The sequence below is a fragment of the Zalophus californianus genome, chromosome 3, assembly GCF_009762305.2.
Source record: "Zalophus californianus isolate mZalCal1 chromosome 3, mZalCal1.pri.v2, whole genome shotgun sequence".
Lineage (NCBI taxonomy): Eukaryota > Metazoa > Chordata > Mammalia > Carnivora > Otariidae > Zalophus > Zalophus californianus.
Genome location: NC_045597.1, coordinates 172915027 through 173059205, shown reverse-complemented (window position 1 = coordinate 173059205; position 144179 = coordinate 172915027). Strand labels below are relative to the sequence as shown.

General features: G+C 38.1%; 1 protein-coding gene across 2 annotated transcripts; it reads left to right on the top strand.

Moving 5' to 3' along the window:
• Window positions 1-32858: 32858 nt before the first annotated feature.
• On the top strand, window positions 32859-121280 carry BARD1 (BRCA1 associated RING domain 1). Of its 2 annotated transcripts, XM_027591483.1 has the most exons (11): window positions 32859-33104; window positions 44136-44192; window positions 48884-49032; window positions 60702-61654; window positions 76571-76651; window positions 78314-78486; window positions 94852-94960; window positions 101092-101224; window positions 101761-101853; window positions 117779-117876; window positions 118961-121280. In XM_027591483.1, exons 1-11 carry the CDS (start codon window positions 32962-32964, stop codon window positions 119291-119293), a joined length of 2322 nt encoding a protein of 773 aa, XP_027447284.1. In that variant the 5' UTR covers window positions 32859-32961; the 3' UTR covers window positions 119294-121280. The 2 variants fall into 2 exon arrangements, with proteins under 2 accessions (XP_027447284.1, XP_027447285.1); XM_027591484.1 differs by lacking the exon at window positions 76571-76651.
• Window positions 121281-144179: the final 22899 nt, after the last annotated feature.

The following is a 144179-nucleotide window of genomic DNA, read 5'->3' as shown; positions in this document are numbered from 1 at the left end:
ACTGGGCCTTTTATAGTAAGGACATAATAGGCAGGTCTCAGGGACATCCAAGGAGGAGCAACAAATGATAGCTAGGACTTTCTTTTAAAGCATTTGATGAGGAATCTTGTACCCTTTTTGCTTTGCTTTGGACAGATTCACTGATCTTAATCATGCCTCTGCCAAGTTTATCTTGCTAAAGTATGACTTTTAGAGTCCAAAACAAAAAAGAGAAGTCATTCACTATGGTATCTTTCTCTTTGAAGAGACTTGAGTAGGGGCAAGCTGCTGCAGTTCATGGAGTACAGAGGCGGAAAATATCAATGCTCTTCTGCGTTACCCAGTGGTATGCCATGAAGGACAGCCACCTAGGAAAATCCAGGTCAGGATCATGCAGCAAGAAGAACTAAAGTTCACAGCAGACTATTTCTCTTTTCCAAGTTCTACAACTTTTATCACAGCCATGGTGACAATTCTCTTGTAAGAGCCTTTTGGAATCTCCTAAGCCATGATGGTTGGAAAAGCCAAGTTTAAGTTTCTGAAACTACCCCTGCATTCAGCAGACACAGTCAGGGACCTTGGGAAGGAGCCCCTGTCACCCCCGGGGCACTGCCTGCTGGCTCCTAGGGCTTTTCTTGCAGCATGGAGTACAGACAAGGGAGCAAACGTGACTGAGACTGGTTCAAACTAGTCTCAGACAATAATGGCCCAGAAGTTGAACTTTTCACTACCTTTTACCCTCATTATAATGCTAAAAAAATCACACCCAGAGGTGGAGACTTAATATGCAAATGTAACATAGGCTATACGAAGGTCTCAACTACACCTCCACACCCAATTCCCTGTATTTCCCCCACCCCCAGCCCCTGAGCCGGCACTCCTTTCCCACCTCGGGTCCTTAAAAACTTGCCCTGGCTGTTGTTCTGGGAACTAGTCTGTCACTTTTGTCCTGTGTCTCCCTTCAGCAGCAGGTGTTGCCCAAATGAAGCCTTGCCTACACCTTTAAATTTGGGGTCCACCCTTGTTTCGCCCATTGCTGGGCCCAATGATCTGAGTCCAGTAACACAAGCCCAGAGAGCAAGTTGAAGGCAATCTATACCTCAGATGGAATGGCAGAAATTCGTGCCATCCTCAGAGTCTTAAAAGAGGGGCCCCATTATATTCTCATTGAATTCACTGGTATGGCCCCTACAAAAATCAGGTTGATCCCAGCAAATTATAGAGGACCACCATAAAACAGACTAAGGTCGTAGCTTTATTCACAGCTGCTGTGTCGTATGTGGTATTGCTATGAGAACAAATAACACAGCTGCTATTGACCTGGAAGATGATTTTTTAAATCATTATCAGAAAAGAGGACCAAAAACACTTCGCATTCACCTGGATGAAAAGCAGCGCACATTCCAAGTCTTGCCCTAGGTCTTTGTTAATCTTCCTTCTCTCCATTACAATAGATTCTAAAGGGACACTCCAGGAACATCATGCTGGTCCACTGGCGAATGACATCATATTAATCAAACTAGTGAGCATGAAGTGGCAAATGCTCTGGATGCTCTGGTAAGTCATATGTGAATTGGAAATTAGATAAACCTTAGAAAAGTCATAGTACATCAGTGATATTTTTATGGTCCAGGGTTTTGAGGAATGCCAGGACATTCCTTCACTGCTAAAGGACAAGAAAGCATTGTTCTATAACAAAGAAAAAGGCACAACACTTAGCCTTCTTTGGATTTAGGAGATATCCTAACAGTTGGGTTAACTAACTCAGATTCCTTGATCCCTGGTGGCAAAATTCAGACACTTTTCACTCAGTCTCTCAGAGGACCCCAATCAGGATTGAGCCCCAGTCGTCCACAAGAGTAAATCTTTTTTTGGCTTTAACCATTCTCTCTGCACCATGCCCTACAACGCTAACTAGCATCACCTCCTAAATAATTATACCAAACAGTAGGATCTGCTATTGAAGGGACAGAAACCAAGACAAGGGTAGAAATGATGGAAGTAATTACAAAGTTATTGTCATCCAGACAGAAGATAATGATGGTTCAATTAGAGGGATAGCAATGCAAGTAATTGGATGTGATCAGGAGTGGTTGAATTCTGAATGTAGTTTGAAGTTCGATGTGTGAAGCTGGATGTATGCTATGAGGTAAAGAAGGAGCCCAGGATGTCTCCAGAGATTTTGCCTGGATTAACTCAAATGATTAAGTTTCTTTCAAGGGAGATGGAAAAGACTTCAGGAGGAGCAGACTTTCTAGGGAAGACACAGAACTCAATTTCGGTCAGCTTAACATTGAGATACCTAGTAAATATTCAAGAGATGCTTTCAAATAGGCGGTTGGATACATGAGTCTGGAATTCAGGGGGAAGGCCCACAGAAGAGATATGATGAGAGTCATTAGTAGAAGGATGTTATTTCAAGCAGTGAGATCACCAAAAGAGGGAAGGAGTAGAGGAACAAGACATGAGTACTGGATCCCCCAGTGCTTTAGAAAAAAGAGGAGGAACAGGCAAAGGAGATTGAAAAGAAGCTATCGGTGGCATAGAAAGAAAACTCAGGGAATGAGATAGATGTCCAGGAGGCCAATGAGACAAAAAAAATTTGTATATTAAGGAGGAGGGAGTGACCAGCTGTATTAAATGCTGCTGCTAAGTCAGGTCAAATAAGGACTGAGTGTTTATGAGTGTGTTTAGCAGTGGGAAGATCAGTTTGAGCCTGATGACAAAGTTTTGATGCCTAAAACCCTTCATGAATTAAACGCGTTTCAGTGGATATCTGAACATTCCTGGGGCCGAATACAATCCAGCCTTCCTCAAGAAAATGGGGAGGATATGTATGGAAAGAAGGAAGTACTTTTAAAATGAATTCTGGCCCTGGGTGGCTCAGTCGGTTAAGCGTCTGCCTTCGGCCGGAGATCCCAGGATCGAGTTCCGCGTCGGGCTCCTTGCTCAGTGGGGAGCCTGCTTCTCCCTCCGCCTGCTGCTCCCCCTGATTGTGCTTGCTCTCTACCTCTCTCTCTCTCTCTCTCTCTCTCTCTGACAAATAAATAAATAAAATCTTAAAAAAAAAATAAATAAAATGAATTTTGGCTACTTTGCAATTTTGCCTCGGGTCAGCCATGTCATTGGCAATAAAACATTGGGAAAAATATGAATGGCAAATAAGCAAAATCCCCTGGGTGCCCTGAGGGGTGGGGGTGGGGAAAATACAATAACACTAGAATCTCCTGGCAGTCATGCTAGATTAAGTTACTGAATGCTTTTGTGATAGATTTTGCTGTAAAATATATTGGATCATAGATTCTACTGAACAATAGTACCTACAATTTCCAATTGCAGAGTGTTTTCGGCCTATTATAATCAATGGGGGGCCCCTAGATACCTTGGAAATGATGGCTTGATTCAGGATAGCACAACCCTCTGATAATAATGCTGCAAGTCATTTGACAGTAAGCCTCAATTGTTCAATGAGAATCCAGGAGGGATAATGCTAAAAGGCTTACACACAAAAAGCCACTGACTCCCAGAAATTAGGGGGCAAAATAAGTCTACATAATCATTTCATCCATTCTCTACGTTGCAAAACATTGTTCTGTGTCTAGTTGTACCCTGGTACAAATGATGGATTTTTCTTTCTCTTGCGATAGTCTTTGAATTTGGTCCAGGAATTACCTCTAGCTTACTTTACCAGCATGCAATGTCATCTCTCCTGATGGAAAATGCTGCCTACTGATGTTTGCATTTCTTCACCCACTATCCTCTTGGCAGTAATTGCACTTGAGATAAAAACAGTCTCTACCTATAGGGTTGTGGAGGATCATGTGATTTTATCTAGCATACTTAAATCACATAGAACAGTACTTGGGAAAGAGCCTGTGCTATAAGTGTGAGAGCTACCTCTTATAATTACCTTTATATAGCAATGCTTCCATCTCTGCATTGCATACTGTTACATGGATTTCTGAGGCATGTGACCAGGACCAATTATAAAATATAGAACTTATCAAATCATTGTGAGAATGAGTACTTCTAATTTTAAAATGTATGAACGTGCAGGAAATGATGATCCTGAAATTTTCAGAAACCCTACAAATTCTGAAGACAAAGATGAGTATGAGCCACTCTTGTTCCAAAGGCCTGAATCAGACCTTGGAATCTTAAGATCTCTGAGCCTAGAAGCAATTGACATATGCTAAATGACTATTTACAGCAATTGCGTACTTCTAAAAAAAGTAAGATGCATATCCTTCTGCCAACCCTACCACTCAGACTCAGCAGGTTGTCTTTGGTTCACATGGGTCACTGCTTATTGTCCAAGGCTGAATTTTCTTTGTAAAGAGGCTTTGTTGGTAACATGAGCACTGAGATTCTTGCAGAGGCTGAGAGCTTTGGTGATTCTTCTTCGAGCTCCTAATACTGCCCTGGGATGGAGTGAGGAGGTGGAATGCAAGTCTTCTACTTCCAGAACCCCAGACCACCAACCCTTCTAAGAGCATCTTTCAGTTTTTGTCACATCCAGTTCCTGGTTGCAGAGTCTCAGAACCCATCCTCTCTCTTGGACTCTTTTACAAAACAAAATGTTCTTAACTCTGCAAGACAAGCCCCAGCTCCCCATTCAACCAAAAATCCAACTGTGACTGAGAAAGGTTTGGAAAGGAGGAAAAAATACGTCTTATGCTTCTGGTCCATCTACAGCTATACAAACAAAACTCAAATTTTTATCTCAGTGAATTATTCCAGCACATCATAAAATGGGCCATAGCATCTCTTGCCTCTGGCCTTCACACATGTTGCTTTCTCTGCCTGGAATATGCATGTTTTCCCGGACTCCTTACCTGGCTAACTCCTACTCACTCTTTGTGTCTTACTTAAAACAACACTTAGCAAATTTAAACTATGCCTTGATTATTTTTAAACGTCAACACATTGAAAATTTCAAGAACATAAATCTACTTTCATACATGATGTTCACTAGCATAGTTTAAAGTGAGGATGGGGTGGCCTCAGATGACCTGTGAATAAGGCCAGGTTTCTCTTCAAGGGCTCCATCTTCCTTCCAGCAACCTCCTCCACTGAAGGACAACCACCTCATCAAGGAGCTTTCGTTTCCTTCTTCCCTTCCCAAGGATCTGGAAAGCACTCCTTTACATCTAAGTGGAAATGTAAGTTGATGTGTTAAATCTCCTAGGGCATTTGCAGATTAAACCTAGGTACTCTTGTGCTATGAGAGGCTTTGATCCCAAGGAAAGTGATGTTAAGCAGCAGAGAGGATTTTCCTTATTTCAGTACAGAACTAGTGACTTTGGGCCTGCCCTAACTTCTATGAGTAAAATAACACTAAATGTATTTTAGTTGTCCCTAGGGTTATTTTGAAAACCAAATGAGATAATGTATTTCAAAGTATCCATAAACTATAAAGTATTACACAAATGTTAGTGCTATTATTAGTAAGTTTTACAAATTAAGTATTCATTGGCATTCAAGGCAAATCTGAAGATTCCTTATTCATAAGTCCCAGATCTCTCAAATTTGCTAAATTCTGTTCTGCATTCAGTAGAACTTGGAGTTCTAGGTAGATTTAGGGACAGGCTCTGAATATTTTCATAAAGCAAGGGAGCATTTTTTTTTTAAGAATAAAATGATGCATGTGTTTCATAATGATCTTTTAAAAAATATTCTTTTATTTTCTCTTTTGCCTCATTGGGAACATTTTGAGTCTTTCTGACTTTTGTCCCAGAAGAACATTTTATTTTCCTATGTGACTTGAAATATTTTTTTCCTGACGGACCCAAGAGCTGAACTTTGATATTTATTAAAATAACTCATTTTTTTCATTTTCAGTAAAAATGGATTAGATCCTCCCTTACCTCCTCCTCATTTTTTAAAATTTATTTACTATGTCTTATAAGTGAACTACATCGGTCTATAGATGTTTATCATTTATTTATTTATTTATTTATTTGAGAGAGAGAGAGAGAGAGCGTGCACGAACACATATGGGGGAGGGGCAGAGGGAGACAGAGAAAAAGAATCCCAAGCGGACTCTCTGCTGAGCACAGAGACAGAGGCAGGGCTGGATCCCATGACCCTGAGATTATGACCTGAGCTGCAATCAAGAGTCAGATGCCTAACCACCTAACTGACTGAGATACCCAGGCACTCCAAGGCTTATCCTTTAAAAAACTACTTTTTTCTGCCAAACCAAATGTGTGCAGTTGGAACATTAGCGTATATTTCATATTTATTGCATATCACTAAGGCACTATATTTTTCCTTTTATCAAATATTATGAATTTGCATGATTAAAAATGATTTTTGTCCACCCATATTGAAATATTTTTTTTTAAAGATTGGTCTTTGTTTAAAGTGGTCTTTGTGAATCTGTTTTTCTCTGAAGCCAGAAACTGTTTCAGAAAGCAGGCAGAGAATTATGTTAGTTTGAGAAAAGAAACAAAAGAATCTGTTTATTTTCTGTTGAAGTGATATATACTAGGTAAGTGTTTGGCTGTTCATGTGCCTAGGTCAGAGGCAAGGCCCTCTCAACCAAAATCAAATGAGCCACTGAGCTTTGCTCATACCAATGCACTCAAGCACAATAACCAACCAAACAAATTCATCCATCCATCCATCCGTCCATCCATCCATCCTCAAACTATCTACATCATTGTTCTGAGTGTCAGAAAACTGAACTGCAGTGTCCCACATGAGCACTTTTACACTCTTTGAGAGTGTTGGCCCTTTTTTCCTCTATTTTCATTCATTTATTCATTCGCTCATTCATCCAACAAATATTTTTGGCTCCCTATGTGTCAGGTACCCATTTAGATGAACAAGTGCCTGATCCAGGCATTCAGATGAATGAGAGAGACAAGATCCCCTGATTTCATGGAGATTATGATCAAGTGGGTAGAAGCAGGTAATAAACAAGTAAATAAAACGAGGTCATGAAGCAGGTAAATGAGTGAGACTGATTGTCATAGGAAGGGAGGGCAACTCGTTTAGAGTGTCTGGCCAGGAAGCCCTTTCTGAGGACATGAACTTTGTTTGAAGCTCTGAAGAATAAGAGGGAACCAATCATACAAAGAATGAGAGGGAGAATGTTCCTGGTCCAGGGAACAGAAATGCAAAGTCCCTAAAGAAGGAACAGACTTGGCCTTCTCAGTATTTCTGCAAGAAGCCACTGTGGCTGCACTTCAGTGAGCAGAGTGCAGAATGGTAGGACATGAACTTAGAGATGGAAAAACGGGCTGCATCATGAATCTCATGATGACTAAAGTAGGGGTGGTTGAGTTTTATTCCAAGTGGAAGAAGAAGCCATAGGGGAATCTTAAGCAGTGGAGTGACAGGGTCTATTTTACATTTAAAGCACTGCCCTGGCTGCTGTGCAGCAACTGAATTATGAAATTGCAAGAACAGAAGTAGAAAAACTAATGGTGAGATTATGGCCCTGATCCAAGTGAGGGATGGTGAGGACCAGGGTAAGAGCAGGGAAGACAGAGATAAGCTAATGGATTTGTGGTACATTTGAAGGTGTACATTAGTGGTACAGTTAGCAAAGTGTTGATTAGATTAGATACCAAGGAGGGGATGAGGGAAAGAGAGAAATCAAGAATATCTCCTAAATTTTTGAAATGATGCATTGCGTTGATGGCAAGGCCATTTACTGATATTGGAAGGCAAGGGAGGGATACATTTTTGATGCACAATCAAGAGTTCTGTGAAGAGCATGAAATCCAGGTAGGAGAAAGTAAGGTACTAGAATGATGTATTTACCAGGTTACATCAATCAGTGTTACCAAACTGCAATTAAGGAGGAAAGAAACACATTCTTCTAGAGTTATCTTTTTTGTTCATGGAAGAAGACTGAAAATTAGGCACAAACAGTTTAATGCACTGTAATTTGGGGAGGGCAGTGATCGTGTTGAGGTGCAGAACACATGGATTTACAGCACTTTTTATAGAACATTATAAAATATTGATATATTTAATTTCATTGTATAAGTCAGGAAATACTAGCAGACATATATATATATATTATATATTATATATATATATAATAGAGCTTGAAAGTGCTTGGTATACTACTATACTATTACTACAGTATAATAATATACTATGCTGTAATAATGTACTATTATATGCTCAAGAAATATGTGTTGAGTGAATGTAAATATAACAATATAAAAGAATCACAAGTACATGTACTTATGAGAAAAGCCACTAACTAAGCATCATAAACTATTTAAAATGTGTTTGTTGACACTTGTTTGTTAGACAAATGGTGGCAAAAAGCAAAGTGAACACATAACAGCAGGGTTCCAACAGGCATATAGTTTCAGAACCCCCGGCATAGTAGACTCCATTTTTAATTGCAGCCCAACTAGATCCAGTTATCAGCTTCTGCACACAGTATTTAATTTGGGACTTTCAAACACAAACTTCTACAGTAGCTAGGCAGCATAAAATGGTCTAGAACTATCAGTACTGAAGGCCAGAGGATAAAATTGAGAATATTTGCTTGGTTCCCAGGGGCAGTCCTTTCTCAGCTTTGATAGTTACTACTGTGCTGGAATGAGAGTCTCATCTTGCTAGATTTTTCAGTTTTTCAACACTTCTAAATGTTGGCAATTCCATTTTCTTTAGAAAATGCTGTGAGAGCCAAACAAAACATATCAATAGGCCAAATTTGGCTCTTGGGATCTTAATTTTGACCTTGGACTTAATCTTTGTGGGCTTCGGATCATATAATTATGTGACAGTGACATGTAAACTTAATATCATTTTCTCAGTGGTTCTTAACATTTTCAGTTACAAACTCCTTTAAGAATCTGATGAAATGGGGCACCTGGATGGTTCAGTCGGTAAAGCATCTGCCTTCGGCTCGGGTCTTGGGATCTTGGGATTGAGCCCTGCATCGGGCTCCCTGTTCAGTGGGGAGCCTGCTTCTCCCTCTCCCTCTGCCCCCTGGCTCATGCTCCCACTCTCTCTATCTCAAATAAATAAATAAAACCCAGAAAGGGACCCACAACTATATGGTCAACAGTCTTTGACAAAGCAGGAAAGAATATCCAATGGAAAAAAGACAGTCTCTTCAAAAAATGCTGCTGGGAAAATTGAACAGCCACATGCAGAAGAATGAAACTGGACCACTTTCTTATACTGTACACAAAAATAAACTCAAAATGCATGAAAGACCGAAATGTGAAACAGGAATCCATCAAAATCCTTGAGGAGAACATAGGCAGCAACCTCTATGACCTTGGCCACAACAACTTCTTGCTAGACACATCTCCAAAGGCAGGGAAACAAAAGCAAAAATGAACTATTGGGACTTCATCAAGATAAAAAGCTTTTGCACAGCAAAGGAAACAGTCAACAAAACTAAAAGGCAACCTATGGAATGAGAGAATATATTTCCAAATGTCATATCAGATAAAGGACTAGTATCCAAAATCTATAAAGAACTTGCCAAACTCAGCACCCAAAATACAAAAAAACCAGGTCAAGAAATGGGCAGAAGATATGAACAGACATTTCTGCAAAGAAGACATCCAAATGGCCAACAGACACATGAAAAAGTGCTCAACATCACTAGCCATCAGGGAAATACAAATCAAAACCACAATGAGATCCCACCTCACACCAGTCAGAATGGCTAAAATGAACAAGTTAGGAAACGACAGATGTTGGCGAGGATGTGGAAAAAGGGGAACCCTCTTACACTGTTGGTGGGAATGCAAACTGGTGCAGCCACTCTGGAAAACAGTATGGAGGTTCCTCAAAAAGTTAAAAGTAGAACTACCCTATGACCCAGCGATTGCACTACTATTTCTCCAAAAGATACAAACATAGTGATTCAAAGGGGCATCTGCACCCTAATGTTTATGGTAGCAGTGTCCACAATAGCCAAACTATGGAAAGAGCCCAGATGTCCATCGACAGATGAATGGATAAAGAAGATGTGGTGTGTACACACACACACACACACACACACACACACACACACACACACACACACACACACACTGGAATATTACTCAGCCATCAAAAAGAATGAGATTTTGCCATTTGCAACAACGTGGATAGAACTAGAGGGTATTATGCTAAGTGAAATAAGTCAGTCAGAGAAAGACAAATACCATATGATTTCACTCATAAGTGGAAGTTAAGAAACAAAACAGATGAACACGGGAGGGAAGGAAAAATAAAATAAGATGAAAACAGAGAAGGAGGCAAAGCATAAGAGACTCATAACTATAGGAAACAAACTGAGGTTGCTGGAGGGGAAGTCAGTGAGGGGGATGGGGTAATTGGGTGATGGGCATTATGGAGGGCACTTGAAGTAATGAGCACTGGGTATTGTATGCTACTGACAAGTCACTAAATTTTACCTCTGAAACTAATAATACAACATATGTTAATTAAATTGAATTTAAACAAAATATTAAAAAAAAAGAATCCCTGCCTTAAATAAATGCAAAAATTAAAATGTTATAATGGTGTCTCTTCAGCTGTCAGCTCAGACCCAGATCTAACTGTGTAATTTTATAATGTCTACTTTTCAGTTTGGAGTTTCTCCTTGGTCTTGACCTTCTAAAATTTCTCCTATTTCCTTTTCTCCTCTCATTTTCCCCTTGTTAATTATTCTTCTCCCTCTCCTCATGATTGTATTTATGCTACCATGGTTGCTCAGAGATCTCTACAGTTGCCCCTACCCAAATCTGGGGTTCACCATAGGGGTGTCTTGAATCTGCCTTGGACCAACTCCCTTAGACATCCCTGCGGATATCTTTCAGCAGAACTTTCAAAAGCACTTACTGACTACACATCTCATTCTGACACTTATCACACTCTTGCTTTTTAATGTTATTAAATATTTTGCATGACTGTGCCATAGGGCTGCATAAAGTCTGATGTTTTGTGCCTCTTTTATACACCCCACAGCATTGAACAGAGTAGTGAACATAGATAAAGCCTTAGTAGACACAGATTAAGTTCAATTGTACTGCTTATGATTTCAAAGCTCCCTATTTTTCCATTTCTTTTTTTTAAACAGGGCAAATCTCTCAAAGCACATGTCATTTTATAAAATAAGCTTTCACCTGGTGATGCAATGAAACCTAGATCCACAAGGGAACATGAGGATTTGGGCAGATGAAGGATACTCCTGTCTGGAAGCTGTAAGAACTAATATGGTAATTGATTTGACTGGATTATAAGGCTGATTAAGTGGTCATAGATCTTTAGGACATAGAAGAAGATTAACCAGAGAATATGTTCTTTGCTATAGAGTAATAAGCTGTGAGTTTATGGTTTTCGATAATTTCTCAATCCATTTTATATTTTTATTAAATCTGTGTTATTGGAGTACATTACCAGACTTTAGATGTAGCCTGTTATTCCTTGCAAAACATAGCCTTTAAGTAAATGCTAAGATGGCTTCTAAAGGTTAATGTTGCCAGTGTCAGATTTTTCTAGGTGACAGTTTAAAAGACTTGACATTTGCTGGGTAGCCCCTGAGGAAGTGCTCCTCCTCCCAGAACATAGCACATATAGAAACTAGCCTCATTGGACAAACATTAATTGGATGTCCGCTATATACTAGGTATGCTGGTATAAGGGAAAAGGAGTTCCTGCCTTTGAGACAGTAGGGATATGGTGATTAATAAAACAAACACCTGCCCCTGCCTTCTCCCCACTGTTGAATGGGAAAACAGCCCAGCAAGGATAGGTACCCTGAAAGTATGAAGGAACAGCATCATGCATACTAGTGGACCCTGGGGACCCAGTAAGCCTTCCTGGAGGAAATGACAAAGCAGTTTTCAGAGATACTGAGTAAGACTTAAGGGGCTTACCTTTGGAACCTCAATCACCAACAATTCACTGTCTATTGTTTCTTACTCATTGAATTTATATTGCGTAAACTGTCATCTAAGGATTAATATTGTCTTTTTTTTTTTAAAGATTTACTTATTTATTTAGAGAGAAAAGAAAGCATGAGCAGGGGGAGGGGCCGAGAGAGAGGGAGAGAGAGAGAGAGAGAGAATCTCAAGCAGACTCTGTACTGAGCATGGAGCCCAGTTTGGGACTTGATCCCACGACCCAGAGATCATGACCTAAACTGGAATCAAGAGTCAGTTGCCTAACCGACTGAGCCACCCAGGTGCCCCAAGGATTAATATCATCTTAACTGAAACTTTGTGTATTCAAACTACAAGAGTTCCTTTTTTTTTCTTAAGATTTATTTATTTATTTTAGAGAGAAAGAGGGAGAGAGAGTGTGTGAGTCAGGGGACAGGAAGAGAGAGGGAGAGAGACTCTCCAGCAGACTCCCCGCTGATGGGGAGCCCAACTTGGGGCTCTATCTCACAACCTGGAGATCTTGACTGAGCTGAAACCAATAGTCCATCGCTTAGCTGACTGAGCCATCCAGGTGCCTCCAAACTACAAGAGTTCTAACCAGAGTGGGTATTGGTTATTTTGAAAACTATGCTTCACTCACCCTCCCGGTGAATTTATTGTAAAGACTGCATTTGTCAAATTACATCCCAGAGCCGAGGTATCTGGGAATACCTTAAACAATACGGTGTACATAAGTAGGGGCATTGTAAGATTTCTTAGGCTTCAAGAAACATATTCTATTACTGGAAGTTTATTGGGAAAGTATTGTTAACTTAATGAAACAGGGAGGCATTAGACTGAGGTAGCTCTAATGCCTGGATCGCCTATGCAAGCAAATCAAAATCTAAGCCTATAAATGTCTTGAAGTTATGAAATCAAAACACTAAGGACAACCGGTCATAAGCAGGCAATCTCCTGGTTCCTGTATGTAGAGGGCTCCTCACCACTTCTGGTCTGGCACCGCCTGACTGCAAGGAATTGCTTTTTGCTCAAATAAACTCTAGAAATGTTTAATATGCCTGTTTACCTTTTAACGGTGTGGTGGAATAGAAAGCCATTGCCTACTAAGCCTCACAAAGATTTTGAATAATGTTTCTCAATCTACTAGCTTTTAAAATAGTAGGTTAAAAAATGTTTCAGACTCTGATGTTGACTTAAACACAAAGATAAGACTAAGCCTACCCTCCTCAGGTTCACAGTTCCTATAAACTTAAATAAATATATACATAGAAAATAAAATTTCAAATTAAGCATAAATCATAGTATAAAACTAATGCAATTTAAATTAAAACATTAACTTAATATAATGTGTGCTACTACTTTGGTAAAACTAAATAATAAAAAGATTTCAAAGATATCAAGTCAGATTTTATATTTTCGTATACATTTTTTGACCTCAATAATACTATTGCAGAGTGTGCCAATTCACACAAGTATTAATAATTTCAAGAATTTATCTGCTAGGTGAAGATAATCAGATGTCATATTTAATCAAAATCTGTCCAGAAACAATGCTTGATTGTCAATTTATTGAATTTTATATTAAATAGGTACATAAATCTAGTTATTGATGAGGAGAAGAAAAGAAATCTTCAATATGTATCTCCTCTTCTATTTATTACCTTCAGAGATAGAATATGCACATACACCTTGATATTAGTTTCCTACTGCCCAATTTATCACACAGTCAGGGGCATAAAACAACTCATACTTATTCTCTTACAGTTAGTTCTTGGAGTCAAGAGTCCAAAATCAGCTTTATTGGATCGAAACAAAGGTGTTGGCAGGACCACACTCCCTCAGGAGGCTCTAGGGGAGAATCTATTTCCTTGCTTTTTCCGGCTTCTAGAGAAGCATTCCTTGGCTCATGGTCCCTTCCTCCATCTTCAAGGTCAGCAATGTTTACATTTTTTTTTTTAAAGTAGGCTCCACTTCCAATATGGAGCTCAACATGAGGCTTGAACACACAACCCTGAGATGAAGACCTGAGCTGAGATCAAGAGTTGGATGTTCAACCAACTGAGCCACCCAGGAACCCCAGCAAGCAATGTTACATTATCAAATCTCTCTGCTTCATCATCATGTACCACCTTCTCCTCTTCTGTCTCTGTCTCATGACACTTGTGATTGCATTTAGCATGACACTTGTGATTGCATTTAGGTAATCCAGATAATCTCCCAATCTTAAAGTCTTTACCTTAATGACATTGGCAAAGTCTCATTTGCTATGTAGAACAACTTTCAGAGGTTCTGGGGATGAGGACCTGCCTATCTTTGGGGGCCAGTGTAGCCTACCACAGTCTCCTTGCAACCCAAGTATGGTGGTACTGACTGCTGTGCAAAGGCTTTTCTTGACCAGTATGTTATCACTCAATATTCCCAACACTGTTCTCGAGTTCCATTACTGAGAAAATGGTATTTACTTTAATTGGCCTTTACTCAGTACATGAAATATGGATGCAGTATAGACACAAGCATGAAATTGCATGATGGCATTCAGCTATTAGGTGGCCGTTCCAGTGACCCATGCATGTATCAGTTTATTGTCTCAGACTATCACATTTTTCAGCACACAGTATCTCTCTGGTCTATTTGTCCCATCATCATGGTGATTTAGCTCCTTCCAGCCTGAGTTTTGACTTCCCTCACAGAAAGGATCTAATTGGTCAACCCTGAAGCATTCTTAGAGGTCATCTCCTTTGGGAAGAGCTTTCATGGCAGACTGCCCAGCCCTTGTCAATTAGTTATGGGATAAGCATCAGCGGGTCCAGTGACGCATCAGGCACTTACTACAGAAGTCCTCTCAAAAAGAGGATCTTGGCATGGTAGGCAGTTCCTCAAAGGTGGGCAGTCTAGTTGCAAGTTTAACTGCAGCATTTCTTTAGTAAAAGGAGAACAGATTCCATCATTCTATGAACTACAGAATAATGACAATCACTAGCTATAATTGAGGAGATAGGATACATTCAAGGGAGACTATTCAAATTCATTAAGTCTTTTTCACTATCAGTTACAGCTGTATACAAAGCTAAAAGGATTGCTAAACGCTTAGGATAAAGAGGAAGGTGGGTTGAATTTGAGGAAATTGCCCATGAGTTCTTATATTTGTATTGATCCCTTGCATGACAAAAGGTTCTTCTCTTTGGAAGAAAGGAACAAAAAAAAAAAAACACTTTTGGGGGTAAAAGTAAATGCAGAAGCAAGTCAAAGTGAGAGAATCACAAATGCAAGGCCAAGCAGCAATTTGTCTGCCTTAAGTAGACAGATTAAGTTGGAGCAAAGCAGATGAGGGAATTCAATCGAAAGTTAAATTTATGAGTATTATGACTTCTCTAGTGAGCAGGAGCCCAGTCTCAAACTCTGGCATCCAGGCTCACAATTCAGGGTTTTTCTACCATATTTTGATTTCTGTCATTTATATTGTCACGAGTTTGAAAGCTTCAGAAAGGTAAAATGACAGGTAATGTTTGCAGTATTCATAGAGATTGTTTGGAGGAAAGATGCAGCAGTTACCATGATCCAATCCTTTTATGATCTTTTTTTTTCCCCATGTACTTCTATAGAAGTATATAATTTTTTTAAAGATTTTATTTATTTATTTGACAGAGAGAGACACAGCGAGAGAGGGAATACAAGCAGGGGGAGTGGGAGAGGGAGAAGTAGGCTTCCCGCCAAGCAGGGAGCCCGATGCCAGGACCCTGGGATCATGACCTGAACCGAAGGCAGACGCTTAACGACTGAGCCACCCAGGCGCCCCATAGAAGTATATAATTTTTAAAACCTCCTTGGGAAATTTCAAATCATTTGGTAATTTTTACATACTACTAAGTTTCTAGAACTTGCTAAATTTTGGTTTACATGAACTAAAATTACTACGTAATTGGATTTATTGAAAAATTTAATTCAAAACAAGACTAACAATAGTTGAGAATCACCTTAAGACAACATTGTTGTTTATATTATTTCACTCACCTATCCTTATACAATCACACTTCTTTGTTACTCATTAATTAGACAGTGAGAGGAGTAGTGTGTGTGAGAGTTTTTTGTCCCAGCTGTAGACCATGTTCGAAAACAGTCCTATGACCAATGTCCTAGGGAAATTGGTTGGCCACTTCTCATAATTGCTAGAGCATGTTTGTGGCCAACCATAAGGGGAAAGTGAAGTCAAAACGTCTATCTTCAGAAGTGGCCCTTACTTCAAAGCAATGAGAAGGTTCACAGAATTCTAAATAAGGAAATGATTAAAATGGATGTTTCAGGAAAGGCACAATATGGACCAAATTACTAGAATAGAAAAGCATTAAAGATGGCACAAAGGTGGTGTATCTCTAACTTTTCATTTACTGATTGCCTCTTGGCCAACATTGACTTGGCTTCCAATGCAACCAAATGCAAAGCGATTTGGGCAGTGAAGATCATTATTCCAAAAGCTAATCTTTTTTTGCAAAGCCAAACGAATGGGTTTTACAATGCATTATAATGGTTTTATCCCTATACCAGTAGTAAAAATAGAATGTGGAGATTTAAAAATATAAATGGGATTTTACCAAATTATCAATCCTTAATTATTTTTTGAAAAGCATTGAATACTTAAATTTGATTTACATTCTTTATCATCTTAATTCATTGTGTAAACCTGATTTGAAAATTCAAGTTAATCTGAAGAAACTTTCATTTCAAAACGAATCAATACATCCCTTTAATAGGAAATTTCCAGAAATACAAATTGATAGAGATAGCTTTATTCCCTAGCAACATGTCTCATACCAACATTATATTTTTCCGACTGTGCATATGCATTATATCATAAGATTATAATTGTATTTCAAATTGTCATAACGTATAGTTATTTTTTCCTACATATTCAAACAACTTAACAAAATTAAGTCAAACCTAACAAACTAATATTTTTTACCAATTTAAAATACCATAGAGAAAAGCAGTTAAAATAGAAACTCTTTTCTTTGTTTGTTAACAGCTCACCAGTCATACTTAGACAATGGTAAGCAATTTTTTTCTTTTCTCTTTTTAAGTTAAAGTTTTTTTAAAATAATCTCTACACCCAATATGGGACTTGAACTCATGCTCCCGAGATCAAGAGTTGTGTGCTCTACTGACTGAGCCAGGCAGGCGCCCTGATTTTTTTTTTTTTAAGTTAAATTTTAAGATGAACCAACTGACTTGCTAAAGACTAGTCATAGATTCCCAAAATATATTGTTATGGCTTAAGGCTAGCATAACAAGATTTCTGAAGGTGAAATAAAATCATGTTTCTCAATGGTTATGTTTCCTTTACATAAAAATTTAGTCATTTATGGACATTTGTAAAGACAGTCCATTCTTGATTATTCACAGATCAGGGAGGTCTTTCTTCTGAGTTTCCATAATCAAATTCCTGGATTTATATCAGATTGTATAGGAGAGCAAAATACAAAATTCTTACAAATACGTAATACAAAACTGGCCATTTATAAAATTTAGTCCCCACTCAAAGAACACAGAATTCTCTATGCATAACATTAGCCTTTATACTCCCCATGGCTTAGAGCATCAGTATCTGGACAGTCTGATGTAAAATATAATGCAAGGCAAAGTGAAAATGGAAAAATTCCACAAGATTCAAACTTTCATAAAGTCACTGAGAGTGACAAGGGAGAGCTGCTAGAATGACAGGCAAATGCGAATGTAATCATTCAACCACTGGAGAAGGCAAAAGCAGCAGGCGTGATGACACAGTAGAAGCTTCAAAAGAGAATTCTTTGAACACTAAAGGGTTAAGGGAGACCTGTGAGGAAATGTGGATTGAATTACTCTCTTATTACTATCTTACTATCGAAAACATTTGTGTGCAATGTTACGCCTCAAAGCAATGAAATTTTGGCTCATTCTCTGTTCATTCCAAAAATCAATACACAATTACAAGTTGTAACCTAAATGTTGTTAAATATGATTATTTTCACAATTTCTATTTCATTTTTTCAAGCTAAAGATCCATCAGATCTCTTTCACTTCTTTTTCCTTCTCTGCCTCCTCTTTCTTCTCTTTTTGTCTTTCTCCTCCTTCAGTATTTATGATGAAATTTTGGCCCCGGGGCTAAGAGGGTCCACCTTCAGTGGATTTTTCCTCCTACCAAATAGCATCAGATCAGGAGAACCTTTTGGGCAGAAACAGAGAAAGGAATGATCTGACCCTTTCAAATCTCAATAATCTGAAAAGGACAGGATTAGGGGTCATGATACTTGTTCTGGAATGCCATCATCTTTCGGGGGCAGATATTCTAATTCTGTGAACTTCCCAGTTCTCAGGCCTTAATCTCTCCGCGCTGGAGGGGAGTGTTTCCAAAAGCAGAATGTCATCAGATATAATCTGTAGTCTCTTCCCCCTCGTATCCTCCTTATTCACTTAGATTCCCAAACTTTTCTTCAAGATAAGGTTTTTCAAGCTTAAATTATATTCCCCTTATGGCTTATTATTAGTCTTTTTTCTTTTAATCATCTTGTTCTGCCTCCTAAGTGTAGGCTTCCCTTAAGGTGTTTGTCCCTCTTCCTCAATGCTTTCCCTTGAATGTCTTGGAAATTAGGGGATTGTGTTTTTAAATTGCTTCGTTTTACCACCTGGTAAGCAGGTATGTTTTAGGGATCTTTCCAAATACATTTCTGACTAAAAATAAATAAATAAATAATTTTTTCTCGACAGGAAGGTCAGGCTTTAACACTGTACAGCCTCCCAGAAGGTGTTCTTGTATTACTATTCTGCCACATGTGGCAACACATCTCTCACATTCTTCCCTTTCAGTCTGGATTTAAAACTGAATCTCTTCCTATTGAATACATTCTTTTTGTTAATTGCAAGTATCAGAGAATACCATTACCATAATAACATTTCAGTTTCTTCCCTGCTTCAGTAATTGAAAAAGGAAATATGACTGGACTGCCTTGCTCATTATGATTCAGCCAAGATCATCCATACTGGTGAGGAATAAGAAATATTGTACCTACCCTCCTGGTGCCTTCTAATGGACCATAGGTAATTAATACTGGATCTTTTGGTCACCCCTAGTTCTAGTATGGATGTATAATAGAAATATTAGGCATACATTGTAGGTTGAATTCCAGTCTTAAGAGGCCATCCATACTTGCAAATTGTATTCTTCAGATACCTTACAATTGATCTTCATAGATTATTTAAAGAAAATCTCTTTAGTGATAAGTTGCAATATAAAATGTGAAATGATGATTCTTTACAAGAACATGCTTTATACAGGATTTTATTATATTCCACTCAAAAAATAGATACTAGGTAAAATGTGATTCATCGATTGTGATTATAAACTTTATAAATTGTTTCATGATATTCTTCATTTCATTTACACAGAATATGAGTAATATATTGTAGCAAGGAGCTGTTATCCCCTCTAAAGTCCTGTTGGAAAGCAATACAAAAAGGTTTATTATTTTAAAAACAAATTCACGATTTTAAAGTTGCTTTTCCTGTACTTCTATTTCAGGGAGTTAAAATACTGATTTTCACAAACATGAACATTTTTAACTTTCACTATATTAAAAAAAAAACATACCAAACCTTGCAAAATAATGATTACTGTATTTTGATTCAAAATTTCTTCTCCGCATTTTGATAAATACACCATTTGTACTAAGTAGTCCATGAAGAAGGAGATAATATGTTAAGGTACTTTAAAATATAGAGGCTGCAGTACCATCTGCTTGGAATATGATTGTACTTCTCTTCCAGAAAGCTTGGTGCCATTTTTCACCTTAAGTTTTTCCTTTAAGAAGCACATTGTTTGGAATTCATATTACTCCCTTAGCAAGTTTAGGTTCTTTGTTGCCTTGACAGGATATGGAGGTCTTGATTCATGTTTGCTTAGAACTAAACTATCACAGTATATCATATCACTACTGAAACTATTTTGCTGGCTTTCTGTCACATTACAAATTGATTTTAAAATACATTTGCCTTATAAAGGCAAAGACTGCTTTGCTTGTGCTTTAACACCGCATAAACCAAATTTAGTGATCTGTTTATTCTTCACGCGTGCATGGACCAAGTTGTTTGCACTTCGCTATGTCCAATTGTCTGCAGTAATTTACTGCAGAAAAAAAGTCTTTCCCCTATTTCTGGAATCTGTAACTTTTTTACCTTATGAATTTAAGAATGAGACAGTTTAATCTTATAACTTACTACAATAATATATTTGTATGTATGTGCTATTATATTCATATACATTTGTTCTTAGTTGTAATGTATAGAGGTTTGTTCTATGCTTACTTGGTTGTAAATCTAAGTACAGCACAACAGAGAAATGCATACACATGCTGATTTATTGACAAAGACTGCAAACATATTTCAGTTTATGGAAGGGAAGATGATGTATTTTTCTATTTTTTTTTGTCTTAGGAGGTCTATATTGCTATCCTTTGTTTTCAAAAGTTAACAGCAACTTTATTTAGAAAACTAATGGATCAAATACCGTTTAAAATTGGTACTGCCACGACTTCAAAACTGGTATGCTTATCAACAAATAACACTTGAAATATAAGAAACACTCATTTCAAGTAATACTTAATGATTTTTGAATGATTATAAAACACTTAGTGAAGCTGAGCTTGTCCAGATTGCTTGATCTATGAGCATGTTAGTGCTATCATTTTATTTAAAGAGATAGAAAATTTAAATGAGAACAAGAGGGGATATAGGGCTATCATTGTGTTTGATTTAATGTTAAATTTATTCTGAGTGAACAGATTAGTTAATCCAGTATTTTAAAGATTATCTTTAGGTATTTTTTTTTTTTACTGTGTTATACTGATATTGCATAATAAAAAATAACCTATCGTCTGAGAATACCTCTATTCAAATTGCAGGGGTTTTTTTGTTTTGTTTTTTTGGTCTATGCTTCAGATTCAGAATGAATTAGATTTTTGGGATTCTCACCCAATGTTTCAACCATTTATTCTGGCACCCTATAATTCAAGAAAGGAAATTTAACTCCTACTTGGAAATGAAATATAGAGGACAATTTCAAAGCAAGCTGCATTGTCTGTTGATTATAATGGGAGTTGGACAAAACCTCGATGGGTTTTTTTAAAGAAGGTATTTTCTTCTACAGAGGCAATTGTGCACTGACAATTGAAGTTAATGGTTTTGTTTTAATTTTAACAAATGTGGGGTTGGCTGAGTACCTCTTAATTTGAGTTTGGATGAAGAGAAGTATAATAATAAGCTCTCACATGGATGGTTTACAAACTGCTTTAACATAAGCTATTCTCACTTGATTCAGCAACACAAAGAGAAGGCAATTATTATTTTCCTGATTTTAGAGTTGATAAAAGGGAAGCACAGATTGTAAACTCTATGAGGACAAGGATAGTTGGTCTCATTCACCCCTGTATTTCTAGCACCTACAATAGGGTGTATGACATGATAAGCTCTCAAGAACCACTTGATGCATGAGACTAGTTGGAAGGATGCATTAAATGGCTTCGCTAAGGTTAAAAAAAAATTTAGTAAATGGAAGGGCTGGGCATGAACATATCTCTTATAGTTCCAAAAACACTGCCCAGTTTTTTGTTTTTGTTTGGCTCTTCATTAGTAGTTATTGCATCCCTCCCGTTTTCTCCTTCCTGCTCCCCACCTCCCAAAAAGATGCTTGTGAATTCATTCAAAAATCTGTATCCATTAAAAATGTATTTCTTCTCAGGGCACCGGGGTGACTGAGTCAGTTAAGCATCTGACTCTTGATTCCAGCTCAGGTCATGATCTTGGGGTCCTGGGATAGAGCCCCGCATTGGGCTCTGTGCTCAGTGGGGAGTCTGCTTGAGATTCTCTCTCTCTCCCTCTGTCCCTCCCTAGCACTCTCTCTCTAAAATAATAAATAAATCTTTAAAGTATATATCTATCTATATCTATATGATTTTTCTTCCTTTAGTTTTAAATACCCTTAGCCAATAAAAATAGCTGGAAAACAAAGGGTATTTTTTTCTTTTTCTGTTCCTTCTCAGTTTTGATAATTACTGCTATCACAGCATCCACGTTCACCTAAAGCAATAAGCCTGAAAGATGTGAAAATCTTTGACATCAGGTCACTGAGTGTGAAAATAGAACCCTATTGAGAAGATAATATGATCAGGAAAAATTTCAGGTAATATATTTTACCCACAAAAACTGTCATTTCTTACTCTGGAAGGAAAAGCCTGCATTTCATGGGCTGTTTGGACAGTTTTGAGAGTGAGACAGTAGAAACCTGAAACACCTTCTAACCCCGCAGCTTTTTGCCCATCCTGCTCTGGTAGCAAAATATTTCCCCGTGGGGGGCAGGAAGTATCTCACATGTAAAGAAACAAAACAAAACAAAACAAACAAAAAACCCAGAAGTCTTTCTTACCTAGCCCTACTGAAGTAAAACAAAAGATTAGATTTCAAACCAGACTCTCACAAATCAGAGCTCTTACCATCTTTGCTAATAATTTCATACTTTCCCAATCATTTCAAGATCTGAATTTGCTAACCCCCACTCCCATACACACCTTTTCTTTTTTTTGGCCACATAATGATGTGCTCTGCCTCTGATCTGTAAACAATAATGTGTGCAGGTACTTCACTTGCACAAAAGAGACTTATGTGCGCAGACATGAAGTATCTTCACCTTTACACTCAATTACATTGCTTATAAGGCATTTTCGAGGGAACCAGTCCCCATAAATCCATAGATTTCAGGTTTGTTTCCATAGCAATCCTATATCCAGCTAAAAGCATTCCAGAGTTAAACACCTGTTCTTAAAAGTTTTCAGACATCCAACAACTCCTGGGACTTTTCACTGGCTGTCTTTCCTAAGGTTTTATTTATTTATTTGAGGGGGGGAGGGGCAGAGGGAGAGGGAGAAGCAGTTTCCTCACTGAGCAGGGAGTCGGTTGACTCTGAGCACCTCCCAGGACCCCAAGATCACGACCTGAGCCTATGGCAGATGCATAACCAATTGAGCCACCCAGGCATCCCTGGCTGCCTTTTCTTGTTGTAAGTTTAATCTCATGATGATGTTGTTTCCACTCCCTGCCCGTTCTCCTTTTCTTCTCCCTTCCTCCTTCCCAGGCCTCCAACCTAATTTCTCTTTCCTTGTCTCTTAAACATTGTCCATTGTTACTTTAGCTTTTGCTACTACCCCTCTCAGCCAAGCATCTCATCAAGAATTTTCCCAAATCATGCCACAGACAAAATCTGGTCTGAAAATGCATTTTTTTTTTTTTTTTTTTACGTTCTGATTTTATACACTCATAAGTTTTATTTTTCTTCAGACAGTTCTATTATAATGTTCCAGTCACATACCAGTAGTCGTGGCTGGTGGATGGTGGGGGAGGGGAATCTAAGCAGCAACCCTGTCCCAGCCCCCCACCCCGCAGAGAAGAATTCAGTCATAGAGAAATTGTGAGGAACACCTGATTTAGAGATCTCTTGGAAAACAGCTTATCTTAAGCACAGAGAAAGTAGAGCAAGTTTCGTCCAGAAATAATGCCCCCCCACATCAAAGGGCCAAGCTGATTCTGACTACAGCATAAGTCATTCATTTTGTCCCCATTCATTCATTCCTGTGAGAACCAACTGTGATGCTGGAGCTGTTCTGGGTGCTGGGGATAGAGCGACGAATAGATGAAAATCCCTTGGAACATACATTCCATAAGGAAATACAGATAATAAATTAGATAAATCAGTTAAATGTATAATGTGTTAGCTAGTGATACCTGCTAAAAACATAAAGGAGGTAAAGTAGGGTAGCAAATGTTCTTCCAAATAAGCCCCTGTGATGTAAGTGTAAAAACCACAGCAAAACAAAAAGAGCCAATTTCATACAATAATTCTGAGAGATACTGAAGGCACAAGGCAACACTCGATTAGTTCAGCATAAGTACAAAAAAAAAAATAGGGGAATAGGGATTCTGTTGGAGTAGAATAGTGTTGACATGGAGTACCTTCCAAAGGCAGCGTTTGGGGGTTTGGAAGGGTTGTGGGGCCCAAAAGCGTGACGATCTGAAGACTTCGGAGCATGCCAGGCTTCTGAGCTGAGGCAGCAGAAAGCACTGTGGTGCTCAGCCTCGGAGCCTGGATGCTATATCATAGGCAATGGCACTGGGTTTGTGAGTAAAATGTGAATTACAGCCTGCAGACTTCCACAGGGGAGCAGGTAGGAGAGACCCCAGATCTGACATAATGGGTCGATGCACTGATCTGCTGTTGTTTGTTGAGAAGCTGGCTTTCTGAGTGTAGTTCTGACACACGTGTTGGTTGATATTCATGTTAAATTCATGAGTTAGACGGAAGTGAAACTTGTTTGTCAATGATGTGAGTGAACTGTTTGCTGAATACGTTTTGAGTATTGCAAGAATCCAACTTTGTGCGCCTATTCACAGTACAAGAGCTATGGACATGACAAAATTGGCATTATTAGCATCTTCTTCATCTAAGTATAGAATAAACAACTAGCAGAGAGCGATATATCAAATCCTAATTTGCAACATTGGCCAATATCCATGGTGTAAATACTTGTAAAAACTCTCGCTGTGGTTGACTTCAAGCCACCAAGGAATATGGAGTTGGAAAGAAATGTACAAGAGTGCACCACCATATATACTACAGCATTTCCACCATAGAGTAAAAAAAAAAAACAAATGATGTAAATCACATCAAGAGAATAGATAATAAGAAAGGTAGTAAAATATTTAGGAAGTGATGAGTTTTTAATATTTACTACCTTTGCTTTAAGAAATAATATATTTGATTCTAAGTTTATACAATATGTTTTTTTAAAGATTATTTATTTATTTGAGAGAGAGAATGAGAGAGAGAGAGAGAGAGAGCACATGAGAGGGGGGAGGTTCAGGGGGAGAAGCAGACTCCCCACTGAGCAGGGAGCCCAATGCAGGACTCGATCCTGGGACTCCAGGATCATGACCTGAGCCGAAGGCAGTCGCTCAACCAACTGAGCCACCCAGGTGCCCTATACAATATGGTTTCTAATGGTGGCTATGTTTAACGAACAGCTAGTAAAATTTCTGCAAATTTAAACATTGGCTATTGTGAGCTAGTACAAGCCAGCTATCACACACCGCTGGTAGGTGCGAAAACTATATAAATATAAGTTATTATTAGTAATGTGACTTAATTTTTATTCTCAAATTGCCCCAAAAAGCAGGTTTAAAAACAAATGCTTTAGTCCTTTAATTTTACTGTTGCTTTGATTGGATGGGGCTTTTCTTTGAATATCTAAGTAGCAGATTTCCAAATCTCTCAGGGTACATAAATGAGCAGATAATAATCTCAGCCATTAGTTGTTGATTCCTGGTAGCTTTCCTCTCAAGAAGGTGACTTTTCACTGATGATTCCCTAAATTCTAGGAGCTCTATATTGCATTCAGCTATGTACTATCTATAATCACTACTATCTAACATGTATTAGAGTGAGCCAGATGGAATCGCTGTTATCCAACCATTTTTGACCTAGAAAACAGTAATTTCATATGCTTTAAACAAATATCTTTGCTCTCGTCAAACTGGTGCCAATGTTCCTCTGTCATTTGTGTCTCTGTGTTCATGCAATTTTTCACATCTGAAATAATCTTTCTCCTCCCTCCTCCCGCTGCTTCAAACCTCTCATCTTCCAAGACTTAACTCCTACTTTCACCTCTCCCACAAACATAGCCCTGATTCTTCATTAAGCAATTTAAGCATTGTCTCCCCTGACCTTTTGTGATACTTATACGTACACCACATAATTGAACACAATTGTTATCTGTCTCATATTATTTGTATTGTTTCTTGCATTAGCCTTGTCTGTAACTAGACAGTTCTCTGAAGGGAGAAACTAGAAGTTAACAACATGAAGGTCCTTTTCCTCCTCTGTCAAACGGAGAGATAATGATGTCAACACCATTGGGTGATGCTAGGGTTATATGGTAAATCTGGATTATATAGACTCTTCTCTGGAAATTTAAAATGAATGTAATCTACTTTTCTTAATGATTTCAGTAATTCAGGGAAAGGTAAGATTATCATTGTGTATGTCTGGCTTAAGAATGAAAAGTATTGTATAGTGATTTTTTAGGTAATGTTTTTTGGTTTGACTCAACTTCCCAATCTTCCAAACGAATACCTAAAAATGGCACAGATAAATGGATAGATAGATAGATAGATAGATGTTGGGGGGGCACAGATACGTTTAAAAGTTGAAACACACTGGATTCCTGTCTAGTTGAGTATACGTTAGGATATTGTGGCTCTTATTACCTAAGAATAAAATTAGCATTTTATTCCTGCACCTAGAGTTTTTTTGTACACTAATAAGTGCTAGCATTTATAATGAACTTACTATGTTCTAAGGACTTTGCTAAATGTATTAGCTTATTATATTCATATAGCAGCAACGAGGTATTTTCTATTAGTCCCATTTCACAGATGAAAAAAATGTAATCTATTTTTTGAGATAGTGAGAAAGGTAACTAAATGAAGGCGTTTGCAAAAATATGAGAGATTAATGAATTCTCACAGAGAGTGATTTTACAACAGTAACTAAATTTTAATTCAGCTTTCTAAAACTCTAGAACGTATTGCTGAAGGGGTATGAAGGGTTATTACCAATACTAGTAAAGTGAATCCCCTCTGAGCAAGGCATAATTTCTGAAGCAGTGTATATAGATGGGAAAAAAAAAAGGTTTGTAATGACCACTGCTTTCAGGGATAATGGTATACAGTATTCACTCATTTCTTCTTCTTTTTATTGAACACATACTGTATACAAGGCATACTTAAATATACTAGTTACCTCTTGTCCATTGAAATTTAAGTTATTGTATGAATTTTGATTAAGCTGATTACAAAATTTTGAAACACAATGGAATCCAAACGAGGGCCAACGCTCATTTCCTAAATGAACATTTTATGTGCAAACAAACAGCTGTTGAAATTCAACAGAATTTAAAACAAGCTGTTCGTAAATTTTACTGACAGCTGTTTTTGGTGATTTTTGTCAACAGAATTTTCCTGCTTTCCATCACACCATTTTTGTTTTTTTTATTATAGTGTCCCCTCAAAGAATAACTTGCTTGCTTTAATCACGTTTACAGAGATTTATGACCTGATGCTTATTCAGTGGTAGAGCTTCTCAACACAAAATGTCAGTGAGCCTGTTATAAATTGCTTCCGGCATTCCTACTCTATCTTTTATTTGGCTGGGGGTATTTCCACCTGAAAGTGATAAATCCCTGGTATAACCGCTTTATGTGCTTCAGTAATTACACTGTACAGAGAAAGGGGGTTTCTACTGAGGTGTCTCCTTAAAAATAGCAAGCGATAAAAGGCAGTGGAATGGGCTGAACTCTCAATGAGTCCATTGAACAGAAAACAATGACCAGTGAAATATGTGTGTCAGACTGTATTTGATAAGTGATCAGGCAATACAGAAGATACCCAAACCTTTAAAACCACTGCTGTAGGGACATATTAATGTAACTATGTCCTTAGACTAGTTACTTTTGATCCTGTGACAGAAATCTGGCAGATGCCCACAAGAATGGAGCTAACATTCTTTCAAACACCATCTCAAAAGATCTAGATGCTTCTAGAGACTTGGGTAATTTTTCAGTGAATTCCGAGGTCTACGTGACATTGAGACTGTGTCCTTATATGTAAGTCAGAGACAGCAGCATGTCAAAACAGTTCAGTATACTGCAGCCAATAACTTGATCCCTAGATATATGCACAACTGTACCAATCAAGAAGAGATCCACATTGGCCTTAAGTGGTAGGTACTGATTAGTTTGGGCCATATTTTTTTTTTTTTTAAAGATTTTATTTATTTATTTCAGAGAGAGAGAGAGAGAATGAGAGATAGAAAGCACGAGAGGGAAGAGGGTCAGAGGGAGAAGCAGACTTCCTGCTGAGCAGGGAGCCCGATGTGGGACTCGATCCCAGGACTCCAGGATCATGACCTGAGCTGAAGGCAGTCGCTTAACCAACTGAGCCACCCAGGCGCCCCGGGCCATATTTTTTTTGTTTGCTTCATATAAGCTATAGTACACAGAACAAACTTATTGTTTTTCATTGCTGAGGACATTTTGCTCTTAAAGGATGAACAAAATATTGTCAGTAAAAGATCTCCAAGTTAATTGAACAAAAACCATAAAGATTTTTTTATTATCTGGTCCTAATATCATGCCATGGATGGTGTTAGGAATCCAGTGGATACTTCGAGATGATACTAAAAAAGATTATGGTCATTAAACAAAATGCAAGCTGCCTTTCAGAGTTATTGTGTCATATTTGCAAAGGAATTGCTATGGCAAGTATCTCTGCTCCAATAGTCATGAAATGAGTGGCTCCTTCTTACCCAAAATATGTACTCTTTCTTAACAGAATTTTAAAGCAAGGGTAACTGGCATAGTGCAACTCAAAAATGCTAGAACTAGTCCTAAAATTGGGAATAGGTATTGAGCACTTGTTGTGAATTAAGCTTATTGTGAATATATGTATTAAAGCACATTACATGTCCATTGTGAAGGAATATCCATTGGTTGTGCTGTGCTCCTGGTTTAGAACATTTTTCACGATTTGTAATTCCTTTCTCACAACAACCCCACAAGTGTGAGGTTAGTATACATTCATTCTAAATTTACAAAAGATGAAACTAAGTTCCAAAGTAGGTTAAAACAATGGGGCCCTGGAGCCCATTTTAGGAAATGGCAGGACTTGGTCTGTAACCCAGTTCTGCTTCACTCCAGAGCTCTATGCACTTAATCATTATGCCACACTGGATTCCAGAAAAAATAGCACAGAGCTTAGGATTTTAACTTAGGTTAAGAGCATTTTCACCTAGGAAGCTAACTCGGTCAAATGTAGAGAGCACAGACCACTCCTTGGTGCTGTGGCAGTTTGTTCCATGCCATCAATTATCACATTCAATTGTTCTTTATTAATTGTTCTCAAACTGCAGTTCTTGGAGGGAATCTAGGTTTCATAGAGGTCCTTGCAAACCAAATTCATATCTGACAAAGAGAATGCACTCAGAAGAGTCAAAGCGGTTGATTCCACTGCCTGGCACCATAATTAAAAGCCAGAGAAGAATTAGAGTACATGCTGAATTCGGGAGATAGCTTTACATGCCGCGGCAGGAGAGTCTTGGTATTATGTTTGTCCCATTTTGCTTGTTAAATATGTTTATCCAAGTGAATATGAGGAAGATTTACTACTTTGTGAAATCCTTCACAACACAATGGAAGAAAAAAATTAGCATTTAGACTGTTTTCAACAAACTGTTATATTGAGCCTGCAGATCAGGAAAGAGACCAGACCGAGATGCCTTTGGAGTATAGTAGCACTACAGATGATAATCAGTGCGGTGAGGAAGGGCAGGAAGATAGAAGGATAGGTAAACAGGCTCAAGCAAGCCAATTTATCTGCCTCAGAATGCCTGTAGGACCCGAGTTTTATAGTGGGTAGGCTGAATAATTTTGTAAGATCCTAAGGTACTGGGGAATACTGCTGAGCTGGAAGAGAGCAGACTGGGAGCAAAGTGGAGCAACACACTTCAACTCTGATGTCCTCGGGAGGTCCTTGCGGGGACACAGAAGGGGAATTAAGACATTTAGTCCCTTTTAAAGTGAAGACAAGCTATTGCGAATGCCCTATAGGGCTTTACCAAGACCCTATAGATGGACTGGATTTTCCCAGGAAATTTCTCTCTGGAAGCAGAGTTTCAAGATTTGATGCATTCTTGGTGTACCTCATCCTGGATTGGTTGCCCATCTTTTATGCACACACATAAATGCACGTGGGAGAAAGAATTGGCTCTTGAAATTCAGGATCCAGGGCTAAAAGTAAGGGTTGATTCAAAAACACAAATCTCATACCACCTCATGCCTGTCAGAATGGCTAAAATAAAAAACACAAGAAAAAACAAGTGTTGGCAATGATGTGGAGAAAAAGAAACTCTTGCACACTTTTGGTGGGAAATGCAAACTGGTGCAGCTAATGTGGGAAACACAGGCAAAAGAAATGTAGCTTAAAATCTTCTTACAGCTTGCAGCCCACTGGTAGATCCCTGAAACATGCCGAGCGTGACCTTCCTCAACGAACTTGTGGCTGCCTTAGTACCTTCGTGTTTATTTATTTATTTTTTTAAGATTTTATTTATTTATTGGACAGAGAGAGACAGTGAGAGAGGGAACACAAGCAGGGGGAGTGGGAGAGGGAGAAGCAGGCTTCCCGCGGAGCAGGGAGCCCGATGCGGGGCTCGATCCCAGGACCCTGGGATCATGACCTGAGCCGAAGGCAGACGCTTAACGACTGAGCCAACCAGGCGCCCCAGTACCTTCGTTGTTTAAAGGGCACCTTGTCTTGGCAGCAGGTGGCCCCTCCAGGTCCTGAAAGCCTTGCTGCCAGATTCCCTGGGGTCTTAACCTATCCCTAACCCCCTCTAATTCAAAAGTAAAAAATCAATCACTCCTCACAATCCCAGTAGAGCTCTTCTGCCCAGAGGTCCTGTCCCTTGAGTAGGGAAGTGGTGAAGGTCTAGGCAAGAGAGACAGGAGGCCCCTGACCCGGCTCTGAAACTATTCCTGGCAGGTGGAGATGCTGAGACAGAGCAGAACAAGAGATAAGGGAACAAACCAAGAGGGCACAAGAATCTCAAGGCCGTAAGCTTTCCAGTCAGTTCTCAATAAAAGAGCGCCCCTAAAAGCCCTCAGTGGCCACCCATTAGGGACCCTTTTCACTCTCGAGAGCTTTTTTCTTTCCTTTCGGCTCTCACCTTCACCTAATAAACTTTCACTTCACTTCACCCTTTTGTGTCCGCGAGATTCATTCTTCAACTCCATGAGACAAGAACGCTGTGATCCTGCAACACAGCCATTGTGGAAAACAGTAGGAAGTTCCTCAAAATGTTAAAAATAGAATTCTCATGTGATCCAGCAATTCCACTACTGGATATTTAACCCAAGGAATACAAAATCACTAATTAGAAAGATACATACACCCTATGTTTATTGCTGCATTATTTGCAATAGCCAAAAGTCGGAAGCAACCGAAGTGTCCATTCATAGATGAATGTATAAATGTATACACACATACACATAGACACACAATGGAATATTACTCAGCCATAAAAATGAGATCTTCCATTTGCAGCAACATGGATAGATCCAGAGGGTATTATGCTAAGTGAAATAAGTATGTCAGAGAAAGACAAATACCATACGATTTCACTCATATGTCGAATTTAAGAAAACAAATGAACACAGAGAAAAAAAGACAAACCAAGAAACAAGACTCTTACATATAGAGAATTGGTGGTTACTAGAGGGCACATGGGTGGGGCCATGGGTGAAAGAAATGAAGGAGATTAAGAGTACACTTTTTTTTAAAGATTTTATGCATTCATTTGACAGAGAGAGACTAAGAGAGGCAGGCAGAGGAAGACGGAGAAGCTGACTCCCCGCTAAGCAGAGAGCCCGTCATGTGGCTCAATTCCAGGACCCTGAGATCATGACCTGAGCCGAAGGTAGCCACTTAACCAACTGGGCCACCCAGGTGCCCCAAGAGTACGGTAATTGTGACGAGCACTGAGTAATGCATAGAATTGCTGAATTACTATATTATACATCTGGAACTAATATAACACTGTGCTAACTATACTGGAATTTAACAAGTAAAAGTAAAGCATCCTCCACTTGCACTATAACAGGGCTGGAAGGAAAGAAGTAGAAGGGGAAGCTGCAGATGGGAGAATAACCTGGCTTATTCTCTTGATGAGTTTATTATGGCCACCATCAAACAGCTGTTGGGAATTTCATGAGATTTGGCAAGAGGTAATGGGGCAATGGCAGAAGGAAGGAAAAGGAAACTAATGGAAGATCTCATTGCCCCTGTATCACAATCCATTTAGCAGCACTGTACAAATAGGCCAGTGACAACTGTTTGGTCCTTACAGCATTTTACCAAAATGTGAAATTTGCACTTACTCTCATCAGTTACATTACGTCCTAATTGAACAAGTGTGAGAACTCCCCAATTTACTCCGTTACACACACCACAGCAACGCTTTAACATTTCAAGTCTTCTAGAGTTTGATTTCTCTGAGGCTCTGCAAAGAGTAAGCATTAGCTTAACAGGGTTAATAATAATTTTCTTGACTACCTATGAGATTAAGAAAAAAAATTTTGTTTACTATGCTATTATAGGTCAGTTAAAACACCCTATAAGATCTTAGTTTTACCCATTCTGCTTCTACTAACCAAGTGTTTATTTGGAAATGTTTTAGATGGCTACAGTGTAGCCTAAGGATTGGAGGGGCCTTGGGTGGACACAGGGATTATCAGCCAGAAAGCTATGGGAACAGTCTAGGTGAGAATGAGACAAAGGGCCTGTGGTGGAGTGAAGACAGAAGTGGGTAGATTTGAGAGTAAATCAAGGAGGGAAACGCAAAGATTTGGCAGTAGATTGGATGGGGAGGGTGAAGAGTGCTCAGTAGGTGTTATCCATTTAATATGGTGATCAATGAAGGATTCTTATGTGGAGGGTAGACACATCTTTAACAAAACAAAAAGGCTGGAAAAGGTGGAGGGGAGGAGAAAGTTAACTTTAGGAGTAAAGAAGGTGGCGTATTCAGTGTCATGATCAAAGCTTTCCCAAGTTTTACGGTAGTCGAAACAGCAGTCCTTAGAGATTATTCTCAACTAAAAGTTCCCTCCATCCGTTAAGCCTTGCCGAAGGTCCCTAGAGCCGTCGGTTCAGGAAAGTCAAGGACTGGCTTTTTTTTCTCGTTTTCACCCCTCCGGGCGTTCTGCACCCGCCCCCTTTCCCGCCAACCGCAGGCCCCACCCCTCCCGTCCCGCGCGCCCGGACTTTTGGCGCCTTTCCGCGGCCCCGCCCCTCGGGCCCCGCCCCCCAGCGTCCTGCCCGCCCAGACTCGGGGACCGCTGCGGCCGGGGTCGGGTCGCGGGCCTGCGGCGTCTCGGTCGTTGCCCGAGCCCGCCGCGGCTCCAGCCCTGGGAGGAGCACCTCCCCGGAAGGCGGGGCGATGCCGGGGAACCGGCAGCCGAGGGTACGCTCCGGGAACGAGCCTCGTCCCGCGCCCACCATGGAGCCGGAGGGGCGCGGGGCCTGGGCCCACAGCCGCGCCGCGCTCGACCGGCTGGAGAAGCTGCTGCGCTGCTCGCGTTGGTAAAGACGGACCCTCGGGCGGGTTGCCGCGAGGGCGGGGGTCAGGGTCACCCCAATCTGGGGGGGGGCGGGGATCTTTTCAAACCCCGGGTTCCCTCTTCCCATTGCCGTCCCGCAGTCGGGGCGGCGAGCAGAGTTAGTACCTGCCCAGGGATCTGGTGTTAAGTTAGCCCCTCCCTGGTCCCGGTTCACAGCCTTTCCGCGCGGCTTTCTTGCCTTTTCTTCAAACCCAACGGAGATGGTAGTTTTCGAACTTAGCGGGCCGAAGACGCGTCTGGAGGTGTGGTTAAAAATGCAGATCCCAGGCCCCGCCTCCGGAGTTTGACTTCGTAGGGCTGGGGTGGGGCTAAGACATCTGCACTTTTTACAGGGCCCGGGACCCCTGCTGACCAAAGTAATTACAGCACCTCTGCCGAGGGCTGCTAAGTTTGAAGCAGTGTCGCTCATTGCTGAGCTGGCCCTTGGACCGTTTCTCCGTAGCAGCTTTTTTCTGGGGAGAGTTTTGGGTACCCTTGTTGGAGGTAGATTGAAGATAGCAGTGTGATGGACGCCGCCATTCTATTTCTCAGTTTCTCATTTCCTTGGTTTAGTCAAAAGCCTGTACGGCTGGAGGTTCCAGCTCTTAACGGATGCTGTTTATTATCATTTTTTGTTTCTTATTTTCCTTCATGCTGTTGCGCCATGGGAGTCTTCTCACTTCCAGGTTTTCATTATATCTGAAGACATCATTTTCATGACTGCTACTCTTTTCCTGTAGCTTTTCGTACTGTACAAACCAAGGAGGTTTATAAAACGCAAGAAGGAATTGTCACCTTTTTCATTTCTTCCAGAAGCATTGATTGAGCACCTGCTGTGCGTGCAGCTCAGTGTTTCTGCATCAGTATCACTCAGGCAGGTTTTCTCTCTGCTTGTAGCTGTCCTGTGTTTCTTTTTTGGACTTTGTTTTGATTTGTTTTTTTTCCCTCTGATTTCCAACCTGCAGAACAAGTACAAGTAACACCGCAGCTTTTTCTTTAAAAATGAAATGGGCTTAGCTGTGGGGCACCTGGGTGGCTCAGTAGGATAAGCGTGGGGCTCTTGATTTCCGCTCACATCCATGATATCAAGGTCCTGAGATCTAGTCCTGGGTGGGGAGTCTGCCTGAAACTCTTTCCTTCTTCCTCTGCCCCTCCCCCTCCTCTCCCTCTCTTTGTCTTTTCTCTCTCAAATCTTAAAAAAAAAGAAATGGACTTAACTGTCACAGACTTTTGCACTTATATTGTTTTATAAAACTTTAAAAAATCATTGCACCCATTAGAAAAGTGGCACTTTTGTTAGCACATGGAGACATTCTGAGTTGTGTGGTTTTTCATAACACAGGGGTCATCCATCTGAGAATAAGAAATTTACAACTGGCTCTGCCAGTTGCTGTAATAGAAGCAATTATAATCATACCTTCATAGGTCAGCAAAAGTTAGACATTCAGATGGGACATTTCTGTATGGAAGGCATTAGGGCAGGCAGTAGCCTAGTGCTTTGCTCAGACTAGAGAGGCAGACTGCCTGAGTTCAGGTTCTAGCTTTGATACTGTGGCCCAGGTCATTCAAATTCTCTGCCTTGGCTTCCCCATCTGAGTGATAATAGTGCTCAGCTCATCCACCTATGAGGATTCCTTAATAATATATTATTGAGCACCAGCAAAGTGCTCTTTTGGCATTGGGGCTTCGTTAGTGAACAAAACAAAGCAGACAAAAACCTCAATCCTTATGACGCTAACATTCTGTGGGAGGGAAGAAACTAAATGAAATTATATGTGTACAGGGTTGAGTATGTTGGTTGTCATAGGATAAGTGATAAATAATAGCTGTCTTATAAAAATACAAAGAAGTATAGCCTGCTTGCTGAATGGTTCGGGGAAGACAAAGTAGGTGATTTATAAGAATAATCTATAGGTTGTCCTAAAATCTGATACAGCCAATTTCACTTTTTATCCCCAACCAAATATTTTTCCAGTTTCTAACTGAAGTGAGCAGACAATAAGAGCCAGAGGACTGAAAGTGGACATTAGTAACTAGGTCCAGACTTTTAATATAATGCATTTTGTTGGCTGGAGAATAATAGTGAACTCCGGTGATTTTCCTTAAAAAATTAGTATATGAACCATTCATGGAATAACTAAACTCATCACCTGTTTCTTTGCATTTTTTAACCTAGGCCTATGCAAACTTTTCCTGTAAAGAATCATATAATAACTATTTTGGGCTTTGCTGGCCACGGTCTCAGTTCTTACTCTTTTTGTTTTTTTATAGCCCTTAAAAACAGGGGCGCCTGGGTGACTCAGTCAGTTAAGGGTCTGCCTTCGGCTCAGGTCACCATCCCGGGATGCTGGGATTCAGCCCCGCGTAGGGCTCCCTGCTCAGCGGGGAGTCTGCGTCTCCCTCTCCCTTTGCCCCTCTCCCCTGCTCATGCTCTCTTGTGCAGGTGCCTGCTCTCTCTCGCTCGCTCTCTCTCTCTCTCAAATAAATAAAATCTTCAAACAAAACAAAAACCCAAAAAGCATTCTTAGCTCAAGGCTGTACAAAGATAGTTTTGATTTGGTGCATAGGCTATAGTTGGCCAAACTGTTTTAATGAGTAGAATGTCTTAACTTTAGAGATCCTTCTCAGTGTAAAATTTTATATCCCATGAGATTTAATATTTAGAAATAATTTGGCGGTCTTCTCGGTGTCTCTGTATGTTTTGGCACTGTTTGTAGTGAATAAAGCATGGCTAGTTGCTCCTTACCCATGGGGAGAAAAAAAGAAAAAAACCAAACCCATTCTTTCCACCTCTGCCTTTTCCTACCGCCTGATATCATTGCTTGAAAGGAGCAACTCTGGATGGTCTGCTTCTTGCTTTTGCTACCCACCATTAATAGCAGTGCCATATTATTTGAAATTGTGTGTCAGTATGCCCTTTTACAGAGTTTCAAAGTTCTACCCAGTGGGCTAGTGATTACCCCGATTACCCTCACATTCAGCTTGCAGCTGTCATCTATATTGCGTTCCCAGGTGTCACCTGTCTCGCGTAGCATATTGGATCTATTTTGCAGGAAGCATTACTTGAGGGTGAGTGAGGGTGGATTGGCTGCATTACAGGGCATCCTTTCTTGACCTTTAACATAAGTGTGGCTCCAAGGTGAAGCGGATGAAATTTTTCAAGAGGCCAGATGTGACATTTGTGTTAGGTCCAAGCCTCACAACCAGATAGAAGCTATTTAAAGATTTGGAAAAATGAGACAGGACGACTATGTCATTTGAGAAGCTGGCAGAAAGCATAGTTAGTAATAACATGTTCCCAAAGGCAGTAGGAAAAAAATAATAGGAGCTGTAGTGTAAAAGCCCACGTGTCATATGACACTATTTTGTGAATTAAAATAATTAGGTACCGCTTGCCATTGGGAGCAGCAGGGGCTTTGACCTCTACTACAATGTAATTTGGAGTTCTATCACGTTTTAAATCGACTTACAGTAAAAAATAATCTTGTGATTTTTAGGGTAGTGGATTTTATTTTTGTAAATTATCTTTTGTCATTTTATTTTATTTTATTTTTAAAGATTTTATTTATTTATTCATGAGAGAGAGAGACACAGACAGAGAGAGAGAGGCAGAGGGAGAAGCAGGCTCCCAGGGAGCAGGGAGCCCGATGCGGGACTCCATCCCAAGATCCTGGGATCATGACCTGAGCTGAAGGCAGACGCTTAACCATCTGAGCCACCCAGGCGCCCTCTTTTGTCATTTTAAAGGCGATCGGGATTATTTTCGCTTATTGATAGCTTAGTTGTTAAGAGCATTGATTTTGAACGCTGGCTTCCAATCGTGGCTCAGTGATTTTGGGTAAATTATTTTATCTTTGTATGCTTTTTTCATTTGCAAAATGAATTAGTAGTAGTTTCTATCTTATAAGGTTATTATGGGAATTAAATGAGTTAATATTTATAAGATACTTAGAGCAGTGCCTATTATGTTCTAAGTGCTGTATGAATATTTGTAAGACACAGGATAGATTTCCTGACCCCAGCGTTAAGCTTTTGCCTTCATTAGTTTTGAATGTTCAGAAGCATTTTAATAGGCCAGTGATCCTTAAATGGGATGATTACTCCTTTGGCTTGCTCTGGTGCTGATTCTTCATTAGGACCACAAATGATCACTGAGGCACTACATTAATGATGCTTTGGTGAGACATTTTCTACCCTTAAGAAGCAAATGCTTAACTGTAAGGGATAAAGTGCACACAGAGTTCAGGGAAAATTAGGATGAGGGCCACGGACATGCAGAGAAGAGTATGTGGATGGTGCCGATACAGGAAAGCTTCATGGCTTTTGAATTGGGCCTTGGAAAGATTTTCATAGATGGAGACAGGTAGAATGTGCTAATCACAATATACTAAAAGGTACTGTAGAATAAAGGGGAAGTGAGTCAGGTGGGCAAAGAGTTAGGAAAGGGTCAGATCAGAGAGTGATTAGTGGCCTAACAACAGCCTATTCAGTCGGTTTGCATAGTTCCTAAGGAGAGGCGATTAGTGTTAACTTTCCTGTAACTCTGGTGTCCTCACCTCTATAAAATGAGGAAGATGGACTAAGTACTTTCTAAGGCTCCCTTCAGTTTGCAGATTCCGTAATTATTAGTTTCCATTGGTTGTAAATTTTTGTTTAAAACTTTTATTGAGGTTTAACATACATCCAGAAAAGGGCACAAATCATTGGTGTTCAGCATGTATCATATATCCCTCCTAATTGTGGGATTGATTTACTTAATGTGGTATTTTGTTTGATAACCTGTTGCCTTCAGTTATACCACACGTTTCATAAAGACAGGTTCACATTTGTAGCCATGGTGCTGAAGACATAGTTTCTTAGTGTTTGTTGAATTAATGTATAAAAGAATTTAGGTTAAGTTGGGATGACATTTGAGGAGCCTTTGCTGGTGGAATACCAGAAGGACCTGGTTAATTTCACTTGCCTCACCAAGAATCCTCCATAGTTTCCTAGGGTTAGTTACCCATAGTAAACAATGACTGAGGTCTTAGGGCAAATGTAGAAGGCAAAGGTCTTTCTCCCTGGGAGTTAGAGCTAGAACCATGACTTGCACAGGCCTACACATACCTGGTATTACATAGGGCTTGGGACTGCCAGAGAAACTTACCAGACACATTGAGCACCTGTTTCTTACAGTATAGGGGATCGTCTTACAAGTGGAGTTGTTAAATGGGTCTGGGACTTAGAGGAGGGATTTCAGGCTGGAAGTGTACTTTTGACAGTCATCTGGATGTAGATGGTAATTTAAGGCATACTTCTAGAAGTGAGCAGGGAAGCAAATGTAAAGATGAACGCCTGTGTCTGAGCCTTGAAACTCAACATTTGAACATTAGGTGGAAGAGGTGAAGCTTTAAGGACAGTTACTTAGGTACTTGTTTTGCTTTGGAAGAAACGGAATAGAGGACAGAGTAAACCAGTACTGTTCGAGTCAGACATACATGATATTCTCTGTGGCCTGTCTGTCTCATAACAGTAGATCCTATTACAATTAATCGTTAATAGATAGAAGTCTATTGCCTGTTTGGCTTTTGGTATATTGGCTCATTGATTTATTCATTATTTACCAACACTAAAAAATTAGACATGATTTTTTAAAAAATTTTTTCCCATGTGATTTACTTGAATCTGGCATACAAAATAACTACACAGAATAAAATGCTTTCGTGTCATTATTCATATCCCTTACTTGATGATAATTTTGTTTATTCTAAAGATAAATACAAGAAATTGTTTAATTGGCTTGGAAAACTTGTTAACCAAATGTGTTTGTCCACATTTGGCAAAATAACTTGGCAGTTTTCTAAAATGTGAGCACTGTGGTAGCTAGCTATCTTGCCTAATGTTAAATAGCAGTTTATTTCATAGAAGCTTAGGGAGCCGTTCTGTTAAGAAATAGGTCTGCCTCCGTATTGTAATCTCAGCTGAATTTACTGTCCTTTTCTTCTTTGCAAAGAAATTTTTATTTCAGTGGGACTTTTTTATAAAAAAATATTGTTTGTTTTCACTACTTAGTTCTTCCCTAAGTTATAATCCTCTGACTGCGCCGATCTTTCCAAATCAACTACATGTAAAGTAACAGAAATATGACTGCAGATGGGAAAAAGTAGAGTAGCTGAATTTTCAAGGTACAGAAATCCTGTTACCATGCAGATGTCTTTTCTTATTCTTCTGGTTTTTTTTTTTCTTTCTAATATATATGTATATCAAACAAAGAATAGGGTAAGGATAAAATAGAATTGTTAATATAAATTCATTTTTGCATGTAGTTTTCCATTTGCTTCATTCACTAAGGATTTATTGAAATTTTGCTGTTCATATAGCACCATGCTAGGGAGGTAATAGTGTGTTGGGGAGTTCAGAAAAAATAAAGGTCAAATTCTCTTGTTTGTAGGGCTACAGTCTATTTGGAGACCAGTGGGAAAAATAGGGAACCAAGCAGATAAAATTCAAAATATTTCGCTTTCAGCATTGATTTCCAGAGCTCCAACTAGATTCCATCTCTCTGGAACTTTAGAGTGTTTTGTACTTCTCTTAAGTCATATACTAACTTTGCTTATAAAATTACCTAGTTCAGTTATAAGCCCCTTAGTATATAGATTGTGTTGCAGGCAACCTTGTGTCCTTACGTGTCCGGGGCAAGGTACAGATTTTGCATAAGTGATGGTATAGAAACTAACATCCAAGAAGTTCTGTGCTTCTTTGTCCAGTGTTGTTTTTATTATATCATCCTGGATAGTATTTGGATGTGTTGGGCTTGAATAGTTTTGGGGGTGGGAGGGAGGAAGGGTATTCTAGGCTGGGGAGAACATTCTAAGCATGGGCTTGGTTTTGGACATTGCATATTTGAGAAATGTTGCAGACTGTTGAGACCAGAGTTTTTGTGGAGGAGCAGTATAAGAAAAGGTTGCCTGCTTTGTAGTTACTGGATTGTGAAGAACTTTAATAATAAGTTTTTAAAAATTGAAAGTAATACATGCGTTAAAATATCAAGGTATGTGGCCATTAAATAAGTGAATGACAGGTGAGCCCGAATCCTTTTCTCTAAGGACCCACTATGATCAATTTTTTTGTGTATCTTTTAATAAGAGGTTGTCTGTTTATATAAGCATTATATGCCTCAGATGAGAAGATGCTATACATCAGGAGAGGTATCATGATGTATGTAACCATTTCCTTGTTGATTAAAATTTAGATTGTTCTGGTCTTTTGCTGTAATCTGTGCTGGAGTGAATATCCTTGTCCATTGGCCTTAACATTTTAAAATTTTTTATTAAAATTATACATGAACATAGTCAACAAAGTCAATAAGGCAAAGACATAATGGAAACATTCTTTTGCTTCATCTGTACTTCAGATACAACCTCTTTCATCTCTTTTAGTTCTTCATGATTTACTTCTGCATTTCCAAATGATATGTTTCTATTGCTACTTCTTGAATTTTTCCATTTTAGACATTTATTTATTTACTTTCTAACCTCCTACTCTAAAAGATGAGTTTTCTTATTATAAGAAAGAGTTTTCTTATTATGTTTTCTTATAATAAAATTTTCTACTATGGAAGATGACTATAGAATTTGAAGTACAAAATAATTTTCAATCATTATTTTGAAGGCCAGGCATCCCTGTTATCCTTGAGATGTCTTAGGCTATTCTGAGTCCTTTAATAAAAAAAAAATATATATATATATATATGTATTTATGACATTTTAGTTTTATTACTTCTTAATCTCTGCAATCTCTTGGTATCCTGTCTTAAGTAGTTATGTTTGGTCTTTTGAAGTTTCAGTTTTGCAAGCATCTGAGTATCCCTAAAGGATAAATTCCTGGCAGGGGAATAGTTGAATTAAAAGTGGGTACATTTAAAATTTTGATAGATATTGTCTGGTTGTAATAGAAATTGTTTTATTCCATAGTATCTTCTCAGCTAAGCTCTAGGCATTGTCAGAAAGCCTGGCTCTGACATAGATCATTGCCACCCTCTGTATCTGCACTTTTGAGCTCTTCAGTAACATTCTTTTGAACTTGACATGGCCCCCTCCCAGTCTTGGTTTTAACACCCCCTTCCCTGTCCCTTCCCCTATGCTCACAGGCACATACTTCTCCGTCACTCATCCAGTGGTGTTCCTCATCTGTTAACAACAACAAAATATATTTTAGCTCACTAATTAGAATAATTAGTACAGTTGATCAGTTATTCATAGATATTAGATTCATTGCTAATCACATTGTAGCATCTCATTGCTAGGGTGAAGGATCAGAACCATAGATAAAGGGTTCAGAGTCATCTTAGAAAGGACATTTAAGTTTAGAAACAGAATCAAGGCATTGAGTAGAGTACTACCATAGAAAGCTGAAGTCTGGACTGCATCCTGGTAAGCCTACAATTGAGAGACAGGAAAGAAGCAGTTAACGGAATGCTGAAATGGGCAGATAAATGTGCTATAAGAAAATTAAGACTCAACAGAAGGAAAGGTTTCAGGAAAGAAGTTGAGGTCAATGTTGCTTCACAGAAGGGTCAGGGAAAATGAGGCCTAAAAGTGCTTTTGGGGAGCAGTTTCAGCAGTGTTGGGAGTTAAAGCTAGGGAGGTGAGGAGATGGAGTGAACTCTGTAGAGCACTTAGGACCTTTGATCTGTAGGGAAGAGCTGGGGTTGAAGGTAGAGTGAGAGGCAGGATCTAAAGAAAGTGCTTGTTTTTAGGGTGGAAGAGAGAGTACCTACTTGGGCATGTTTAGGCAGATGGAAGAAGAAAGGTGACTATAATGATAAGAATAGACCACTTTAGGAGACAGAGAAGATAAGGGATCTAGGGAGAGATCCAGCGGCACATTTTAAGAAGGAAGAGTGACTGCAGGAGATCTTTTCCTCTGAGCCTGAAGGGACGGATAAGCATTATGGAGGAAGAGGTAGGAATGGGTGGTGAAAAGCTCACACTGTTCATCTCCAGTCAGGTTAGTGGGATTTCAGAGCATGGAGATTGTTTCAAAAAGCATCTATTCATTTGTTTTCTCACCGAAAATACGTGCCACTTTGGTAGAGATACAAAGGTGAAGAAACTACCAACTAAATGTATAGAGACACATTTATCTCTCTCTTTGTTTTTAGAGAGAGAGTGAGCAGGGGGAGGGGCAGAGGGAGAGGGATAGAGAGAATCCCAAGCCGACTCTGCACTGAACCCAATGCAGAGCTCTGTCTCACCACCCTGAGTTCATGACTTGAGCTGAGATCAAGTCCAGCTCTTAACTGACTGGGCCACCTAGGCACTTCTATCTCACTGTCTTTTTATAATGGTTAGTCATAGCCTGAGAGTAGGCGAGGAAGGAGTGGACTGCGGGGCCTATCTGGCATTGTAGATTGGTGTCTGTGAGTGTCTCAGAGGTCAGTGGAAATGGGGTGGTGGTGAAGGTGACTGTGAAGTAGTTAACTCTGGCCTAGGGAATCCAAGGAGCTAATGAACTGAACGGTGTTCTCTCAAGGTGGAACGCGACCTGAAGGTGGAGGTTTGGTCAGAGTGATGGAATGAAAGAGATACGGGGAATTATTTTGATGGGGGAGGTGAAACACCACCACTTCTGAGATCTTAGAGCAGAGCTTTTAATGAAGGTAGAATTCAGCACACTTGATTAGGAGATAGAAGATGAGATTTGGTAGATGAAATCATGAACAAAAATTACAGGAAGAGTATGGTCGCTGGAGCAGAGATCATCTTAATTGCCAGAATCACAAAAGTGGCTGGCACGTCACAAATCGTATTTTTATCACTGTGATCTGTGTAATGTGATAGAAAAATCCGATATTGTGAGTTTTAAAAAAGTAATGGGTTTTATAATGTCAATGAGCACCATTTTTGGTATCTTGAGGATAACATTGTAGGTGTTATACTCTGTTGTTAGCATTCTTTCTGAAAGCTCGATTTCACTTTAATGTTCATATCTATTAAAATGTGCAGTGTGATACTTTTGATCTTTCAAGAAATGTGGAAAACTTTTTATTGGTATGTGGTAATGTGTACAGAGGTAATTGGATAATAATGGTGTAAATACCTAAAGGTCCTCAGGTTAATGTAATAAACCAAGCACAAAAAATGTTCATCCTTTGAAAGCTTTATTTTTCCTGTTTGCTCTCACTGCATTACGCCCTCTGAAAGTAATGACTTGATGTGTTTATTAATAAGTAAGTACTGTTATTTTCAAATGTAGCAGGTACTTTGATGGACAATAATTGTGTTTCTGTCTCTCTTCCCCCAATGCCATGAATCTCATTCAGTCTGCAGAGTGATGATTCCTATTTGCGGTTGCTTAAAGTACAAAACAGTCAACTAATTGTGAACTGAAAGAATGGCTGTATTTTTGACAAGGCATCGATGAAATGTAAATGGCCACTCAACAATAGCCAGAAACCAGTGTATTCCTATGGGAAATCGTGAATTCTTAGGGTCTTAAGTGATCAGATGTCCTGATTTTCCCGGGTCCGCCCTGGTTTATACCTGCTTGTCCCCGTGTCCTATTCAGTTATCACGCCCCTTCACTCTCAGAAATGTTCTCATATGGATAATATATGGTCATTCTATTTTTAAGTCTTATTTTGAAATTTATGGTCTGTACTTTGAATCATTAGGTGAAGATGTATCTTAGTAGTTGAAAGAAGCAGCCAGTGGTTGGTTTTGCCTGTAAGAGGTATAGAGATACTTGCACAGAGTTGCTTCTATGATTTCCCAGTATGTGCATTATAGAAAATGTTACAGTATGTACTGAGTTTGGTAGTAGCTATTTGAGTCCAGCAGATGTGTGATGATACAGTATTTAATCAGGTAGTAATAACCTTTCAAATAAAAACATCCTTAATTTCTTTTTCTGCTTGGTATCTTCTGAGAAAGAGAACTATGGTAGTGTTAGGCTTTGGATTTATGAAATGTTGGGTGTAAAATGTTTATCTAACAATGACCTAAGTCTCGATTGTTTTCTTTTCTTCAAACAGCACTCATATTCTGAGGGAGCCTGTGTGTTTAGGGGGGTGTGAGCACATCTTCTGTAGGTAAGTAATTATGACTTGATACTCAGTGTTACTATTTTTTTTACTAGGTCATCATGTAATCATATTAATAATAACATTACATTATGTTTATGTAGCTCTCATAGACTGCAGATAACTTACTGTACATTCTCTCATTTTGATTCTTATAACTGTCTTAATTTGCAAATAAGAGCATCAAAGCTCAAAGGGGATGACTTGTCCAAAGTTGTGAAGCTTACTAAGTAGCTCGGCTAAGCTTGGGGAGAAAAATCTATTGTGTATTTGAAGTATGTCTCTTTTTTTCCTTCCAGTTAGTTTTGAGTCTAGACTTTCCAGATTATGAAAATCTAGTTCTTATAGTTACTGGGTTGGTTTTCTAGGGTTGCTGTAACACAGTACCAAAGACTGGGTGCTTTAGAGTGACAGAAATTTATTGTCTCACAGTTTGGGAGGCTAGAATTCTGAGAGTAAGGTGACAAGCAGGGCTGTGAGGAAGACTCTGTTCCATGAGTCTGTTCTACCTTCTGGTGGAGAAGTCTTTGTCTTCTGGCATCTTCAGCATTCTTTGGCTTGTAAATATATCACTCTGATTTGAACTTTCATGTTTACATGGATTTCTCTCTTGTGTATTTGTTTATGTGTCCAAACTTCCCCTTTCTGTAAGAATGCTAGTTATATTGGATTAAGCCTCACCTCGACGATCTCATGTTAATTTGATCATCCAGAAAGATCCTATTTCCAAATAAGATCACATTCTTAGGTACTGGGTGTTAAGACTTCAACATCTTTTTGGGGGACACAGTTCAAGCCATAACAGTTACTGTGAAGTTATATCCGTGTTCTAGTAGGAAAGCCCTGGCTTATAGATTAGAATACTAGATTTTCACCTCATTCTATTCCTTATTTTGGGGAAATAAATTCAAGGATTGAATGTCTTAGTTTTGTGTGAGACAGAGTTGATACAGCCTCCTTTGAGTAGTTTTTCATGATTTCAGTTACGACTATGTGACTGTCTGGCACGGGCCGCTGCAATGTGGAGTTAAGCACATATGAAAATAATTTACTGCCTGACTGCTGTGGGCTGGGATGCGTGGGAAGCAATTATGCTTGGGGTCCCAATTTTCTTTCTGGAAACATGGATCTGATATATGGGACATATCCAGCTGGAGGGGGGATAGGAAATTATACCTGTTGCCTACCTGGTAACTCCATTTGGATGATGACAGGGGATTTCAGACTGGCTGGTTGTGCAGAGCATGTCTGTTGGCCATTCTCCCCTTCCATCGGTGATCTTCGTGGCCATAAAGCGTACCACTGATTGCAGAGTTGCTCAAGGCAAAAGCCACAAGTCATACCCGATTGTTCTTTTCTTCCTTATCATATTATTAAGTTCTTTCAGCTCCACCTCAAAATGTCCCTTGAATCTTGAATTTTCCCACTTTGCTCCAAATTTACTACTGTTTACACTTTGGTCCAAGCCACTATCCTATTATCTCTCCTCAGATTGTTGTCCTAAGTTCCTACCTGGTTCCCTTCCCCATTTTCTCCATTCTTACCAGTGATCTTTTAAAAATGTAAATCACATCCATATCATTACCCTCCTTAAAATCCTCTAGTGGCTTCTATTACAGTTAGAATTAGATCCAAACTCTTCACTCTTAAGGTTCAGAAGACCCTGTACAGGACCCAATTCCTACCTACCTCTCCAACCACACTTCCCACTAGCTCACCCTGTTCTAGCCACCTTCTCCTTTTAGTTCATTAAACATACCAAATTTACTACTGCCCCAGGACTTTCGCACTTGCTATTTCTTCCATCTAGAATGTACTGCCAAATTTTTGTGACGCTGACTTTTCATCAGTTACATTTCAGCTCATATGTCACCTCCTCCAAAAAGCCTCCCATGATCCCCTTATGAAATGACGCCTACTTCCTGTCCTCACTCGGTAGTAAGCAGATTTATTTTGTTTCAGCTGATGGACTCACTGTGTATAATCTATCAGTGACAAGTCTGCTGGAGCATAACCAACTCCATGAAATAGTATGTAAAGTGTGTGTCTGTGTGTGTATGTGTGAGTGTATGGAGTGTGAGAGAGATCTATACCTTTAATTGGGTTCTAAAGGGGTCTGTGACTTAAAATGGCCAATGAAAGATTAAGAGAGGCATGAGAACATCTTAGAAAGTGGTCATCTGTACATCTGTATATGACATGATCACAGGAAAGAATAGATTCAGTGTAATTTTGGTTTATTTTGATAATGTGATGCCACAATTAGGGTAACTGTAGTCTTTGCAGATTTGAGGCTGTGTAAAACTGTTGAGCAATGCTGTAAATATCATGCAGTTTTAAAAGATGGCGTGGTATATATACCAGTCTGCTGAAGCATAGAAGTGGGGCGGGCAGGGGGGGGGCGGGGAGAGGTTGGGGGAGGGGCACAGATTTTTATGTCATTGACAGTGTTGTGGTAGTTTCAAGGTACTTTCATGCCAATCCCTGATAAAAATAACCCATGTATTCTTTTTAAGATAGAAATCGTTTAAAACATATGGCAGACATATGCAAACTTTTTGGCTTTGGATCATTTTACACCCTTAAAAATTGAGACCCCTAAAGCAGTTTTATGTGTGTATTCGCCATGTAAAACCGAGACATTTAAAAAATAGTGTTTAGTTAAAAATAACAATAATAAACTCTTTACATAGTAACATAAATAACACTTTCTTAAGGAAAAATGACCATAAAGAAAAACGAGTAAGAAGAGTGACACTTATATTTATGCAAATCTCTTCATTGTTTTGCTGAATAGAAGACAGTAGATCGCATACCTGCTTATGTAATCAATCTGTTGTGATATATTGTTTTGATTGCAGCACGTGAGGAAAAATCTTGTATTATACATCTGCATAATTGGAAAAAGGAAGGATTTTTAAATAGCCTTTTTAGGTAATTTTGGATATTCTTTGATACTACACCATTATTTGCCAAGTGCTAGTTTCTTTAGATTTGTTATGGTGTGGAATCTAAAAGGATAACAATGAATTTTTGGTATTCTGTTACATTAAATTTCACTGGTTTATCCTGTGCTTTGAATGGATCTTTTTCCCAGCATGATTTTCTGACATCATGCTTTGGTCATTTGGGAAATATTGACTTACTGAGTTACACAGATCTATTGAGAAATGACATCTTTCCCTAGAATTCTCGATTTATGTTTACAAAATAATTTGAGAACAGTTAAAAGATGAACATTATAGAATGTATAAAATAGACTGATCTGGGTACCAGTGTGGTGCTAGGTAAGTGTCTTACCTGAGTCTCATTTTCTTCATCTGAAAATAAGGTAATGATTCTTGATGAGTCGATTGTGACGTTGTCACTAGTGTTCCTCAAATACTTAAGTATTACACAGTAATTGATGATTTAATTCCCTTGTGGAATCAGTTTCCCCTTTTTATATGTTGGGGTTTTAGGTTAAGAGTTCATAACTACAAGCAAAGAAACTCCAAGAAGTTTCTTTCTTTGCTATAGAAATTTGACATTTCTTGATCTCAGGGTCGTGAGATTGAGCCCATGTTGGGCTCCTTGCTGAGCGTGGAGTCTGCTTAAGATTCTCCCTCTCCCTCTCCCTCTCCCCACCTCTGCCCCCCACCCCGCCCGCACACTCTCTCTCAAAAAAAAAAAAAAAGGAAGAAAGAAATTCGACATTTTTGAGTATAATCTCTCCTAGCTCTACTATGGTTTACAGATTCATTTTATAACGTTTATTGAGTTACTTTGCATCAGAATCATGCCAGAATTTAAGATGCAAAGACTAGAAATGCTACAGGCTTTTTCTGGAAGAAGCTCATATTTTAAGAATCCTCTGTGCCTACAAATGAGTAGGTCCCATGGAAAGGAATGTGGTGTTTGGGGGGAGATCTGGCTTTCATCACTGTTAGGTAACCAGTCTTGTTGGAGTTCCTCTGGTGAGGCTAAGGAAGGAGTGGATTTTTAGGTTTCTTATTTCTGAATCCACAGATAAGCTTTGGAGGGGGGATTATGAACCCCACCCTTTTTTTTTTTTACCAGAGTTTATGTATATCTTCATCAGATTCGCAAAGGACTTGTAACCTAAAGTTAAGAACCCCTTCCCCCCAACTATGAAACTTTAACTTCTAGACAGATAACCTGAGGTAATTTAATTGAGTCTACAGGTTATAAAAGTGTCTGAAAGAACCAAGTGTCTTTTCTCAGAAACTACATTAAAGCCTTTAGACACTTGTCGGCAACAAAACAAAAAATACCTTTCCCGGTCTCTCTGCGGTAATTTGCCATGAAGCACAGTATTAAGATTTAGGATACAAAAGGTTGAGATGCATGGCTGTTATGCATTTGGTACTAAATATGTTTATGTATGTCCCTCTCTGTACCCTCACCCTTTAGAAACTATAGATTTATTTGCTTGAAAATTTATGTAGACTAATGTCTGGTTAAGTCAAGTCTCTTCATCTCAAATTACCTATGCGCCTTCAGATTTAGATTTTGTGTGTATTATACTCTTTCAGAAACATTATTTTAACAAATATTTTATGTTTGCTCATTGCTTGTTAAAACAAACTTTGCTTCATTTACTTCTGTTCAAACTCTGTTTATGTTTATATTTTGGAATTAAGATTCTGCTGAATGCACTGATACATATATGTGTTTTTTTCTTTTAATCTTTTTTTAAGTAATTGTGTAAGTGACTGCATTGGGACTGGATGTCCAGTGTGTTATACCCCAGCCTGGATACAAGATGTGAAGATAAATAGACAATTGGACAGCATGATCCAGCTTTGTAGTAAGCTTCGGAATTTGCTACATGATGATAAGCTTTCAGGTGAGAAATTTCACTGACTCTCTTCATTAAGTAGCTGATGAATTCATATTGATCATATAAAATATGTAAACATCTATCAGGAATTCTGATGACCTATTTTAGATTTTAAGTTATACAGTGTTTGCAGTTATTTTGAGAAGTGACAGATAACTTAGAGATAACTTAAGGAAACCAAGGTCCAGAGAAGTTAAATGATCTTGCCTAATTTCACATGTGTAGTTAGTACCAGAAGCAGGAGAAATAGAGCCCATTTCTTCTGAGTGTCAGTCTAGACACTTTTCACCACCTACACTGCCTGCTTTTTACAGTTATAATAATTTCTGTATAATATATATGGAAAAGAGATTTTGCCCTTAAATTCACTTAAATACACTTACAAGATAGAATATAACCTTCTGTGCATCGCTTTTCCTGACTGAATTAATTAGATGAGCACATTTAAGAGCAAAATCTAATATTCATTTTCTTTTCTATTTAAATGGGGGTTAATGTTTTTCAGATTGTTCTTAGACTCTTTGTATTAACTATATATCTTCCCATTGTGCTTTCTGCTGAGAACTAATTAGCTGGGGAAAGAAAGGAAAGAGTTTTGAAACTTCATAATTAGATACTAGAATTATCTTTTTATTGACCAGATCATGTCATTTTGCTTATGTTTATAGGATAACCTTTTCTTGATTGGCAGGATGCTGTGAATGATTGATAATGTTTATATAAAATCGTTGAATTTTTGTTTTTAAATCTTTTGATCTTAGATTTCTGACATGATGTGTTATTGTCAGTTACTAAAGGTGAAATTGATTAGACAAAATAAAGAAACAAGGCAAGTACTTTGAGTCTTATTGACCAGGTCCATATTTTTAAGAATTTAAATTACAGTCTACCTATGAAAAGTTTTTTTCATCTGATCATTGTGTTAGAGTCTATTCTTTAGGATAAAATGTGCTATAGTGATAAAGTTTTATTTATTTTCAGATGTAATTATACACACACAGTTCAAAAAGTACTTACCTTTTTGAAAAAATAATATGTGTTGTAAATCTTTTTAAGAACACAGTGAGGAAAAGTTTCATTATTAGTACATCTGTTTTTCTTTCTTACTCAAAGGTAGGGCTGGTAGTGTTTATTTTCTAATGAAAAAGATCAGTATATGATCTGCTCTTCCACATACAGATACCATTGATGAAATAGAGTCCATGCATCTTTGACCATGCTGGGGGTGGAGGGGGAGGATTAAACTCTCTCTTTTTTTTTTAAGATTTTTTATTTTTAAGTTATTTGCACACCCAGTGTGGGGCTCAGACTTGCAACCCCAAGATCAAGAGTCACATGCTCCACCAACTGAGCCAGCCAGGTGCCCCTAAACTCTTGATTTAAGTGTACAATATGAAAAATGTTCATGTGTGCATGAAAGTGGCTTTCCTCAGATTCTTAAAGATGTGGTCTATTAGGAATGGTGGCCATGCATTGACATTTGGGGTGCTACTCTGAGAGTTCTGTCAGGATGTTTTGATTTGATCCTTCACTTGCTGTATAGTAATATATTAGCTTGCTCAGGCTGTGGTAACAAACTGGGTGGCTTAAAAAATACGGATTTATTATCTTACAGTTCTGGAGTCTAGGAATTTTACATTGAGGTGTTAGTTCGGTTCGTGCTTTCAGGGTCTGTGAAGGAAAAAATGTCTGTGAGGGAAGGGCCTCTCTGCTTGGTTTGTCTTTGTGTCCACGTGGTGTTCTGCCTGTATGCGTGTTTGTGGCAAATTTCCCCTTTTTATAAGGATGCCAGGCATACTGCATTATTGAGTCCCACTCTACTTACTTTTACCAGTTATATCAGTAATGACCCTGTTTCCAAAAATCAGGTCACAGCCAGAGGTGCTGGGAGTAGGACTTGGATTTCTGAGTTTGTGAGGAACACAGTTTAGCCCATGACAAGTAATGGACATTTTTTTTAAGTGACATTTTTAATGCCGATAAAAAGGGAATAGGGTAACTCTTGATGGGTAGTGAATTATGGCATAATGGGGTACTGGTATGGTACTTGAGAGAAGAGAAGAGAGGAGAATAAGCAGGGAACTTCTCTAGAAATTTTACTGTGGTTGGTGATATTTGAGTCTTTAGTATGGTTTTCATATTTTGTGGACTCTGTGAAAGGCCTCCACATTTCATCATTACTAAAGATATTGTGGAAAATCATTGAGTTTAGGACAAGTTTTTGTATGGGGCTTGAGGCCTTTTAGAATGCCGTCTTTCTCATCTAAAAATAGATGTGGAGTTTGGGGAGGGAATTATGGTGATTCATTTTTCGAAAGCCATTTTGTGTTCATCTTCCTTATTATAGTGAGTAATAACTACTTTTGTCCTTACCAGACTTTAGTAGTGCTGGCTTCAACCTTACTTGTTTTAAAATGAATTGAAATTTCACTTTGGATAACATATAATCAGAATTTTAGGAGCAGGAAGGTCATCTTGAGTCCCTTATTCTGTGGGTGAGGAAATCGAGGACTTAGGTTATGCAGGGAGGTCACACTTTAAGTTTCTTGTTTACTGTTTTATCATTTAGCTCAAAGCTTTCATGAGGAGTGTAGGTGTTCATTATAGTTTTTGAATTGGAGACAAATTGGAAGTGCTAAGGCTTAATTCATATCCCAAAGACTAAACTTAATTAAAGCAATTTTAAAACAAATTCTTAGGTTTTGGTTTCAACAATTCAATTTATAATGGTAACATCCTCCTTTGCTCCTTTTATAGAAGATGGTAAATCTAGAGAATAAGCATATTGAAATAAAAATATCTGTCCAGATCTGTAAATTACATGGTGCAGAGCCTTTTCTGCTTATCAGTTGCATTGTCATCAACTTTTCCTCCTGAGGTCCCCAAAACAAACTAGCCTCAAAGGGCACTTGAGTTGGAGAGTATTGTTCTTTGTTTCTTTATAGTGTACTCAGTATTTTATGTAGCAATTCATGTTGATTTATATAGCAAGTACTCCCTAAACCTAAAGTGGTATAAGGTGTACTAGGTGAATAGGTACAGGGAACAAACAGTTGGGGACAAATAATGGTTTGTCCTCTTTATAATGAGGAAATTGGAAATGGGTCTCATAAAATAAGGTTATTCAGTTAAGTTATCCCTAAGGTCTAGCTTGAAAATCATATGGTTCTGTTAAATGGGTGTTGAGGATGATGAATTAAGCAGGATGGTTGGCTATCTCCTACATCTCTATTTTTTTTAAACCCTGTAGTTCACAATTTATCTTTCAAATGAACCTTGTTACTTGCATTTACTATAAAATATGTAATTACCATAATTAAGGTGGGTAATTAGGAAGAGCTTGTCAAATCATGGACATGGTATATAGTATACTGGAGATAAAGAAGCCTGATTTATAGAAATACTTTTTAAAATGAGCTTCCAAATACTCGAACAGATTGTCCTCGGTTCAGTGTACTTTAAAGAGAAAAGATTGTTGGTCACAAATTTTTCTGACAACCATTTATGGATAATTTTACCTTATTCTTTATAACATAATCTGCTTTCTACTAATAGAGTCAAATTTAAAAGTTTGTATTTTATATTGCTTCCCATCATATTAAATCTGACCTTGCAGGTGCTGGTCAGGCTCTTTGAGGAATGTGTGGGTGGTGGTGGTACAGTTAAAAACAAAAGCACTTTGATGATGCTTTCATTGGATCACAGTTTCCTTTTCTGTTTTCTGGTTTCCCGAGAGAGGCTTGTCTTTCTGGAGTGAATTACATAGTGTTTCATATATGTTATGACTTTTTTATAATAGATGAAGATGAACATTTGAATAGCTGTGTTGTTGTTGTTTTTTTTTTAAATGGAACGGAGTACTTCTTACAAACTAATCATTCTTCAGTGAAGGCGTTAATGTTGTACAGATGGTAGCAAAGTACTTTCCTTTGATTTTTAATAAGGGACTAGTTTGTCAAAGAGATTTCTCAACTTCTGTTGTGAAACCTATAATAGAGAATAATTTGAAAGGCACACAATGTACATCATTATAATCCTTTGATATAGATTAATGGTAGCTAAATCACATTTTCTAATTGCCTCCTTCTTCTATAGTTTGTTATTAAATTTTAAGAGAAAACTTGGCTAAGCTGCTCCTTAGCAACATGTGCATCTCTGTTCCTCGATATTTTGTGGTTTTCTCAGAAATATTTATATTCAGAGAATAGAATTTTTTAAAATGCCATCATTAAGAAATTTACTGTGTAGAGGAAAGACCAGTATTTTTCATCATGAAATGAATATGACAATTTATTGTGCTTCGAAGCATTCACTCTTAAAAATTGGTGTAGCTGTTAGTAATATGATTTATGTTCCAGCAGGGGTGGTGCTTTTGCTTTTTACAGTCTTAACTTAGATAGCTGTGTAAAATCCAGGATTTACAATCACATTTGCTGTTGTGGTCTGGCTTAGTTAGGACAAGAAGCATAATTTCAAAAGCAAGTCATTTCTGATATAGTCTCAAATCTAGAGAAAAGGTCAACATGAAATCTTCCTGAGTGTATGCATTGTTACTGGATGATTAGTAAATTATTGTGTACATATAAATTACATCAACATATGCTCTTTTCATTCACTTCTTTATAAGTTAAGGGGGAGGTACACCCGAATATGAAATTGTCTTAAATTTTAGATTTAGATTTTTTAGTCAGTTGAGTGTGTTGCTGCTACTTTAATTTTCTCTTAAGTGCCTAATTCTACATTTTGTAAATTTTGTAAGTATTAAGGACTTTAGCATTTGACTTGTGTTTAATTGAAAATGTCATTATCTAGCTTTAAAATAAATTTTAGAACATCAAATACAAGTTCTTACAGACTACCAGCGGATTAACCTTTCAGTCTTTGTAATCCTGAGTCTTAAAAAAGCAATCCTGGTAACACTTCATGTTGACCTTTCCTCTAGATTCAAGATTATATCACAAGTGACTTGTTTTTTGAAATCTACCAATCACTGCAGAGAAGAGACCTTGTTAGAAATTTAGACATAAAGTCTCTGTGTGAATGGATACCTTATTCTGATTGTTTTTATTTCCAAGATCCTGACCTAATAACACTTTGTGGATCAGCTGATGTTCAGCCAGGACATAAGAAGGGTGCCCCACAGTCTTGACGTTACTCAGATACACGCTCCTGCTTCCAGCTGGGTTTGTTGGCTCACTGTCTAGCCAGTTGTAGTGCTTCCATTTGCCCCAGGAGGAAGAGAGAGCTTCTTTGGAGTAGAATGGAGTTTGACTGAATTCCTTTGCTAGGCAGAGTATAAGGTCTATGAAATTTCTACAGAGTGAAATACAAATCATTTGTTTTTTATAATCCACTAGTTTTCATTTTTTCTTACCTGTTTAAAGTGCTGTCTTTACTTGACAGATCTATTTATAAAGATAGTTTTATACTCAAGAAATATGAGGTGAAAGAGGAATAGAAGAATCAATTTTGAACTTAAGAGATTTGAGAGACTGTAGTAACTAATCCTCTGGTGTATTAATAATTTTAAACTGATAAAATAATAGTGTTTTGTGTGAATAAAAAAATACCTGAAAGGAATTAAAAAATAATATTTCATAATTTCTTTTTCTCTTGCTGTTATTTTAACACATGAGGATGTTGAGAAGAAATGTATTCCCAGAAACAAAAAAAGTGTAACTAAAATTATGTTTTATCTCTTAAATATTAAAACTTTTCAGGAATAAACGCACTTGACAATTTTATATAACACCTTAGTAGCATCAGGCACATTTATTTCCTACACAGCAGATGTTACCAGTTCTTAGGAGTAAGATGCCATTGGTTTTCTTCTTAAAGTAACTTAGTTTTAGAAGTAAGTTTGTTAAAACTTTGCTTTAGATTCTGTAATGTTAAGAGAAGGCTTATAAAGAGTTCTCTTCATCTCGAATGAGGAGTAACTTCTCAGGAGAAATATATAATCAGATAGCTTCCTTTTTCTTATTTTTTTAAATAGGATGAATAAAACATATTCCAAGTACTCTAGTTGGTCAAAGGAGATTAAGTCTGTGTTAATTTGGAGAATGAGTATCAGGCAGTAGGAAATTGTTTGTTAGGCATTGTTTAATCGTGAAAGGTGGTGGTGGTGGTGGTTTTCCAGTTTACCTGCCTTTCCTGTGCTTGTGCTTTGACCTGAAACAGCCTCATGGTAATCCAGTTCTTGGGGAGGAGAGGAGTGCTGGATTGGGCGACCAACCTCCCTCTCCTTTAATTTCTCATCTTTACGTGAGAGAATTGGATGTATGACTTTCTTCTAGTCCTTAAAGTCTAACCTCTCGTATAAATACTTGTCAAGGTTTAAGAGCAGATATCAAATAATTTATTCATCAGTATTTTTTCAGCACTGTTGATTGTGCTCACCACTGTGCTGGGCTGACCTGGGTTGGTTTTACCTGTCTGTGTGGGGTGGGAGGCAAGAATGTTGAGGGCAATGTTTTTTAAAGAAAAATGAATGGGCTTAAAGGCAAAAACAAAATAAGACAACTTGAAGGGGGATCACTGACAGAATCAGAAAGTGGATCACTATACAACTCATTCACTGACTATTTCTTAAGCATCTGTTAATGGGCAAGATTGGTAGGTCTAAAAAATACAATACATATAGAGATTATAGTACATATATAGTGTGAAGAAAAACTCACTTTGCCTGTGTGTTTCTTTTTTCACTCTGACACCGGATGTGTGGGTTTTCCCCACATTAAGCCATTCTGTGACACTGACTGAGTGTCCCACAGTTTCTTTCATTCAGTTCTGACACTGCTTGCCTGCAGATAATGTCAAAGCCCCAGGTTAAGAGCTCAGTTGCACAAGAACCCCCCAACCCCGCCGCCGCCCTTCAGATGCTGTGTATTGGAGGTTCCCATGACTTCCTTGGGTTTGATTAATTTGCTAGAGTGGCTCATGGAACTCAAGAAAATCTTCTACTTACTAGATTACTGTTCATTATAAATGGATATAACTCAGGAACAGCCAGATAGGAGAGATTCACATAGGGCGAGGAATGAAGAAAAGGGTGTGAGGCTTATATACCCTCTGGGTGTGTCGCTCGCCCAGCACCTCCACGTGTTCACCAGCTTGGAAGCTCTCCAAACCCTTCCTTTTGGGTTTTTTCTTTTAAAGCCTTCATTACATAGACACAATTGATTAAATCCTTGGGCCATTGGTGATTGATTCAACGTGTAGCTCTTCTCCCCTCTTGAAGGTTGAGGGTGAGACTGAAAGTTGTAACTCTGATCTTGATTGGTTCCCCTGGCAACCAGCCCCCATCCCTCGAGGGACTCCAGAAATCACCTCATTAACATAAGCTTAGTGTGGTTGAAAGAAGCTCTGATGAATAACAGAAGACACCCATTTCCTCTGGAACTATTTTAGGCACTGGAACTGTACTAAATACAACAAAAGATGCCCCTACGGATTCTCTAGGACATTACAAGGGTTTTTGGACTTCTGTACGGGGAACCATAGATGAAGACCAAATCTATTTTCTTACTATAAATTACAGTATCCCATATGGTGTGTGCTTAGTGAAAAGTTTTGATGTTTATTCAGTAAAAATAGGTATGAGTTCAAATGCCAGCTCTTTTCAGCAGCCACGTTTATAACCTTAAACAAGTTTTGTTTGCTGTTTAATTTACATAAGAAAAAACATTCTTTTTTACAACTGATTAAGCTATATCAAAGTGTATAAAGTGTGAAAGTCCTCCTCTACCCTCTCCCTCTGCTGAAAAGTAGAAAATCCCTTTCTTTTACAGAGGTACTGTTTTCATTGTTTAACTTTATATTTTTTCTTTTGTGAATTTATGAAACTATTTGGACATAAATGCAATAGAACTTTTAGAACATAAATGGGATTGTGCCACACTTAAAAGTGTCTTGAAGATCTCTGGGTTGTCCATTGATGTATATAGTGACCACATACGATTTTGTAGTCTACGTGCTCCATAGTTAACTCATTGCTGATAGATGAACACTGCTTTTTTTCCCTAATTTATGCTATTCCAGATACTGCAGCAGTTAACATTCTTACACATTTATGTTTGCAGGTACATGCGTGGGTATTCTCTATATTTGGTAAGAAAGATGACTAGAAGTGAAATTGCTTTGTGAAAGGGTAGGGTACACACATTTAAAATTTGCAAATATCTTACCATCTTGCCTTTGAAATTCCTGGATTTGATTTGCTAATGTTTTATATAGCAGTTTTGCATCTTTGATCATAATTGGCAAAGGCCTCATCGTGGAATCCTGCACACACAGTGGGTTGCAATACAGGAAATGAACTCTAACCTTGGGGAATTATAGTAAGCAGAAATAGGCCTGCTCTTTTTCCCACAGGGAGACAACTGCCACATCCCTCAGAGAGGCTTGCTCGGGACACAGTCCTGAGAAGTGGTCTGGGAAGAGCAGCCAGGGCCTTCTTGGCGCACCCTGCAGAAACATACAGGCTGCTCAGGATCCCTCGCAGCTTGTGTCCCCCACATCAGTGTGTCTAGGTGCCTTCAGTGGTGTAAGCCAGAAATATGTGAATCATCTTTGTCATTGCCGCCTTCTTGTATTCACTGCATCACCAAATTCTGTAAATTTTGTCTCCTAAATACTTTTCAAAGAGTTCTTCCCTCCCCCCCCCCCCCTTCTACCACCTTTCCAGTCTGTTATCATCCACTTCTCTTACCCATTGCCTTCTTCCAACCTGTTTTCTCTCCAGTCAGGACTGATCTTGTAAAACACAGATGTAGTCATGCCATCTGACTTATATAAAACATTTTATTGGTTTGAGAAACAGCAAGGAGGTCCAGTGGCTAGAATGGAATAAGGAGAGAACAGGAGAGGAGATCAGGAAGGTAATGGAAAATCAGGTTGTTTCTGACCTGTTAGATGGCTACTAACATTTTGGCTTTTATTCAGAGTCAGAGTGGAAGTCAGGAGGGCTTTAGTGACATGATTTGACCAGTTATAAAAGGATCACTGACTGCTGTGTCAAGAATACACTTATGGGGGAGGAAGCAAGTACATAATCGGGGAGATTATCTAGGGGGTTGTTATAATAACCTAATGCAAGATGATGGTGTCTTACACCATGCTGGCAGGAGTGGAGGCAGTAAGAAGTGGTCAGATTTTGGATGTCTTTTGCAGGTAGAACTATGGAACTTGCATTTTGCATATAGGATATGAAAGAGAACCAAGTTTGATTCCTGAGCTACTGGATCGATGATGTGTCATTTACTAAGATGGGGACGACTGTAGGAGGTTTGGGAGGATTTGGATCAGGAGCTCAGTTTTAGTCATGTTCAGTGTGAAATACTTACTAGGAGTAGACTTTGCATGTAAGAGCTGTTTAGTAGGCAGTCAAATATTAGTCTGGAGTTCATGGAAGAGATCTGGCCTGTATGTACATGTTTGAAGTTGTTCGTGTATCTATAGATAGATAGATGTAAGGTTACCAAAGGAGTGATTGCAGATGAAGAAGTCCCAAGCCCTCCCACTTCAGAGGTTGATGGAATGAGGAATACTAGCAGTAAAACTTGAGGCTGAGCTCTTTATAGAATGCTTCTGCTTACCTGTCGGACTCAATTTTCTGCTCCTTCTCCAAGCTCCAGCCACAGTGGCTTTCTGTCCATTGAATGTGCTAAACTCATTGCCAACTTAGGACCTTGGCACTTCCTCTTCCTTCTACTTGGGAACCACTTTCCTAGATCCTTATGTGGCTGCTTCCCTTTTGTCATTTGTCCTAAGGTCTCAGCTCAGAAGTGAGCTTCACAGAGAGGCCTTCCTTGATGACCTTTAGCTAACACAGCGAGGTGTTTGTACAAGAATACTCACCCACAAAATATGGCACCTGGTCTACTTAGGAGCAGTGATTCTTTTCTTTTTTTAGATTCTGCTGAATCTTTGTACGAGTTTTAATATCTGATTATTAATAAAATGTTAAAAAAATTTTTATAGTATACACGTTATAACTCTATAGCTTGATGAATTTTCACAAACTGAACTTGCCCAGAAGAATTGACAATATTCTCAAAGCCCCTCTTGTTGCCCCTTTTCAGTCACTAACTCCTTTCCACGTAGTTACTGGATAATCACTATTTTGACTTAACTCATCAGATTCGTTTCAGCTGTTTTCTTTTATACCTGGCTTCTTTTGCTGAAGAATATATTTGAGTATGTAGTTGTAGTTCATTAATTCACATTAATTTCTGGTTTACATAGCTTGAGGTTACATTAGATGGACCTAAAGAGTTGTGACTATTGTCTTTAAACCGCTAGATTCATTTTGTCTGAAGTCAGTTGAACTCACAAGTCTATGAGTCCTCCAGTTTTGTTCTTCTTCAGTGTTGATTTGGCTATTCTAGGTCTTTTACTTTCCATATTATAGTTCCTTTGCTTTCTCATGTAAATTTTAGAATCAGCTTGTCTATTTTTACAAAAAAAGCCTGGAATTTTCATTGGATTATATATAGTCTATAGATCTATTGGGGAGAATTGACATCTTAGCAATTTTGAGTCTTCCTATTCACGAAGTGTTTCATAATTTTCATAACTTGTACATACTTCGTTAGATTTACTTTAAGTACTTTTTTTTGTACTATTTTAATGATACCAATTTTTAACAAATTTTCATTCTGCATTTGTTCATTGTTATTATATAGAAATGAAGTTGAACTTGGTATATTGACTTTGTATTCTATGACCTTGGTAGGTTAAAGTTGCTTGTTAGTTTTCATTAATTTAAAAAAGTTTTTTGGGATATTCTATATAGTGATGCAAGTCAATTGTAAATAGAGACAGTTTTATATATTCCTGTATAATCTGTGTGCCTTTTAGATCTTTTTCTTACTTTGGTGTGCTATCTAGACCTTTCAGTATGTTGCTGAATAGAAGTGAGAACAGACATCTTTGCCTTGTTCCTTTGTAGGAACAAAATGGTAGTTGCAGTCCTTTACTGTTAAGGAGGATAGTAGCTCTGTATTTTTGTAGATGCCCTTCATCAGGTTGAAGAAGTTCCTATCCTTAACTTGCTGATTCTTTTTTAAAATCATAAATGAACATTGGATTTTGTCTTTTTTTTTTTTACTGTATCTGTTGAGAAAATCATATGGTTTTCTTTTAATTTGGCCATGTAGTGAATTGTTGATTGTTGTAGTGAATTGTTGATTGTTGTAGTGAATTATTGATTATTGTAGTATATTGGTTGTTTTCCACAAGTATTTTTAAAAAATTAAGCATCATTTAACAAGTCTTAATTTTTTTGACTACTGCTTATTAAATCCCATATCTGCCTGCCTATCTATTTATCTAGTATATCTTTTCTCCCTGGCTCTTATTACTGCCAGCATGCTGTATGTTCTATTTATTTATTTGTATATTCTGCCCATCCTTAGTGGAATTTAAGCTCCATGTTTTGTTCTCTGTTGTATCGCCCGCCAGTCCCTAGAATGTTGTCTGGAATTAAAGTAGGATTCTGTAAATATTTGTTCAGTAAGTGAATATCTGATCTCAAGGAGTTCATAGTCTAGGAGGGGAGAAAGAGGTACAGAAATGTGATACAACTTAGGAGAACTAAAAACACAATTCTTTGGGAGCTCAAGCTGGCGGAGACTAAGTTCATGTAACAGATTTCTTTTCCTTTTTTCTGTCAGATTTGAAAGAAGATACATCTAGGGAAAATTTATTTAATGATGCAGAAAATAAGAAGAATTCAATAAAAATGTGGTTTAGTCCTCGAAGTAAGAAGGTCAGATATGTCATGAGTAAAGTTTCAGTGCAAACCCAGCCTCAAGTGATAAATGATGAGAATGCTCAGCAGGCTTCCATGTACGAATTTGTTTCTACAAGTCCTCCAGCAGGTGTTTCTGAGAAGGCTAAAAAGGCTTCTGCAAGATCTGGAAAAAAACAGAAAAAGAAAACTTTAGCTGAAATCAACCAAGAATGGAACTTGGAGGCAGAAAAAGAAGATGGTGAACTTGACTCCAAAGAGGAATTAAAGGAAAAGCTGGTGTCCTTCTGCAGCCAGCCGTCTGTTATCGCTAGTCCTCAGACAAGTGGTGAGATAGACTTACTAGCCAGTGGCTCTGCCGCGGAATCACAGGGTTGTAGCAGCCTAACTGAAGTCTCTTTACCATTAGCTGAGCACATAGAGTCCCCAGAAACGGAGAGCAGGAATGAAGAAGTGACTCCCGAGAAGAAGCTCTGTGCGAATCCTCGTCCATCTAAGCAGTGCTTGCTGTCAGGTCCCGGTGGGCGACGTGGGTGTCGCAGCAGACGGTCCAGTCCCGTCCCTAAGAGATGCAGGAGCAGCATTCCTGGCACCAGCAGACAGTACATAGTGCTTTCAGAAAACAAACCATCGCCTGGCTGCCCCTCACCACCCTCAAACAAACTCAAAGTTGGTGACACATTAAGGAGGAGAAAGAGTAATGTATCAGACAAGTCCATGAGCCTCTTACCAGGTACGCCACCTTCTGCACTGAACAATCCGAGTTACAGACGGATGATGTCTAGCCCCTCAGCAGCGAAGCTGTCACCCATTAGCCTTATGGCTGTGAAAAGAAATCATAGAGGAGAGACTCTGCTCCATATTGCTTCCATTAAGGTAGGATGCTTACCCTGAAATACAATTTTGGAATGAGACCAGCCATAAAACAATTTCTGCAGGGCTTATGAACAGTGACCTAAGATGACTAGGATAGTTAGCCTACCACATGTGATACTTCCTTTGAACCAGAGAAGAAAATTACAGGGACCGCCTCCCCACCTCAGAGCAGTGGCCTGAGGAGCATGAACTCACAGGAGAGAACTAGTATTTCAATATTTCAGCTTCTACTTTGCCAGGGGCTTTCATTTGTCTATTCCATAATGATTTTGTTCAGTTTTCACCACATTCTCCTGCTTTATGAATACAGACAACTGCCAAGTTACTGCTGGCAGCACATCTTTACCTAGCCAGAGAGCTAGGGACTGTGTGGGAGGTGACAGACTTTTGTATGTCGGATGCTTGTCGTGGGCACTGCCAGGATTTGCAAGGTTGAAAGTTGTGGTCCGTATCTTTTTCCAATGACCTGGAAATTTGACTCTCAGAACTGGCTCCCATGGTTGACCATGAAGGAGTTTGTCTGTATCCCACAGCCAGCCATTTCTTTACTAGCCTGTCCATTCAAGTTACCTCTCTTTATTTACTGCCTCAACACTAGAGGTGTTGCAGTGTGAGTTTTTGGGAACCTAGCCCATTTGTCAGGCATGAGATAAACTTGCAAGGGTTCAATCTTTGCAGCTGACTCAAGAACTGCACATACGGGGAGCACTTAGCACCATAGCTTCATAGACTTTGTGATTTCATGCAAGTGTTATCAAAATAAAATATGGGAGAGCTTAGGACTGAATTAGGATAGCTTTTATGATCTTCTAGTAAATTCACCAGGAAATCCTTGAGTCTTTTGCATGGATAGAGAACTTTGGGGGATCTGGAAGCCGTTGGAGACCCCTAAACATAGGGCTGGTCGGCAACACAAAACATCTGGGAAGAACATGGAGTAGACATTGAGTCCAGGCATTTCTATATTTTTGTATGGAGAAAGGGAAAAGCATAAAAAGGAGTTTCCCCAACTGTTAGGGTTTTCTTTATTTTATTTAAAAAGAATTTTTTTAAAGATTTTATTTATTTATTTGAGAGAGACAGAGATAGAGAGAGCAGGAGCGAGGAGAAGAGGGAGAAGCAGGCTCCCCACTGAGCAGGGAGCCTGATGCGGGGCTCGATCCCAGGACCCTGAGATCGTGACCTGAGCTGAAGGCAGACGCTTAATGGACTGAGCCACCCAGGCGCCCCTAGGGTTTTATTCATTCATTCATTCATTCATTCATTCATTTATCCATTATCTTCTAATAAATGATGAATATAGAATACTCTCTATCTGATAACAGGGAAGAGGAAAACTGCTAGTTTCTATATACATATCCTTTGAACAACTTGAATTTTCAAAGTTTGTCCCGGGTATACTTTATTTTTTGCAAAGCATTAATTTAAAAAATCAGACTATATTTTTTGTCTTACTTGTTATATATCTAGTATATATGCTCATAAGCTAGTATAATCCTAACTTTACAATGTTATAAATGCTTCATTAGACATAAGTAGCTAGCATAATAATAATTTTTTCATTTTTCTGACTAGCGCATAAGAATGTAGACTGCTTTAGTTTCTACATTTTGCTTTCTGGTAGTTACTTTCAGACCACCAGGCAAGCCTCCATTTACATTGGTAGAGAATTTTCTTTAACCATAATAATAATTTATCTTTACTAATGAAGATCCCTAAGAACTAGGCCATAGTTCGACAAACTCTTTCTTAAAGGGGCAGAGTAAATATTTTCAGCTTCACGGGTCATGTAGTCTCTACAACTATTCCTGTCTGCCCGTGGTTCAAAAGCAGTCATAGACAATATGAAAACCAATAAAACTTGACATATAAAATCATGTGTCTGGCCTATAGGCCATAGTTTGCCTACCCTTGGCCTCGGCAATGGAAAAAAGACACAGAATCTTAAAACCAGGAAAAAAAAATGATTCTATCTTGTGAATTTTCTCCATTGAAGTTTGCTTCATATAAGTTTTGTCGGATTGTTAGTTTACCTAGGAAGAGTCTTGCCAGTATAAAAATTACCCATTTGATTCTCTTGAACTTATCAAATACTGTTATTGTCACTAGTTGGCAGATTCTGATATAGTACATTTAAGAAAAGCTAATTGATTTCTGTTGTTTTTTAAGTCACTATTTAACAAAGATGCACTGTTTTAAAAATTTGTTAATGAGTTGAGTGTAAATGCCCCATCCAGGTTGATTTTAATGAACAAATACTTGGGGGGCACAAGAAACCCAGTGGATTTATCAGGATATTTATCTTTTTATAAATAGTATTCATTTCATTTTCCGCCGTAATTTTCTCACTTGCAGCCAAGAATGAATGATCTGTGTGTACTAGAAAACCACATATTGTGATTCTGCTATCTTAATTTATGTTTTGTGCCCACCTACTTTAGAAAAAGATGTGAGGTGGCTCTGAAGTTCACATACTAAAAATGGAACAAGGAGCAGGGAGAGAGGAGAGCTAACTGTGGCTGAATGGAGTGTAGATCTCATGACCTTTCAGGTAGCCAAGGCAGATAAGGAGTAGTACCAGGTTTTTTGCTGTGAAAGGTAGATTTTTGTTGTTGTGCTTGTTGTTTTTCCCCAAAGTGTCTTGGTTGACTTGCCAATTCCATCGTTCCAGTCAGCTTTTAGGAGTGCACGGTTGCACCATATATAGTTGGTGTGTGCACTGAGGGTAGAGAGCCACTCCCCGCCCCGCCCCAGCAGTTCTGTTAGGCTAGTTAGCATCTCTTACTGCAGTTACAGCTTTACAGAATCATCTCCGATCTTTGTAACGTGATTAATAAAATTCTATTAATATCTTGCCACACACCTACCCCTTGGCATCTTTTTTGGCCATAATCTTTCCATAGCTACTACTCTAGTGGAACTTACCTTTTCTTGCCCTGACCGCATGTGTCTGTTTCCTGTTGCTGTCATAGCAAGTTACCACAAATTTAGTGACTTAAGGCAAATTAAATTTTTTTTTTTTTTTTTTTACACTTCTGTAGGTTAGAAGGCCAGTATGGGTCTCACTGGACTACAATCAGTTTGTTAGCTGTGTTATATTCTAGAGGCTCTAAGAGAGACCCATTTCCTTGCTTATTTGGGATGTTGCACAGAACTGGATAGTTCCTTGTGGTGGGAGGACTGAGATCCTGTTTTCTTGCTGATTTTCTGCTGAGGGCCATTCTCGTGTTCATTTGTTGTTCTTTCTTTTTTTTTAAATTATGTTAATCACCATACATTATATCATTAGTTCTTGATGTAGTGTTCCATGACTCATTGTCCGCGTATAACACCCAGTGCTCCATTCAGTACCTGCCCTCCTCAATACCCATCACCAGGCTAACCCATCCCCCCACCCCCCTCCCCTCTAGAACCCTCAGTTTGTTTCTCAGAGTCCATAGTCTCTCATGGTTCATCTCCCCCTCCGATTCCCCGCCCTTCATTTTTCCCTTCCTGCTATCTTCATTTTTTTTTTTTAACATATAATGTATTCGTTGTTTCAGAGGTACAGGTCTGTGATTCAACAGTCGTACACAATTCACAGTGCTCACCATAGCACAAAGCCTCCCCAGTGTCTATCACCCAGCCACCTCATCCCTCCCACCCCCCCACCACTCCAGCAACCCTCAGTTGGTTTCCTGAGATTAAGAATTCCTCATATCAGTGAGGTCATATGATACATGTCTTTCTCTGATTGACTTATTTCGCTCAGCAAAATACCCTCCAGTTCCATCCACGTTGTTCCAAATGGCAAGATTTCATTCCTTTTGATGGCTGCATAATATTCCATTGTGTGTGTGTGTGTGTGTGTGTGTGTGTGTGTGTGTGTGTGTGTGTGTGTGAGAGAGAGAGAGAGAGAGAGAGAGAGAGAGAGAGAGAGACACACACACACACACACACACACACACACACACACACACACCCCACATCTTCTTTATCCATTCATCTGTCAATGGACATCTTGGCTCTTTCCACAGTTTGGCTATTGTGGACATTGCTGCTATAAACATCAGGGTGCACGTACCCCTTCAGATCCTTACGTTTGTATCTTTGGGGTAAATACCCAGTAGTGCGATTCCTGGATCGTAGGGTAGCTCTATTTTCAACTTTTTGAGGAACCTCCATACTGTTTTACAGAGAGGCTGCACCAGCTTGCATACCCATCAACAGTGTGGGAGGGTTCCCCTTTCTCCACATCCCCACCAACATCTGTTGTTTCCTGACTTGTTCATTTTAGCCGTTCCGACTGGTGTGAGGTGGTATCTCACTGAGGTTTTGATTTGGATTTCCCTGATGCCGAGCGATGTTGAGCACTTTTTCATGTGTCTGTTGGCCATTTGCATGTCTTTGGAAAAATGTCTGTTCATGCCTTCTGCCCATTTCTTGATTGGACTCTTTGTTCTTTGGAGGTTGAGTTTAATAATTTCTTTATAGATTTTGGATACTAGCCCTTTATCTGATACGACATTTGCAAATATCATCTCCCAATTTGTTGGTTGTCTTTTGGTTTTGTTGACTGTTTCTTTTGCTGTGCAAAAGCTTTTTATCTTGATGAAGTCCCAGTAGTTCACTTTTGCCCTGGCTTCCCTTGCCTTTGGCCATGTTTCTAGGAAGAAGTCGCTGTGGCTGAGGTCGAAGAGGTTGCTGCCTGTGTTCTCATTTAGGATTTTGATGAACTCCTGGTTCACATTTAGGTCTTTCAACCATTTTGAGTCTATTTTTGTGTGTGGTGTAAGGAAATGGTCCAGTCTCATTAATCTGCATGTGGCTGTCCAGTTTACCCAACACCATTTGTTGAAGAGACTGTCTTTTTTCCATTGGACATTCTTTCCTGCTTTGTCAAAGATGAGTTGACCATAGAGTTGAGGGTCCATTTCTGGGCTCTCGATTCTGTTCCACTGGTCTATGTGTCTGTATTGGGCCAGCACCATACTGTCTTGATGATGACAGCCTTGTAATAGAGCTTGAAGTCTGGAATTGTGATGCCGCCGGCTTTGCTTTTCTTTTTCAACATTCCTCTGGCTATTCGGGGTCTTTTCTGGTTCCATACAAATTTTAGGATTATTTGTTCCATTTCTATGAAAAAAGTGGATGGTATTTTGATGGGGATTGCACTGAATGTGTAGATTGCTCTAGGTAGCATGGACATCTTCACAATATTTGTTCTTCCAATCCAGGAGCATGGAACGTTTTTCCATTTCTTTGTGTCTTCCTCAATTTCTTTCATGAGTATTCTGTAGTTTTCTGAGTACAGATTCTTTGCCTCTTGGTTATATTTATCCTAGGTATGTTGTGGTTTTGGGTGCAACTGTAATTGGGATCGACTCCTTAATTTCTCTTTCTTCTGTCTTGTTGTTGGTGTATAGAAATGTAACTGATTTAGTGCATTGATTTTATATCTTGCCATTTCACTGAATTCTTCTATGGGTTCTGGCAGTTTTGGGGTGGAGTCTTTTGGGTTTTCCACATAAAGTATCATATCATATCTGCAAAGAGTGAGAGTTTGACTACTACTTTGCTGATTTGGATGCCTTTGATTTCTTTTTGTTGTCTGATTGCTGTGGCTAGGACTTCTAATACTATGTTGAATGGCAGTGGTGATAGTGGACGTCCCTGCCATGTTCCTGACCTTAGAGGGAAAGCTCTCAGTTTTTCCCCATTGAGAATGATAATCGCTGTGGGTTTTTCATAGATGGCTTTTATGATATTGAGGTATGTACCCTCTATCCCTATACTCTGAAGAGTTTTGATCAAGAAAGGATGCTGTACTTTGTCAAATGCTTTTTCTGCATCTATTGAGAGGATCCTGTGATTCTTGTTCTTTCTTTTATTAGTGCATTGTATCACGTTGATTGATTTGCAGATGTTGAACCAACCTTGCAGCCCAGGGATAAATCCCACTTGGTTGTGGTGAATAATCCTTTTAATGTACTGTTGGATCTATTGGCTAGTATTTTGGTGAGAATTTTTGCATCCATGTTCATCAGGGATATTGGTCTGTAATTCTCCTTTTTGATGGGGTCTTTGTCTGGTTTTGGGATCAAGGTAATGCTGGCCTCATAAAACGAGTTTGGAAGTTTTCCTTCCATTCCTATTTTTTGGAACAGTTTCAGAAGAATAGGTATTAATTCTCCTTTAAATGTTTGGTAGAATTCCCCTGGGAAGCCATCTGGCCCTGGGCTTTTGTTTGTTGGGAGATTTTTGATGACTGCTTCAATTTCCTTAGTGGTTATAGGTCTGCTCAGGTTTTCTATTTCTTCCTGGCTCAGTTTTGGTAGTTGATACATCTCTAGGAATGCATCCATTTCCTCCAGGTTATCTAATTTGCTGGCATATAGTTGCTCATAATATGTTCTTATAATTGTTTGTATATCTTTGGTGTTGGTTGTGATCTCTCCTCTTTCATTCATGATTTTATTTATTTGGGTCCTTTCTCTTTTCTTTTGGATAAGTCTGGCCAGGGGTTTATCAATCTTGTTAATTCTTTCAAAGAACCAGCTCCTGGTTTCGTTGATCTGTTCTACTGTTCTTTTGGTTTCTGTTTCATTGATTTCTGCTCTGATCTTTATTATTTCTCTTCTCCTGCTGGGTTAAGGCTTTATTATGCTGTTCTTTTTCTAGCTCCTTTAGGTGTAGGGTTAGTTTGTGTATTTGAGACCCTTCTTATTTCTTGAGAAAGGCTTGTATTGCTGTGTAATTTCCTCTTAGGACCGTCTTTGCTGCATCCCAAAGATTTTGAACAGTTTTGTTTCCATTTGTTTCCAGGAATTTTTAAAATTCTTTAATTTCCTGGTCGACCTATTCATTCTTTGGTAGGATGCTCTTTAGCCTCCATGTATTTGAGTTCTTTCCGACTTTCCTCTTGTGATTGAGTTCTAGTTTCAAAGCACTGTGGTCTGAAAATATGCAGGGAATGATCCCGATCTTTTGGTACCCGTTGAGACCTGATTTGTGACCTAGGATGTGATCTATTCTGGAGAGTGTTCCATGGGCACTAGAGAAGAATGTGTATTCTGTTGCTTTGGGATGGAATGTTCTGAATATATCTGTGAAGTCCATTTGGTCCAGTGTGTCATTTAAAGTCTTTATTTCTTTGTTGATCTTTTGCTTAGATGATCTGTCTATTTCAGTGAGGGGGTTGTTAAAGTCCCCCACTATTATTATTGTATTGTTGTCGATGTGTTTCTTTGCTTTTGTTATTAATTGCCTTATATAATTGGCTGCTCCCATGTTCGGGGCATAGATATTTACAATTGTTAGATCTTCTTGTTGGATAGACCCTTTAAGGGTGATATAGTGTCGTTCCTCATCTCTTATTATAGTCTTTGGTTTAAAATCTAATTTGTCTGTTAAATGGATTGCTACCCCAGCTTTCTTTTGGTGTCCTTTAGCATGGTAAATGGTTTTCCACCAGCTCACTTTCAATGTGGGGGTGTCTTTGGGTCTAAAATGAGTCTCTTGCAGACAGCATATCGATGGGCCATGTTTTTTTAATCCAATCTGATAGCCTGTGTCTTTTGATTGGGGTATTTATTCCATTTACATTCAGGGTAACTATTGAAAGATGAATTTAGTGCCGTTGTATTGCCTGTAACGTGACTGTTACTGTATATTGTCTGTGTTTCTTTCTAGTCTTTGTTACTTTTAGGCTCTGTCTTTGCTTAGAGGACCCCTTTCAATATTTCTTGTTTGGCTGGTTTTGTGTTTGCAAATTCCTTTAGTTTTTGTTTGTCCTGGAAGCTTTTTATTTCTCCTTCTATTTTCAATGACAGCCTAGCTGGATATAGTATTCTTGGCTGCATATTTTTCTCATTTAGTGCTCTGAAGATATCATGCTCTCCTTTCTGGCCTGCCAGGTGTCTCTGGATAGGTCTGTTGCCAATAGAATGTTTCTACCATTGTAGGTTACAGATCTCTTCTACTGAGCTGCTTTCAGGATTTTCTCTTTGTCTCTGAGACTCTAAGTTTTACTATTAGATGTCGGGATGTTGACCTGTTTTTATTGATTTTGAGGGGGGTTCTCTGTGCCTCCTGGTTATTGATGCCTGTTTCCTTCCCCAAATTAGGGAAGTTCTCTGCTATAATTTGCTCCAGTATACCTTCTTCCCCTCTCTCTCTTTCTTCTTCTTCTGGTATCCCAATTATTCTAATATTGTTTTGTCTTACGGTAGCACTTACCTCTCAGCTTCTGCCCTCACGATCCAGTAGTTGTTTATCTCTGGTGTTGTCAGCTTCTTTATTTTCCATCATTTGGTCTTCTATTTCACTAATTCTCTCTTCTGCCTCATTTATCCTAGCAGTTAGAGCCTCCATTTTTGATTGCACCTCATTAATAGCCTTTTTGATTTCGACTTGGTTAGATTTTAGTTCTTTTATTTCTCCGGAAGGGGTTTCTCTAGTATCTTCCATGCTTTTTTCAAGCTCAGCTAGTATCTTTAAAATTGTCATTCTGAACTCTAGTTCCGACATCTTACTAATGTCTGTATTGATTAGGTCCCTGGCAGTCGGCACTGCTTCTTGTTCTTTTTTTTAGAGGTGATTTTTTCTGTCTTGTCATTTTGTTCAGAGAATAGAGGAATGAGAGAACAAAATTCTAACAAGGTAACAACGACCCCAGAAATATATACACTAAAGAAATCAGAAGAGACCTTAAACCGGGGGAAAAGAAAGGGAAAGAAAGAAAAAGGAAAAAAAAAAAAGAGAAAGGAAAAGATAAAAAAACCCCAACCCAACAAACAAGCGAAAAAACAGAATATGATCAAATTCCATCAGGCTGGTGCATAGATTAGTGCCACACACTAGATTTTGGGTGTATTTTGGTCTGTTAGAAGAAAGTGCCTCTGAAAATTTTAAAGAAAGAAATACTATGTATGTACAAAAATAAGGGTAAACACGATGAAGGGTTGGAATATGAGTGTAAAGATGAAAATTATTTTTTTTTCAAGATTTTACTTATTTATTTGTTAGAGAGAGAGAGAGCGTGGGCAAGAGAGAGTGAGCAAGAGAGAGTGAGCAAGGGTACAAGCAAGGGGAGCTGCCGGCAGAGGGAGAAGCAGGCTCCCTGCTGAGCAAGGAGCCTGATGCGGGACTCGATCCCAGGGCACTGGGATCATGACCTGAGCCGAAGGCAGACGCTTAACCGACTGAGCCACCCAGGCGTCCCTAAAGATGAAAATTATAAAAGATTTTATAAAAGGAATTGATCAGATAAGAGGTTGGTTGAAAAAAGAAAGAAGAGGATTTAAAAAAAAAGGATTTAAAAAAAAAAAGGAGAGAATGTGATCAGGCAGGAGACTAGCACAAAGCCATACACTAGAGATTTAGGGTATATTTTGGTCTTTTAGAAGAAACTGTATCCCAAAATTTTAAAGAGAGAATAACATATATATATATGTATGTGTATATATATATATATATATATATATATATATATACACACACACACCAAAAATAAGGTTAACTACTATGAAAGGATAGAATATGACTCTTCCAGAAAGTGGTCACTTTTCTGTTTAGAGAGTTGCTGCTATTCTTTTTTTCGATCTGTTGAGCTCGTAGGTGTTCAGAATGGTTTGATCCCTATCCAGCTGAATTCCTGGGACCAGACAAAATTTAGGTTTCCTACTCCCCCGCCATCTTGCTCCTCCTTCCTTTCTTTCCCTTTCCCTCTTCCTGATTTTACTTTTAAGCAATCTCTACACCCTATGTGGGGCCTGAACTCACAGCCCTGAGATCAGGAGTCTTCATGCTCCACTGACTGAGCCAGCTAGGCTCACCCCCCCCCCCCCCCATTTTCATGTTCCTTAGTTTGTGTCTTCAAAGCTTGCCACAGCAGATGCTTCTAAACACTCCCATGATTAGACTGCGGCTACCTAGACAGTGCAGCATTAATCCCCATTGAAGCTCAGTACCCTAAAATATAGTGGAAATTGTAGCACATTACAGAGTCCCTTTTGTCCTGTAAGGTGTAACATACAAGTTCTGGGGATTAGGTCACAGACATTTGTGCGGGGGTGGGGGTGTGATTATACTAACAACCACCACTGAAGTAGCTTCCTAATTTCTTGCTCTGCTTTCCTGTACTCTAACTGCATTCAGTTCTCTCTGTGGCAGCCAGAATAATCTGACCTAAGTCAAAATTTGTCATTCTGTGCTCTCCTACCAGTAGCTTCCTGGCCCCGTGAAAATAGACTCCACCGTCCTTCCCAGGGTCTACACAGCCCAGTGTGCTCAGCCTCCTTCAGGCTTCTGCTCAAATGCCACCTCCTCAGAGAGACTGCCTAGCAGCCCTGCTTGTTTTGTTTTTCATGCTGTTATTATTATAGATCTCTTAGTTTTTTGCCTCTCTCTTTAGAATGAAAGCAAGAATGCTGTTTGTTCACTGTTACATCTTCAGGATCTAGAACATTGCCTGGAACATAGCAGATGAATTTGTTGAATAAATGAGCAAATTTTCTACTCCATCATGATCTGAACCCCATTCCATTCTCCTGTCACACTGAACTGTATTTAGCTTTATGAATTATTTGGGTATGTTCATTAATGCTACCAATACTTTTCACGTGTTCTTTTCTCCGACTCTTAAATTCTTTCCTTTACATGCTTCCTTTTTCTGTCCTGGCTCTTTGTACCTAACCTTCAAAATCCAGGTTACATCCTACCTTCTTAGTAAGTCTCAGAATTCCCAGAGTTAGCTTCTTCTCTATGGTGACATTATTTTGTTTGCATTTATATTCATTTAGCTTTCTGTTTATGACATGACTTAGATATTGTGGTTATCCAGAGTATATTCTTCATTTAAAAGTTAACTTCATAACTGCATGTTTCAAAAATAAGAATAAAAGTATTTATAGTAGAAAACCTCACTTCCATTTCGGCCCTTAGCTACCCTAATACTGACAGGCCCTTTTTGCTAACTACCTTTCTTACTTGTGTGTCCTTTGTGAATTTCTTTATGTAAATATAAGCAAATGCTTTCATATTACGACACAGCTTTCTGTATATTTTTGTCGTAGCATTGCTTTCTATGAATTTTCGTTGTTTAACTAGTCCCTTATAGATGGATGACTGTTCGCTTCTATTCTTTTGCTTTTATAAACAGTGCTGTGGTAAGCAATCTTTGTTTCGTATGTGAGGGGGTGTATCTGTAGGCTAAATTCCTGGACGTGGACTTCTGAGTTAAGTTTAGGCATCTGTTACCTTATTTATCTTGATAAGCTCCGTACTTGGCAGTGGAAGGGTCTTAGTAAATATCCAGACTGCCTAAATTCAGGCTACTTGAATGCAGACAGCTACTCTATTGCTTGCCGATTCTGTTTGTAATGATCAGTTCTCAAATCCTTTTTTCCCCTCAGAATCATGGATTTACAGATGAGCCATCTAGTTTTTGGACATCCAGCACTATTTTAATGCAAACCCCACACAGGATTATTCTTGAATTCCTTATTTATACTTTGATTTTATTACACTGTGGAATTTCAAGCAGACTATTCATTAATATGTTGTCTGGGATGTTGTGCATATTCTCATTTAACCAGAACAAAAGTTGAGATCCAGTCAGTTCTCTTTATTGCCTGTTTTTCTATTTGTATTTGGATGTGAATGTCACCTATGGTTAAAATGCTAGAGAACATTGTTATAAATGTGAGATTTTATGAGAAAGTGTTGCACCTAAGTAGAAACTAAGATAAGCACTCATTATTTGTTCTTCTGGTATAACTTTTAAAACCTTAGTATTTGATATTTCTTTAGACATAGAGAAAATTTTGTTATTATGTCACCTTTGCTTGAAAATTTGTAGTTTCTGGAATAAACATCCTCAAGTTTCTAGCAGATTCTTAAAATGGTAATGATTACTTATAATTCATGCTACAGTACTGAATGTATCATGAAATAGAAGAAAGAAAGGCTTGACCTTGGCATGTCATGATACACTTTTTTTTTTTTTTTAAGATTTTTATTTATTTATTTGACAGAGACACAGTGAGAGGGAACACAAGCAGGGGGAGTGGGAGAGGGAGAAGCAGGCTTCCTGCCAAGCAGAGAGCCTGATGCGGGGCTCAATCCCAGGACCCTGTGATCATGACCTGAGCCGAAGGCAGATGCTTAACGGCTGAGCCACCCAGGTGCCCCCATAATACACTTTTGATGCAGACATAATCATATTTTGAAGGCAACTTACAAGGCATGATACACTTAACAAAGGTGATGGGAATCCCCTGGGTGGAGAGAGAACATCCCTTGTGAGGAGTCTCCTTCAGGGTTTGACTTTGTAATTCATTGTATTTTAAGGTAGTCATGTTGTGTGTAAAGACATGTTACTACATATCCTTCATAGTACCTTCCTGAGAAAGTAGCAGAGAACTTAGAAGCAAACTCGCATCTATGATATTTTCAAGATTTTAATTTCTAGAACATCCCTTGGACTCAGTATCCATTTTTCCCTCTGTCACCCACCACTTTTATAATACTGAACCTCCTTAATATCAGGAACTTACCATCACAGACTAGGTTGTCAGAATCATCTGTGAAACTACTTTATTCAGTAAAGTCTGAGAAGCCAGGGAAGGGTTTAATGTATTTTAGAGCTTCATTCTGATGACTAAAAAAATTTTCTAACAATATCTAGTTGCCAAAAGAAGAAGTTTTAGGTAGCTGATTAGTTTATTTATGTGGAAAAGCTTAACCATTTGCGTAAGTCGTCATTATTGTAATGTCCTGTACCATTTTTATCAAGATATTTACTCTTAATTGTATTTTAGAAGAGCTAATCTTTATAATAAGGAAAAATAAGTGTGTGTGTGTGTGTGTGTGTGTGTGTGTGTGTGTGTGTGTGTGTGTGTGTTTGGGAAGTCAGATTATACTGCTGTAACATGTATGGATGTGTGAAGAATCTTTTTGAACGAAAGGTTAGCAATAAGAAAATTGATTGTGGTACACATCTTCCTTTATTTTCAGCCTCTTAGGTATTACTTGAAAATACCAAATCCATTTAAAATTTCTTACAAGCCTTGGTAAAAACTTTCCTTAGATGATTTTGTTTTTCTTACCGTGGTTTAAGAAAATCTCAGTTATCCTTTTAAGTTGTGGGGAGTCTAATAAAAGTGAGTACTTATTACTCAGAAAATATTCTGTTAGCAAAGACAGTAATTTAAAGAAATCAGAAGCAGAAGTTAATTTATTTCCCAGGAACACCATACTGCTTCAAGCTTACTCAGTTTCTGTGGGCTTTAATTTTCATAATGTTATTTATGTGCATGACCTTAAATTTACATAAAGTAGAACAATGAAATTATGACAAACTTTTTAATACTGTGGAGGAGAAAGCAGATTGGGTATAAATAACAAGTAGTTTGCAAATTGGCTATGTGTTTTGGGGGAAGTCTAGGGATGGTTTGTTAACAGAAGACACTTTGATAGTCTGATGAAGTGACATGAAAGAAAAATACCACTGTCTAGCAACCTTATAAGAGAGTCTGCTTTTAGTCTTTAGATTGTCACTGTTTATATGTGACTGTTCCCCTGTGATTCTTTGTCCCACCGTTGTGTTTATATTATTTTAAGGGCTTCTTTAGGTTAATATGTTTTTGTGACTACTATGTAGAATTAGAATGAGGACATCTTTCAGAAGACTGTGTGTGTGTGTGTGTGTGTGTGTGTGTGTGTGTGTGTGTGTATGTGTACTTTCATGTTGAAGGTTGGAAATGTATGAATGTGTGTGGTTCTGGCAGTTGATCTGCCCCAATATTCATGGGATTGTTGAAGAAAATTCAAATTTGTATCTTGACAGATGCTCCTAGTTTTATTTGGAATTGACTGGAAGATAGAGCAAATGTTGCTAAGTAAATGTTAACTTGTACTAGTACAGAATTTGCACCCCTAAGAAACTATGGGAAAATGTTTTTTTAACTGAAACTGGGGCAGTTGATTTGAAACATATATAATGCTTATTTTTTAGATCCATTAAGTATATAGGGTCATTTTGTTAATTTAGGAACATAAAGATGTATGTTGCAAATGGATTTTTTTTTTTTTTAAGAAAACTAAGTTAAGCTATCATCTTAAGATTTGCTGTGTTTGAGAGGTAGCCCCAAACAAGCAAATAAAAGTTACTGTCTTTAGGAGACTTAGTGACTTATCGATAATCAAACCAAGAGGGGAAAAACTCATTTCAGAAGAATATTGGAGCTGGGAGTGGGAGAGGAGAGATTTCCTTCTCCCTAAAGAAGCTCTTTACAAAACCAGTTGAACACAGCTTTGTCATAGGTAACTTTTGCCCTATGTAACTTTTATTTATTCAGCCTTTTTTGGGGTAAGCTGTGCAGTATTTGGAGGAAATAAGCCTGGCTTTTGCCTAGAAAAATACCTTAGAGCAAATAAGGTGAATATAAACTAAATTGTTGTATTAAGGATAAAGGGAGTAACTGTCAATAAGAAAACAGTTTTTGGCAGTTTTAACTGAGTAATCTTGTTAGCCTTAATTTTGCTTTAAACAGTACTTGGAAATCATTTTAATGCATCCTCAAAAAGGATGTTTTTCATAAATGAAGTGATGACTTTAAATACTTCATTATCATTAGTTGATTTTTGGTTAGTGCCCTTTATTTGGTATTTTGAAATGACTTTTGATAAGGGTTGCTAATCGCAGGTATTTTATACTTGATATTCAAGGATGGACTATATGACTTCATGACTTGATACCTCAGAACACTTCATCCATACATTACTTTTTATTTTTCATGAGCAGTAGGCATTAGAGAAAAGATTTAAGTTTGATTCTATCTTTAAGAAGACAGAATCTTAATACCAAACCCAAATCTCAATATCTTCTTTTCTTGATGATTTTAATTTCTTTTTATTTTTTCATTTTTCTACTAGGGCGATGTACCTTCTGTTGAGTACCTCTTACAAAACGGAAGCGACCCAAATGTTAAAGATCATGCTGGATGGACACCATTGGTAGTTTTCTATTCTCATGTTGTTTATGTTTTATGGTTATTATACTTTATAGTTATATAGTTGTCTGTATATTACCCTCTGCAGTATTCACTCTCTTTTTAATCTGAAGAATTTATATTTTCATCAAGTAAGGGAAAATGATGATTTTTTTCATCTAGCTTTTCAATTGTGACAGGCAAGAAATTGCCTACCTTTTCACCGACTACCTTTAGATTTAGGAATCTTGTTATACTGTATTGTTGAATGTAGCTGACTTGGAGGTAGCTACTACAACCTACATCAGGGCTCTTTGGCCACATTGCATGTCATTAGAACTAGATTTCTTGGAACAGAGAGAGGTCAGAGAAACAGGGTATAGGATTGTATCACAAGGCAGTGATTCTTACTGAGAATCTGTTGTAGCCTCATTTATACCCTACCTAGTTGCAAATATATAGAGGCAGTAGAAAATCTTGGCTTACATTAAACATTTTTAAAAAATCCTTATTACTAAAAACGCAATGTGAAGTATAGTCTGGAAAAGGAATGGCACAAATTCATGGGAACAATGCTACCTGGGCTCATTGTGGGCAGTTTGAAGGCAGCCGTAGAGGTGTCAACAGAGGAGGTGGAAGCCCTTACCCTGTGAGTTGGAAATTGGGAGATTTTCATTAGTCCAGGTATAAACAAGGTTTAAAGTTGTGAATAATAATTTCTCACCAAATTTCTAAGCTGGCAGTGTTTAGTCTCTTTTGGAGTCACTTGTTAAGTTTTGACTCCATGGGCTAGCTAACCTTTTCGAAGAAAGGTCAGGTTTTTTGTTTTTGTTTTTTGTTTTGTATTTTTCAGCCAGTAAGGCAAATTGTAGTAAAGTTTGGTGAGTGATTTATTAGAGGAGCTGATGTCTAATTTGGCTTCCTTTCTCCTAGAAACAGCCCTACGGACATTTCGTGTGGTATTGCTTATTATGAATGAAATAGATGTACTTAAAAAGCACAGTATGCCCAAGATTTATTGGAGGACAATATAGTGGCGTCATTAACAGTTCATTAGACATAAGAAAATATTTGCCCATGAAGCATCTTTGCACATCGCATTGTTACCTGTTACATCATTTATTCTTTTTGAGCACTTACTCTGTGTTATTTGTGTTATCATCAATACCAGCTGTACAGTAATCTGTAGCTTCAGCAAATAGAGAGGATTGTCTTGTAAATACTCTTTCCAGGATATTCACTTGGTGGGGTGGTTATGTGTATGTGTGGGTGCACCACTTAGCATATGGAGAATTTCACTTTTTATGCATGATCTAATTGTTAAATACTTTCTAAGTCTTTTTTTGTTTGTAATTTTTTACTATGGAACAGTTTAGGAACTAGAGTTGGTTTATACACATACAGAGTTGGTCAACTACATTTTCTTCTTAAAAAAAGAGTAGTTGACCAAAGGCTTAGATAAATAACACCATTTTCCGTGAATTGTGTAGATCTTGATCATCATGTATCTTATTAAGATTATTAACAGGGCTTTACTGTGGGTCAATACTTACAGTCTGTATGAATATTTAGATAAGAATCAATTTACTGACAAGTTCACATTTATTTTTCTCAAGTGCAATTTTATTACGATATTATGCATTGTTCTTCCTCATTGCTTTTCTCCCTTCCTTTCTTACTTAATTAGCATGAAGCCTGCAATCATGGGCACCTGAAGGTAGTGGAGTTGTTGCTACAGCACAAGGCGTTGGTGAACACCACTGGCTATCAGAACGACTCGCCGCTTCATGATGCCGCCAAGAATGGGCACCTGGATATAGTCAAACTCTTAATTTCCTACGGAGCCTCGAGGAACGCTGTGTAAGTCGTTAAACTTAAACAGTGTTGTTTAGTTGACTTGTATTCCTGAGTCAAGACTGTGATGGAACACACCCTGTAAGACCCAGGCAGATGGCTCCCTTTCTTGTCTTTCACAGCTGAGGTTAGACATGACCATTATATCTTATATTTAAAATTCAGCATTTGTGCCCTTTTTCTTTGACATTTTTGAGGGCGATTTGCTCCTTTACTTTCGAAACAATTGCCAAATTAATTTCGGAAGCTTTGATTTTTCTGCATAAATTCACTTAGTTATATTCTGTAGATTGAGTCATACTTATTAATAAGAAAAGAAGTGTAGAAATAACTATTTTGTATGCTTTCCAGCACTTCAGAATCTATTTTTTGTGCTTTTTCTGCATATTTAGTTAAAATATGTAAGAATTCAGATGTTGGGCAAGTACTATTGAGTTATTTCTTAGACTTCACATCATTCAAATGAAGCTCCGGGTAAATTGTTTTGCGGTGTTAGGGCACGGAGATGCATTAGTGAATGCTGGCGGCTGCATTTTCAAATTGCTTTGTCAAGAGTGTCACAAGCAATTGCTGTACGTGGGTTTTATGTCTTTAATCTATAGCTTGGTTCATGTCTCCCCATGTATTATTTTACTCCTTTCAGTTAATGAGGGAGTTGAAATGGAAATAGAAGAACTGCCTCTTCATGTCCCCGTTGCTTATACAGGTTTGGAGAGTGCACATGAAAGTCATGCTTACTTTGACTACAGAGGCAAATAAGAATTACAAAATGCAGAGCTTTTAGGTTGTAATTTTTTTATAGCATCATTGAAAAACTAATAATGCAGGAGTGTACCGTACCTTGGTGCTGTTAGTTTTAGTTAAGTGTGTCTAATATCTTTTATTTTCTATCACAAATGATGAGATAGTTGGGGCAAACTCAAGGGGTACCTGCTTTTCTGTATTTTTATTTTTCTGGCTTGCACGTGCATGCGTGCGTGTGTACACACACACACGTTATACCACACACATTATACACACACATACATTATATATACACACACACAGACACGTGGACCAACATATATGACCCTCCTGTGGGTATAGCCAGCCATTTGTTAAAGCAGATGGTTGCCTGGGTCAGGTGAAACTGAATAGTTTCCATCCTTGGGTTCTTAAATCAGCCATTACTACTTTAATGAATGGAGCACTGGTCAAGGCGTTAGGGAATTCAGCTTTTATTTGTGACTCCATTATTGACTTTATAGCCTCAGGCAGGTTAATTTCTGTGCCTTGGTGTCCTCACCTATAAAACATGGATGATGCCTGCTGCTTTTCTCTCTCTTCAGAGCATAGTGAGGATTAATGAGCCAAAACACAGGGCCTGTCTGGTGGTCTGTACACTATGATTCTTCACTGCACTGTGAAGCTTATTAATATACAAGGTGTGGGCGTAAGACAGTGAGCCGAGTCTGCCTTCACAGGTGCCTCTCAGGTAAATACGTCATTGTAAATAGGCTCACCAAGTGAGGTGGCAGGTGTAGATGTAGCTGTAGCCCGGCACCGTCCAGCAGACCTTGCTGCCGTGATGGGAGTGCTCTCTTATCTGTGCTGGGCGCTCGCTGCTGTGGAGATGTGGCTGTGTCTGTTGAGGACCTAAATTTGAAAACGTATTTTAACCAATATAAAGGGCCACATGGGCCAAGTGGCTAATGAACTGGACAGCTGCTTGATATGGTTGGGACAGTGGGGAAAAAAGAATTATTTGGTGAGAGGTTGGGGAGAACACTGGGCAGAGGGTGGTAGGGCGGCTGTGGGGCCAGTACAGTGGTAGATTTAATCCAGGGTGTGAGAGTGTGTGATAGCTGTTTCTAAATATTATTCCTTCCTTTCCAGACTGGTGGTCATCATACTCTGGTATTTGCTGTGTTTTTTTGCTTTCTGTTTTATTTCATAGTGGTGGTGGTTCACCTGACTGGCTTCACCAGTTTTCTAACTGGTCTCCTCCTTTTCCGATTATTTCTCTTTGTTCATTCCCCACACTGCAGCCCAAGAACTTTTAAAAAGTAGAAAAGTCTGGCCAAGTCATTTACTTGCTTAAAACCCTTCACTGGCACCTCTTAATGTTTTTAAAATAACCTTCAAGGCGTGGTTCGTAAGGCCCTGGATGGTGTGGCACCACTAACTTCCCCAGCTTCATCTTGCCCCTCTTCCTCCCATCCCCCTTTCCTTTCAGCCTTTTTTATACCAGCCTTTCTAAATCACGCCTGCTCTCCTGGTCCTGCCAAGTGCCTAACGTAGTCTGTACCCACACTCAATTCATAGTGGAAGCGAGTAAGTATTTGAATGCACGAAAAGATGGTATATTTTTTCCTCTCTTTTGGAAAAGGGTCAGATCTGACGACAATAGAAATAGCCTCCCTCTGCTCCCTGATTCACTGTAAGTGTGCAGTGAAAGTCTAAAACCCAAGTTTCCATAAGCTGCACCTTTTCTAGGGTGGTAGCACTGGTTCCTGGTAGATGTTAGGTAAATGATGTGTGCTCCCTGGGCAGAATCCTTAGTCTCTGGTCCATTGGGCATCCATAGTATGTTACCTTTTGTGGGGTCATGGCTTCCCATTCCTACAGCCTTGACATTTTTAAGATCTGTTTTTCTTTCTGCCAGTGTTCTGTATTTTTGGGTTAAGTACTGACAAGTAACAAGAGATGGAATTCATTGCTTGACTTTCTCTGTTTAAGAGCAGAGCATGGGGAGGGGAGCCTGGGGGACTGTATGGACTTCTTACTACTCTTTTTTTTTTTTTTTTTTTTTTGTCCTGATGTTCTTGTTCATTTTAAGCCATTATTATCTCTGACTCTAGAATCTGAGTTGGCAAGCATATTACTTTTATTTTCTCTGCTTATATTCTTATTTCTCTTACATTTTTATTTCTGTTTATGTCTCTTTTACTCTTAATGGAACTTTTCTCTCAATCACCAGGACTAGACACTTTCTATCCCTGGAAGAAGGAAGAAGGGTTGGAACCGGAAAGGGTGAAGGCTGTTCTTCTGTCCTTCCCTCTTGATGGCTTGGTACTTGGACTAATTGAAGTTGTAGGTGGGTAGAGTCTATATCTACTTTTTCTGGGTTTCCAAAGGGCAATCTTCAGCTCTATAACAGACATTTTGTTAGTTGTCTTCATTCTTTCGAGCTTGGGGTAGTTTTCTTACTCACATGCCTTCATTTTCTGGGTCTCCAGTGACATCCTGTTAGGTCTTCTCAGACTCTCGCCACGGCTCCTTTACTTCCTCATCCCTCGTTGTTTATCTGCTCCTGCTGTTCTAGTGGAGTGAACAGACAGGTCCGTGCCTTCATAGGTCAGCGCACAAGATTCTCTGAAAATCTAGACTGGGGGCTCTGAGTGTGACTAGAGGAAGTCATAAAAGGCTTTCTAGAGGAAGGAGCACGAACACAGAATTGGGAAGAGGAACAGGAGGATGGGCTTTCCGGAAGGAGCTGGTGGGTATTAAGGCACACTGTAGCCAAGGCCGTTATCCTTTCAGCTCTAGAAGCTTTGGGTGGTGGGTAAGACTGGTGTGAATGGGAGGCCGACGGCCACTGAAGAGGCTGGGGAAGGTGGCTGCGGCAGAAAGACCTTGCGAGCCAGAGGGGTCGGATTGTACGCCGAAACCTTCGCCTGCACCTGGGCTGGGAGCTCAGTGGAGGGGTGTGTCCAGTGACCCAGGGAGGTGAGTCTGAGCTAAAGTAGTGGTGGGGACAGTGGTGGCGGAGGGAAGGAATGCACTCTTTTTATCAGCTTCTTCCTTCGCACGAAGTCTGGTACACTGTGTTAAGAAAGACCTTATCAGGGTTGTGATTGAGACTCAGGAGGGTGTGGATTATAGGGGATTTAATAAACTTGATTTTTCACTCAGGAACATAGCATGTTTCTCCATTTATTTAAGCCTTCTGTTATACATCTTAGTAAAGGTTTTCATCTATTTTATATATATATATGTGATTTTATATATATGTATGTTTATGTGTGCACATGGTATTTATTGAGATTTTCTAGGTATTTGATTCTTTTGTTGCTCTGGTGAATGGATGTTCTGTTAATAAATAGAACTTGTTATTTCTGACATGTAGGAAAGCTGTTCATTTTAGTACATTTCTCCTACGTCTACCTAACACCTAATTCTAAGGATCGGATTATCATTTATTAACTTCTTAACTGCATTTGTCTGAGTTTCTAGGACAGTATTACAAAACATTGTGATAGTTGGCATAACTTGTTTTATTCTCATTTTAAAAAACATATTGACTGTAGGTTTACAGTCAGTATTAAAATCTATTAAAAATACAGATCTGGTTTTAGCTTATACTGAGATGATCTTAGACCTTTTGCCTGTTGATGTCATTAGTACATTTTAAAATATTAAACCATGTTGTATTCCTGTGATAAACTTGATTTAATATAGTGTGGTATTCTTTAAACAAATAATTTACATCAGTTTGTTAGGATTTTATTTAGTATTTTTGCATTTATAGTTGAAATGATCTGTTTTTATCTTTAATTTTTTGCCCTCAGATTTTGATATTAAAATAATACTTGTAGTTTCTTTTTAAAATTTCTTTTTAAAATTTTAATTCCATTGTAGCTAACATACAGTGTTGTATTAGTATCAGGTGTACTATAAATAGAGTGATTTAGCAATTCCGTGTACTACTCGGTGCTCGTCGAGGTAAGTGTATTCTTAACCCCTTAACCTATTTCACTCACCCTCCCACCCACCTCGCCTCTGGTCATCATCTGTTTGTTCCCTATAGTTAAGAGTCAGTTTTTTGGTCTGTGTCTCTCTCTTTTTTCCTTTGTTCATTTGCTTTGTTTCTTAAATTTTACATATGAGTGAAATCATATGGTATTTGTTTTTCTCAGATTGGCTTTTTTCGCATAGCTTGATACTCTAGATTCATCCATGTCCTTTGCAAATGGCAAGATTTTATTCTTTTTTTATGACTGAATAATATTATGTGTGTGTGTGTGTGTGTATCACACCACATCTTACATCTTCATTCATCTATTGATGGACACTTGGGCTGCTTTCATAGTTTAGCTATTGTAGATAATGCTACAATAAACATAAGGGTACATGTCTCCCTTCAAATTAGTGTTTTCGTAGTCTTTGGGTAAATACTCAGTAGTGCAGTTACTAGATTGTAGAGTAGTTCTAGGTTTACTTTTTTGAGGACGCTCCATACTGTTTCCCACAGTGGCTGCACCAGTTTGCATTCCCACCAATAGTACAAGAGGGTTCCTTTTCCTCCACATTATCCTCAACACTTGTTTCTTGTGTTTGTGACTTTAGTCATTCTGACAGGTGTGAGGTGGTATCTCATTGTGGTTTTGATTTGCATTTCTCTGGTGATCAGTGCTGTTGAGCATCTTTTCACGTGTCTGTTGGCCATCTGTATGTCTTCTTTGGAGAAAGTTCTGTTCATGCCTTCTGCCCATTTTTAATTGGATTATTTGGTATTTTTGGTGTTGAGTTGTGTAAATTCTTTATATAGTTTGGATACTAACCCTTTATCGGATATGTTATTTGCAAATTATCTTCTCCCATTCAGTAGGTTGTCTTTTAGTTTTGTTGGTTGTTTCCTTTGCTATGTTAAAAGCTTTTTATTTTGCTGTAGTCCCAATAGTTTTTGCTTTTGTTTCCCTTGCCTCAGAAGACCTATTTAGAAAGGCGTTGCTATGGCCAACGTCAGAGACATTACTGCCTGTGCTCTCTTAGAATATTTTTATGGCTTCAGGTCTCACATTTAGGTCTGTAATCCATTTTGAGCTTATTTTTGTGTGTTGCGTAAAGAAGTAGTTTTTCAGTGGAGTCTTTGGGGTTTTCTATATATAGTGTCATGTTGTCTGCAAATAGTGAAAGTTTCACTTCTTCCCTACCAATTTGGATGCCTTTTATTTCTTTTTGTTGTCTGATTGCTGTGGCTAGGACTTCTAGTACTATGTTGAATACAAGTGTTGTGGTGAGAGTTGGCATCCTTGCCTTGTTCCTGACCTTCAGGGAAAAGCTCTGTTTCCCCCCCTATTGAAAATGATGTTCACTGTGGGTTTTTCATATAAGGCCTTTATTGTTGAGGTATGCTTCCTCTAACCATACTTTGTTGTGGGTTTTTATCATAAATGGATTTTTTTGGGGTGCAATTTTAAGTGGGATTGTGTTCTTAATTTCTCTTTCTGCTGTTTCATTATTAGTCTGTAGAAATGTAACAGATTTCTGCGCATGGATTTTGTATCCTGTGACCTTAATTCATTTATCAGTAGTTGTCCAATTTGTTGGCATATAATTTTTCATAATATTCTCTTAAAATCCTTTGTATTTCTGTGGTGTCATTTGTTATTTCTCTTCTTTCATTTGTGATTTTGTTTTTTTGAGCCCTGTCTTTTTTGTTTTGTTTTGTTTTTTGATGAGTTTGGCTAGAGGTTTATCAACCTTGTTGATCTTTTCAAAGAACCACCTCCTGTTTTCATTGATCTTTTTCTTTCTTTCTTTCTTTTTTTTTTTTTTTAGTTTCTGTATAATTTGTTTCTGCTCTACTCTTTATGATTTCTTTCCTTTTGCTGGTTTGAGTTTTCTTTTTCTAGCGCCTTAAGGTGTAAGTTTAGGTTGTTTATTTGAGATTTTTTTTGCTTCTTGAGCTAGTCCTGTATTGCTATAAACTTCCCTCTTAGACCTGCTTTTGCTCCATCTGAAAGATTTTGGACCATTTTGTTTTCATTGTCATTTGTCTCCATGTGCTCTTTGATTTCTTATTTGATTTCTTGGTTGACCCAGTCATTATTTAGTAGCATGTTGTTTAATTTCCTTGTATTTGTGCTTGATTTTTTTCTTGTGGTTTATTTCTACTTTCATTGCCTTACAGTCAGAAAAGATGCATGGTATGACTTTGCTTTTTTGGAATTTGTTGAGACTTGTGACCTCTGTGATCTATTCTGGGAATGTTCCTTGTGCACTTGAAAGGAATGTGTATTCTGCTGTTTTAGGTTGGAACGTTCTGAATATATCTATTAAATCTATCTGGTCCAGTGTGTCATTCACAGTTTCCTTGTTGATTTTCTGTTTCAATCATGTGTCCATTTATGTAAGTGGGGTGTTAAAGTCCCCTGGTATTGTATCACTATTTTGATTAGTTCCTTTGTTTGTTGTTAACTGTTTTATGTATTTGGGTACTCCCATGTTGGGTGCAGAAATACTTACAATCATTGTATCTTCTTGTTGGATCTCCCCTTAATGATTATATAGTGTTCTTTGTCTCTTGTTACAGTCTTTGTTTTGAAGTTTATTTTGTCTGATGACAAGTATTGCTGCCCTGATTTTCTTTTGACATCCATTTGCATGATAAATGTTTCTGTCTCCCCTCACTTTCAATCTGCATGTGTTTTTAGGTTTGAAGTGAGTCTCTTGTAGGCAGCATATGGATGGGTCTTGTTTGTATTTTTTATCTATTCGGTCACCCATTCTGTCTTTGATTGGAGAGTTTAGTCCATTTACGTTCCAATTATTGATAGGTAGGAATTTATTATTGCCATTTTGTTACTTGTTTTTGTTTGTTTTTGTAGTTGTTTTGTGGTTGTTTTTGTAGTTCTTCTCTGATCCTTCTCTTCTCTCGTGGTTTTCTTTAGTGATACACTTGAATTCCTTTCTTTTTATTTTGCATTTCTATTACTGGTTTTTTCTTTGTGGTTATCATTAGGTTTGTCTGTAATACCTTCTGTATATAGTAGTATGTATAAAGTCGATGGTCATTTAAGTTTGACTCCATCCCCCCCACACCCCACATTTTAGGTGTATGGTGTCATACTTTATATCCTTTTATTTTCTAATTCTCTTGACTGATTTATTTTTATTGACTTAGTTTTAGTGCTTTTGTGCTTTCTACTTTTCTTACCCTTAACTGCACTGTTTCTCCCACGGGGCTGTTCGTTTGTGCCTGGCGGCTGGGGAGGGAAGTGACTCCTTTGTTCCTGGTGGAGTGTCCCTGTGAAACTCCCCTCTCACTCGGAGATGAGTAAGTAACTCTTCTGTATCCCCCAGAGTGGTCTTGTCTTTCCACTCAGAGAGTTCCCTTTAACATTCTTACAGATTTGGTTTAGTGGTTACAAACTCCTCCGTTAGCTTTTGTTTGTCTAGGAATCTCTTCTTTTCTCTCCTTCTGTTCTGAATAATAGCCTTGCTGGATAGAGTCTTCTTGACTTCAGAGTTTTTCCTTTTAGCACTTTGAATTTATCATGCCATTCCTGTCTGGCTTGCAAAGTTTCTGCCGAAAAATCCACTGATAGGCATATGGGGTTTCCCCTTGTTGGTAACTATCTTCTTTTCTCTTGCTGCTTTTCAAATTCTATCACTACTTTTTGCCATTTTATTTTATTTAGAAGATTTTGTTTATTTATTGAGAGAGAGAGAGCACTTGCACAGGTGGGGGGGAAGGGCAGAGGAAGAGGAAGAGGTAGAGAGAGAATCTCAAGCAGACTCCATGCTGAGTGCTGAACTCAACTAGGGGCTCAATCTCACAACCTTGAGATGATGACCCAAACTGAAATCAAGAGTCGGCTGAGCAACTGACTAATCCACATTTTTTGCCATTTTAACTACTGTGTCTTGGTGTGGACCTCCTTGGCTTAATGTTGTTGGAGGAATCTTTGTGCCGCCTGATCTGGATATCTGTTTCCTTCCCCACATTAAGGAAGTTTTCAGTGATTATTTCTTAAAATAAATTTTCTGCCTCCTTCTTTTCTCTTTTTCTTCTGGTGTGTCTATACAAATGTTATTACACTTGATGGAGTCACTAAGTTTCCTTAGTCTTTTCTCATTTTGTGTAATTTTTTCCTCTCACCTGCTCAGCTTGATTACTTTCCATTACTCTGTCCTCCCAGTTGCTAATTCATTCTTCTGCTTCCTCTAGCTTGCTGTTTATTCTGCCTAGTGTATTTTTTTAATTTCATTTATTGTATTCTTCATCTCTGACTGGTTCTTTTTTATCTTTTTGTTAAGGGCCTCACTGATATCCTCCACTCTTTTCTCAAGTCCAGTGAGTCTTTATGATCATTACTTTAAATTCTCTATCAGGCATATTACTTATATCAATTTTGCTTACATCTCTTGCTGTGGTTTTGTCCTGTTTTTCATTTGGGACATATTTCTGTGTGTCCTCATTTTGTCTCTGTGTGTGTTAGGAAAGTCAGCTACATCTCCTGCCCTTGAAAGTAATGGCCTTGTGAAGAAGAAGTGCCCTGCAGTGTGGTGTCCCCTGTTCCCCAGAACCTGGCACTTCTGGAGTGTCTCCTCTGTGTGTAGCATGAACCCTGCTGTTGTGTCCTGGCTGCTTTTTCACCCTCAATCTAGTCGTCTGCAGTGACTCCCCTTGCCAGTTGTGGGCAGTGTTGGGTCCGAAGCTAGGGTGAAGTGCATAATTTTAACAGGGTGTATGGTATTCCACAGCGGCTCTCCGCCACTGCCCAGACCAAGGCCCTGCAATGTGGCACAGGTCTTCTGGGGCGGTGCGGGGGGGGGGGGGGCTGGGACTGAGGCAAGATGGGCTGCAGGGTGTGGGGTTTGGTATAAGCAGGTCCGTGAATGTTGGCGCTGCACTGTTTCTCCCACGGGGCTGTTCGTTTGTGCCTGGCGGCTGGGGAGGGAAGTGGCTCCTTTGTTCCTGGTGGAGTCTCCCTGTGAAACTCCCCTATCACTCGGAGATGAATAAGTAACTCTTCTCTATCCCCCAGATGTTTTTTAAACTGCTGTTTCTATGCTGCATCTCCCCTGGCTGTTCACTGAACTTTCTTAAAGGGTGGGAATTCCACTTTCTGAGGCCCTTTGGGCTTTCCCAGAACCCAGCTGGCTGATTTTTAGAATTTTAGGCTTTAACTCATTCTGGTTGTAAGAACTCAGTAATTTGGCTCCTCTCATTTTCAAAGCCCGGTGTTATGGGGAATTGTCTTCCCCATGTGAGCTCCCTGGTTACAGTCTGTTTTTTCTCCCTTTGTGCCCATGGCTCCCTCCCTTCGGGGATGCCATGGTCCAATTAGCTTCCCACCATGTCTCTGCCCTTCCTACCCTCTTCAGTGTGGGCTCTTTTCTGTCTTTCATTGTGGGGTTTGTTCTGCCAGTCTTTGGGTTGTTTTCTGGGTTATTTATACTGACAGGAGTGTCATCTAGTTGTGTCCATGGGACACACGGTGACCCTAGGGTCCTTTTACCCCACTATCTTCTCAGCCCCTCCTGCTCAGCTTCTTAAAGACAATCAGGGACGCTTTCTACCTTCTCTGGTTACTGGAACATGAATGGAGTATCTTACAGAAATACTCTCCCTCCATTTGGCACATCATTGTCAGTTTTATAACTTGCATAGTATATAATATTTGAAGATTTCTCCGATTTTGTTACTAGTAATTATCACTCTTAAATAGTAATGCATTAATAATAGAATATAGGTACTAAACAGAAGATGGACTTTTGTTATCTCATTAAATTTATCTTTAAATAGTCCCCATAGTCCATCCTCCAGCTCCTGGGGTCCACCCCCAGCCTCCTAGAGTTCACCCCTCAAATCCTGGGGTACGTCCCCCAACTCCCATGCCCCCGATGCTGAGGCCCCCACTGCCCTCCGAAGGCCCTGGGAACATTCCTCCCCCTCCCCCAACCAACTGAAAGGCAGCTCCTTCTCCAGGCAAGTCTGTTGTGTGGTGTTTTCCTTCAGAGCTAAGTTTGGTGCTTCCGTACGGGGCTGTGTTGTGTCCCCACTGATCATTAAATGTCTCCCCCGAGGCCCGGCTTGCCAAAAATAAATAAATAAATAGTCCCCGTAGACTATAAAAACAAAGTTTACCTATTTTGCAGTTTTATCTAAGGCTGTGATTTTTTAAGAGGATGCCCGTGAAGATCATCTTACTGATGCTTAGCACATGGCACACCAGTGAGACAGGGTCTGTGAGGAAATACTGTCTTTATTATATTTCTGATATGTATAGCGGAGTATCTCAAACCTATAAAGCTTTGGGTCTGCCTTTATATATTTTCGTCAAATGTAGTGATAGTTCTCAAGTACTGAATGCCAAAAAATGCTCTCTTTGTTTCTACATTCTTCAGGGCCCTGTAAGCTAAAGGAGGCATGTAAGCCTGTCTCGAGTCCATTGATTTTCATTGCACTACAGACATAAGGAAGTCATGGCTAATGTAGTTTCTGTTGAAAGCATGTTTGTTGGAAGACATATGTCCTTATACCAAACATAGATTCTTGTTATTCAACATTTGAGGTATAATTTTATTTATATATATATACATATATATATATATATTTTTTTTTTTTTAAAGTAATCTCTACACCCAGCGTGGGGCTCGCAATCAAGACCTCAAGATCAAGAGTCACGTGCACTACTGACCAAGTTGGTCAGGTGCCCCAACATTTGATATTTTTTGATTGACTTTATACCTTTTCTGCTACTGTAAGAATTTAAGTTGAATTATTTCAGTTGCATGTAAAGCAAACTTTTAGAGAGGAGTAAAAATTTTTGTAACTTAGCCCTGGTAGGTAGAAGAAAACCTGGGACAAAAATCCATCCTTAGAGTTATTTTTGGATGTCTTTAGAAGGGAGCAAAGCATGTATATGAGGGCTAGGGGACCTAGGTTAGAAAGTTCTGTGTTCTGATGTGTTCTAGTATTAAGTTGTCATAAATGGTGCTAAGACCATGTGAATTTAAATTTTGGAGAGAAGGCTCAAGAGCTATTTTTTTTTAGTAACACTTTTAAAATGTGAAAATACAGAATCTTTTTTAATCCAGGAGGTGGAGAGAGTCAACAACTCAGAAATATAATTAGGCATTAAATGTCTGTGGAATACCAGGTATAGGAAAAGAAAGAATGGAATATGAATTATTGCGAAGTTAAATGAATTTAAAAGCATCTTACTGAATACTGGTGGAGGGAAATCTTGAAACCTTATAAGGCAACACAAGGTTATCTAGGAATTAACAACATACAGTACTATCGTTGATACTCTTTATCTACCATCTTCATGGATAATTGGTGAAACCTCAGTCCTGCATCACAGGAGATGGAGCCTATTAAATCCTGTCATGTGGACCACTGAAATTTGAAATTAGAATCAAGTTTTTATGCGGCACCTTCAAAAACCCACAGCAAGAGGAGACAGGGCACACCTAAGATTTCTCCTTTATCACATGGGCACAAAAAAGTCATCCAACTTTTGATGGATAAGTTCACCAGTGAAGTCTCCTAATCCTGTATTTCCTCGTGGAGGCTATGATCCTTAACTCTGAATTTCCTACTACAAGGTTTTGGGACCCTAGGTCTTTTATGATTATGGAGGGACTATGTATATAGCAGAAGGTCATATTTATCTACTTCAGACTTTATCTTTTGTTTAAATTTAATGTTAATCTAACACCTTACTGTTTTTTAAATCACATTTCACTTAGAATAATTTCTTATGTGCTTTGGGCTTTTGCTGTGCAAACTTTGCCACTTTTTAAAGTAACATTTTGCATTTAGATGCAGTATTAATTCACTTAACTCTGATTTTACTCATGTTCCACATGAGAAATTTACCTCTTATGCGCTAAGAGTCCATTACCCAAGAGGGAAAATTCTGTTTCAACCTCAGATACAGAGGTTCAGATCTTCTATGCTTCATTGTTCGCCTGAGAATATTTATATTGGTGACTGGTCAAAACCTCAGTGGCTGTCCTTCTTCCCCACTGCCTTCAGTGCATCCACTGTGAACCTAAAACACAAACTCTTCATCCCATCAGAACCACTTTGAGTGTATAGACAGTAGCATATGCCTTTTTTTTTTTTTTAAGAGATGTATAAAGTTTAGGATTTGGTACTTGGTCTGCTATTAACACAGTTTTTTTTTTGCAAGGGTGTAGAATTCATAATTAGAAAATATTACGTGGACCATTGGACCTATTAATTGTCCCACTGCCCTAGTTAATTTTTTAAAAAAATTAATCTGCTATAACAGATAATTTGTTTCATAGCTTAAAAAAAAAAGAAGTGTTGCTCTTTTGAATTTCTGTGCCTTTCCTGCTTCACAGCAAGCCAAGTGACTTGAAAAATTAAAATCTGTATGTTTGCAGTTTTATAGGATTCATAAAGGATTTCATTCATGGACGATCTTGGTAGCCTGTCATGAGTGATAGGTTAGTATTAGCAAAAATGCCTTTTTGCATGAGTATTCGGGACTGAATGGTCTGTATGTGTAAGTGCAAATTTGAATTTGCCCATCTCTCCTCCTTTTTTTGAGTGGTGAGCCTTCTCTTGGGCCTAGTTGTGGGCAGGTTCTACCATATTCTTAAGTAGAAAGGACACTAAAGGGTTATACTATATTATGAACTCTTGCCTTTGGGATAAAGTTGCAATGTTAAACACAACAGTTCAACTCTTTAATAAGAGCTTCCTTCTCATTAGTCTTAGTAATCAAAAAGAATCCTAGTGAGGAAAGTTATTCTCACTGTCTTCAATTAATATTCAGTCACATTGATAGTCTTCTGTGCATGTGACAACATGTGACTTTTCTTCCAAGTGTTACCTTTTTTCAAAAAAGAAGATAAATCGAATTATGTACATTTATTTATGTGTTTATTTACTTAAAGATTTATTTATTTATTTTGGGGGGGAAGCGAGTGTGAGTGGGAGGAGGGAGAGAATCTCAAGCAGACTCCTCACCGAGCATGGAGCCAGACACGGGGCTTGATCTCATGACCTATGAGATCATGACCTGAACCGAAACCACAAGGCGGTCGCTTAACTGACTGAGCCACGCAGGCGCCCTTAATTATGTGCATTTAAAACCAATTTTTTTTTTTTTTTACACTAAGTGTAAATGTTAGCCCATTCAAATATATCATTATGTGGAAAAAAGTTGGATGACTTTTTTGTGCCCATGTGATAAAGGAGAAATCTTAGGTGTGCCCTGTCTCCTCTTGCTGTGGGTTTTTGAAGGTGCCGCATAAAAACTTGATTCTAATTTCAAATTTCAGTGGTCCACATGACAGGATTTAATAGGCTCCATCTCCTGTGATGCAGGACTGAGGTTTCACCAATTATCTTTCGGTCTGTAGCATTTGTATGTGCCATTCTCCAGTTCATTAGCAATACTGGAGGGCTAAGGGTTTAGTGGACTGTGTAGAAGCAGAAGCGTCCCTAATCCAAGTGCATGTCTAAAGACCATATGAGAGAGTGAGCTTTGTGTAGTTAAGGCTCGAAGTATAAATTAGAAGCCTGCCAGTTATTTTATGAAGGAAAACTTTTATAGACAGTACAAGCATCTCACTTGTTCAGACAGTTGTTTTACTGGTTACTTTTTGTTTGAGGCACACTAGCTGCTGATGGTACTTTTGGGAAATACTTTCATAAACATTGTTTTATGTTGTCATAGTGGTTATTCATATCTGTGTAAAACAAGTATACTGTAGTTACTGTTTATTAAAGTATACTTGCCTGGGCTCTTTTATTTCTTTGAAGTGTGAAATTTACAGTTGTCTTTTTTAAAAAGTCCTTGGTGTACAGTGATTTTTTTTTTTTTTTTGATGGCATACGGTGTGACATCATTTTTTTGTTGTTGTTTATTCATTTTTGTACTTGGTTTAAGACCTAGAATATTGATTCATTATCTCAGATTTCTATTTTGATTGTCATACTTGCAGAATATATGTGTGAGGGGATTATTTATTTGGCATGTGAGCACAGTAAGAGAATGAAATTAAGAAGTATCAAGTATAGTGGATGAAATCAAGTACCTTTTGAAATAAACTGAGATTCCTCTAAATGTATGGGAATTTGGAAAGACCCCAAATCCAGCACAGTGGCTTGTCGCTTTGTTGTAAACCAGAAAGCAGAAACACAATACAGTTCTTGGCTGGAGAAGGACTGTTGCCAGAGAAGGGTTGCAAATTATTGAACCTAGGCCTAAAGGGAAATCTGAGAGTACTAATTTATCGATGTTTGTGGGCACATCCCAAGAAGAGTGAGTGATCGGATAGTCATGAGTGGCAGTCATTAGAGAAATGGTTACTGTGGTTTATTTCTTCATTCACTAGCTATCTCTTCCTGCTATGCCATCAAAACCACTTTCTCCAAGGTCATTAATGTCCTTGTCTCCAAACCAAATTGGTGCTTCTGTCCCTCATCTATATGCCCTTCACACAGCATCAGAGTTGACTCCTTCCTCCTTCCTCTTCCTTCTCCTGTTTCCTTCCAGATCTCTCCCTGTACATTCAGTTCAATTTTAAAAACTGGTATTGTACCGTGTTTATCATTTTATGTCCTCTTGAACACATTGCATGTTCATATGCACTTTAATGGCCATTACATGGATATACCATAATCTGAAAAACCATAAAAGCTTATAAAAGAAATGCTCATTTTAGGAAACTTTCTTGTCATAATAAAATATATTGAAATTATTATGAAACCATATGTAAGGAAGTGGAAGGGTAGACAAAAGTTGTATATTTTTAATAATTATAATTTTTACAATAATTTTATAATAAAATTATAATTGTATATAATAAATTAAATAATTATAATTATAAAACTAATGATGGGCAATGTTGACTATTGGAATAAACAAGAAAAACACAACCTTAGTCAAGTCATTGGAACTTCGTTCTTTCTGTTTTCTTACGTATGAAATGGCAGACTTCTCTACTATTTCTGAATTATCTTCCAGTGTAACATATTCTGTGACTTGTGAATTAGTACACGCTGAGATGTCTGCGTCAGCTTGTTCCCTAAACCACCAGTTGATTCTCTTGATGGCTGATTACTACACAATGTACATCCATATTAAAGTTAATTTTCAAAGTGCCCTGCTCACTGCTTTATTCATTTGTTTGTCATGTGGCATGGTTTTCTTTCTGCAGATCTGAATTCCTGTCTTGTGTATTTATCTAATTTCTTTATTTGTTTATGTAGAATATAGAGCTTATAATAGCTATGGGAAATCATTTTTATTTGCATTTGAAAGTCTCTTGCCCTTGGTGATTAATGATTATGAAGCTATATTAGAAATATGCGTATGAATACAGAAGAATACAGTTGTGAAAAAATTCATGTGTAAGTAACAACATATTCAATTAAAAATACTCCCTAGAATGGTCTGATGTCAAATTGAAATTTCACATCTTTTTTCCATTGAATTCAGCAGCTTGTGATACTTGATCCTTAACGCTTTGTGTGAATTCTGAGTCATTCATTTTAGTAAAAGTTGTATATTATTAAGGAAGTTTAAAAATTCTTCCCCTGGTGCATCCATTTAGTTAAAAATCAAGTCACACATTCTATTTACTTAAACCCATCTTCACTTATTTTGCCAGTAACATATTTGGTTTGCGACCTGTGGATTATGCAAATGGTGAAAATATGAAATCACTATTGCTGCTGCCAGAGAAGAATGAATCATCATCAACTCGCCATTGCTCAGTAGTAAGTATGGATTAGGCTTTGGGAAAATTATGTCTTTTATTGAAATTGGTTGTGAAAGGAACATAATAGGAAAATTTCTACTTAGCAAATTGCTTTCAATCACCAAACAATTATTGAACACTTCCTTTGTATTAGGAATTGTGAGTTCAAAGACTATTATCATCAGAATAAGTCTAACAACAAGTATTTTTTGAACCCCCCCTCTGTATTTTAGGGAGCATTCATACTGCAACCAATGTGACAGATGGAGCTCTTGTTCTCAAGTAGCTAACACTGTAATGAGAGATAGGAAAGAGAGAGACTATAAATATGTAAGCTAATATAAATGAAATAGTTTCAGGACCTTACAAATGTGTGGTTTGAAGATTTTGTAGAATGTAATTGAGTGGAGGTGGAGGGCTCCGGTTTAAAAGGTACTGCTTTAGCTGGGGTCATTGAGGAGGGCCTCCAGAGAGCTGATGTTTGATGTGAAACTTGAATGAGGAGGACGAGGCATCCGGGTGAACATCTGTCTGGATGACAAGTGTTCCCTATAGCAAATGTTGTATAGGGTCCCTCAGTGGATGAGCTTGGTGTGTTTGAAGGTTAGAGAGAAGGTCATACTTGCTGGCGACTAGTCAGTGTCTAAGAGTAATGGAAACCACTGAAAGGATTTAAAGCAAGGAAATGACATCATTCAATTTATGTTTTAGAAAGTTCACTCTGGCTGATTTGTAGTAAAGAGACGGGTAGGGCAAGAGCAGAAGCAGGGCAGTTACTGAGGACTGTTTCACTGTGATGAGAAGAGATAGCGCCTGGATTAAGGTAATGGCCGTGGAGATTGTGAGAAGTAATGAGGTTTAGTGTATATTTTTGAGTTAATGGCAACAAATTTTCTGATGAATTATATATGAAGTGTGGATAAATAGAACTAGTGTGACTTCAGCGGTGGGGTGGTAGATGATGGTGCCATTTCCTGCTGTGGGGAAGGAAACCAGTAATTCCCTGCCAATTTTATGTCTAAGGCAGCAAACATGTTGAACGGGCAGGTGGGTCTGTAGCTTAGGAAAGAGCTATAAGTTAGAGAAAGTGGAAGGAATGCTTATTCCTTAGGAACTTATGGTTTAGTGGGGAATATAGATGTTAAAAAAGTTCATTATATACTGTAATAAATTTATAATAGAAGCCATAAAAATGTACAGTAGATTCATAGAGAAGGAAGAAGCTGACTTCAGGAGTGATCAGAAGAGCTTCACAGAGAAGGTGACAAAGAAGGCATGTAAACTTGTAAAGGTAAAAGTTTTAGCAAGGTGCCTAATAGAATGTTGGCTGCAGATAACAAAAGTTACTTAAATGCCTAAAGGCAGTGTTTTATTTTATCTAAAGATAATCTCAATATAGGAGAGCTTTTCTTGGTGAGTTCAGCAATTAAATGGCTGCACCAGAGACCCAAATTCTGTCTTTCTGCGTTGCCATCCTCAGCTTGATGGCTTTGTCCTCACTTCACTAATCTCCCCTCAGTGGTTATAGGACGATTGCCACAATTGTAGATGGGACAGTATCCAGTCTTAAAAGAGGGACTAAAACGTTCCCCAGAAGCCTTCCACTGGACTTCCCCTTATGTCTTACTGGTCAGAACTGGTCACACAATTGGTGCTGACATACGTGGATATCTGTAAAAATTGGGATTCTGTTAGTGTGGAGGAAGTGAGGCATGGATCCAGTGAGCATTGCCCCACTGTGAATCAGGTATACAAAGTGGGGATGGCAGTTCAAATCTAAGGAACAACAGCTTGAAGACAAGGAGGTGTAAAGAACCTTCAAAATCTGAGAAACTAGAGTTAGCGTGAGAAGAGCAGAAGGTGTATTATTAGATAGGAGCTGGAGCGAAGTTGGGATCAGACTGTAAAAGGCTTTGGATGCCCTGAGGAGGAGTTTAGGCATTACTGGTCCACTCAGTGGGGTACTCGCAGTGAGTTTTAGTGCAGAGGACAGTTCAGAGTGGGCCGAGACCGAAGACTTGTTGGGAGGCTGTGAGGTAGACAGAACTCTGATGTGAGAGGGTGGTGTGATGTGGGCAGGGAGAGAAGAGGGGTTTTCAGGAGAGGGGTGTGGCGGGCACATCACAACTGCCCAGATAGGGGAAGATGAGAGAAAGAGATGACTTGAGGTCTGTGACCAGAGGTCCTGCGCGTCTTGTCTGGTGAGGGCAGTGGCGCGGTGATTGATCCCATTGTTGCAGATGAGGAGGTGACCTAAGGTACTTGAGGGGATCATAGGTGCTGTTGCAGGCTAGTTACCTTTGTACTCGGAGAACTCTCTATCTCCTGCCTTCTCCTGGACGTCAGCTCTGCAATGGGCACCAAGCTGGAATTTTGATAATGAACTGAAAGAGAAAGTAGAAGTCAGCAGTTTAATTTTCTTAGTTTATAAATGAGAAACCTGAAACCTAGTTTGATTTGCTCATGGTTAAGGAGCCATTACAAAAAAAAAAAAAAAAGTTTTTTTTTTTTTTTTGAATGGATCAGTTAGAACTTGAGTTTCTTACATCTTAGGTAAGTACTTATTCAGTCCCACCATACTTAATATGGTAAAATAAATTGGCATTTATTTTATTCATTAGGACTTGGACTCTCCTGGCAGAACATAGAACTAAGAACTAAGTTGTCGTTTGCCAGTGTTGCTTTTATGAAAAGCTGGAGAAGGATTGTTTTAAATGTGTCAAAAATAAAGATGTCACTATGGTATTGTTGGAGCGTGAAAATGGGAAATTGGTTATCGTCCTCTCAATTATACTGTCCATTTACTGTTTTTATTAAATGTAATAAACCTACACTTTCCTCATGTCACGTGGACATGGCCTGAGGATATCATTGTTTACTACCTTAGTGGTAGATTTTTGGCTAAGGAAAAGCTAATGGCTAGAAGTCCTAAGTTGAAAGGGTTGTGTCTCTCTGGAATCTGTCTTCCCTCAGCTGCTTCTAGACTCCCTTTCACTCACTCTTTTTCAGCCACATCGGGCTGCCTCACTGTTTCTTAAATACACCAACCACGCTCCCAGTTCAGGTCCTCCGCACTAGCTGTTTTCTCTGCCAGGAACAGTTGTAGGGAGCTCGGTGTACACGTGGCATCCGACTCTGGTGTAGTCCTATCAGGGAGCGCCTCTGTACAGCCCTATCTTACATAGCAGAGTGCTTCCTGTCCTCCCAACCCGGCTTTATTTTCCTGTACCACTAATCGTCTGGCAAAATATATATATATATATATTTTTAAAGATTTTATTTATTTATTTGACAGAGAGAGAGAGAGCACGCACAAGTAGGCAGAACAGCAGGGAGAGGGAGAGGAAGAAGCAGGCTCTCCGCTGAGCAGGGAGCCCGATGCGGGGCTTGATCCCAGGACCCTGGGATCATGACCTGAGCCGAAGGCAGGTGCTTAACCGCCTGAGCCACCCAGGCGCCCTGGCAAAATATATTTTTATTTTATTGGATTTTTTCCCCCTTTGTTTTTATGCCCACAGCCAGGTGCCCAGATACCAACAGACCCAAGACTTTGTTTGAGTTTTTACTTCTTAGAATTTAGCTCAGGGCTTTAAGATAATGGCATGGGTATTGAGAAATATTTATCTGCTTTATGCGAAACAGCAATGCAGGCATGATGATAAATGTGTTCACGTATCTGACAAATATTTATTGGGTGTCTGCAGTATATCAGTCAGTGTTCCAGGCACTTAGGGATACTGTGATCTCTGCTAGGTTGGAACTTCAATTTGAGAGTGAGGATGGAGACACATGGGGCGCCTGGGTGGCTCAGTCAGTTAAGCGTCTGCCTTCAGCTCAGGTCATGGTCCCAGGGTCCTGGGATCGAGCTCCCTTGGAGGGCTCCCTGTTCAGCAGGGAGTCTGCTTCCCCCCTCCCTCTGCCCTTCCCCTTGGTGTATTCTCTCACTGTCTTGCTCTCTCGCAAATAAATAAATAAAATCTTTAAAAAAAAGAGTTTGTTTAATGTCATTGTACATAGTAACTAATATCTATAGAGTCAGGGTACTGAACCCTTGGGATGTTTTCTGAACATCTTTTGAACCTCATGGTTCTAAGATCTCTGTTTATTCAAGCCAAATTCCTCGCCCACCCCTCACCACCTGTTACAAATCAGATGTGTGGCATTGGTGGCTGTTTGCTTTATTATTTTTTTTTTAATAGTATTTCTTAACTATGAGAAATTAGTGCCAGTTTCTATTTTTTATTCAAATGTAGAAACTGATAGGAAAATGCTTGACCCACTTTGGTGCTTTTCTGGGGTTGATGGAAATAGTATCATATGCTATATTTAGAATTGATATCTTTTCACTCTTGGTATTTTGTGCAGAGAACTCATTTAGCTGAAGTGGAGTTATATAAATTGGAAAGTAATGTGTTGCATTTAGAGCTATTTTTGTGGCACTTATTTGTATAACTGACAATTTTTGAATTACTATTTTTTTTACTATTATTATTATTTTTTAAAGATTTTATTTATTTATTTGACAGAGAGAGAGCGAGAGAGTAAACACGAGCAGGGAGAGTGGGAGAGGGAGTAGCAGGCTTCCTGCCAAGCAGGGAGCCTGATGCGGGGCTCGATCCCAGGACCCTGGGATCATGACCTGAGCCAAAGGCAGACGCTTAACGACTGAGCCACTCAGGCGCCCCCCTCTTTTTTACTAGTATTTAGTAATTGAATGATCCATAAAGTGTACTGCACTATTTTCATCTTAAGGAATATTTGCAGTGTTTAGGTTAGACATTGTTACATCACCTTATAACTTAGTGAATAGGGGAGATACATATACAGAAATGTGATGTCAATATGTGTAAACTCGTCCAGTAAAACCTTTGCCCCTTGAGCCCTAGATGAATAAGTAATTCAGGAAACTTTAACTTCTAAGTGCTGAATATTGCCATCAAAAAAACCTTTTACAGAAATCTACTATAGATCTATTCAATAGATTTGAATGAATGAGGTCGATCTGTTTATGGATATAGCTAAACAACTTAGATGTTACCTTGTAGGGCGTCAGACTGAATTATCACTACTCTGATATGTGAAGTGAATATTTAAATACTAACTGTCTCAAATCTAGTTGCTGAACTGTACTAGTGATCATACCTTCAGTGTTTCACTCATGTTCTTCGGAGCTTTTGAGAACCCAGAAAAATCCTCTGCATATAAAGTTACACAACGTCAGAAGGCCCTGTGTCTTGTATTTGAAAGTTCCAGTGCTCTGTTTGGCTTTTTGTCCTCTAATTCAGTGGTGCTGGTTTGCTTTTTCTTTTCTTCTCTGCTGGGTCGTTGCTCGTTTCTTACCGGATGGCTTGTGGCCAGCCCTCACTCCAGTTCTGTTCGTTAAGTTCTGTTGGCTGCTGTTGGGCACACATCTTGTTTCTTTGATTCTTTCACTTCTGATCTCAAATGCTGTCCACTGGTGTCTTCTCTTTGTTTTTGTTTCCTGTAAGCTCTGTCTCTCTCTTCAAGTGAAAATATTGGTCATTGTTAGAGCAGTTCTTTCCTTTTCATGAGCTGCGTTGAGTTATTACTGTTGGTGGATCTGATCTAAGTTTTGTGTTCTCTTGTCTGTTTTAATTTTCTTGGTTTTGATAGGTAGCTGTTTTGATGTTAAGAGTTCGGGTTTTTGATTTTTGAGCTCCGTGCTATTAGAAGCTTTAGTATTCTTTGATTTTTCACATAATCTCAGTTTAAAATAACAAGACCAAACAGTTTTAACTTCAGTGGAGTAAGTTAGTGGAGGGGAGATAAGGAATTGATCATTTTTTAAGGGGGTGTTTTGGGTTACTTAAGGAAAAAATAAAAGGCTTCCTGGTGACAGAATGAAGTCGTAAAATCTTACAGAAATCCAGTTTAGAATCAAGGAGACAAGATGCCCTGGGTTTAGATTGCTATTCCAAATAACGTTTTATTGGGGGAAAAAATAAGGGACTAATAAAATGCATTGAGCATTAAGGCTCTTGAGTGACGATTCGATGGACATTGTGGGGAATCACTGGATAGAGGAAGGTAAGTACAGAGACTCAAGCTTCTATCAAGTGCAAGTCAGTTAATATCTTTCTCTAGTCTTTAAATAATTTTAACACTGTGGTATCTCCCCTTTCTTAACAGATGAACACTGGTCAGCGTAGGGATGGACCTCTCGTGCTTATAGGCAGTGGGCTTTCTTCAGAACAACAAAAAATGCTCAGTGAGCTTGCAGCAATTCTTAAGGTTAAAAAATGTGCTGAATTTGACAATACAGGTGAGTTTTATATATTTATTTTTGGTTCAAAAAATTTTTAAATAGGTAATCCCTTTGTAGACCTCCCTTGATAATTTATATGTTTTAACTACTGGGGATTGGCAGTATGCTTTGAATCTTGTAATCAAAAATGTGTTCATAGTTATAAACTACAGGCCTAATTTAGTTAGGAAACATGAAGTTTAAAGCTTTGCACATATTCTAGGACAGAATAAGTGTCAGAAGGGCAAACTTCTGAGTTCACTAATGACAGATAAATTGTGTGCAATGGAATGCTTTAATTCTTTAGTTATAATTTGAAAATACAAATATATGTTTGCTAATGTGGCTTTAAGGTACATGGTTTATGATCTGATTTTTCATGTTGTTAGCCAGGATGGAGAATGATACTAAATTTAAAAAGTCTTATATCTAAGTATAAAGATTGTTGCTTTTGAAGAAAATTCAGATTATGAAGCGCTGACTAACTGGTTCTTATAGTTAAAGAATTATTTTGGTTTATATCTCTGTTTTTCTTCTTTTTTTTTGTATTCTAGTAACTCATGTCATTGTTCCTGGGGATACAGTTCAAAGTACCCTAAAATGTATGCTTGGGATTCTCAGTGGATGTTGGATCTTAAAATTTGAATGTAAGTACTGGACTTGGGAGAACTACAAAATGAATTGACTAATTTCATTTTTTATGGTGTTCTATTGCCAATAATTATTTAAGGAACTAAATGCTATTCCCCCCCCCCCCCGGTTAGTCACTGTATTTTGAAAAAACTTATATTAATGGTATCATTTAGATGTTGTTGATGTGTCCACAGAAGTGCTTTTTAGTCTTCTTTAAAGTCTTTTTTTCTCTACTATGAACTATTTTAATAAAGAGTAAATGGATTATATAGTAGACTTTTAAGCTTAAGCAATCCATATCACTGTTGAGATATATTTAACTTAATAAACACATGTTTTAAATATACTACCATGATGTGAAATAGTTTATGGCTTTCATTTTATGACCTTTTTTTAGGGGTGGGGAAGGAATAGAGGGCGAGGGAGAGAGAGAATCTTAAGCGGGCTCCACACCCATCGCAGAGCCCGACGCGGGGCTCAATCTCACCCCTCTGAGATCATGACCTGAGCTGGAACCAAGAGTCAGACACTTAATCAACTGAGCCACCCAGGCACCCCTTGCTTTATGATTTCTGAAAACTGCACGCTTTCTTAGCTGATCCAGTGTATCTTTAGAAACTGTTGGAAGTTTCGACTGCCTTGTACTACCTGAGTTGGAGTGATTACACCAGCTGTTATCCACACCTCTGCTAAAGATGTATTGTCCTTATCTGCTTCTTCTTGGTGCTCAAGCACCACTTTGAGAACTGCCTTTCACCTTCCCTGCTCTCACTTGTTCGCTTTTCTTACCCTTAGATTCACTTAGGACTTCAAACAACAAAAGAAAGCATATACAGGGTTAATTCCTATTCTTCAACAGCTAAAGTATCTACTTTGCATGTGATGACTAAAATAGGACGGTGGGTATATCTGTTTTGTGCACTAGTTTTTTAGAAGAGAATAATGGTTGTAAAAGAGGTACACAGGGGTCTTGTGATGATGGGGCCGAGTATCTTGATCCTAGCAGTGGTACATTACACACATGATTAAATTGTATAGATCTGCATGCATATGCATACACACAGACCTGAGTGCATGTGTAACTGATGAAATCTGAATAAGCTCTATGGATTGTATCTGTGTCAATTCGTGGTTTTGATATTGTGCTCTAAATGTGTGTAGGGAGTTAGATTGGACCCTGGAGGAAGGGCGCATGGGACTTCCCTGTACATTTCTGTGTATCATCCTGTGAATCTATAATTATTTCAGATTAAAAAGATAAAAAAGGATAGCAAGTATTTTTAATGAAACTTTAAGAAGCAAAGGATGGATTAGAATTAGTTTTAAAAAACTTTATGTTATGGCTTTGTGCCTTGAAGGTTTTATGGTAGAAATGCTTGATTTATCAAGATCTTAATTGTGTTATTAATTTGATCTCTAGTTTGAAATTAATTGGGTTTGTAGAACGGTTTCCCTTTAGCAATTGGTATTCATGTCCTTTTTAAATGCAGCTACCACTCTCCTTGTGATGCCAGTCTCCACTGATGGGTCAGATCCAGCGAAGGCTGTGACCAGCACTGTTACTCATCTCTGCTCATCCTATCTGTGATTAGTCTGTCCTGGTTAAGACCAGTTCAAGGAGTATGATAAGCAGTTGGACTGACGGATTATGTACATAGAAAAAAAAAGTTTCCCTTTCTGCCTCACTCTTATTTTTGAACTTCTTTTCCCTTTTAAATCTGTGGCAAGTCTTATTGGGCCTCAGTGTTTAAAACATTTGGTTTCATGACTGTAGATGCTGTTGTATTGAAACTGCTCCAGAAGCTTTGCCAGCGGTTATAGGAAGGAACAGATTTTCGTAATAACAAGGTCTTAACAATAAAGAAGCCATGTGAAATTTTGAATGTTAAAGCATTGCTAGTTTAAGTCTTGTTCTTGTGAATATGCCCAACTTGCATCTGGTTAAATGTACATGCTACATGATTCATTTCCATAAAATCTGCCTTCTTTAAGAAATGGAAGTTTTATCATTTTAATGGCTTGGCCATGTCATTTTTATAGAATCACAGTGGACTCAAGCTGACTCAGTAGTGTGCTGTTCGGTGATTCTCACAGTGCTGAATAACACACTCCAGTGTCAGTAGTTCTGTAGGATAAAGGATGCATGGAATCTTTTTTTTTTTTGTTAATTGTTTTAATTTTTTAAAAGATTTATTTATTTATTTATTTATTTGACACAGAGAGAGAGCGCACAAGCAGGGGCGTGGCAGGTAGAGCAGGAGAGGGAAAAAAAGGCTCCCTGCTGAGCAGGGAGCCCCGCCTGCTGGGCTACATCCTAGGACCCTGGGATCATGACCTGAGCTGAAGGCAGACACTTAACCAACTGAGCCACCCAGGCACCCTCGTAATTGCATGGAATCTCTTACTAAAGTTCATATCCTTGTACTTTCTAACAGAGTCCAAAGAGAAATAGGGTCAGGATTTGGGACAATTCATGTTGTGTTGTAAATGGTCATTGGGTCTATCAAGAGAAGGCAAGAAACTGCAAATACCTTCTGTCCTAATACATATTTCTCACTACATTGTTTTTTTGCGTCAGACACGTCAGTTTGATTTTTTAACATGTTCAGATCTATTCAGAACTTTCTGAAACAAACATGTATGTTGAAGAAACATGAGATGGACCAAAGCTTTCAAAATTAATTGTAAAGATTTATGACTTACTGAAAGTAGGTCTTGTGGTTGAAGATACCGATTAGCTTCCTGGTAGACAAAATCTTTACTTGTTTAACTATGTGGAAACTTCAGTATTCTCTTTTCATGGGATTTTTCCATAAACCAAGTAGATTCAAGAGGAAATTCTATCTAAACTTTTCTCTGTAGATAATTACCAAAATAATCTAACAAATTAAACAAATTTAAACAAATTAACAAAAAGGAATTATAGCTATCTAAATTTACCTATTGGAAATGTTCTGTTTAACCATGTTTGTCTTAATTGGTTACTATCTCCTTATTTTCCCACATTATATATGTAGAGTGTGTCACAGTTAATGGATATACCAATGGGGATTCTGAGAATAGGCTATAGTTAGACTATTGTGCCAGCCATTTGTTTCATATTTATTTTATAAATATTTTACAGAAATGAGAGATACAGATAGGAAAATTCCTTTAAGATTAAGTTTATGACTGAGCTCCTGCTTAAGTCCTGGTTCTGGTGCTAATTCCTCACATGCAACTTAGAACCGTCATCGTACAAGGGTGAATTTGGGTAATTAAAGACATGACTAGAATGAAAAAATAGAAGATACACAAATAAGTGATTTTTATTCACCTTCTAGACTGTGAATACGGCTGAACTACATCCTAAAGATGTAAACTAGCCTTCAAAAAGAGGAAATGTCTTTTATTGACCTATCCTTTTAGTACACTGCTTTCAAAATTTCCTCTAGCCTCAGCTTTTTTTTTTTTTAATCTGCCTCTTCACTTCTCATCTCAATGTGAAGAGAGCAGATGGCTGTCATCTTTTCTTAATAATCTCTCCTTCTTCCCCGTTCTCCTCTTAAGTTTCGCTGCTGCAGAAGTTTTGAAAGTCCTTAACACCCGAGGGCATTGCCATGGGAATGTGCCAAATATTTTACACTGGACTGTGTCTGTGAGGTGAGGAAGCACCAAGTAGGGTGTTTTTTTGTTTATGTTTCAGTTGAGGTGGATGGAACCTAAAAGACAATCATCATACCATCATATTATAAATAACCTCATAATCAGGTTAACAAACTTAGACTTTTCTATTAAATATGTTTCTTCAAATTTTATTCTATTCGATAAAATGAATAGAATCTATTCAGTTCTATTTAAACTTTGCTAATTTCTAAAAAAATAAATATACCAAAGCATTTCTTTTTTTTGTTATGTTAATCACCATACATTACATCATTAGGTTTTAATGTAGTATTCCATGATTGTTTGCATATAACACCCAGTGCTCCATGCAGAACATGCCCTCTTTAATACCCATGACCAGGCTAACCCGTCTCCCCACCCCCTCCCCTCTAGAACCCTCGGTTTGTTTCTCAGAGTCCATCGTTTCTCATGGTCGTCTCCCCCTCCGATCCCCCCTTCATTTTCCCTTCCTGCTATCATCATCATCTTTTTTTTTTTTTTTTACATATAAATGTATTATTTGTTTCAGAGGTACAGGTCTGTGATTCAGAGTCTTACACAATTCACAGCACTCACCATAGCACATACCCTTCCCAGTGTCTATCACCCAGCCACCCCCTCCCTCCCACCCCCCACCACTCCAGCAACCCTCAGTTTGTTTCCTGAGATTAAGAATTCCTCATATCAGTGAGGTCATATGATACACGTCTTTCTCTGATTGACTTATTTTGCTCAGCATAATACCCTCCAGTTCCATCCACGTCTTTGCAAATGGCAAGCTTTCATTCCTTTTGATGGCTGCATAATATTCCATTGTGTGTGTATATATACATGTATATATATGTACACACACACCACATCTTCTTTCTCCATTCTTCTGTCGATGGACATCTTGGCTCTTTCCGTAGTTTGGCTATTGTGGACATTGCTGCTATAAACATCAGGGTGCACGTACCCCTTCGGATCCCTACGTTTGTATCGTTGGGGTAAATACCCAGTAGTGCGATTCCTGGATCGTGTGGTAGCTCTATTTTCAACTTTTTGAGGAACCTCCATACTGTTTTCCAGAGTGGTTGCACCAGCTTGCATTCCCACCAACAGTGTAGGAGGGTTTCCCTTTCGCCGCATCCCCACCAACATCTGCTGTTTCCTGACTTGTTCATTTTAGCCGTTCTGACTGATGTGAGGTGGTATCTCACTGAGGTTTTGATTTGGATTTCCCTGATGCCGAGCGATGTTGAGCACTCTTTCATGTGTCTGTTGGCCATTTGCATGTCTTTGGAAAAATGTCTGTTCATGTCTTCTGCCCATTTCTTGATTGGACCCTTTGTTCTTTGGAGGTTGAGTTTAATAAGTTCTTTATAGATTTTGGATACTAGCCCTTTATCTGATATAACATTTGCAAATATCTCCCATTTTGTTGGTTGTCTTTTGGTTTTGTTGACTGTTTCTTTTGCTGTGCAAAAGCTTTTTATCTTGATGAAGTCCCAGTAGTTCACTTTTGCCCTTGCTTCCCTTGCCTTTGGCCATGTTTCTAGGAAGAAGTCGCTGTGGCTGAGGTCGAAGAGGTTGCTGCCTGTGTTCTCGTTTAGGATTTTGATGAACTCCTGGCTCACATTTAGGTCTTTCAACCATTTTGAGTCTATTTTTGTGTGTGGTGTAAGGAAATGGTCCAGTCTCATTAATCTGCGTGTGGCTGTCCAGTTTACCCAACACCATTTGTTGAAGAGACTGTCTTTTTTCCATTGGACATTCTTTCCTGCTTTGTCGAAGATTAGTTGATCATAGAGTTGAGGGCCCATTTCTGGGCTCTCTGTTCTGTTCCGTTGATCGATGTGTCTGTTTTTGTGCCAGTACCATACTGTTTGATGATGGCAGCTTTGTAATAGATCTTGAAGTCCGGAATTGTGATGCCGCCGGCTTTGCTTTTCTTTTTCAACATTCCTCTGGCTATTCGGGGTCTTTTCTGGTTCCATACAAATTTTAGGATTATTTGTTCCATTTCTATGAAAAAAGTGGATGGTATTTTGATGGGGATTGCACTGAATGTGTAGATTGCTCTAGGTAGCATGGACATCTTCACGATATTTGTTCTTCCAATCCAGGAGCATGGAACGTTTTTCCATTTCTTTGTGTCTTCCTCAATTTCTTTCATGAGTATTCTGTAGTTTTCTGAGTACAGATTCTTTGCCTCTTGGTTATATTTATCCTAGGTATCTTGTGGTTTTGGGTGCAACTGTAATTGGGATCGACTCCTTAATTTGTCTCTCTTCTGTCTTGTTGGTGGTGTATAGGAATGCCACTGATTTCTGTGCATTGATTTTATATCCTGCCACTTTACTGAATTCCTGTATGAGTTCTAGCAGTTTTGGGGTGGAGTCTTTTGGGTTTTCCACATAAAGTATCATATCATATCTGCAAAGAGTGAGAGTTTGACTACTACTTTGCCGATTTGGATGCCTTTTATTTCTTTTTGTTGTCTGATTGCTGTGGCTAGGACTTCTAATACTATGTTGAATGGCAGTGGTGATAGTGGACGTCCCTGCCACGTTCCTGATTTAAGGGGGAAAGCTCTCAGTTTTTCCCCATTGAGAATGATAATCGCTGTGGGTTTTTCATAGATGGCTTTTATGATATTGAGGTATGTACCCTCTATCCCTATACTCTGAAGAGTTTTGATCAAGAAAGGATGCTGTACTTTGTCAAATGCTTTTTCTGCATCTATTGAAAAGATCATATGGTTCTTGTTCTTTTATTAATGTATTGTATCACATTGATTGATTTGCGGATGTTGAACCAACTTTGCAGCCCAGGGATAAATCCCACTTGGTCGTGGCGAATAATCCTTTTAATGTACTGTTGGATCCTATTGGCTAGTATTTTGGTGAGAATTTTTGCATCCATGTTCATCAGGGATATTGGTCTGTAGTACTCCTTTTTGATGGGGTCTTTGTCTAGTTTTGGGATCAAGGTAATGCTGGCCCCATAAAACGAGTTTGGAAGTTTTCCTTCCATTTCTATTTTTTGGAACAGTTTCAGAAGAATAGGTATTAATTCTCCTTTAAATGTTTGGTAGAATTCCCCTGGGAAGCCATCTGGCCCTGGGCTTTTGTTTGTTGGGAGATTTTTGATGACTGCTTCAATTTCCTTAGCAGTTATAGGTCTATTCAGGTTTTCTATTTCTTCCTGGTTCATTTTTGGTAGTTGATACATCTCTAGGAATGTGTCCATTTCTTCCAGATTATCTAATTTGCTGGCATATAGTTACTCATAATATGTTCTTATAATTGTTTGTATTTCTTTGGTGTTGGTTGTGATCTCTCCTCTTTCATTCATGATTTTGTTGATTTGGGTCCTTTCTCTTTTCTTTTGGATAAGTCTGGCCAGGGGTTTATCAATCTTGTTAATTCTTTCAAAGAACCAGCTCCTGGTTTCGTTGATCTGTTCTACTGTTCTTTTGGTTTCTGTTTCATTGATTTCTGTTCTGATCTTTATTTTTTCTCTTCTCCTGCTGGGTTAAGGCTTTATTTGCTGTTCTTTCTCTAGCTTCTCTAGGTGTAGGGTTAGTTTGTGTATTCGAGACCTTTCTTGTTTCTTGAGAAAGGCTTGTATTGCTATATACTTTCCTCTTAGGACCGCCTTTGCTGCATCCCAAAGATTTTGAACAGTTGTGTTTTCATTTTCATTGGTTTCCATGAATTTTTAAAATTCTTTAATTTCCTGGTCGACCCATTCATTCTTTGGTAGGATGCTCTTTAGCCTCCACGTATTTGAGTTCTTTCCGACTTTCCTCTTGTGATTGAGTTCTAGTTTCAAAGCACTGTGGTCTGAAAATATGCAGGGAATGATCCCGATCTTTTGGTACCGGTTGAGACCTGATTTGTGACCTAGGATGTGATCTATTCTGGAAAGTGTTCCATGGGCACTAGAGAAGAATGTGTATTCTGTTGCTTTGGGATGGAATGTTCTGAATATATCTGTGAAGTCCATTTGGTCCAGTGTGTCATTTAAAGTCTTTATTTCTTTGTTGATCTTTGCTTAGATGATCTGTCCATTTCAGTGAGGGGGTTGTTAAAGTCCCCCACTATTATTATTGTATTGTTGTCGATGTGTTTCTTTGCTTTTGGTATTAATTGCCTTATATAATTGGCTGCTCCCATGTTAGGGGCATAGATATTTACAATTGTTAGATCTTCTTGTTGGATAGACCCTTTAAGGGTGATATAGTGTCGTTCCTCATCTCTTATTATAGTCTTTGGTTTAAAATCTAATTTGTCTGTTAAATGGATTGCTACCCCAGCTTTCTTTTGGTGTCCATTAGCATGATAAATTGTTTACTACCCCCTCACTTTCAATGTGGGGGTGTCTTTGGGTCTAAAATGAGTCTCTTGCAGACAGCATATCGATGGGCCATGTTTTTTCATCCAATCTGATAGCCTGTGTCTTTTGATTGGGGCATTTATTCCATTTACATTCAGGGTAACTATTGAATGATATGAATTTAGTGCCATTGTATTGCCTGTAAGGTGACTGTTATTGTGTATTGTCCATGTTCCTTTCTGATCTGTGTTACTTTTCGGCTCTGTCTTTGCTTAGAGGACCCCTTTTGATATTTGTAGGACTGGTTTTGTGTTTGCAAATTCCTTTAGTTTTTGTTTGTCCTGGAAGCTTTTTATTTCTCCTTCCATTTTCATTGACAGCCTAGCTGGTTATAGTATTCTTGGCTGCATATTTTTCTCATTTAGTGCTCTGAAGATACCATGCCAGTCCTTTCTGGCCTGCCAGGTCTCTCTGGATAGGTCTGTTGCCAATTGAATGTTTCTACCATTGTAGCTTACAGATCTGTTCTCCCGAGCTGCTTTCAGGATTTTCTCTTTGTCTCTGAGACTCGTAAGTTTTACTATTAGATGTCAGGGTGTTGATGTATTTTAATTGGTTTTGAGGGGGGGGTTCTCTGTGCCTCTTAGTGAAGTATTTCTATCAACTAAAATTGATAGGCAACTTCATGTTTACTGAAATCCTTCACCAATGATTCTGTAAGAATTATTTAAAAAAAAACAAAACATCTTTTGATCTAATAGTCCCACTTCTGAGGATTTGTCCTAAGTAAGAAATACTGAAGAAACAAAAAAGTTATTTTCATTGTTATTTCCAATAGCAGGACATGGGGGAAATAACCTTAAATTGTAAGTAATTAAGAAAAGTTTAAATGTATTCTCTGAAAAAATTCATATTTTTATGTGATAAGTATTAAGACTAAAGTATTATAAAAAACAAGATTGTTGAAATTTTGAAAAAGCATAAAAAAATTATATCTTCACTTTTAACATTATATAAATGTGTGAATGCATGCAGGCGAAGGATAGGTCAAGAGAAAATGTTGGTGGGTTGATAAGCAGAGACCTATTTGTGACATTTTAAAAGACGATGTGTGTCTGGGGCGCCTGGGTTTCTCAGTCGGTGAAGCATCTGACTGTTGATTTCAGCTTGGGTCATGATCGCAGGGTCTTGAGATTGAGCCCCACACTGAGCTCCACATTGGGCTCCATGCTTGGCTGGGAGTCTGCTTGGAATTCTCTCTCTCTTTCTCTCTCACTCTGCCCCTCCCTCTGCTGTTCACTCTCTCTCTGAAAAACAAAAAGCAAACCAAAAAACCCACTGTGTGTCTTTTAAATGAAATCCATGTGCTCTAAGAAGAAATTCATCTTCTTAAGTTCCCATGAAAATTAGAAAGTTTATTTTTCAACTTTACAAAGATTAATTGGATAGGTAAGGGCTTCAGTCTTATTTTCAGTGAAATTAGCACCTGTGTGTGTATGTTGCTGCTGTCAGATATACTGGATCTTCTATACTAGTTCTGTAGACCTAGCAAGTACATTTTGATGTGGTGATTGTCCTACCAGTCAAAACAGAAATTCTTATATACATATTTAAACTTTAAATATATGACTAAAGAATACCAAGTATGAGTTTTTAAATTATTTTATTAAGAAAAAATTTGGATGTTTGAAAAAAAAGAAAAAAAGTTTAGTCTTTAACCCACAACTCTATAAAGGGGATTATTTGGGGGCACCTGGGTAGGTCACTCAGGCAAGCAGCTGCCTTTCGCTCAGGTCATGATCTCAGGGTCTTGAGATCGAGCCCCACGTCGGGTCCCTGCTCCGCAGGAAGTCTCCTTCTCCTCCTCCCTGTGCCTGCCGCTCCCCCTACTTGTGCGCTCTCGCTCGTGTTCTCTCTCTCTCAAATAAATAAATAAAATCTTTTAAAAAATTAAAAATAAAATCTTAAAAAAATAAAAGGGATTATTTTGATATTGTTCATAATACGGGGTTTTAGAATTGATACCGAAAGTTTGCCTAATAAAATTTTACGATACAGCATGTAATATATATCTATATATTTAAAGATATGTTTGTTTATTTTAGAGAGAGTGTGTGTGTAAGCAGGGGAAAGGGCAGAGGGAGAGGGAGAGAGAATCTCAAGCACACTCTGGCTGAGTGCAGAGCCTGAGGCAGGGCTTGATCTCACGACCCTGAGATCATGACCTGAGCCAAAACCGAGTCAGACGCTCAACCGAATGAGCCACCCAGGCACCCCAATACAGCATGTAATATATTTTTGTGGTAGAATTTGATCTGCTTCTCAATATGCATTAAGTAAAATAAATTCAGCATACTCTCCTATGAAGAAATATGCTTTTATATATAAATAAGTTTGTAATTGGAATACTAGCTTAAAAAGTAGTCAGAAATAACCAGTTGTTAAATGGTATTTATATAAAATTACAAAATCTAATGGTCTGTGATAGCATTTTCTGTGATATCCCCAGTCTAGAGGTTCATGATGTCATGAGTGGAACATTTAGCTTTTATTTTATATTTTCAGCCTTCAGTTCATTGTCCTTCCACTCTGTACTGCGGCATTTCATAATATTGGGTTTATTTCTTCTTTTACCAGCCACCCAGATTTTCAGAAATTACAGGGAGAGTGTAAGTTGTTTTTCCACTATTTTTGTCACTGTTAAAGGTTTCCTGTGATGATTTCCTTTTTTCTAAAGTTTAGTGATATCATAGCTTATTTGCCTAAAAAGCCAAATAGAAAAGCATTTAAAAAATATTTTATTTGTACAACTTGGATATTCATTTTTAATAGAATCAGAGGGGGAGTTTCTCAATGTCTGTTTTACTAATATGCTGTTATTTTGAGTTCCATAAGTGCCTGGTTTAGATCTAATGATACATTTATTAGGACTTCTGATTTTACCATAGAATGATATTTGTTTCTGTATTTTAATTTTTTTTTTTTTTTTTTTAGGACTTAGGTGTTGTGTGAGAGTGGTATTTAATTCTGATTTTCACTGCTATTTCAGCTATGGATAGCCAGTAACTCCAGAAAAAATAGCAGTTCTTTAAAATGGTTTATTTACTGCTCTAGGTTTTGAAGAAAGTGAGCAGATTCTGTGGCCTTCCATGGAAGGGTAGTTTCCCACTTTGGACATTTAATAAATCTCCATTTTAAAGCTTCCATCTTCATTGTATTTTATAATCATTTGTATGTAGCTGTGGATTTAGGAAACCTTTTTCCTACTCCTTCCCATTTCCATGATTTAAAACTAGATTTTTCCCTTCTAAAACTAGAAAAAAGTGATTAAGCTTAGTATAGATTCACAAGTATCATCAGCAGTTCATGAAAATAAACAGTCATTGATATATATGTGCTATTTTGAGGTGTAGGAGGTAAGAGTGGTTACTGGAGATTTAAGATAAAGGGATATCTTTCCATATAGTACAAATTTCTTTTTTTTTTTTTTTTTAAAGATTTTATTTATTTATTTGACAGAGAGATAGATAGCGAGAGAAGGAACACAAGCAGGGGGAGTGGGGGAGGGAGAAGCAGGCTTCCCGCTGAGCAGGGAGCCTGATGCGGGGCTCAATCCCAAGACCCTGAGATCATGACCTTAGCTGGAGGCAGACACTTAACAACTGAGCCACCCAGGCACCCTTTTAAAAAAATTATTGTAGCCCAGAATTCATAAGCTGCGTTAGTATGCAAAGATTCCAGGCTTTGCTAAGGTAGCCAGAGCTACTTTTAATGACTTTTGAGTTAATGACTTTGAGTTAAGCAGTACTTTGGGAATTGGGCTCCTTACCTATATAAAAAAGTAATAAATCAGGGCCAAAGGAAAGCTTCCCTGAAATGGTAGACATGATCAGGAATATATGTGGTCGAAAAGAATCTCTGAACTTTAATAAAAGAGGTAATTCATTCCAGTATTTCTGCAAAATGATAGCTTCAGTCAAAATCTTGAAACATAATGGAACATGTGAAAAGGAAGAAAGGGTATAAACTTTTTATAAGGATAGTGGCTCCACACATTTTAACGTATATATCATTCTGGCATATGTAGAAATCTGTGTTTACATAAATAACATAGCTTATTCATGTAGTCATTTGGTTTGGAAATTATTAGCCGAAAAGCTAATAAATGGTCTTGCATATGCTTCTTATTTCTTCAAAAGAGAGGATAAGTATCCATCTTTTGCTAATAAGCTGTTTTAGTGTCTGATGATGGAATAATACCAACTTTACTAAATATTTATTACAAACATAAAACATTTTTTGGTTTTAAGAAGTGTCTTTTAATTGGTGGAAAATGGCCTATTTTTAAGTCTTGATGTATATATAGAGAATAAGGATTACAATATATATTGTACTTTGGGTGACTTATGTCAATGAATGTTATGAAAGTTCTGATGTTTTGTTTAACATGGAAGATAGGTTTAGGAATTCTTGCTGCAGTTTGCTTAACTTTTATTGAGTAAATAAAATATTAAAATACCATCCATTATTTCGACTTGTTAATTTGGTAATGTTTTGGCTGGCAGATTCTTCCATTTCATTGATGATGTTAATGTATCACTATTTAAATAGCTGAAAGTTTATTTTAAAGTATCTTATCCTTTTTTTTTTTACTTGTTTAGTAAATCAAGTTAGTTGGTTTATCTCAAAAGAGGTTCACTAGAAAATTGATATGAATTGATATGTAATGATCATAAATGTCAATAAGTAAATGTTGAGAAAGACTAGTAATAAAATAATTGATTCACTAAAGACAAAGCCAAATGCATTGTTCTCCCCACACCTCCTCTCCCAGGGTAGTCACCAGTTTTTGCCATTTGGTATAATTTTTTGCTAATCTCTTCAATGAGGATCCTCCTACTTAGTCATCTGTTAAGTGGTTATATGACATTGTAAGAGAGGTAATATGTTAAATCTGAGTAGAGAATGTCTGACATTTTATTTGATGCTTTATTTTTTTAATAAAGAATAAAGATTAAAGAATAAAGATTAAAACTGATCTAGGAGTTGGAAGATATCCGAGTTCTCGTTCTTAGTTGTGTCACTGGGAAAACTGCTTAAATTTCTTAAGACTTAAGTTTTGGGATGCCTGGGTGTCTCAGTTGGTTAAGTCAAGTCATGATCCTGGGGTCCTGGGATCGAGCCGCAGGTCGGGCTCCCTGCTCAGCGGGGAGTCTGCTTCTCCCTCTCCCTCTGCCCCTACCCCACCCCCATTTTGGCTCTCTCTCAGGTAAATAAATAAAATCTTTAAAAAAAAGACTTGAGTTTCTTTATCTGAAATGAAGAGATTGATTAGGTGAAGCATCAGGCATTTCTATTTTTTGTTTTGTTTTTGATTTTTTTTTTTTTTTTTTTACTTATTCATTTGAGACAGAGAGAGAGAGAGAGAGAGAGAGAGAGAGAGAGAGAGAGAGAGAGAGAGAGCATGAGCAGGGGGAGGTGCAGAGGCAGAGGCAGAGGGAGAAGCAGGCTCTCCGCTGAGCAGGGAGCTGGATGTGGGACTTGATCCCAGGACTCTGGGATCATGATCTGAGCTGAAGGCAGAGGCTTAACCATCTGAGCCACCCAGGAGCCCTGCATCACACGTTTCAAATTGGTAGTCTAAGGGCCAAAGCAGATACAATTTATGTGGACAACTCAGTCCAGCATAACTGTTTACATTTTGTGTCTTTATGTATGATGTTCTTTTTCCTACTGGTTACAGTCTCCAAAACTTCCTGCTCCTTGACACCACGACTTCCTGCTCCTTGACATCGTGTGTTCCTTACATGTTTACATAATCCCTTTGGCCCTTGTAGGCATTCAATTTGGACTAGATGTCGCTCCTAATTTTCAAAAGATTCTTCATATTTTCTATGCTATGACAGCAACTAACAGAACACTTAGTCATCATTCAAGCATGTTATTAAAGACCTGCACACTGTTCCTTAATTTTCAGGGGGAAAATGCTTTATTTTCTTTCTTCTTGATCATGAAGTTGCAGAGAGAGAGTTGGCAGATTGTATTCAACGCACTAATTAGAGCATCAGATTTTTCTTTCTTACTGTATAGAATTTGTTGAACAATTGCTGTAAAGCTGTAAATTTTGTGACTTGAGGTATTCACACTATAGAGGGCCCGGCGTCTTGCCGTGGAACCGCCCTGCCGCCTTGTCTGGGACAGCCAGATGTTACCCTTCTCTCCTTCCCGAATCTGGTGACTGAGCCAATGCCAGCACATCGCTGGGATCAATAGATACCATCTTAATACACCGTTTGACAGTTTCAGTAATCAACCAAATGAATTTGTAAAATAGATAAGCAGCAAGCATGGGCCCAGCCCATTTATTTATTTCTGTAATTAAGACATTTGCTCTTCACTTGTTACAGTAGTTATCATAGGCGTATTCGGTCCTTGGCTTTATATGCTGTCATGTTCATTCATCTAAAGATACTGGTACAAATGCTCTGCAAGTGTCATTAGGAAAGGAGATTTAGGAAGGGGACTACGTGCATAAGCGATAACTAAAAATAATAATTTACATGTAAAATAATGAGTTTAAGGTAAGTCCATGATTGAGTTAGACTGCTAATGTTTTTTAGGTTGGTTTTTAATAATAGAAACAGTATGTGATGCAGTGTAAGCACACAGGCATTGTTTCTGGTAGGATGCTTTGGCCTAGTCAAAAATGTTGAGACTTATTTTTCAATATACAGTACATATTTTTTTTAAAGATTTTATTTGTCAGAGAGAGAGCACAAGCAGGGGGAGTGGCAGGCAGAGGGAGACGCAGGCTCCCCACTGAGCAGGGACCCCGATACGGGGCTCGATCCCGGGACCCTGGGATCATGACCTGAGCCGAAGGCAGACGCTGTTTAACCGACTGAGCCACCCAGGCATCCCTATACAATATATATTTTAATATTAGCTCCATTAGAAAGCCAGTTGTTTACTCAGTGGGCAAACTATTAAAAATTTTAAAGTGCAGTTTTTATTATATGTAGAAACCCAACAATTTTTATAGAACAATTGTATTTATGATGAGTTAGAATAATATTCAGAAGTTCAGCATAACAAACTTGGCTAAATATGATTTTTGTATTAAAAACATTGGAGGAAAGGGATACGAAAGCATAAGCAAAATTAAAGAATCACATGATAAGGAATTACAGCTATCCCAAGGTTGAGTGTTGAATTTGAATATGCATTAACAGTTCCAAGTTAAGAAAAATTCAATCTCTTGACAAAGCTCTGCTTTTGGAGAGATGGTGAATTAGTTGTTAAAATCTCGTGACTTTAAGCAGTATCTTGGAACATCTTTATTGAAGCAGCTCTAAAGCATTTGAAATATTCACCAAGTCATCTTTAGCCTGGAGAATTCAACTCTGTACCTGTCAAATTCCAAACATGTCCCAAGCTCTGCTTACTATTTAACAAGCACTGTCGTGTCTCTGCTGGGTGGCCATCTGAGCTAGGTGCTGTGGACTCAGGCACTTTCCTTATGTCAGCTCACTTTAGAGTCTAACAGGGTTAGACAAAAACTGTGGAAATGAGCAGTGCAGGAGATAAGCCCTCAAGTTCAAATCACTGTGGGCTGAACTAAATGAGGAACTTTTTATCCACCTTCCTTTTGGTAATTGCTATAAATAAAAATTTAGATTTTTATAATTTCATGTGAAATAGCATATTGATTTAGGTTTTTCAGAAAAGAGACTAAAATTAGTGTTCAGTACACTTCACTGCTCAGTTCTCTGAAGGAAAGATTCCTTATATTTATATGGAAAAACCATTTTTATTACATTTTGTTTTAACATAAGTAAGGTTTCTATTTCTGTTTCAGAACAACAGTTAAAACAACCACGGAGAAGAAAAATCACCTAGGTAAATTACTTGTTTCAGTGAGAAACCAGTACTCGATACTTATTTTGCTTTTATCCTTTTTTTTTTTTTTGTTAGGGGTGAAAGCATGTCTACAGAGAAAAGCATGTGAACAGGAGGAAAAATATGAGATTCCTGAAGGGCCACAGCGAAGCAGGCTCAACAAGGAACAGCTGGTATTTGTCTTTCGATACTACTTTCATTGGGCTTATTATAACTTAATAGTATCACTGTCAGGAAAAACTTCTCTTGCCCTTTCAACAAGTACAGGTGACTGATTAAAATTTTAATTGTGCTTGTTTCAAGCACTTGATTCTGAGAGATGATCACAATGAGCAGTAAAACCCAGAAGGTGATAATTTCATGCTGTTAATGGACTGTTGGCATCTTGAACATTCCCATAAACCTTTCAGAATCTGAGGTAAGTCTCAGAATCAGGGAGTAACTTGAAAGAAGACTTATGGCTACTGCTTGGATTTAGGTCCCATATGTCTTTATTGCCACATATTGTAGTTTTAATGGGTAACATTCCATTATCCTGTGTGCGTGTATATATATGGAAATGACAAAGAAAAATTTGCATAGAAGGCAGTTGTGGAACTTTTTTTTCCATAAAGCACAAAGAGGTGTGTTTCATAGCTAACTGGATGCCTAGCCATAGCTTCGTAATGTATTGTATGTGTTGTGGTGTATGTGTCTGGAACCCTGGAGGCCACATTCCCACCGGAGCTGTCCTCGAGAGCAGAGATTCATCACACAGAGGGACCTGAGTAAGGATGGACAGAACTGGGTCAAGATCCACAGAATGATGTTACTTGTATAATTTTATTAAATGTTGCCGGGTATCCCTGAAGCTCAGTTGAGATACCCTAGGAGTTCATGGGGCTTTAAGTCCCACCAAATATGAATAACATTCTGATAAAGGAAGTTTAACGAGAATTTTCTGTTTGCTTTTTTTAAAAATATGTGTGTTTATCAGAAACATCCACACGCAGCACACCCTAACACCTAAAATCTGAGGAGAGTGAAGTTCCTGCGATGGTGGCTGAGTTTTAGGAGAAAGATTGTAACTAGGAAGCCTATAAATATCGGAGTACTTTTCTTGACCCAAATAATGCACTTGAAATACAGTTTATCCCAGCACTTCATTTAAGCAGCTTCTTAATAGCTCATGACTACTTATCTATATTTTCCTCATTCATATGCAGTGTTTTTAAATATTTTGATCTGCTTTTAACAAGCCTTTTCTTGTTTTTTCAGTTGCCAAAGCTGTTTGATGGATGCTACTTCTATTTCGGGGGAACCTTCAAACACCATCCAAAGGACAACCTTATTAAGCTTGTCGCTGCAGCTGGGGGCCAGGTCCTTAGTAGAAAGCCCAAGCCAGACAGTGACGTGACTCAGACCATCAATACAGTTGCATACCACGCGAGACCTGATTCTGATCAGCGCTTCTGCACACAGTATATCATCTACGAAGATTTGTCTAATCATCGCCCAGAGAGGGTCCGGCAGGGCAAAGTCTGGATGGCTCCTTCCAGCTGGTTTATTGATTGTGTGATGTCCTTTGAGTTGCTCCCTCTTGACAGCTGAATATTGCACCAGATGAACGTTTCAAATTGAACTCACACTGTTTTGATCATTCACATTTTTATAATAGGTAGACTCGTTCATACATATTTTTTCCTTGAATTAAAAACAAAACAAAACTTGAGCCAGACTTAGAATTCATTCTCTGTTTACCATTTAGATGCTGAAATTGCTTTGAAGGATTTTTCTTTTTAAAACTGGTGTATGTTTTGATTCATCATGTCTTTTTATTCAAATTATCAGCTATCAAAGATTAATGAGGGAGTACCAGAACTATTGGTTAAATATACAAGCAGTATCATTACTCTCTCAGCCTTTTAATGTTCTTTGATGAAAATAATCCACACTTGCCACCAGCAAAAATACTTCCCATCCTTAGTAAACAAAGAATATTGTCAAATAATTGATTCTGGCTTTATTGTAATAGAGTACCTGGTCTGAATGTACCACCATAGGTGTTAAATTCTTCTGTCTACAATTGTCTTCATCTTACGTTGTGTTTAGTTTCTTATAATTTACATGGCTGTTAGTTCCTACGTTTTTATCCCTTCTTTTTATCTTCCGTATTCATCAAGAAATCATGATTTAAACCATAGCATTTTTCTTCGGTGGTGAAAAATCAACATTGGACTCATGGTACATATTTTTATTGTATATACTTGCTTATTGTTAGCTATCAATTTGTGACTGTGTTTATCTACAGTGTATGTACATATACATAGAGCATTTTCTCTAACAAATTTTAGTATCAGTATTCCTTAGAAGGTCTCACCAGATTAGTAAGTTGTCAATCAGATGTTAATTAAATTAGGGCTAGTCCTTTTTCCAGTAGACCTCGCTACATATTGCTAAAATAATTGTTTTTGAAGGTCTTAATTTCTTCTTTTGTGAAGATTTTATTTTTCCATTTTTAGATTGCTGTGGAGGCAGAAGTTGGGAATTATCTGATTAGAAAAGATTTTGTCCAGGTGGTACAAAAGGCCATCACAATAAGTCTAAAGGCAGGAGTAGGAAGGGCTGTCTCCTAATACAAGACCACAGAGTAGGAGACAGGACGCCGCCTGAGCCTGGGGAGTCCTGGGGAGGTTACTCTGATTGGAGTGTTCTTGTTTGTGAATGAATCGACAAGGTAAATTAGATCATTTAAAAATATTTGTAAGAAGAATTCTTTAATAAGTCTTCCTAGAAACTGAACATAGTTCTATGAAAGACATGGGAAGGGATACACTGAGAGACCTGCCAGGTTTGGTCTCTGTTGGGCTGGAGATTAGTGAAGCACTGGATGAGAATACTGAGAGTCTGAAGTGAATGAACATTAGTAAGATTCATTTATTTGTAAGTGTGAGATTCTGCTGATTATTTCGAAATAAATCTTATTGTAATTCCTTCTCTCACATGTCATGTTTCCATATCAAGAAACACATTATGTAAACACACTGATACACTGGGGACCCTGTCCTTCACGGATGAATTAGCTCTGCAACCCTCTCCAACCAGTCATGTCTTTGTCCCACATTTCATTCTAATGGAGAATGATGAACACCATAGCACCAAGCAAATCTGAGGGGTTAGCTAATGTCTGGATTAAATAATTTAGGACTCTCTGGGATTTCGGTTTGTCATTTTTGATTTATAACTGACTTGTGGTCACTCTCTATTGCCTCATCGGTCACATTCCTAGACAGGTTTGTGTCTGTTCCTCCGATTTGAATCCCTGTTTGTAAAACAACTTTGGGGGTTGCTGCCCACTCTCCTTCATTCATTTTCTTGGTTTATCACCCCTCCCTCTGTTGTATTCTGTCCCCCACTATTAAGCAGTTTTATTTTTGGTTCCTTTAAATATTTATTTTGACAGCAGTTCGTTGATGTTAAGCTCTTGAACCTTGTAATATCTGTGTAGATATACTTGTCACTGTTTTCATTTGTCCATCACAGATTCAAGCTTCCTTTTTATTGACTATAAATCATTAAAGTTATTTGTGTTTCTGTATTTCTATATCTTCTTATAGTAGTAGTTTACTTATTCTGGGCTGTTGATGAGTGAGACTCAGTAAGACCTGAGAGGAAATCTTTGAGCTAACAAAAGCTTATCTTTTGGAACACTTAACACATTGTGGTTAATTTTGGATAGAAATATTTCTAAACTATAATACTTTACTACCTTAAATAAATGTGTCTGAATACAATGTAATTTTGATAGTTTGGAATCATCATTAAGAGGGTCAGTGATTACACAGTGATTCCTTCATGGATCCATTAAAGCCAGAGGGTCGGCAGCTTCTCCACAGTATCACAGGGCTGCTTGTTACTTCTCTATTTCCTTTTTTTTTTTTTTTTAATTTTTCTCTAAGATTTTATTTGAAGAGAGTGAGCTAGCCAGGGAAGAGGCAGAGAGAGAGGAGAAGCAGAGTCCCACTGAGCAGGGAGCCTAATGTGGGGCTCAATCCCAGGTCCCCGGGATCATGACCTGAACCAAAGGCAGTCGCTTAACCAACTGAGCCACCCAGGTGGCCCTAATTAATTTTTTTTCTTTTGACTTGCTAAGGAATGAAAACCAGGCAGGAACCATATTAGAATTATGAGTGAAATGAGGATAAATAAGCAGTGTGTGAGGGTTTTGGTGATTTACCGAATAGATACTTAAATTTTTGTAGAAAAGTTTTACCATTTATTCTACCTATTTTGATATCTTTTGAGCCTGCTTTGTGAATTTGGTGATTAAGTGACCTCTGCATAGGTGAAGATTATCTATTGGAAGGTTTGATGTTTCTGTGGGAATAAGAAGATGCAGGGAGGGGTAGTCACATTACACATTAGCTGTAATTACCTCCTTGGGTTGGGGCAGAAAAAGAGCCTGCTGTGATCTGAAGGTTCGTGGACCTCATGACAGCCACAAATGTATATTCTGTTCTCTAACGAGAACACAAAATGGCGGGAAATCATGCTTATTTAATAACTATAAGCCATTATTTTGTTGGAACTACAAATTGTGAACTTAATGTATGATCACCTAATGAAAACTAAGCAGTTCTAATTTTTTTCAGTCAGCTAATACATCCTGTGGCTACTTAGTTACATACTATTTTATGAATTAAGGATTGTTGATTATGTAGCATTTTAAGGCACATAACAATACCTTTCCTTTATTAGAATAGCAATGTGGGAGAAGTTGAGGAAGGCACTAGACCTTTCTGACTCTGACCTAGCTTAAAAGGTTGATGACTAACTCCCCAGACGTGAAGAGGATTCCTTTGGCCCCAGTGGTCCCGTGGGCCTGTGTAGGTCACCTCCAGAAGGCCAGTAAGCCTATTGTCAGGCTTGGAGATTGAATTATAGATAGGGCAGGCTGGGGGTGCGGGGCATGACTCCTGTGCAGGCTTTGGATTCAGCTGGACCTGGGTTTGTTTATCATCTCTACTAGTTTCGCTAACTTGTGTTTGCAGTTAATAAAGTGAGAAAAATACTCTCCATCTCACATGGGCATAAAGATGGACAAAAGCATTGAGCACCTTGTTTGGGCATTTACAGGATCACCTTCCAAAACCTTGGTGAACAATATGAATAAGAGACTTCTCTAAAAGCAGCTCATTAGAGGTGACTTTTGGTAGCACAACTCAGTTTAAGTCCTGAATAGTCCTGGCTATTGCCCCCAACCCCTGCTCAACTGCTGCCTGTCCTGTCTTCACTTTGCTGGGCTTTTTTCTTTTTTTCTTTTTTTAATTCAATTAATTAACACATAATGTATTCTTGGTTTCAGAGGTACAGGTCTGTGATCCGTCAGTCCTATATAATACCCAGTGCTCATTACATCACATGTGCTCCTCAATGTCCATCCCCCAGATATCCCAGCCCCCTGCCCCCCTTCCCTCCAGCAACCCTCAGTTTGTTTCCTATGATTAAGAGTCTCTTGTGGTTTGTTTCGCTCTCTGGTTTCATCTTATTTTTTCCTCTCTTCCCCTATGAGCCTCTGTTTTTGTTTCTTAAATTCCACATATCAGTGAGATCATTTGATAATTGTCATTCTCTGATTAACTTATTTCACTTAACATAATACCCTCTAGTTCCATCCATGTTGTTGCAAATGGAAAGATTTCAATTTTTGATGGATGCATAATATTCCATTGTGTATATATACCACATCTTCTTAATCCATTCATCTGTCGATGGACATCTTGGCTCTTTCCATAGTTTGGCTATTGTGGACATTGCCGCTATAAACATTGGGGTGCAGGTGCCCCTTTGGATCACTACATTTGTATCTTTGGGATAAACACCCAGTAGTGTAATAGCTGGGTCATAGGGTAGCTCGATTTTCAACTTTTTGAGGAAACTCCTTGCTGTTTTCCAGAGTGGTTGCACCAGCTTGCATTCCCACCAACAGTGTAGGAGGGTTCCCCTTTCTCCACATCCTCGTGAACATCTGTCATTTCCTGACTTGTTCATTTTAGCCATTCTGACTGGTGTGAGGTGGTATCTCACTGAGGTTTTGATTTGTATTTCCCTGATGCCGAGTGATGTTGAGCACTTTTTCATGTGTCTGTTGGCCGTTTGGATGTCGTCTTTGCAAGAATGTTCATGTCTTCTGGCCATTTTTTGATTGGATTATTCTTTGGGTGTTGAGTTTGATAAGTTCTTTATAGATTTTGGATACTAGCCCTTTATCTGATAGGTCATTTGCAAATATCTTCCCCCATTCTGTTGTCATTTGGTTTTGTTCACCGTTTCCTTTGCTGTTCAAAAGCTTTTTACCTTGGTGAAGTACCAATAGTTCACATTTTTGCCCTTGCTTCCCTTGCCTTTGGAGACGTGTTTAGCAGGAAGTTCTTGTGGCCAAGGTTGAAGAGGTTGCTGCCTGAGTTTTCCTCAAGGATTTTGATGAATTCCTGTCTCACATTTAGGTCTTTCATCCATTTTGAGTCTATTTTTGTGTGTGGTGTAAGGAAATGGTCCAGTTTCATTCTACATAAATGAAAGAAAGGATAAGAACTATATGATCCTCTCAAAAGATGCAGAAAAAGCATTTGACAAAGTACAGCATCCTTTCTTGATTAAAACTCCTCACAGTGTAGGCATAGAGGTTACATACCTCAATATTATAAAAGCCATCTATGAAAAGGCCACAGCAAATATCATTCTCAAAAACAGCTTTTCCCCTAAGGTCAGGAACACAGCAGAAATGTCCAATATGACCACTGCTGTTCAAAAATAGTACTAGAAGTCCTAGTCTCAGCAATCAGACAAAAGAAGAAATAAAAATCTGAATCAGCGAAGAAGTCAAACTCTCACTCTCTGCAGATGACATGATACTCTATGTGGAAAACCCAAAAGACTCAACCCCAAAATTGCTAGAACTCATACAAGAATTCAGTAAACTGGCAGGATATAAAGTCAATGCACAGAAATCAGTTGCATTTCTATACACCAACAACAAGACAGAAGAAAGAGAAATTGAGTCATCCCATTTACAATTGCCCCGAAAACCGTACATATCTAGGAATAAATATAACCAAAGAGGCAAAGAATCTGTACTCAGAAAACTATAGAATACTCATGAAAGAAATTGAGGAAGACACAAAGAAATGGAAAAACGTTCCATGCTCATGGATTGGAAGAACAAATATTGTTAAAATGTCTATGCTACCTAGAGCAATTTACACCTTCAAAGCAATCCCTATCAAAATACCATCAACTTTTTTCACAGAACTGGAATAAATAATTATAAAATTTGTATGGAACCAGAAAAGACCCCGAATAGCCAGAGGAATGTTGAAAAAGAAAAAGCCGGTGGCATCACAATCCTGGACTTCAAACTCTATTACAAAGCTGTAATCATCAAGACAGTATGGTACTGGCACAAAAACAGACACATAGATCAATGGAACAGAATAGCCCAGAAATGGACCCTCAATTCTATATTCAACTAATCTTCAACAAATCAGGAAAGAATATCCAATGGGAAAAAGATAGTCTCTTCAATAAATGGTGTTGGGAAAATTAGACAGCCACATGTAGAAGAATGAAGCTGTGGAGAGAATTTTAATTACTGCCTCCATTTCCTTACTGGTAATGGGTCTGTCAGGTTTTCTGTATCTTCCTGTTTGAGTTTTGGTAGTTTATATGTCTCTAGGAAAGCATCCATTTCCTCCAGATTGCCTAATTTGTTGACATATAGTTACTCATAATATGTTCTTATAATTGTTTGTGTTTCTTTGGTGTTGGTTGTGATCTCTCCTCTTTCATTCATGATTTTGTTTGGGTCCTTTCTCTTTTCTTTTTGATAAATTTGTCAAGGGGTTTATCAATCCTTTTAATTCTTTCAAAGAACCAGCTCCTAGTTTTGTTGATCTGTTCTGCTGTTCTTTTGGTTTCCATTTCATTGATTTCTGCTCTAGTCTTTAAATAATTTCTCTTCTCCTGCTGGGTTTAGTCTTAACAACAGCTAGGACCCAGCCTGTCTAATTTCTCACCTCTGACTTCTCTCCCCATCTCTTTAGTGAAGTGTCTCCATCTGTGTGGCCTCTCCTACCCATTCAGCTAACATTTTGTTTAGCTTTCATCCCATGCATACATTTATTTTGGATACTAGGACTGCTTAGGCCTCCACACTTGAGATACACACTCCTTTATTAATTTACTTGGGCTTTGGACATGAGTTAATCTACAACCCAGAAAAACATTCTTGTCCTTTTTTTTCTCTTCAAGTGCTTTTATAACTAAGGGATTAAACCCCAAATTTCCTTTTACTTCCCTTACTTCCCATGTAATTAAATATTCTTATACATAGTTTCCATTGGTTGTATGGTAGCCTCTCAACAAGATATATGATAATTTAACTAAATCACTGGTATTTTGTATTTGGATTGTTTCAGTCATAGATAAATCTGTATAAATATTGTTATGATAAATTTTGATCCTGGGGGAAGGAGGAGCTTTAAAATGTCAAACTAAGTCACCATCTATCATTACCATCTCTACAAAATGCAGTGCATGCCCTATGCATTTAAATTAAGACCTCTAGTTATGCTTAAAATATAAAAATTAGAAAATGAGCCTTAATTGATTGCTATGATTTTCATGAGTTGATGAGACTTTACATGTAAGGTTCAAAATGCTCCCGCTCTTATGGGTTAGAAACTAACCTGAAAAAGGCAAAAAAACCCCAAAAAAGCCTTAGGCCTTTTGGTAGAGACCGGAGATCACCTTGCCTGTGTTAAGATGAGGAAATAGGCCCAGAGAACTCTAGATCACACAGCTCATTGTTGGCAGGGCCCAGATGAAGCATGTATGTTCCTCTCTTCCTGCCATACTACCTCCCAAGCTACCTTACTTCTTTAAGTAAATTGGTGTTTGCTATTACAGGAGCCTGTGATTTTTTACTTGAATGTACTTATTGGACTGGCCTGTGACATCTAGAAAGAGATGGCATCTATCCCTCAGCAGACATTCCTAATTACTGCATCTGTTTCTGAGACCAAAAAGTATCTTAAAATCTTTTTTAACTTTAGTTTCAGGCAACCACAACCATTTGGTGAAGCTGGTTTATCAACTAGGATGTATTCACCATCACCAAACTGAACCACGTCTTAAAAACTTACGTGACCTTTATATGTTTGTTGCTGTCCCCACAGCATGCCAGGAGTATATAGGACATATTCCAGTCAATAATTGTGGCTCAGTTCAGAAATGATTCTCAACTGGCAGGCCATGTCCTCCTAGTTGGGAGTTAAAGGAGCTCAAGAACAACAACAGCAACAAGCAAAACCTCCAAGACAGGGAGAGCACAGGAAGGATAATACATCTAAAAAAGCTTTCTAGGTGATTTTTATGCCTGCCCTTATCACAGTGGCAAGGCACTGGTTGGCACCATTTATTACTGGAAATTTCCTTGTGAAATTGTATTTCTGATTCAGGTACCTAATGCAATGCAGAGTGTGTGTGTGTGTGTGTGTGTGCACGTGTGCACGCCCAAATGTGACCATATATTATGTATGTAATGTGTCTGGTTCCCCAAGACCTACATTTTGAAGCTGAGGCATGTGGAATTTGAGGTAGAATATGGTGATGCGTAAGCCGTAACATCAACATTCCCATTGTGGTGGGACTTTTCCTTTTCCTGTGAGCACTAAAGTTCTGATATCTGGTAGTAAGTTAAGATTATTTTTTCTGGGCGGTAGAAGTAACGATTAGCAAGTGTGATGTTTATTTTAAAAGTTAATTACTACATTTTGAAAAGTAAACAAAATCTAAAGATTTTTTTCCTATTGACCTTTCTTTTGCAGATAGTGACAGAAGCACAGAGTGGGCAATTGATTTTCAGTAAGTATCCTCATATTTAAAGTGCTAGCAGTTACACATATGAGTTTTGTCTTTTTTAAAAAAAATATATAGATCTGGTTTTACATTTTCAAAAGAGGTTGAAAAAGAGTCTGATACTGATTTACTCACAAATTTGTACATTGATTCATTGGATTTTTATTGGGAAACTAGTGGATATCAGGCTGTGTTGCTTAACTTGGAACAACTAAGGTGAATAAGACATGTCTACAACCTTCAAGGGGCTTGTACTCTAGCAGGAGAGCTAAACAAGTAAAGAAGTAAAGTAGAAAGTAAAGATTTCACAGGCATTGTTCTTGGTGAGGCACAGCCCTGTGACCTGTGCAGGAAGAACATGTTGGTGGAAACCTGCACACTAATGGGCTTTTCCATGTCAGGGCATACTTCTAGAAGTCTACCTCGCTCGCTTGGCAGAAGAAGTAACCAGTGTTTGCTCTGGACATAAGTATTATTTGGAAGGGTACCTGGGACTAAGTCTTAGGATGAGATGACTTAATATTCACCATGATGTTCACTAAGCATTTTTTAAAATAATTTTTTATTGTTATGTTAATCACCATACATTACATCATTAGTTTTTGATGTAGTGTTCCATGATTCATTGTTTGTGCATAACACCCAGGGCTCCACGCAGAATGTGCCCTCTTTAATACCCATCACCAGGCTAACCCATCCCCCCACCCCCTTCCCCTCTAGAACTCTCAGTTTGTTTTTCAGAGTCCATCGTCTCTCATGGTTCGTCTCCCTCTCCGACTTCCCTTCATTCTTCCCCTCCTGCTATCTTCTTCTTTTTTTTTTTCTTAACATATATTGCATTATTTGTTTCAGAAGTACAGATACGTGATGCATCAGTCTTGTACAATTCACAGTGCTCACCATAGCACATACCCTCCCCAATGTCTATCACCCAGCCACCCAATCCCTCCCACCCCCCACCACTCCAGCAACCCTCAGTTTGTTTCCTGAGATTAATAATTCCTCATATCAGGGAGGTCATATGATACATGTCTTTCTCTGATTGTCTTATTTCACTCAGCATAACACCCTCCAGTTCCATCCACGTCGTTGCAAATGGCAAGATCTCATTCCTTTTGATGGCTGCATAATATTCCATTGTGTATATCTACCACATCTTCTTTATCCATTCATCTGTCGATGGACATCTTGGCTCTTTCCACAGTTTCACTAAGCATTTTTTGATTCTCCTTGAGTGATACTCCTTGTCTTTTGTAGAAGAGAATGACATTTTATCAATATTTTATTAGAGAGTTTTTTTTAAATTTTTTTCTTTTAATTAGGGAGACAAGTCAGAAATAGGAAATGCAGCTTGCTGAAGCCATGAATAGGAAATGAGTTTTTTGCTGTCTCTGTTTAATTTGCTAAGTTAGCAAGTTTAACCTCAAGATAATTTAAACAGTAGTTAAAGCTGTCCAGGTTTATTTCATCTACCTTTTTGAAAAAAATGAATCATATTAATATTCATGCTGGTTTTCTGTGAATTTAGATGTAGTCATTAGAAGGTTTTCTTTTTTTTATGTTAAAAATGTTTTAAATGGATTGTTGATACTTTGAAATTTTCTATTTTATAGCAAAGTAATTTGTGTACATAGTTTAAAAAGTGAAATAGTGCTAAAAGATTTAGACTAAAAGGCATCAGTCTCCTGTACCTCTTTCCCAGTTTCTGTTCAGAAACAATCACTTTGTACTGTTTTAGTAGTTTACATTGGTATTTGCCTTCTATGTAAGTAAGTATGGGTGTACTGCATTCTTTTGATTAAGCTATTTTAGACATTTGTGATTTCCTATTATGGTAGCTGATTTTTTTTTTTCCCCCACTCTAAGATTCCTTCTTTCCTTTCTAAATTATTCCAAACAGCTAACTTAAATTTTTTCTCAGGGCTTTCACAATGATGACTATGGACATGGTCCCCTGATTTCCATGTTTTTTTGTAGTGATTGCATTTCCTTTTTATAAACCTTTTTGTTTTTCTTTAATTTTTATTAGTTTTTAAATCTCTGTCTAAAGGTTTGAACCTATGTCTACATCTTCAACTACTTTCTGACATCTTTGAAAAAAGTCACAATGGAATTTTTCTCTGAGACAAAACTAGGTAACAGACTAGCTTGTTTTTCCTGGAAACATACCTCCTAAAGGCTTCTGTCTTCCCTCTCCAATGTGGACTGCTTGCCAGTGAAATCTGCAAAGCTTTTATCTTGTGACTTCCCTGCTTGTCTAGATCTTAGGAAACCCCTTTGCTTCTCTTTCCTATTGGGAAGGGGGGTCCCTATTTACTGGTTTACACCTGTATCATGATTAAGCATATCTTCCAGCAGCTTCATGAGAAAGAATACAGTTTTTATATATTTTGGCTGAAAAATGTCTTCATTCTGCTATCACCTGTGATTTTGCTTTGATAAATAATTCTTAGATGGCCATTGTTTTCCCTCAGAGTGGGGTTTCAGAGAGTGAATCAGCATCTCCTTTCTTGACTATGCCCATCTGCAGGCACTTGGTTTTGAGCTTCCTCCCATCTAGGAAGTCATTTCACTTGCCATATATTGTGTTGAGTGTTATGTCAGATTACTCAGTGGTTTTCAGCCAGAGAAAGTGCAGGCAGTGGACCAACGTCTTAAACATCAGTACTCATTCTTTCGAATACCTTTTATGTATGGTTATATATAACAATACCTTTTACATATAGTTAATAAAAGGATGTTTTGGATTACTTATGCCATTTGTAAATAATTGGGCATACTCTTGTTTAAAATTGTGTAATGTGGCCCTTTGAGAGTAATGTTTGACAAAAAAAGAAAAGGTTAGTCAGGTGGGGCTTGGGTAACTTACAGAACATATAAACAGTTTCTTTTCTGAATGAGATTTGAGCCCTTAAATGATGATTTTGAGTGATCAAATCATGTCCTGCCCTGATAAGCCCACTGATTCTATTTGTACTATTTTATATACAAAGTATCAGTACTTCATGGATACTCTTTTAAACAAGTCTTTCAATCTAATGTTTCTTGACCAGGCACTTTTTTCTTTAGGTAGAACTATTGAGACTTATAAATCTTGTAATTTAAAAGTAAAGGCAGTATTGATAGGAGATCTTCTAAACAGCAAATGGAAGTCATCTAGATGTAGGAGAGGTAATGGGGATTTTTAGAAAGCATTAGAAAGAACTATCAGTGATAACCCAAAGAAGATAAGACCAATTGATGATGACCAATTGGGCATTTTGTGGAGTGGAATATCAAGTGGAAAACCTTTTAATTTCCTATAACTATGGCTGAGGAAAGAGGAAGAAAGGACAAGTTAAAATATTTAGAACAATTGCTTTGTGTCTTGTTATGTTACACTATAATAATTTCTTAAGAATTGGCAGGCATCCAGAATGTAGAGGGGGCGGTCAGAGATGGCAGCCTAGCAAGATCCTGAACTCACCTCCTCCTGGGAACATACTGAGTCTACAGCTACATATGGGATAATTCCTCTGAAAAAGACCTGAAAACTAGCTGAGCAGCTCCTTCATAAAAACTAAGTTGCTATTGACTTAGAATAGACTGTTGTATAGATAGGCTATTATATATGAGCCTCATGATTACCACAAAGCAAAAACCTATAGCAGATAAGCAAAAGATAATGAGAAAGGAAACTAAGCATAGCACTAAAGAAATCAAACCAGAAGGGACGAGAGCAAGAGAAGAAAGGAAAAGAGAAGAACTATAAAACAACCAGAAAACAATGAACAAAATGGCAATAAATACATACCTATCAATAATTGCTTTTAATGTAAATGGACTAAATTCTCCAATCCAAAGACAGAGAGTAGCTGAATGGATAAAAAAACCAAAACAAACAAAAAACAAGACTCATGTATATGTTGCCTAGAAAAGACTCACTTCTGATGTAAGGAAACACAGGCAATGTGAAGGCATAGAAAAAATATTCCATGCAAATGGAAACAAAAAGAAAGCTGGGATAGCTCTTCTTATATCAGACAAAGTAGACTTTTTGTTTTATTTTTTAAAAGTATTTATTTAATAGAAAGCACGAGAGAAAACACAAATGGGCAGAAGGAGAGGGAAAAGCAGATTCCCTACTGAACAGGGAGCCCAATGCGGGGCTCACTCCCTGGACCTTGGCATCATGACCTGAGCTGAAGGCAGACACTTAACTCACTGAGCCACCCAGGTGCCCCCTGACAAAGTGGACTTTAAAACAAAGACTGTAATGAAAGACAAAGAAGGGCACTACTTAATGATAAAGGGGTCAATCCAACAAAAGGATATGCTATTTGTAAATATTTACATATTCAAACATAAGAGCACCTAAATAACTAAAGCAAATTTTAATAGACCTACAGGGAGAAATTGACAGCAATACAATGATAGTAGGGGACTTGAATACCCCAGTTACATCAGTGGGTACGTCATGCAGTCAGAAAATCAATAAACATTTGCCTTAAATGGCAGATAGATGGACTTAATAGATACAAAACATTCCATCCAGAAACACCAGAATATGCATTCCTCTCAAGTGCACGTGGAACATGCTCTGGGATAGATCATATGTTAGTCCACAAAACAAGATTCAATAAATTTAAGACAAATCATATGAAGCATTTTTTTCTGACCACAGTGGTATGAAACTAGAAATCAATTATAAGAAGAAAACTGGAAAAATCACAAGTATGTGGAGATTAAATAACATGCTCCTGAGTAACCAATGGGTCAATAAGAAATAAAAGTAGAAATCAGAAAAATACCTTGAGAGAAAATGGAAATACAACATACCAGAATCTATGAGATACAGATGCCCAAAAGTTTTTTGTTTGAAATTTATACAAAAGCAGTTCAAAGAGGAAAGTTCACAGGATGCAAGCCTACCTCAAAAAATAAAACAAACCCAACAAGAAAAATATGAATCTTTATACTTAAAGGAACTTAAAAAAAAAAAGAACAAATGAAGCCCAAAGTTAGTAGAAGGAAGGAAATAACAAAGATCAAAGTGGAAATAAGTGAAATAGAGACTTAAAAGGCAATAGAATAGATCAATGAAACTAAGTGCTAGTTCTTTGAAAAGACAAAATTAATAAACCTTTAGCTAGACTCACCAGAAAAGAAGAGAGAGGGTTCAAATAAATAAAGAGAAGTTACATCTGTTATATATCACAGATATATATACAAAGAATCTTAAAAGACTACTTTCAACAATTATATACCAACAAATTGGACAACCTAGAAGAAATAAATTCCTAGAAACATAAAATCTCTCAAGACTGAATCATGAAGAAATACAAAATCTGAATAGACCAATTATCTGTAAGGAGATTGAATTGGTAATTAAAATCTCCCAGCAAACAAATGTCCAGGACCAGACAGCTTAACTTTTAAGTTCTACCAGACATTCAAAGATTTAATCCCTATCCTTCTCAAATTCTTCCAAAAAATTGAAGAGAAAGGAATGCTCCCAAGCTCATTTTACAAGGCCAGCATTACTCTTATACCAAAACACTGCAGCAAAAGGAAAATTTCAGGCTGTTATCTCTGATGAACACAGACGCAGAAAGTCTTAACAAGGTGTTCGCAAACTGAGTTCAACAATACATTAAAAGGATCATACATCATGATCAAGTGAGATTTATTCCAGTGATGCAAGGATGATTCAACATCCACAAATCAATCAAGGTGATGCACCACATTAACAAAATGAAGGCTAAAAATTATACAGATGCAAAAAAGGTTGACAAAATTCAATATTTATTTACTTATTAGAGAGTGTGTTTATGTGAGCGGGTGAGAGTGGGGAGGAGGGACAGAGAGAGAAGAAGGAGAGAGAGAGAATCTCTAACAGGCTCCTCACCCAATGTGGAGCCTGACCTGGGGCTCAATCTCACAACCCTGAGATCATGACCTGACCCAAAATCAAGAGTTGGACACTTAACAGACTGAGCCACCCAGGTGCTGCCCCACCCCTTTTAAAGAGAAATACTGATTTTAATTCAGCATAAGGGAAACTCTAGAGATTTGTCATATTTCAGCCTAAAAATTAGCAAAGCTGTTGAAACAAGGCACAATTTTTCCCCATACTTGTTATGTGGTTCCAGTTAAAAAAAAATTAAAATGTTAAAACATAAAAATAGAAGTCTGTGATTTTAAAAAAAAAAAGGTGTGTAAAAAATTCCCACAAAACCTGTCAACGTTGTTCCTTATCCTACAAAATAACACCAGTAAGATGAGTAAAAGTGTTAAAAACCATTACAACAGCATTTCTGAAATGCAGCTTTTCTGACCTCCTGTTTCCCCTAAAAACAACTTCTCATGGAGTACAAAAGGACTTTAAAATCTCTGGAGGGAAGGTCAAGCTTTTATTGCAGTTTTCCCCCTGCATTCTCTTAGATGTAGGGAAAGTGCAGGGAATGTGCTTGTGCCCTGGCTGTCACTACTTCTCAGTTTAGAAAAAGGCTGAGGATTTGGGGTGTCATACTTCTCATGTGGGGACCTATGCCTGCAGAGTGGTCTGGAGGGTGCATTTTGGGGACAAGGGAGGATTTCTTGCCTAAGCCTCTTCCTTTGCTCCCTTCACATGAGGAATAGTGAGACAGTGAGGAGCCATACCTGTCTGCATAATATACAGCAGCTTATAACCCAGCCTACCCCTTCCTGAGCTCCCCAGAAGATTCTATTGAAGTCAGTAGGATGGATTTAGCTAAGGGTGGCCCTCCCCTTGGGTTTGTGGGGAAAAAATAGCCCTGAGTGTGATAATGAGGTCATCCTTGCTAAAATCATCATCATTATGGAAAATACTCTACATGCCCCAACAGCAGGTCCCAGCCGTTTGTACTGAGGCCAGGAGAATATGCTGGGTAAAATTCAAGAAAGACATAAGTCATCAGTTCCTCTTCTGCTAGCCCTAGAGAAAAAAAAAAAATCCAGGGCCCTTAAAATGTCCCTTAGCTACATCAACATTTATTTATGATAAAAACTCAACAATGTGGGTATAGAGAGAATGTACCTCAACATAATAAAGGCCATATATGACAAGGCTATATATGACAAGCCCACACCTAACATCAGACTCAGTGGTGAAAAGCTGAAAATTTTTCCTCTAAGATCAGCAACAAGACAAGGATGTCCACTCTTACTACTTTTATTTAGCATAGTATTGAAAGTCCTAGCCAGAGCACTTAAACAAGAAAAAAAAAAGAGACATTCAAATTGGAAAGGAAGTAAAACTGTCACTATTTGCAGATGACATTTTATATATAGAAAAACCTAAAGACTCACCCCCCCAAAACTAAGAACTAATAAATTCAGTAAATTTTCTAGGTATAAAATCAGTATGCAAGAATCTGTTGTGTCTTTACATACTAACAATTAGCTATTAGAGAAATTAAGAAAATCTCATTCATAATTATATCAAAAATAATAAAATGCCTAGGAATAAATTTATTTATTTATTTATTTTTTTAGATTTTATTTATCTAATTGACAGAGAGAGGCAGCGTGAGAGGGAACACAAGCAGGGGGAGTGGGAGAGGGAGAAGCAGGCCTCCAGCCGAGCAGGGAGCCCGATGCGGGCCTCAATCCCAGGACCCTGGGATCACGACCTGAGCCCACTGTCGCTTAACCAACTGAGCCACCCAGGCACCCGCCTAGGAATAGATTTAATCAAGGAAGTGAAAGACCTGTACACTAAACTATAAAACACTGACAGAAGAAATTGAAGAAGATACAAGAAATTGAAGAAATGGAAAGATTCTGTGCTCATGGATTGGAAGAATTAATATTGTTAAGATGTCCATATTAAGCAAAAGAATCTACAGATTTAATGCCTTCCATATTGATATTCCAAAAGCATTTTTCACAGAAATAGAATAAATAATCCTAAAATTTGTATAGAGTCATGAATCACCTCAAATAGCCAAAGCAATCTTGAGAAAAAGCTGAAGGCATCCATGCTCTCTGATTTCAAACTGTACTAGAAAGCTGGAGTAATCAAAAACATTATGGTATTGGCATAAAAACAGACCCATAGATCAATGGAACAGAATAGAGTGTCCAGAAATGAACTCACCCATGTATGGTCAACTAGTTTTATGACAGAGAAGCCAGGAATATACAATGGGGAAATGACAGTCTCTTTAATAAATGACATTGGGAAAACTGGCCAGCCACATGAAAAAGAATAGAACTAGACTACTATCTTATACACAAAAATTAACTCAAAATGGATTAAAGACTTGATTGTAAGACCTATCAATATTAACTCTTCAAAAAACCAAAAACAAACAAACAACCCCCCCCCCCAAAAAAAACATGTAAGTTCCTTGACATTGGCCCTGGCAATGATTTTTTGGACCTAACTCTAAAACCAAAGGCAAAGAAAGCAAAAATAAGCAGGACTACCTCAAACAGAGCTTATGCACACCAAAGGAAACCATCAACAAACTGAAAAGACAACTTACTGAATGGGAGAAGATATTCACAAATCATATATCTGATAAGGGTTAATATCCAAAATATATAAAGAACTCCTACAACTCAACAGCAAAAAGTCAAAAAAAGATTTAAAAAAAGGCAGAGAATCTGAGTAGACATTTTTCCGAAGAAGACCTACCAATGGCCAACAGGCACACGAAAATATATACATCACTATTTATCAGGGAAATGCAAATCAAAACCACGATGAGATACTCCATAATATCTGTTAGAATGACTATTCTCAAAAAGACAAAAAATACCAAGTGTAGAGAAAAGGGAGCCCTTGTACATCATTGGTAGGAATGCAAATTAGAGCAGCCACTCTAGAAAAAAGTAAGGAGATTCCTCAAAAAATTAATAGAACTACTATATGATACAGCAATTCCACTTGTGGCTATTTATCTAAAGAAAATGAAAACACAAATCTGAAAAGATATATGCAACCCTAAGTTCATCACAGCATTATTTACAATAGCCAAGATATGGAAACAACCTGTGTCCATCAATGGCTATATGTGTATGTGTGTGTGTGTATATATATATATGTATATATATATATATAACTTAGTCATAAGAAAGAATGACATATTGCAAATTGCGATAACATGGATGGACATTAAGGGTGTTATGCTAAGTGAAATAAGTCAGAAAGACAAATACTGCATGAATTCACTTATATATGGAATCTAAAAACAAACAAAACAGAACTCATTGATACAGAAAACAAATTGGTGGTTGCCAGAGGGTAGGGGGTTTGAGGGTTGATGACATGGGTGAAGAGGTACAAACTTCCAGTTATAAAATAAATGTCATGGGGTTGTAATGTACAACATGGTGACTATAGTCAATAATACTGTAGTACATATTTATAAGTCACCCAGAGAGTAAATCTTAAAATTTCTCATCACAAGAAAAAAAGTGTATAACCATATGAAGATGGATGGTAACTAGATTCATTGTGGTGATCATTTCTCAGTGTGTGTGTGTGTGTGTGTGTGTGTGTGTGTGTGTATCAAATCATCATGTTGTACACTAAAATTAATATAATGTATGTCAATTATACCTCTTAAAAAAGAAAATTGGCAGGTAAGATAAGCCTGTTCACTAAAAGATAAGTTTGTCATCTTGTGCCTTTTCATCTATACAATAAGCCACTGAGCCTACTTTGGGTAGTAAATAATCTATGGAAATATCATATTCAGGTGGTTACCTCTGTGGAATATTTTAAATATCATATGATAATTTTTGAAGGAAAGGAATCCATAGAACAAAAAAGAGGAATTTAAGAGTTAAATTTGTCTTTAATGGGACCATCCCTACTAAAATTGTCAGCGTGTGCTGAGTGTCAGGAAATCTTGAATTAGAATCTTGATCCTGTGCCATTTCCTCCTTTTGTTTTGAACCTTTTCCAAAATTTTGTTCCTTTATAAATCATTTCCATTTGTAGGTGATCTTCAGGATATCTAAAAATAGCATACTGCTTCAGTTGTCTTGTTTAAAATGTTGCATCACACGTAAGCAAAAATGCTATAGTACTGGAGCTCAGAGTACCCCCCCCCCAATTATCAGATTTTCCTTTTTCTCCATTTTATATCTGGGTGTTTTCTTCTTGCCATTCTGTCACCAGATATTTTTAATAGGTTTTTCTTTCTTGTTGTAAATTATTTGCCTCGATCTCTCCTTTTTTCTTTAAATTCCAGTTAGTTAATACATAGTGTAATATTAGTTTCAGGGGTAGAATTCAGTGATTCATCATTTACATACAACACTGAGTGCTCATCACAATGGCCCTCCTTAATTCCCATCACCAATTTAACCCATCTCCCACCCACGCCCCTTCAGCAACCCTTAGTTTGTTCTCCATAGTTAGGAGTCTGTTTTATGGTTGACCTGTCTCTTTTTTCCCCCAGGTTCCGCTGTTTCATTGCCTCCATCTTTTTCCTACATATTGAACAGCAGACTGTGTTGTCCTTTACTTACCTTTTTTTTTTTTGCTTCTGCCAGACTTCCATTTACCTTGATACTACCATTCTCCTGCTTTGCTCTGTATTTGTGCCCCTTGTCTGTTCAGTGGTGTTCAGTCTGAAATATCTGATCTTCAATACTCTCCAGTTATTTTCTAGCTTTGTCATCCAAGTGGAGAATATGTTTCACAGGACTCTTGGAATTGTCTACTTTTGTAAAGCCATCAGAAGTTCCCCTACTTCAGTAAATGGAATACTACTTTTTTTTAAATTTAATTTGCCCTATAAATTATTGGTTTTCTTTCTTTCTCCTCTACCCTCTTCCCCAGATTTTGGCTTTTACTTCAACATTTACTCAATGTAGCTACCAAACAATTGCCAAAATTTTTATTTTGTTACTGGTGAAAATCAGTAATCCTTTGTCTCTTTTATTACAGAAACTGTGATCTAATTTATATAACCTCCTTAAAGCTAGGACTATGTAGTGATCATAGCAGTGAATGCTTTCTTGCTGCATGCCCTACCATGACCAGACACCATTTTCATTGCTTCATATGTGCTAAATAATTCTCAAAACAGCCTTCATTTCCTCAGTAGTATTTTTGTCCCATTTTAAAAGAGGTTAAGTAATAAAGGAATCTTCAAGAGTTCCAATGCAAGATGGATGAAACAGATAGAAATATAACCCATGTAGAATAATGTCCAGGTTCACTGCTAATGGCAAATTTCTTATAATTCTGGGAAAAGGCCTGGCTGAAAAAGATAACTATGGTTTTTCCCCTATCTGCTTTAAAATATGAAAGTAATGTGATTTTAATATGTCTGCATTCAAGAGAGGACAGTGTCTTGTATACATTTCTTTTGCCTCTGATCTGATAAAATTCATTTTTACCCTTTCATAATATAGGTCATTTCAGAGAAGATTCTTGCTTATTAGGTAAAATATACTAGTAATAAAGAATACATAAAAGAGGCAAAATCTGTCCCATCTAGTGAAAAAAGAACATTAAAAAATTTGGAGAAATATTTAAGTGATGGGCTGTCTGGATTTTGCCAAAAATCCAGAACCAAGTTTTTAATGTTTATAGGCTTGAGTTTTCATCGCCCTTGGAGGAAGATAGGCATATTTGTTTTTTGCATTATAAGTACAGCCAGTTTCACTGTGGCATTGATGGAGTTTGCCGGCTTCAGCTGCTGGGTTTTTGCTATTATAAAGATAAGAGCTGAAGCAATCATACAGAAGCTCCTGATATTTATGTAGATGTACTCTATGGCTTGAAGGATTCTGCTCTACCTGATTTCAAATCACTGCTAGGCATGGTTGGGCCAATACAATCTTTCTCAATTTCTTGGAGCTTTGCGACATATTTCTACCACATAAAAGTCAAGGATGTATTAAATTAAATCACCCATCTCCTGATAATAAGATCGGTGACTGCCACTCTTATATCAGAGCACACTTTTATATCCACAACTGAAGATGTCAAGCATTTCTCTCTATCAGAACAAATTTAAGTATTTCTGATACAAGGTTCAAAGAGAACATTTTGCCAAATATTTATGTTTATTTTATATATTAAGAACATAGCATTGAAAACCTTTTTCTTAACAATGAGGGGTTCCTTTTGGCTTGTATATCATTGCCAACCATGGTGACTCTCAAATCAGAATTTAGTAATACTTTTGATTCATGAGAAAGAATAGCATGTGTTTTGCTCCTCTGTAGCAATCTTGGTTCTGCAGAGGAGGTGGTAGTAAAAAATTTATTTTTTTCTGAGTACACTAAGCAGATGTGAATCAGAAGACACATGGGAAGGAAATATATATTCTTGGGAGCACTGTTTTTGCAAAGATTCTTTTTGGCAATAACCACACTTTATGTCACTGTCCTTTACAATATTCTGTAATTTCTAATACCACACAAAATAAATTTACACTTTCCTCTTCAGGTCAGCAGTTGTAGGTTCTGCTATCAATCCCTCAAGTTAAAGTATATTTTGTGTTTTGAAGCAGCATGATATAGTAGCAAGAGCATTAGACCAGGAGTTGAAGTTCTGGATTAAGTTCCCACCGGGCCATTTACTGTCAACCAGGACAAGGCCTTTCAGAGTGTCGTTTTTTTGACCTATGTCAAAAAAATAATAGTCTTTTATCATCCCAGTTGCTTTGTATATCAAGTAATAATGCATGTGTAAATTGTTAGGTCCTCTATAGAGACCTATATGGAGATAAAAGGAATTATAATTTAGGAGGCTTCTGACAATATACTAGTTTTTCTAAGGGGGAAAATAGCTGATAGATGTACTTGACCAAGGCAGACAAAGTTATTGGCTGTCAAAAGAAATGGGAAGGGTTTTTGACATCAAATAAAACTGATATTTTAGAGATGAATGGCATCTCCAGAAGCTCTCCAGTTCCAAGATACAGATTTGCAATAATTGTAGTATTATTGTCAGAATATTTACAACCTATCTAAATTTGAAATATTTATAGATGTCATGTAATCAAAGGTAAATCAAATGAATGATAGCTTTAATTAATGCCTTCTACTCTATTAAAATTATGGAATATTTTTGTTGTATACCAAAATACAACTATGATGCAGTTCTGATAATAGCTTAGATTATTTATTATCCTTCCTTCATATGATTTTAAGGTAGTGAGTTTCTTTTTTTTTTTTAAAGATTTTTTTTTTTAAAGATTTTATTTATTTATTTGAGAGAGAGAATGAGATAGAGAGAGAGCATGAGAGGGGAAATGGTCAGAGGGAGAAGCAGACTTCCTGCTGAGCAGGGAGCCCGATGCGGGACTCGATCCCGGGACTCCAGGATCATGACCTGAGCCGAAGGCAGTCGCTTAACCAACTGAGCCACCCAGGGGCCCTTTTTTAAAGATTTTATTTATTTGACAGAGAGAGAGATAGTGAGAGCAGGAACACAAGCAGGGGGAGTGGGAGAGGGAGAAGCAGGCTTCCCGCGGAGCAGGGAGCCTGATGTGGGATTCGATCCCAGGAACCTGGGATCATGACCTGAGCCGAAGGCAGACGCTTAACGACTGAGCCACCCAGGCGCCCAGTGAGTTTATTTCTTGAAAAATGTTTACATTTTTAAATAAGGAGATATTATTCGATGAAAATGTTTTGTTTCTAAGCCTCATAATTTTTTATGACAATATAAAGGATCTTTTCTTGATCTAGTCATAATTATGTAATCTTAGTGGTATAGGAGAATCATAAATTGCAATCAAGATTAAATTTTACATTGGATTCTCAATCATGAATGGATTCAGTATCTCCTTCAAGGATTAGAAAGGGGAATTAAGGGGTATAGACTATTAAGTTCACAAAGTAATCACATAAAAGGGATCTAAAATATGTATGTAGTCTGAAGTTTTGTTCTTTACAGTGTAATAAAAATATGTGAGATCAGAACTTAGCTCTGAACTTGTAAACTTGCAAAACTCTATATAACATTTCAGGAAATAACATTCTGAAGAGTAGTCAGAAATCAAAGGTCAATTCAATATGACTAACAAAGAGATGGTAAGTGATGACCAAGAATGTTTTTCTTTTTTTTCTTCCTTGTTTTCTTTTTTCTTTCTCTCTCTCTCTCTCTTTCTTTTCTTTTCTTTCTTTCTTCCTTCCTTCCTTCCTTCCTTCCTTTCTTTCTTTCTTTCTTTCTTTCTTTCTTTCTTTCTTTCTTTCTTTCTTTCTTTCTTTCTTTCTCTCTTTCTTTCTTTTTCTCTCTTTCTTTTTCCTTCCTTCCTTCCTTCCTTCCTTCCTTCCTTCCTTCCTTCTCTCTCTCTCTTTCTTTTTCCTTCCTTCCTTCCTTCCTTCCTTCCTTCCTTCCCTCTCTCTCTCTCTCTTTCTTTCTTTCTTTCTTTCTTTTTTTGGTGATTGTTTATTGAAGGAAAACATTCCATCTATAAACATCATTCTCAAAATAATTTCCAAAAGAATAAGTCTTTCATTGAGATTTTTACACTACTTATAAAAAAGTCTTTACACACTATTTACTTTTGATATTATAAATATCAAAATATAAATATATTTTATATCAAATATATATAAAATATATTTTATATCAAAATATAAATATTTTGTATCTGTCAAAAAGCATTGTTTCTTAAGTAAATATTTACCTGATGACCAGGTCTACTACTAGTCATATGTAGACTCTATAGAATTAAAGATGAGAAGACATAGTTTTTGATTCATGAGGATAAGTTTTCCTGATTTAAATAAGTTTAAGAATCATTTTAAAAGGCAACAAAATTTTAGAATCTAAGACAAAACCAAATTGTATTTTACCACTTATCTAACATGGGAGGGTGTATGTGTGTTAGTTATGTATCACCATAACAAAACATATTAGCTTAAAAAATGGGTCATATTTCATGAGGCTGTGGCTTAATTGGATTCACTTGGATGGTTCTGTGCAGCATGGTATCAGCTGAGATTCCAGACATCTGTAGATTTGACTGGGTTGAGTCCTTTAATACATATTGCTCATGTGACTGGCAGTTGGTATTGGCTACACAACCCCCTTGTGTCTTTTTTCTTTTCCATGTGGCCTCTCAACTTAGATCTGGTTTAGACTTCTAAGAACATGCCAGCTGACTTCCAAAAGAGAATAGTATTTTAAGCAGTGAAGAAAGAAAGTGCTCTTGAAGCAAAATCTCTTGAAGCCTGGTCTCAGTAGTTAAACATTATCATTCTGCATTCTGCATTCTATTGATTGAAGCATATCACAGGGTCAGTTCAGATCCAGGGGAGGGGAAATAAAGCCCACATCTCAGTGGAAGGAAAGGTTGAAGAATTTATAGCCATCTTTAACCCATGGTGGGGAGACAGTTCTCCATGTTTGGTGAGAAATTTTCATGGCATCCTAAACATTGTTTCAGATTCTGCTGTTACTTAGATTACTTGCTTTTGCTAAACATCCTTCTTCATTGCTTATTGATTCAAAGCAGAGTTCATTGTATACATAGAACATTATGATTTTTGGGGGGCACCTGGGTAGTTCAGTTGGTTAAGCATCTGACTCTTGATTTTGGCCCACCTCATGATCTCAGCCCTGCCACCAGACTCCACACTCAACATGGAGTCTGCTTGAGATTCTGTCTCTCTCCCTTTACCCCTCCCCCCACTTGTGCTTTCCAAACAAACAAACATTGTGACTTTTTGATCTGGCACATAGCTTTGGAAAAATTTTATTTATTTATTTGACAGAGAGAGGGCACCAGCAGGGGGAGTGGAAGGCAGAAGGAGAGGGAGAAGCAGGCTTTCTATGGAGCAGAGAGCCCGACGTGGGGCTCAATCCGAGGACCCCAGGATTATGACCCCAGCTGAAGGCAGATGCCTAGCAGACACCTAACTGACTGAGCCACCCAGGCACCTAAAAAACTTCCATTGTTTATGCTCATTGTTTGGTTAGACTTGGTGGGCTGACAGAGATTTTGATCATTGTTATACCTACTCTTCATAGCAGAGATTTTTAGTTGTTGCCTGTTATAATTCATTCTCTCCTCCTTCCCTAGTATAGATTTATAATCTTTTAGCCTAACTAAAAGACTACTTTTCCAGGTGTCCATTGCAGTTAGCTGTGCAATTAAATGTTAATGGTCAGTCATAAGAAGTGTTCCCTGAATAAGAACCTTCTTGTCTTCTTTCATTTTACTGTTCTAAGTGGATAGACTTGTTAGACAAGGATCACACCCAGATATCATGGAGTGGGAAGCCAAAAGGACTCCGGTTCCCTGATGACATTGTGGAGAGCCCACACCAGCTCAGGACTGCCAACCTCAGAATTTCTTTTATGTGAGATAAACTTGTGTCTTCTTGTATAAGCTACTTCTATTTCAGATTTTTTTTAAAAGATTTTATTTATTTATTTGAGAGAGAGAGAGAGAGAGAGAAACAGTATGAGAGGGGAGAAGGTCAGAGGGAGAAGCAGGCTCCCTGCTGAGCCGGGAGCCTGATGTGGGACTGGATCCCAGGACTCCGGGATCATGACCTGAGCCAAAGGCAGTCGCTTCACCAACTGAGCCACCCAGGCGCCCTGAGTCTGAGTCAGATTTTTTTTGTTATAAGGAGCCAAGCTTAACCC

What these genes read in the sequence shown, in the direction of transcription:
- BARD1 (XM_027591483.1), top strand. Translation starts at nt 32,962, where the DNA reads ATGCCGGGGAACCGGCAGCCGAGGGTACGCTCCGGGAACGAGCCTCGT. An exon ending in ACATGATGATAAGCTTTCAG is followed by an intron (nt 49,033 to 60,701) that starts GTGAGAAATTTC and finishes TTTTTCTGTCAG; the next exon opens with ATTTGAAAGAAGATACATCT. An exon ending in ATGCTGGATGGACACCATTG is followed by an intron (nt 76,652 to 78,313) that starts GTAGTTTTCTAT and finishes TTACTTAATTAG; the next exon opens with CATGAAGCCTGCAATCATGG.